Here is a 144,179-nt window from a genome sequence, read left to right on the forward strand (position 1 = left end):
ATCTAAAAATGACACTCTTAGGAGAAACAATAAAATAATACTCAAAAACATTAATCCCCAAACACGTGATTATCTAAATGCAGAGTTTGTAGTGCAACCAGTTGACTCTGCTTGTCAAAAAACAAAAGCAATCAAGTATGAAACTAGTATGTGTATCAAATGTTTGCCCCCATATGACACAGTTTAAGGCAATCATACGCAGCAATTGGCACTTGATAAAGAACTCTGAATGGAGCTTTGGTTTGCCCATGTTTGCAATGAGGAAGTGTCCAAGTGTCGGATCCCAAATAGTTTGCGCAAGCCTAACCAAGTCACAAAAGCGCAGTGATTTGCTTGCTGCGTGGAACATAAAGCCAATGCAAGGCCACCACAAATGCGGAACAAGCAGTGTTTTAATCAGATGCACCTTTTCAGATGGAAAGATTTCCTGGACTCCCAAGGAAGTTACAAACTGCAAAACCAAAAATGTGGTCTATGCCATAGTTTGCCCATGTCAAAAGATACACATTTGTAAGACAAACCAAGAAGTGAGACAACGAATCATCCAACATAAATCATGCATAAAAATTAACACCAACAGCACCAATGGTTAATCATTTCAAGCAAATGGGTCACACAGACGTCTGGACAGTGCTAAATGTTATCCAAGCAGATCCTCGAGGTGGAGATATTGACAACAAGCTAACGCACAAAGAAGCGTATCAGATTGTGAAATTCAACACGGTATTGAGATTGTATTTAAGTTCAGCCTTGACTTTCAATTTACACCCAGTCTTTTTTTACTGTAAGTTCATTAAAGGAGATTTCTTTATCATCTGAAAGCTAGACTGCTTCCCAGTTTGTGGTCCATGTAGGGCTTTGTGAGTGTATACAGTTTTTATACACTAAACGATACACTTTGTGGTTATTAAAGGTTTAAATATTCAAAGCCTGACAACATAAACAAATACCTTGAGGTTCTGCCAGGTGAAAAGAAACATGAATACAGTTTTCCAGTCCCAATACACTACGTTTCCCAGAATACCTGGGCAGGTCCGCCCCTGAGAGAAACAGCTCTTACTTAAAAAAAAATTAGAGTAACAGATAACCATTACCCGTTTCTGTAGGGAGATGGCACATTGCAGAGCGAGTGCAAACAAGCTTGAAGTAAGTAAAAACAAGTTTGTTGCACCTTGTTTGAGTTAGTCAAGCATCTCGCAGATTAGCACCCAACAGAATGTGCCGGCAGGATTGCAGTTGTAGCAGCTTGAGCATAATGTTATCTTTTGATGCGCCTTGATTAGAAATCAACAAAATTGGGTCCAGCTTGTGCACGTTCTTGAAACAATGTAACATTTAGAACAAACTGTTCATTTACAGACCAAAGGGGCATGGGAGATCGTGTAACACTGTTACGCGAAAGTTGCAGTAGCAAGGTGCCTCCAACATCAATAGTATGCCTAAACATCCATCTCCAGATGGAAGTATTTTTTCAAATCGTTTCATTTATTCCTAAAGCATGCTTGGAAACTCAATGAATAAAATAAGTCCGTTCTGTCATTTCCAGAAAAAAGTATCAGACTGGCCACCTAAATCTGCTGTCAAACACAAAAATCACAGAAATATACAGGTAAATTGGAAATTGGAGTATTGTGAACCATCACAAACATTGTGTTTCACTATCAATTCTCAAAAAAAAAAATCTAATTTATCAAAGTTTACTCTGTTTCTTCTATTCAGAAAATCACGAAAAATCCTTATAAGCTTACTTTGTCCTCTTCATTTCGGTTAAGAGTTCAGTCCTTGAGAACCCAATAAGTTGTGTATAAGCAGCCCGTTCAAGTATATTATGTTGTATTCATGTGGATCCATGTATACCCTTACAGTACCAACGATTGAAACTCGAGGCATTCGATTGATCATTCTTTCAATGAACTGCAGTTAAAATGGACCTCAATCTGAGTCCTTGTCATTTTTCGTTCCTTCAGGGTAAACTCATGATAATTTTGTTAGACTAAGGAAACTGGAGATTGCTACCCATCCAGCCCAAACCTTTGAGGCGGGTAATCTCAGTAACCACAGCACCAATCACAACACCCAATACAGCGTTGGAAAGGGCAATTGCAGCAGAAGGACATTGGCTATGCAGATGGCCTCCATATACATTTTTCTTTAAACTGTTTTTATTAACTTTTCAAGAAACAGTGGTGTTCATCACAATCATACAGTGCAAGACATACAACTGTACCGTAGGACACCATATACATTTAAAAGGTAAAAGAACCGTGCCAGCTAAGCAGTCCCTTCTGGGCGTGTCTGCGTTGTGCTGTGGGTGTGGGATGCGGGCGTGACTAACGCTGGGGGCATGTGGTACGGCCATCACATCGTGGGCTGTGGGTGTGGGCTGGGGGCTTGACAAACGCTGGGGGCGTGACAAACGTTGGGGGCGTGTGTCCGCCCTTCATGCCGTGTGAGTCGTACATACAAGCGCCAATTACGTTGCTGCGCAGCATAAAAGGGGCACGCTGGGGGTGTGAGAAACGCTGGGGGCGTGTTTCCGGCCTTCATGCCATGTGAACGCAATTGCGCCGCATCAAGGGGCATGCTGGGGGTGTGTGCTACGTTCCGCCTTTCATGCCATGTTTGTCGTACATTAATCAGAAGATCGTCTGCTGTGGCCCTGTGCTGGGGGCGTGACAAACGCTTTCAGCTGGAAGCCTGGTAAGTAACATTACTGCAGCCTCTCCTGCGCGCTGTTACTGAACTCTCTCATTCAACAAAATTAGACATGCCTGCTACCATCAACCAGGACTCTAGCCGGGCTCAGGCGGCGGATCAGTATACTAATTACACACGCCTGATAACATCAACCAGGGCTGCAGCTGTTCCTCATGCGGGGGAACACGCGCCTGCTAACATCAAACAGGCCTGCATCTGGGCCTCAAGCGGGGGAACACGCAAATGAGTGTGTCTGCGGGGACAATTACTGCAGCCTCTCCTACTTGCTGACACTGAACTCTCTCATTAAACGGATTTACCAGTGGCTGATAACTCTCTCATTCAACGACATTACACGCGCCTGCTAACATCAACCAGGGCTGTAGCTGGGCTCAGGCGGCGGATCACTACACCAATTACACGCACCTGCTAACATCAACCAGGGCTGCAGCTGGCATTTCTCCGTCCCTATTCTAACGAAACAAAAAATGTTGTATACCGCACGATTTTAAAATAAATTGCCCTTGCCAAATACACACATTACACACATTCTATTTCGGGCTGCTAGTTTAGTTTATAAAAGTATTTCCCTTAACCCTTGCAGAACTCACCAAACCTTTGTCCTGAAGAGAACCTGCAATAGACATCTTGGGTTCGAAACACATAGACCAGGACCAATGGGGAATCCCAAATCAATGAGTACCAATATGGATTATTAAAAATGCATTTTTTTAAAAGCAACTTTTTGCAAGCCCATATTAGATACATCTGGACCCTCTTAATGTCCTAGCACCAAGAGTGTTCTCTATGAATATATTGCTCTGGTTTCAGAATGGTGAAGAATGTATTTTAGCAAGTTTATGTGTTTATTTTTAGTCAAAATATTGTTTGTTTTAGCACCATTGAAAATACTTTGCATATGGTTTTTTCACTAATTATTCACAGTATATCCATTGAATTTTATGTGGATTCTCATTTCCAAAGTTTGAAATGTTTTTTCAAATACTACTAAAGTAATTTGAGGCATGTTTATTGAGTAAGAAGTTCCTCAAGCATAAGTAAAGATGTATTTGAATTTCAAAACCACCTGATGTTGTAATACTCCCCTGCCTTCCGCGGGAGCCTTAGATAAGCCTGACATTTTTAAAGAAAGCATTTATTTAGCTCAGCGCTCGCTCGCGCTTTTATATCCCCTACCTTGAACTCAGGGACTTCTCCCTTGATCTCGCCTTCCCACGCAGCCGAGGTTGACGCTGCTGCGGCCTCAGAACCACCCGCCCGCCGCCTTCAGCAGATGCTCCCCGGCCACGCCCACTTCTTTGGCCACGCCCACCTGGGGTTCCTCAAATAGGAGCTGAATACAAGCTCTCTTCAACCGGACTGCTCCCCTGCCTTCCGCGGGAGCCTTAGATAAGCCTGACATTTTTAAAGAAAGCATTTATTTAGCTCAGCGCTCGCTCGCGCTTTTATATCCCCTACCTTGAACTCAGGGACTTCTCCCTAGATCTCGCCTTCCCGCGCAGCCGAGGTTGACGCTGCCGCGGCCTCAGAACCACCCGCCCGCCGCCTTCAGCGGACGCTCCCCCGGCCACGCCCACTTCTTTGGCCACGCCCACCTGGGGTTCCTCAAATAGGAGCTGAATACAAGCTCTCTTCAACCGGACTACTCCCCTGCCTTCCGCGGGAGCCTTAGATAAGCCTGACATTTTTAAAGAAAGCATTTATTTAGCTCAGCGCTCGCTCGCGCTTTTATATCCCCTACCTTGAACTCAGGGACCTCTCCCTTGATCTCGCCTTCCCGCGCAGCCGAGGTTGACGCTGCCGCGGCCTCAGAACCACCCTCCCGCCGCCTTCAGCGGACGCTCCCCGGCCACGCCCACTTCTTTAGCCACGCCCACATGGGGTTCCTCAAATAGGAGCTGAATACAAGCTCTCTTCAACCGGACTACTCCCCTGCCTTCCGCGGGAGCCTTAGATAAGCCTGACATTTTTAAAGAAAGCATTTATTTAGCTCAGCGCTCGCTCGCGCTTTTATATCCCCTACCTTGAACTCAGGGACTTCTCCCTTGATCTCGCCTTCCCGCGCAGCCGAGGTTGACGCTGCCGCGGCCTCAGAACCACCCACCCGCCGCCTTCAGCGGATGCTCCCCCGGCCACGCCCACTTCTTTGGCCACACCCCTAAACTGCCCTACAAATTATGTGTCTCCATCGTACGCGCAGCGGACGGGCGCAGCGGGCGCGCCGTTTGCGTGCCGAAGGCGCGCCTAAGGCAAGCCCGTCTGCGCCCGTCCGCGACCAGACGGGCCCAGGGCCCCGAGACGCTGCCTGTTTTTTACCATACTCCCCTGCCTCTCTCAGAAACCTTCAGCAGCCCTCCTGCGCTCTCCCATCTACAACTTGGGACCGCTTGCTGTCTCTCGGCATCGCAGCCGAACTGCCTTTTCCTAGACTCACTCACGCATCTGTGTTGCCCCCAGCTTCGCCTGAAACCCGTATCCGCATATTGTATCTTAATACACGCTCTCTTCCCCAACACCACACTGACATTTTTCTTCTGCTAACTGCTGAAAAACCAGACATTTTGCTGCTCACCGAGACCTGGTTGTCCGACCTGTCTCTCCCAGATATTTTGGCCGCTTTACCCCCCAACTACTATCTGTTGAACGCCAACCGGCCTGATGGCCGCCGTGGCGGCGGGGTTGCAGCAATCATCCGCAAAGACCTACCCTTCATCAAGTCTTCATCACTGTGCCTCCCTGATGTCGAAAATCTTGTCATCAGCTTGCCCACCGAAGCTGGTGCCCTAACTCTTATCATCTTATATCGTCCGCCTACCCCCATGCCTCTGTTTCCTGCCGCTTTCTGCGAGCAGCTCTCTGCTTTAATGACCTCTTCAGTCCGCGTCGCCATATATGGCGACTTTAATTATTGGTTCAACCACGCTGACGCTGGTCCTCACGCCACCAAATTGTTTGAGGCACTTTCCAGCCTCAACCTGACACAGCATGTCACTTCCCCCACGCACATTGGGGGTAACACTTTAGACCACATCTGGACACAGGGGGTGTCGCTCTCTGGCCTGACCATCTCCCCCTGCGTCTGGTCCGATCACTCATTGATCGCGTCGTCTATTCTTATAAAGGGCCAGGTCAGGCCCCCCTCCCGGCACGGAGGGCTCGCTCGAAATTGGAAGACTCTCGACTCAGCCGCTTTCCTCTCCTCTCTCGCCAAGACTCAGCCTGTACTTTCCGACTCCCTAGATGTTAACACCATGGACGCCAACATCTCACATTGGCTCACGACGGCCAGCGACGTATGTGTACCTCTTTCCCGCTTCTCTCGTACACACCCCAATAAGTCCCACAAATGGTACAACTCCACTTTAAAATTACAACATCTGGAGCTACGCCGACTGGAGCGCAGATGGCGGCGCAACTACCTCAGCTCCGACAGGGAAGCTTACGTCTCTGCGCGTAAAGCTTACAAAGCCACAATCATTTCTACCAAGACTGCTTTCATCTCCAACAGAATTCTCACAGCCCCTAATAGATCTAAGGAGATCTTTAAAGTCCTTGGCGAACTGACATCGGACGCCAGGACACTCCCGAGCCCACCCCCTTCCTCAGAGTCATGCACTGCCTTAAACTCATTTTTCATTGACAAAATCATCGCTATCAAAAATTCCATTCCCTACGCTCCTCCCCCAATTACAGCAGCACCTCCCCTTTCAAACACTCCTACTTTCCCTCAGTTCCCCGCGCTTGACTTGGAATCTCTTGTTAAACTGTGCACCCGCGTGAAATCTGGATCCCCCAAGGACTGCTGCCCTCCCTCTGTGTTCCGCGATATCTGTCAAACCCTCCCACACTGTATCCTCCCTCTCCTCAACTCCTCCCTCACTTCGGGCATAGTCCCCAGCTCATTCAAGGAGGCCGTACTGTTGCCTCTCTTAAAAAAGCCTGGCGCCGATCCAGCGACCCTGGCCAACTACCGCCCTATATACCTCCTGCCCTTTTTATCTAAAATCCGTCACGACCTGCCTCTCGCATTTTATTGAGGAGACCAACTTCCTGGCGCCCAACCAGGCTGGGTTCAGACCAGCCCATTCCACGGAGGCTGTGATCCTTGCCGTGTTGGACAACCTCAGACGCAATGAGGATAGAGGGCAACCCCAGGCATTAGTCTTGCTTGATCTATCGGCGGCATTCGACACGGTGGACCATAACATCTTAATCCACTGTGTCGAGTCCGCCGGAGTCTGTGGGGTTGCTCTGTCCTGGATTAAATCCTTCTTAGAGGAGAGATCCCAGGCAGTCAGTATGGGCCCCTTCCGTGCCACTAGCGTCTCATCATCCTGTGGGGTCCCTCAAGGCTCTTCCCTGTCTCCCCTCCTCTTTAATTTGTATCTCCAACCCCTCCTTCACTCTTTAGGCAAGTGGGATATCACCGTGTTCAACTACGCGGATGATCTACAGATTATTTTTCCCCTCACCACTCATGACGCCGTCAAAAATTTTCAGACAGTCTTAACACACATCCAGCATTGGATGAACCAAAACCAACTTAAGCTCAATCCGAGCAAGACTGAGCTTCTCCTTCCTGGGAGAAGTGCCCCTTTTTGGGGCCCTCAGTACTGGCCTGTTGAGCTCGGAACACCTCCTTCTCCTGCTGGATGTGTGAAAAGCCTTGGGGTCCTGATTGACTCCGGACTCTCTCTCAAGGCACAAGTGAGCGCAGTAACATCCTCCTGTATGTTCCAGCTCTACAGGATACGGAAAGTCGCTCACTTCCTGTCGCCTGAAGCCTTGTTGCAAGTTTTAATTGCCCTGGTGATGTCCCGGCTGGACTTTTCCAACTCAATCTATTACGGTCTCCCTAAATCTCAGCTGGCCAGGTTACAGATCGTGCAAAACCAGGCAGCTCGGCTTGCTTTCAAGATCCCTAAATGGCAGTCGGCTCAACCACTGCTACGTCATCTTCACTGGCTACCAGTCAGTGAAAGAATCACTTTCAAGGTTCACTGCCTGGTCTTTAAAGCCCTCACCGCCCCCTCCCCTGCTTTCCTTAAATCCCTAATCACCCCCTACTGTCCTTCTCGCACTCTTAGGTCTACCCATCTCCAACTCCTAGTCGTTCCTCGTTTCAATCTTTCTAGATCGGGTGGTCGCAGCTTCTCTTGTCTAGCCCCTAAGCTGTGGAACTCCCTCCCACTTCCACTTAAGTCTTCTTGCTCCCTTCTCTCCTTTAGGAAATCACTAAAAACACTACTCTTCCCTCCCCTTCACTAACCTCTTTCTTCTTTCTTCTTTCTTCCTTTGGTCTCCCCTCTTCCTTCTCTAAGTCCGATTAGCGCCAGGAAACTCACGGTGACAGTGCGCTCAATAAATTCATCATAACATAACATAACATAACATAATTTGTTGATAACTTTCTAAAAGTGGCATTTTCAGACTTACAACTTAAAATCTGACTTTACTATAAATTGACTATGAATTGAGAGTCCAGAGTCACAAAACTCAAAATGTCTATCAATTTCCAATAGGAAATTACTCTTATAAAATGTAATAAGGTAATCCCAATGGTAACCTATGGGAGTGATAAGCCTTGCAGTAGTGATATTTGAATTCAAGAGTTTTTCAAAATTTGGGCATGCAGAACTTAAAAGTACATGTCCATCTTTTTAAATACACTGCACCCTGCCCTTGGAACTATCCAGGAAATACCCCAGGGGTGATTTATATGTATTAAACAGGAAGGTTTGGACCTGGTAAGAGGGTTAACTCACCAAGTCGAAATAGCAGTTTAAAACTACACACACAGACTCTTCCATGGCAGGCCTGAGACATGTTTAAAAGGAAACTGAAGTGAGTGGCACAATCGGTGCTGCTGGACCACTAGTAGCATTTAATTAACAGGGGCTGGGCACATATAGTGTACTTCACTAGGGACTTATTAGTAAATTAAATATGCAAATTGTAGATAAGCCAATGTTCAGCACTAAAGGCAGGAGGAAGGCAAAATGTTTGGGGCTGACCCTGCAGAAATGGCCATTTCTAACAATGTTTAATTACATTCCTACACATCATGCTTTAAATACCACGGACTGTATAGTATGGACTGTAAGGCCTGGGTATTGGTGACTTATTGATATTTAAATGGAAGGTTGAGACAGGTCAATGGGTTTATTTTTACAAATTGAATTTCAGTTTAAATGCTGCTTTACTCATTCTATAATGGTGACCCTTAAGCCAATGTATAGTGCCACTGTAGTGGCTGGCACAAAGGGTGCTACAGTCAACTAGCAATATTTAGCTTACTGGCCCTGAGTACATTTTGTACCATACTAGTGAAATATAGATAAGTTAAATATGGCAATTAGGGGAATACCAATTTCATGATGTTCAAAGGAACACATGCACTTTACCACTGGTTAACAGAGGTACATTCACAGCCATCAAAAAGAGATAGGTTAAACACCTGGGGGTAAACTAAACAAAAGATGTTAATTTTCAACCAGGCACAACTAGAAAACATGTTTGAAACTGACAGAGTGAGGAACAAGACAGGCATTTTATAACAAAAAAAAATATTTTTACATTCAACACTACGAGAATCCATATATGAGGAGAAGTTGACCCAGCCTCTAACGAGTGTTGTCAGAGATTTCCACAAAAAATAACAAAATCTGTCAAACAAACCAGGTATTAAGGGCCAGATGTACAACCCTTTTTAGGGGTCACGAACAGGAAATCGACCCTTTGCTAGTGCTAATAAGGTTTATGGCATGTGCAAACCCTATTTTGCAAGTCGGTACCCTAAGACTGACTCGCATAATAGAGTTGGCAAGTCGCTATTAGGAAGGGGCGTGCCAAGGCCGTCTCTTCCTAATAGCGAGTCGCACTTGTATGTACGATTGTTTTGCGACTACAAATGCGGTCGCAAAACAATTGCGATTAGCACCTAGTTCAAGAAGATGGTGAGGCAGTTGGAAATGGGAAGCGGTCCTCAGAGGACCCCTTCCCCTTACTATAGGTAGTACGTGATGAACACGAATGTGAGGTACTGTTATTCACTGCATTGCTTTTTTGTGCTAAAATATAGTGCTAATTGACAGATTTGCATTTCAATTCTTGTAATTTTCCCAATATTTTGTTTAATTGTATGAAAGAAAATTACTCAAATTGTAGACACCACTATTGAAAAGCCATGAACCATACCTCACATGTTAAAAGAAAAGTAAAACAAGCAAATAACTAAATGTGAGTCTGTAAAGTGTATAGGGGAGGTGACCACAAGGCTTGGCCTGCAGGTCCTGAGTTTGGATGCACCAATGGTTGCACACAGTCCACAACCACTCGCAAGCCCCTGTCAATCTATATGGCACACAGTCAAAGACCATGTGCAGCACTTGTTGGACACAAAGATAGTTGAGGGCAGGACAATGGGTGGCCAGGGTCTTTGGCCAAGTCATGCTATGCATACCAAAATGAGAAAATAATATTTACCATATTGGTACTCCCACCAAAAAATACAAAACATTTATATTGAAGGGGTCGAGTTTGAAAAAGTTAATTCCTTTGTATAATTGAGATGCAGCATTAGTGTAAAATGAAAATGAAATGTACATTTCAAATGAGCCTGTTAAGCTCTTTGCAAGTTAATATCTGAATATTATACTGCTAAAATTGTGTAAAGATCATGCTTTTTTCTGCATTTTAATTGGGCTGCAGCCCAGCTGGATGATTGTCCATTCAACTAAATTTGCCAATGGTAGCATGGCAATGCCCCATTCACATGGCTATATGAATTGAGTCGGCCTTAGTACAAGTGTGTAAAGAGCGTATTCACTATTCAAAAGGTGTATTCTGCAATCAGAAAACCGCACTCTCATCGTCTGATAGACAACTAAAAACAGCTAAACATATTATTATAAAAGGAAAATTCTGAAATGTTACCAATTAATTCCAAATGTTAAACTAAATGTTCATTTCTAAATCAAAGACAGAAATGGATTGGGAACATAAATCAGCATGGTACTCATCTGATTGGTTGCATTTGTTAATTCTAAATATGGGCATAACTCTGACTTTTATAGCACCATAGACCATATCTTAAATGCTTTATCTAATATATGTCTTTAAACAGCTGGGGTTGTTTGCCCTGACACCAAACCTCTATCTTTGTTCTGTCAGAGACCTTCCCACAATTTGTAACTGTGAGTGGACAACCTATGTAGGGATCAACACACAACACCTCCTACAGAGACCCCGGAGCATACAAAATGCTGTGATCAGACTCATCCTTGTCCTGCCTTGATGAACTGACATCACCCCTCACCTCAGAAAACTCCACTGGCTTCCCATACCAAAGACATGCTAGTTTAAGGGGATGATCCACATATACAAGGCACTATACAACCAGGGACCTGCCTACATCAACGACCACCTGAGTTTCCACCAACCTTCCAGACATCTACTCTCTGCATTCCTTTTGCTCTCCCACAACCTCTGCATTCATGGAAGCAGAAGTTCTGGATGCTCTTTTTCCTATCTCATGGCAAATACATGGAATGACCTCCTCCTGCAGCTACAGAGCTCCACCTCTCTTGAGAAATTCAGAAGAACACTCAAGGCCTGGCTGTTTGACTGAGCCTCCCGGGCCTCCAAGAGCCTGGATAATCTCCAATATGATTAGTTGCTTTATGGAAATCAACTGATTGATTGATTTATATCGGGACATACAAGTTGATATTCATTGAAGAGAAAAGTTCAAGAAGTCATTGAGCCACTGCTGCACCAAGGTTCAGGTGATAAATGCCTTACATTCAATAAGTGACATTTTGCATTCATCTTTGTGAGTGAGTAAAGGAGGAGGCTCTGATGTGTATTGGGAGGTTGTTTCAGGTTTCAAGGGTCAGGTTAGAGAAAGTGTAGCTTCCTTCTCTTGTGTAAGCGTGGGGTGTGTACTAGGTAGAGACTGGCCGAATGAAGCTGTCTGGAAGGTTGATGGAAGTGAATGCAGCTGTTTAGGTAAGCGGGGCATGTGTTAAGAAGTACTCTGTAGATGTGTGTGAGGAGTTTAAAGCATGTGCATTGTATATTGTGTGCCAGTGGAGTTCCCTGAGGTGGAGTGTGATGTGGGTTCAGCTTGAGAGGATGAGGACTAGTCTGGCTGCCACAGCGAGGCATTATTTTTGTTGAACTTTTATTTACTGTTTTTTCTTGTACATAGTCAGACAGACATCATAATGCGATTTTGGAACATTAACATTACCAGTGCGTGTACCGTCACATGAATTATTTCTACGAAACAACCCAGTCTCCACCTATGTAAGCATTTGCACATTAAAATTGCATGCATTATATTAGCAATGTGGCAACGGTACCTCCTGATGCCCATCTCTCCAAATAGTCTGATTATGCAATATGTATACCATTTTGTAGATCCTCATCCCACCCTTTCCCTAACTTGCCCTGAAATAATATTCTCATTTTGTGCCATGAACGTCCTGTAAGGGCCCCATATATCCTTAGGTCTGCATTTCTTAGGAAGGAGGGCATTGTAGTTGTCTGAATGTGTGGAGCATAAAGCCAGGTCCTTATACCATTCTGATAGCTTAGGAAGCGGATGGCTATTCTTCGCTTGCTAAAAGGAGACCTATGGCAGCCAGTTTGCATTCTACCTTCTTAATGTCTTTGTCATAACCCAGGAGTGGAACAAGTGGAGTTTCTATGATGGTAACCTCCAACATTTTTGTTAACTCACGTATACCAGGGCATTCCCAGGACAGATGCAAGAACCCTGCACCCATGGCCCTACACCTAGGACATCTATCATCATCCGTCAGCCTATATTTTAATATTTAGGAGGGCATGTAGCACGCTCTATGTAGATATTCATAATGTATCAGCCTATGGCACCCGTTCTGTGAGATTGACCTTGCTCCCAGGTTTTCACCACCACCCCACCCCACCCCATCATGGAATAAATCACCCATACCTGCTTCAGATTCCCCACAGAAGCTGGAGTAAGATCACCTGCGAGCAGCTCACCACCTCTCTCAGCCAGAACCCACCCGCCAGCACAACGGACCCCAACGAAGCAGCCCGGGACTTCACACAGTGGCTGACCGCCTGCGCTGATGACCTCGCACCACTGAAGAACCCTCCCAGCAGACCCAGAAGCAAGAAGGCATCCTGGTTCACCGACGAACTCAAGGACTCCAAGAAGACCTGCCGCACCCTCGAGAAAGCCTGGCTCCTCGACCGGACCACCGACAACATGACCGCCCTCAAACACGCCACCCGCAAGCACCACCAGCTTATCCGCACCACCAAGAAGAAATCCCTGAAGGAACGACTGGACAACAACACCCACGACAGCAAGGAACTCTTCAGCATCGTCAAGGAGTTCTCCAACCCCAGCACCGGCAACAACGACATCACTCCGTCACAAGACCTCTGTGACTCTCTCGCCTCGTTCTTCCACCGCAAGATCGCCGACATCCACAACAGCTTCGGCGCACCATCCACACACCCAACCACAGAACCAACGCACCCCAGCGCCACCCTCCGCACCTGGACCACGGTGACCACCGAAGACACAGCCCGCACGATGAACACCATCCACTCCGGATCACCGACCGACCCCTGCCCACACCACGTCTTCAACAAGGCCGACTCCACCATCGCACCCCATCTCCGGGACATCATCAACACCTCCTTCAACACCGCCACCTTCCCGGAGAGCTGGAAGCACGCCGAGCTCAGCGCCCTCCTGAAGAAACGAACAGCGGACCCCACCGACCTCAAAAACTTCCGCCTCATCTCGCTCCTCCCTTTTCCTGCTAAAGTCATCGAGAAGATCGTCAACAGACAGCTGGCCGCCTTCCTCGAGACGAACGGATCCCTCGACCCCTCGCAATCCGGCTTCAGAGCCAACCACAGCACCGAGACCGCCCTCATCGCAGCCACCGACGACATCCGGACCCTGCTCGACAAGGGTGAAACAGTGGCCCTCATCCTCCTGGACCTCTCCGCTGCTTTCGACACTGTCTGCCACCGCACCCTAGTCCAGTGCCTCAGCAATATCGGTATCCAAGAGAAGGCACTGGAGTGGATCATCTCGTTCCTCGCCGGAAGAACACAGAGAGTCCGCCTCCCCCCCGTTTCGCTCCGAGGCCACCGAAGTCATCTGCGGCGTTCCACAAGGATCTTCACTCAGCCCCACCCTGTTCAACGTCTACATGAGACCTCTTGCAGCCATCGCACGCCAGCACAACCTCAACATCATCTCCTACGCCGACGACACCCAGCTGATCCTCTCCCTCACCAGAGACCCCAACACCGCCAGAACCTGCCTACACAAAGGGATGAAAGACGTCGCCGAGTGGATGAAGGACAGCCGCCTCAAACTGAACTCGGACAAGACAGAAGTCCTCATCCTGGGATCCTCGCCCTCCGCCTTGGACGACTCCTGGTGGCCCCCAGCCCTGGGCACCGCACCCAAGCCAACCGACCACGCACGCAACCTGGGCTTCATCCTGGACTCCTCCCTCTCGATGACCAGACAAGTCAACGCCGTCTCCTCATCGTGCTTCAACACCCTACGTATGCTTCGCAAGATCTTCCGCTGGATCCCGACCGAGACCAGGAAGACAGTCACCCAGGCACTCGTCACCAGCCAACTGGACTACGGAAACGCCCTCTACGCCGGAACCACAGCCAAGCTACAGAAAAGACTCCAGCGCATCCAGAACGCCTCCGCCCGACTCATCCTGGATGTCCCCCGACGCAGCCACATCTCCAGCCACCTGAGGAACCTGCACTGGCTACCCGTCGACAAGAGGATCACGTTCCGGCTCCTCACCCACGCACACAAGTCTCTCCACAACCTGGGCCCCAAGTACCCCAACGACCGCATGACCTTCTACACGCCCACCCGCCAGCTACGGTCCACCAGCCTCCCCCTCGCAGCCGTACCACGCATCCGAAGAGCCACCGCCAGAGGAAGATCCTTCTCTTACCTGGCTGCCAAGACATGGAACTCCCTCCCCATCCACCTTCGGCTGACCCAGGACCACCTCGCCTCAGGAGACAACTCAAGACCTGGCTGTTCGAGCAGTAGCATACCCCTTCCCCAAGCGCCTTGAGACCCTCCCGGGTGAGTATTGCGCTATACAAATGGCATGATTGATTGATTTATTGATTGAGTTGTAGCCAGACCCCAGGATATAGCGGCATGGATTAGCAAATTTAACGGCACAAAATGGAAATTTAGCTGCACAAATAAGGAAATTTAGCTGCAATTTTGCGGCATTTAATTTGCCCATTTTTCCTACAACAAACACATATATCTTCGTTTTTTTTTAGTTATTTAACAACATGGAGATGTGTATATTTGGTTTATTTACAATGTAGACACTTTGCTTGTCTTGAAGGCTACATATAGGACATAAACATGTTAACAAATAAATGCCCCAATAGCAATGCCCCCCAGGGTCCGCCACACACTGGGCACGCAGCGGGCCTACCAAGAAACATTTGTAATAAAAATATGGCAGCCAGGGCCTGCCGTGTGCCCAGTGTGCGGCAGGCCCCAAAACAGTCCCCCCAGGGTACTCCACAAGCAAGGCCCTCCTAGCGTTTGTTCCTTAGAGAAGTTCACTCTTTCCATAGTTGTGTTTGTCCCTTTAAATCCAGCAACGTTAGCACACCAAGAGCTCGGCGGCGTCTTTTACATCCCTGCTCCAGGCTGGCAGTGCCATCTTTAAGGTCCCTTGTGGCAGACTAGAGCAGCAGAGCGCCTCGTCATAAGGCCCAGATGTTTACAGCAAGCTAGTAATAATCGGATATGCTTCAACATTCTAGTAAAAACATAAGCGAGAAAGCAAAACTTTTAATAACAAAACATAAAGTATAGCATCACCAAACCTCGAAATGGAAAACCGTGATGCAGGAAATGATGCAAAATAAAGTTTGTTCTTACGGCTGTGAAATATTAGATCTGTGGTGTTCAGGTACGTGAAGGAGGTATGTGTAAGAATTTCTTGAAGAGGGCTTCTGATGGAGATGGGTAGTGCATTCCACATTTAATTTTTATGCCCAGAGAAAGATTATTTTAGGGGCTACAGTAGCTTATGAAGCAATTTTAACCCTCCCTTATCTTTGCACAGAGGAAACCAGTCACACCATTCTATTGCCATGCTCGTGAATATATTAGAGTGAGGTGCTGTGATCGTGCCATGTTTTTCATTTGGGTGCACGTACAGCCAATAAGATCTATGGTCCCTGTGGACCCAGGGGCCCCCATGTCAATGCACACTGTAATGGATATGGCTGGACTGCGTTTCTTTCTATATACAGGTGTGAGATGTCTTTGGGACCGTGGATCCAGTAGTATGAATGTAATATCTGGTGCATTAAGACTGCCTTCTGAATAAGGTTTAGTTAATGTCTGCCATTTGATCCGGGGCTGTTTGCCAGCCCATGTGAGACGGATCAATAATGAACGTACGTCTGAAAGAGTTTTCTGGGCAACATGATTGGAATATTATTGAACAAAAATAGGAAACAGGGGAAGCACTACCATTTGTATTAAGGCTATGCGTCCCATGAGCGATAATGGGAGTTCATCCATTTTTCAATGTGCTCTTTTAGGTTTTGTATTGCACTTCCGTAATTGTCGCGTACTGTAATTTCGGGGTCTGTGTGCACCTGGATCCCCAGATATCGCACTGGGTCCTTGGTCCACTCTTCTTGATAGTCTGTCGGGGTGGGGTGTGTGATACTAGTTAAAGAAAACAAAAGTGACTTGTGCCAATTACAATTCGGAGTGCTGTCCAAACAGTGTGACTTCTTGTAACACTGGGTTTAGGTTTTGCTCTGGGTTGCGGATGTAAAACAGGGCGTCGTCTGTGTACGCCGTGATTACCAGATTATGCTGAGGGGATCGAATGCCCCTGTCCATGTGATATTCACACATGGCGCAGGCTAATGGTTACGCAACCAGAGCTTACAGGAGCAGCAACAATGGGCGCCCCTGCCTGGTACCGCAAATTATTGTAATGGGCGCTGAAAGTTGCCCATTTACTCTAATGCGCGCTGTAGGGTCCTTATATAACATGTGGATTTGTTGTAAAAAAATATCCCCAACCTTTTGGAGCACAGCATACAGAAACCGCCACTTCACAGAGTCGAAGGCTTTTTCTATATTTATGAAAAGGGCCTCCGCTTTAATCTGTGGATCAATGCGCGTAATTGTACCAAAAATTGTTCGCAAATTACAGGCAAGCCAGCATCTGAGCACAAGTCCTGTTTGCTCTTGTCCTATCAACTTTGGTAATAGTGGGGCAAGTCTATTAGATCAGATTTTGCATAGAGTTTTGTATCTGTATTGAGTAATGAGAAGGGCCTTGAAGAGGAACAATGTTCTGGGGATATCCCTGGCTTGAGTAGAGTAATGAGAGTGGCCTCCCGCATAGAGGGGGGCATAACACCATCCTTCACCATTTCTTCAAACAGGGCCATAAGATATGGCAGTAGAAGGTCCTGATAAGTCTCATAAAATGCCACTGTCAGGCCATCTGATCCCAGGGCTTTTTCGTTAGGCATACTCTTGAGGGATATCGCTATCTCTGTAGGGTGGAGTGGGTCAACAATCTTTTCCTATCTCAGCTATCAAGCCACTTCATCACTATATGTGCCAGATATTCCTCATCTATGTCTGCAGTATTCGATTCCCATGTGGTGTATATTGTTTGGTAATATTCTTTGAACGTCTCGACTATGTCAGGTGTCCTGCTGGCTATGTTTCCCACATTATCATAGATTTGAGCTATGTCGTTCGCACCTCTGGGACGGCAGGCTAATTTGGCCAACACTAAGCTGGGCCTGTCGCCCGCTGCATATATCCTGGCTGTGGCATATTTCCCTAAATGTTTTACCTCATCTGCGGCCAATTCATTAAATTTGTCTATTTGTGACCTAATCTGCGCTAGTAATTTTATGTCACCAGTAATTTGGAATGGCTTCTCTAGTGTTTTCATATTAGCTTCTACCTTCTCCAGTTGTGTTCTAATTGTCTTGAGTACCCCAGTGTATTTTGAAAATTCAATACCCCTTATGTACACCTTGAACGTCACCCAAATGGTGCTCAACCGGGGAACACTTCCTACGTTTGTCATAAAAAACTTGCCTATAGCTACTCCTATTTCCTTATGAAAATCCTGATCCATTAATGAGTATTGAGGAAATCTCCAATTGAACTCTGCGTCTCGGGCACCGCAGAGAGCCAGGGTCAAAACCACAGGGGAGTGGTCAGATGGGGTGCACACCATATGTGTACAATCCTTTATTTGTGTTAACATCTCTTTTGTGGCATACCAGTAATCAATCCTGGTATGTGGGTCATACTGTGACAAAACATGTGTGTATTTGATTCTCATGCTCCCGAAGAGAGCCTCAGTCAACAGGGATCTGGCCTCCCTATACTGGCTTCCTATTAGGGAGAGAGTAAAGTTTAAGGCCATGTGTGTTAGTTACCGGATTTTACAAAGAAAGTGGCCCTTGTATCTGCACGATTTTCTAACTCCCTATGTACCGACTAGACTGCTAAGGTCTATTGGAAAAGGTGAGGTGCATGTTCCCAAAATCAGAGAGCCAGGATGGGTGGCTGCTCATTTTGTTATCTGGCGGCCCAGCTATGGAACACGCTTCCTCATTCTCTCCGGCTGGAGTGCTCTGAATCTGTCTTTCGGAAAGGTCTGAAGTCTCATCTGTTTCCTGCGGTATAACTCACTCTTGTGCTTGACTCCGGTTGTCATTGGTTCTTTTAGCTGCTACCATAGCGCGGGGACACACTGGTCCCAGTGTAACCAGGCGCTCTACAAATGTAATTATTATTTTTTATTATTTATTATTATTATTCTCTACCCAAGGATGAACGGTTTCTCCATACATCTACCACACTCTCTGCAGTCGCAATGTCCTCAATTACCCTGGCTGCTCTACATGGACGCCTCTGCTGTCCCTGCGACCTGTCAAGGTCTGGGTCCTGTATGTCGTTTAAGTCCCCCACCCAAAGTTGCAGTGCATGGGAATGTTGTGCAATTTTCCTATGTAAGGTATAGTAGAATTGGGGGTCATCGTTATTAGGCCCATAAATGCCAAACAGGACGTGTAGGTTATCTTTCCTGCATTTTGCAATTACAAATCTGCCCTGTGTGTCCACTTCCAGTGCACTCATATGCAGTCTGACATTCCTGCATGACCATATCAGTACTCTTCTGGAGTGTGTTGTGGACCCAGCGGCAATACAGGTGCCCTTGCATCTCTTTACTGACAATACCTTTGATTCCAGGGGAGATGAGTTGCCTGCAAATTGCCACATCTACGCGATGTCTCTGCAAGTACGCTATCACTTTCTGCGCTTTCCTCTGTGATCATTTAAGCCTCTTACGTTCCATGACATGAATTTTAATGTGGGTTCTCTCTAATGTTATCTTTTGCATGCATTGTGTTTTCTTAAAACATTTTTAATTGGCATCTTCTACAATATATAGCATTAAAACCGTACATCACACACACACATGTAGGTCTGCATTGCCTGCTGACAACAAAACTGTAAGTACCCCCACCCCCACCCACGCCACAGCTTGGTTTGTAACTCTATGCTAGGCTGAACTAGGAACCTCCCACCCAACTCAACAATATCCAACATTATTTCCCAATGTGTCTTGAACCTTGGGGGCAGGGGCTTTACTAAGAGATGGCCTCCGGCTGCCAAAATGTTACTATTCATTCCAATGTAAAATGCTTGCTGCTACCTCAACTTCTGTCATACACTGGAGTACACTGATATATCAACTGTATAATGAACTTACATATTGTCCCTTTGCAGTCATTATCTGACCTGTTAATGGTCTAACTTATGTAACCACATCAATGTATATTAATTACATCACCCGGATAGCGGCTGCGACACACTGAAAATTCAGCAAGGTTCCGACTTCAGCTGCTGTTTATTCCATGGATGCTTGTGCGGCATCTTCACCTTCAACAGGTCTCTGCACTCGCCCTCCTCTGCGCTCTTTTTCCAGCTTCTTTAAGTCTTGCTGTAAAAACCTCAGAAAAACCTTTTGCCATTCCACAAACTACTTCAGGCAGGTGAAATATTACAGACTTTATATCTCGTTGTGACTCTTAATTGTTTAGGCCAACCGGAGGAGTGGGGGGCGAATAGTGTGAGGATTCTACCATCCTGCATCTAGATGTCATTCACAAAGGCCCTTTGAGAATCAGACCTTATATCGGTATAGGAAGGAATTCACATCTCCTCTTAGCATACGCAGTTTTTCTTACTTCTCAGACTAGGGTTTTATCCCACTTTCCTGATGCATTATGGTCTCTGTGGTCTTTTCTTTCTACAATCCCTGCTCCAGTCATGCCATGGTGGTGGTATTCTATTCTATAACTTGACTCCTAGATTCCATGACCTTTCTGATCTCTTTATATTGGCATTCTGGACTTTTCACTCCCTTGGCTCCAACCTGTACTCAGTATTTGGAGTTCCTGAATAGATGTTGTGAATTCAAGATGAAGCCAGTGTGAATGAGTATTAGGTGAGGCATGAGCAATCCAATAATACCAATAGAGTGTTGTCTTCAGGGAAAGCTCTTAAGTAGATGCCAAAACAATTGCCAATCTCATTAGTTTTGAGGTTGTGGTCAAGCCATCCCACAAAATCTAATCTAATCAAAGCTGACAGTTAACCGTTGTCAAAGTATTAGCACCCACAGCAAACTGGTGGGAGATCAACAGCCGATCATAATGTTTCTTAGTGCTATATAACTGCTGATCCAATGACTCAAAGGCAGCATTGTTTGGCTGCCAGCTCTCTGGATTTGCTGGTGTGCTAGTGTGGTCAGAGCCCTGCACCATTAGGTGCAAGCTCAACCTTTTTTCCCTTGTCTCCACTGAAACCAGCTGTGGTCTGTTATTCAGTTGTAACAAAAAAGGGCATTTCTCTGAGATTCATCACAGGTCTTTTTCGCTTCTCATCCGACTGTTCAAGTAAAAGTTGTTCTCCCTTTGGCTTTAGGGCATGGAAGCTGTACTCTTTAAAAAAAAAATACTTGCCTTAAAAAAAAAAAACAGGAACATACATTAGACATCTAGCGGCTTGACAAAATTCATCGTTAACTCATGAGTTAATGTAACATGTAATTTAAACATTTAATCAATTAGACATTATTCATCGAAAAACTGAAAATTGTGCAAATTAGCCATACGGCACACAGATCAGTGCAAACACAATACAAATCTGAAATAAAGTGCTAGTGCATTACCTGATGACACTTTATTCCGCACAAATTTACAATCCGTGTCATTATCCTGCCTTTTTTACTCCGCAACAACTTTTACAATGCAGGGCTTTACACCGCAAGTCATTACAACACATTGTCCATTACAACACAATTTACTATTCTAACTCCACCTAGGCGTTGTAATGGGAAACGCATTGTAATGGCTTGCGGTGTAAAGCCCTGCATTGTAAAAGTTGTAGAATGAAAAATGTGGGGTAAGGACAACCGTTGTAATGCAGTCGGTGTAAAGGATGTTTACCTGCATATTACAGGTTTAAAAGAGAAAGCTCATATTTCTTTAGCAGAGAGACAGCAAGTTCAAAAATATGCTTATAATATAATTAACATACTTTTCCATTAGCACAATAGATAACAAGATTAAACACCTTGGTGGTAAAACTACATTGGCAATGTGTGAAATTCATCATGATTTGACCAATGTGAAACCGATCGTTATATCCGGGACCCCATTTCTGAGCCTTTCGCCTCTTACCCTCATACAGTTTAGTTTCCAAGGTATAAATAGCCAGAAATCTACATCCCCATTCGTAAAAGTTGGGGGATAGGGGTTCTGTGTTGAGCCATCTAGCAATTCCGATCTGTGCCACCGCCATAGCGATAAATAATATATAGCATACTTTTTTCACTGGCTCATTTCCTACTTTATTCCTCCTAATAGCAACAGCGTAAAGCTGATTATTATTGGGACTTCAATGATGTAATCTAAAAATGTACCCATGTCGTGATAAAGAGATCCTAATTTCTGACAGAGAAAAAACATGTGAACAATTTTTGCCCAAGTCCCAACAACGTGGACAGCGATTATCATCTCTCCTGGCCCATTTGAACAATTTGTCTGATGTCAATTACAAATCAACGTTTTAAAATGCTGACTCTTTAGACGAGCTGTCAGTAGTACTTTGTCACCAATGTGTAAGGATTATTGCAATATTGTGCCCTCTGTCCCCAGCCTACCTTCCCCTTTAACATTCTGAAATTCTTAATCATCTGGTTTTGAATCAGTAAGTCATATATAACACCAATGTTAGCTCTCTTGCCAATTACCTCAACAATAGATATCGAAACCATTGGCTCAGAGGTCTTCTCCAGCCTAATAAAAAAATTCGAATCTGAAGATATTTCAAAGAATTGTTGAGAGGTAATCCCAAATTTCTACTGAAGAGCACAAAATGAGCTTTTATTTTCTCCAGATTAGAGCTCTCCTAGCCATATAACTCCTTTTTGTGACCAATTCCTTACTATCAGGTCATGAAATATTACCAGTAAGCTGGGTGTCCCCGATAATGGCATGTAGTAACTACATTTAGGTAATTGTCTTTTCTTTTTAAATTGTTTCCATATTCAAAATGCCCCTATCAGGACCTTAAATTTTGCTTTTGGAATAGCTAGTCTACAGATTTTTCAAGAATAAACCTTTGCTTCCCTCCCCATTATAAGTTCATAAATTGAAGAGGATTCTGCTAAACTAAGAATGTGTATATTCCCCCAAATCTTGGGCAGTGTCATGAATTTAGAAGTTCTTCTTGTTTTTTTGAACCCCCAAAGGAAACCATAGCACAAGCTTCAAATTTTCATTACCCACCTACAATAGATTTCTAACGGAATAGCTCCGAATAAATATAATAGTTTAAGAAGAACCGTCATTTTTATCACATTCCCCCTTCCCACCAGTGACAAGAAGAGATCATTCGCTCTTCTAAGATCTTATTCTAATGATTGTAACAGGGGGTTCAAGTTAAATTCTTCTATATCTTCCACAGCTGAAGAGATACTTATCCCCAGACAAGTTGCCTCACTCACTATCTGGGGGACAAACTTTCCAATGTTGCTAGGGTAAATTACTGATGTTTTCCCTTCATTTAACTTATACCCCTAAGAGAGCCCAAATGTCGTTGCTGTTCCCTCACTCTCAGTCTAAGCTTGTTGTGGGTTTGTTGTAACTATCACTTTATCGTCCACGCATGCTAATACTTTATACACTGCTTGTCCTACTACCACCGGGTTGATCTGGCAGTTGCTTTCCAGTTTTATAACCAGAGGGTTGATGTACAAAGCAAATAGTAATGGTGAGCATGGGCATCCTGACTTGTACCCCTGGAAATTAAATTCTCTTCGGATTCTATCCCTATGATCGACAATTTGGCCCTTGGATCCAAATACAATGACTTGATAGCTCTAAGATATCCTGGGCCCAAATCATATTTTTCTAGCACTACCCATAAAAAAGGCCAGGACACCCGATCAAATGCCTTTTCTAATAAAATCAGGCCCATTTTCCACCCGGTGGTTTCTGTGATAATACTTATTTTAATATGGTCTACTGTCCTATGACCGGTAATAATCTCATGCTGTCTGAGGTATACTAATTTTGTGATTACGTTACCCAAATGGATTGCCAGGGGTTTAGAATACAGCTCAGCATCGCAAATAATTAATGCTATCGGCCTGTAAGATCCTGGGTTTAAAGGGGGTTTATTTTTTTTTTTAAACACAACTGTATGCTTTTCCACCATGAAGCTGGTGTCTGCCCTAGCTATGTGTTTTTTAAACACCACCAACATATCCCCAATACTTTTTTTAGCAAAGTTTAATATAGCTCAAAGGGGATATTGTCTGGCCTGAAGCTTTTCCGATGGCTAATGATCATATTGCTACTGCCACTTCATCTGCCGAGATTGGTTGCTCAAGATAAAACTGATCTTCCTAGTCAAGCCTGACCCCATCAATAGAACATAATCGCTCATCATGTTTTCTGACCATAGACTGCCTATCTTTTGTATATAATTTATCATTGAAGTTTTTAACGACTTTCACGACTTCAAAAGGTATTGCGTGTGTTAAACCTTCCTTGTCCTCCATTAGCTCAGTGCCTGTGACCACCTCCCTTTGCCTATTTCAGAGGACCAAAAGGCGACCCACATTCTCCCCATATTCGTAGCACTCCATTTTTCATGAATGGAATTTAGAAGCGATTTCCTGGCTAAAAAACTGCATTATCCTAGCTCTGACAGCTACAATTTTCTGCTCGGTTTTGGGGTTGCTAATATTCTGGAATATTTCACACGTCTGACACCCTTCAAAGAAAAGAGCTATTTGAGGGGAGTCTTGGATCTCTTTACTCTTCCTCTTTTCCTGGTATAATGTATAACTCAGCATTTTCCCCCAAATGCCTGCTTTTAATGTATCCCAAACCACTGTTTCATTATTTGAACCCCTTTTGATCTCTAAAAATAGAGTCGACCAGTGTTGCGTGAGATATTCCTCATTACATAAAAGTTTCCTATCAAAGGACCATTTAGCTTAGGGATTACACACCCCCTTCATCAAGACATTTATGGTCAAGGGGTTGTGATCTGAGAGTACCCTAGGAGGTCTCTTGATTGTCGTTTGGTTGCTCAGTACCATGGATATAAAAAAATAATCCAGTCTGACTAATTTATTATGTGGGTGTGAGATGAAAGTATATCCTGTGTTGGAGGCCATATATTTGCTCCATATATTGTCAAACCCATTTGCTCCAACCAACCGGGTAAGTGCCTTGAATAGCATTGGCTTTCTTCCTGTATTTCCCTGGGGGAAGTACAATCTTTAATCCATCTCTAAATGTATATTGAAGTTCCTGCACTTTATCAATGGAATCAGCCATTTTGAAAGCTCAACAATAAAAAAAATCCAGGGTGTCAGTCTCATCTGTATTGACACCATAAATTGAGCACAGCGTAAACCGCCATCCCCCAATCTTCCAATCTACAATGACTCACCTACCCATTTTATCTGATAGTTTCTGAAGTACAGTACAACTAGAATGTCTCCCAAGTATAGCTAACCCCCTAGACATTAACCCTTGTTGGGTACACCCTAAAAGATCCAATCCAAGATCCAATAATATGTTTTTCTTACACCAGGGGATATGGGTCTCCTGTAGGCAAATACTATCAAACTTCCACAACCTCAATACTGATGCTACCCGATGCCTCTTGGCTCTCTCTATCTTTCAACCCATATATATTGAGTGTAGCTATGGAAAACGTATCATCCCTCATGTCATCTTTCTAAGTTCCTACCCAAAATAAACTTGCTCTAGAAAATATGCAGCTTTAAATCTTCCCGCATTCTCCTCAGAGACTCCTTCTTCTCTGTCTGCCATTTCATTATTACACATAATTCTATCACACTCCACCTGAGTGCCACCCTTTAAAAAAAATCGTAATACATCATTAAACAATACACATTTCTGCTTGCTGGACTCTGAATTAATGCTTTCTTTTCCACTCTCCACCCAGCCTTCTCAAGCACACTCCTTCCTCTCCCCACTCCACCCCACCACCCAAAAAAGAAAAAAAGGCTAACAGACCAACCTGGTCCATAGCTGATGAGTGGCACTCTCCCCTCCACCTTGTCCGACAGCTACCAAATAAACAAGCCGTGCCTACCTTACCAAGCCTAGAGAGAAAAAGGAGACCCCAGAATTTCAAACCTTACATACATATCTAACAGGGTTTATAGATTGTACAGGGAGGGAAATCCCCTATTTTTATTAATAATTCCAAAGTTTTATGGCCCTTATTCTTCACCTTCCCTCAATCATTTAAGGGCCTCAAGAAGTTCTTTATCCTTTACTTTTTACTTGAAATAGTAGATTCTGTCCTGCATTAACACCTACAGTTTAGCTGAACTCAATAAGAAGGCCTGGCATCCTTTATTATGAAAGAGTTGGATCATCTGTCTCAACCGCCATCAACACTCCACCGTTGTGTGACAGTAGTCTGGCCTTACAAAAAAAGAGCGGTTATTAAATGCACATTTCTGATCGGGACATGCAGCTTCAACTATCACTTGACGGAGAAGAAAGTTCCAGAGAAACCCCGATATGGCCCTTGGTTTACCCACTTCTTTTTGTGTGTCAAGGTTGTTGCTTAAATGGGAACTCGTGGGCTCTTTGAATTTTGTTTTCCCAATTCCAAGCAGATAATTCAGGGGAAGCTCCTTTAAACAGTTCAATAATAAACTTTAGTGGATCCTCCCTCAGCATCTTCAGGTACACTCATTTCTCTCTGATTGTTCCTTTTCAGCCTATTCTCTAGGTCTTCCAACTTCCACTGGTGTGCGTCATCTGGCCTTCTAGGGAGTTCATCCTCTTCTTAATGTTCTCTGTTTCAGCCTCAGGGTCATTATCCTTGTTTCCATTTCTGCCATCCACTCCATAAATTCCGAGCAGGTCTTTGCAACCTTTCTTATGCTTCCCTGTATCTTCCTATTTGCTGATTGGGTTTTCTACTCTCCAGGCATGTCTCTTACCGGTGCACCATAATGCTTTGATAAATTATATCCTATGTGGAAGCATCTAGGTATACTGATCCCCTGAATCCTTCCCGGGGGAATTGCTTCCTGATAGACCTGGAGTATCTGTATTGTCCCACTGAAGCTCTGAAGTAATTCTTTTCTTACCCACAGCAGATCTCCCTGTTGAAAGCCTTTATCTGGTGGTGCGCTTTCATTGCTAAGCATACTCTTGTGTGATTCTTGATAATCCCTTCTGCCAGAACAGTCACCAGGTCCTCTTCATTTACATCAGAATGGTCAGAGAGAGAGAAAAAAAAATCCCCAACATCAGTATCAGACGGACCGCCGGGGTAGTTGCTGCTCCCCTGAGTAGAGATCTGCTGACCCCCATAGTTAGTCACAATTTAGTCAATATCTCCCTTAGAGGCCTTAGATTGTGAACAGTTATGGCTGACTCCACCAGATGTACCTTACTTGGATTTTTCACCCAGCACTGGCACAGCCCCTTCACCCATGCATTCCTCACCCATTTTACAATTCGTCTCTGTACTCACAGTTTCTCAGCATTAATTAGACTGCATTCAGCTATTCAGTCCAGAGTCTCGAGCTGTCCAGACTAGGAGAAATCCAGGTCCTAGGTTTCATTGCCAATTCAATCAATCAATCAGAGCATTTGTAGAGCGCACTACATACCCGTGAGGGTCCCAAGGCAGAGGGGAGGGAGGGTGCTGCTACTGCTCGAAGAGCCATGTCTTGAGGTGTCTTCTGAAGGTGAGTAGGTCTTGGGTCTGCCAGAGGTGGGTGGGGAGGGTGTTCCAGGTCTTGGCGGCGAGGTAGGAGAAAGATCTGCCACCGAAGGTCATTCATTGGATGCGGGGACAGTGGCGAGGGTGAGGCCGGCAGAGCGGAGCTGGCAGGTGGGGGTGTCAAAGCTAAGTCTGCTGTTCAGGTAGGCTGGTCGGCGTGGTAGAGAGCTTTGAGTCCGTGGGTGAGGAGCTTGAAGGTGATCCTCTTGTCGATGGGGAGCCAGTGTAGGTCTCTCAGGTGGGGGGAGATGTGGTTACGGCGGGGGACGTTGAGGGTTAGTCGGGTGGAGGCGTTTTGGATGACTTGTAGTCGACGCAGGTGTTTGGCTGGGATTCCTGCGTAGAGTGCGTTGCCATAGTCCAGCCTGCTGCTGACGAGGGCCTGTGTCACTGTTCCCCTAGTTTCGGTGGGGATACACTTGTAGATCCTGCGGAGCATGCTGAGGGTGTTGAAGCAGGAGGAGAAGACGTCACTGACCTGCTCAGACATGGAGAGGGAGGAGTCGAGGATGAATCCTAGGTTGCGTGTGTGGTCGGTGGGTGTCGGTGCTGTTCCCAGTGTGGTCGGCCACTAGGAGTCATTCCAGGCTTTAGGGGTGGGTCCAAGGATGAGCACCTCTGGGTTGTCCGAGTTCAGCTTTGGAAGGCTGCTCCTCATCCAATCGGCGACGGCCTTCATTACCTCGGGGAGGTTGGTTTTGCGGTGTGCGTATCTTTGGTGAGGGAGAGGATGAGCTGGGTGTCGTCGGCATAGGAGATGATGTTGAGGTCGTGTTGGCGGGCCACTTGTGTGAGGTGGGCCATGTAGATGTTGAACAGCGTCTGGCTGAGCCTTGGGGGATGCCGCAGATGATATTGGTGGCTTCGGATCGGAAGGGGGGAGGCGGACGCTCTGGGTTCTGCCGGAGAGGAAGGACGTGGTCCAGTCGAGGGCCTTCTCTTGGATCCCGGCTTCTTGGAGGCGTGTCTTTAGAGTGCGGTGGCAGACCGTGTCGAAGGCGGCGGACAGGTCGCGGAGGATGAGGGCTGAAGTTTCACCATTGTCTAGCTGGCACCTGATGTTGTCTGTGGGGGCGATGAGGGCTGTCTCGGTGCTGTGGTTTCGTCTGAATCCAGACTAGAAGGGGTCTCGGATGTTGTTGTCTTTGAGGTATGTTGACAATTTTTTCGATGAACTTCGCCAGGAACGGGAGTAGGGAGATGGGCCAGAAGTCTTGGAAATCCTTGGGGTCTGCCTTGGGCTTCTTAAGGAGGGCGCTGATTTCCGCGTGTTTCCAGCTTTCTGGGAATCTCGCTGTTTCGAAGGAGGAGTTGATGACCTTTCGTAGTTGAGGTGCGATGACTGCGTCCGCTTTGTTGAATACGTGGTGAGGGCACTGGTCTGAAGGAGTTCCTGAGTGGATGGAGTTCATGAGCTTGCGTGTTTATTCGGATAGTGTTGGTGGTGCTCGCAGGGGGGGTGGGTTCTGGCGTAGTCAGGGTGGTTGTGGTGTTGAAGCTGTCAGCGATCTTGTGGTGGAAGAAGGTGGGCAGTGAGTCGCACAGTTCTTGTGAGGGCGGTATGTCATTGGTGTTGACGCTGGGGTTGGAGAGTTCCTTCACGATGCTGAAGAGCTCTTTGCTATTGTGTGCGTTGTTCTCCAGGCGGTTTGTGAAGGAGGATCTCTTGGCTAGTCTGATGAGGTGGTGATGTCTGCGGGTGACGTCCTTGAGGGCTGTTTGGCTGTCCGGTGTGCGTTCGTGGAGCCATTTCTTCTCAAGTCTCCGGCATGGTCTGGAGCTCGTCGGTGAACCAGGTGGCTTTCCTGCTGGTGTGACTGTTGGAGGGTTTCTTGAGTGGTGCGAGGGTGTTGGCGCAGTCATTGATCCATGTTCTGAGGTTGCGGGCAGCGGCGTCTTGGTCTGTGTGGTCGGTAGGTGGGTTCTGGGCGAGGGTGGTGGTGGTGGTCAGCTGGACTTCGGTGACTTTGCTCCAGCAGCTGCGGGGTAGCGATTGGGTGCGGTGTTGCATGGTTGGTTTCTTGAAGGTGAAGTGGATGCAGCGGTGGTCGGTCCAGTGGAGCTCAGTAATGTGATGGTAGGCGATGTGGGTGCTCATGGAGAAGATGGGGTCCAGTGTGTGTCCGGCAGCGTTGGTGGGGAAAGTGACGAGTTGTCTGAGGCCGAGGTTGGCGAGGTTGTCGAACAGGGTGGCGGAGTTGGCATCATTGTTGTTCTCGAGGTGGAAGTTCAGGTCCCCGAGGAGTATGTAGTCCGTGGAGGCCAGTGAGTGGGTGCTGGCGAGGTCAGCGAGTCGCTGAATTGTAGCCAGGGTCCGGGGGATCGTTAGATGAGTGTTCCTCTGAGGGTGGTGTTGAGGTCGGTGTGGATCCGGAAGCGCAGGTGTTCGGCGGTGTTGACGCTATCATCTGAGTGGGTGGAGACCTTGATGGTGGACTTGTGGACGATGGCTATTCCTCCTCCGTTTACATTGGTGGGGTCCTTGCGGGAGATCTTGTAGCCGTCCGGGATGGCTATCGGGATGTCGGATGCCGAGGAGTTGTTCCACCAGGTCTCGGTCAGGAAGGCGATGTCTGGGGTGGAGGAGTCGAGCAGGTCCCAGAGTTCGACGGTGTGTTTGCGATCTGAGCGGTTGTTGAGTAGTATGCAGCGGAGGTGGTTGGGTCCGGTCCTGGGGTGTTTGGTGGTTCTGTCGCAGGTGAAGTTGCAGGTGTGGCAGGAGAAGGATCCGTGGATGCGCTTCAGGTGGCCTGGAAGCAGTCGTGGTCTCAGCCGGCGTTGAGGGCATGGAGGATGCTAGCATCGTAGCGGGGTCTGGTGGCGTGGCTGTAGCGTGGGCCAGGGGTTCTTGCACTGGGCGGGGACCAGGCGCGGACGGGCGCAGACGGGCTTGCCTCTGGCGCATCAGCCATTTAAGGCGGGGAGGGAGGAGCAGCTGGGAGGCAGTGCGGCGAGTGGATGGCGAGGGGGCGGGCCGCAGGGGAGCAGCGGCGGGAAGGAGCGAGGGTTGCAGAAGGCGAAAACGGGGGGAAAAACAGAAGAGTACAGCAATTAAAATGACACAATCACAGAATACAGGCAAAAACGGCACAAAAGCAGAGACACTTATCCCACTGGGGCAGCAGCAGGATTGAAATCACGGTGGAGCGGCAGCACAGGGGGGAGAGGCACAGGCACACAGGTGGAGCTGTGCGGCCGGAGGGGAGCGACCTGGACTGCAAGCAAGGTCAGTTGTCGCTCTCTCTGCCACGCAGCGGCTGCCATTTAAGGCGGGGAGGGAGGGAGTAGCAGCTGGGAGGCGGGAGCAGGGCGGCGAGTGGACGGTGAGGGGGCGGGGCCGAAGAAGAGCAGTGGTGGTAAGGAGCAAGGGTTGCAGAAGGAAAAAGCAGGGCAGGGGGAAATGCAGTGAAAACGGGGGGGAAAACGAAAAGGAGATTAGAGACAGAAGAATACAGCAATTAAAATTACACAATCACAGAGTACAGGCAAAAATGGCACAAAAGCGGAGACACTTATCCTACTGGGGCAGCAGCAGGATTGAACTCACGGCGGAGCATCAGCACAGGGGGGAGAGGCACAGGCACACAGGTGGAGCTGGGCAGCAGGAGAGGAGCGACCTGGCCAGCAAGCAGGGTCAGGGGTCGCCTGTCCCCTTGTGCCCCTATGAGACACTGTTGCAAAGTTCTTTCAGTAAAGGTTTCCTTCCTGGTAGGCTTGGGCTCAGCCAAGGTGGTTGTTGTTGTTTTTTTTTTTTTGACTCAGAAACTGCTGTTGCATTTGTTTTTGGACTACCTGAGTCTAGTTCAACCATACGTGAGGCACCATTCCAGTCTGGTGGCTTCTTGATAGCCTCACTTCGTCTGGCTGCAGCTTTGACATTGGAGGCTGATTCTCTAACCTGGTCTTTGACATCTGCCACCGTCTTGGGTGCCTTGCACAGTAATCAGCATGTAGAGACCGAGGAGCTGCTCTTACATTAACTGATTTGCTGGAGTGCGCTGATTGCAATGCATGTTGCTTGCACACAGAGTGATCGAACTGAGCGGGCAACCTTCATCCTGCTTCCCCCAGTTCGCTCGCCACTCACGGACGCTCAAGTCTCAAAACAAAAATGCAATCGGAGAGACAGCATTAGGGAGTCCATTGGGGAGTGCAATTGGAAAGACAGCATTGGGGAGTCCAAAAAGCTGCCCACCACCACACCCAAAAAAACCTATTTAATTCGCGATACACACCAAACAAGAACTTCCAGCATTGGAGGAGGTAAGGGATGACAGTCGCTCCAGCTGCTCATGCTCCCGCCATACTGCCTTCCTAAATGAAAGCCGCATGGAAGTAGTACTCTTTGCCTCACTAAGAGGTAGAAGACTGAATTGCACATTCAGACTTGTTCCTTTTTATTTTATCCCGCACTACGGCATTCTGCATTGTTTTCCCTTCTGTATTATTGCCTGCAGGTACAGATATTGGGCAAGAAGAATGGCCCATTTTTTTGGACAAATCAGATTAGATGGGTGAGGTATGTCAGACACGCATCGACTAATGGGAAAATATAACAAGCATTAGAAATGCAATCGGGCTCGGATTTATTTGAGTTTGAGCTAATGGCATTGTAAATGCCAATGTATTGTTGCTATGTGTTATGGAGTGTGTTCATGTGGTGTGTACTGCCAGTGATCTCCTTGTGAGTGTGAGAATATCGCACCGTTACTGCCAGTGATGTCCTTCTTGTGAGTGTGAGAAGCTTGCACCTCTGCTGCCTGTGGTCTCCTTGTGAGTGTAAGAAGCTTGCACTGCTGCTGCCTGTGATGTCGTTCTTGTGAGTGTGAGAAGCTTGCACCGCTGCTGCTTGTGATGTCCTTCTTGTGAGTGGGAGAAGCTTGCACCTCAGCTGCCTGTGGTCTCCTTGTGAGTGTAAGAAGCTTGCACAGCTGCTGCCTGTGATGTTCTTCTTGTGAGTGTGAGAAGCTTGCACCGCTGCTGCCTGTGGTCTCCTTGTGAGTGTAAGAAGCTTGCACTGCTGCTGCCTGTGATGTCGTTCTTGTGAGTGTGACAAGCTTGCACCGCTGCTGTTTGTGATGTCCTTCTTGTGAGTGGGAGAAGCTTGCAACTCAGCTGCCTGTGGTCTCCTTGTGAGTGTAAGAAGCTTGCACAGCTGCTGCCTGTGATGTCCTACTCACTACTCTACTCTACTCACTACTCACTACTCTGCACTCACTACTCACTACTCTACTCACTACTCTACTCACTATACTCACTACTCTGCACTCACTACTCACTACTATACTCACTACTCTACTCACTACTCACTACTCACTACACTACTCTACTCACTACTCACTACTACACTCACTACTCACCTCACTACTCTACTCACTATACTCACTACTCTGCACTCACTACTCACTACTCTACTCACTACTCTACTCACTACTAGCCTGGTAGATATATATGGATAATGCCATGGTTGTATGAGTTGCAGAAAGAAGGTATAATTCATCTGAGTATCTTTTGCAAAGTTCTCAAGTTTACCTTTTAAATGCATAATATTACAAATATATACAGCGATGCTACCTGTCATGCATAATGTACTAGCTCCGAGCAATGCCTGACAAGACCCAGAGGTTCAATGTTGCGTCATAAAAGCAGACAGATGTGTGTCCATTCTAACGTGTCTTTAGGGTACTGTCGCTTTAAAGTTCAAGTTCTGCATTTAATACTTATGGAAGGAAATGTTTTAGGGTCTTCCCTCGGAGTAATGATGCCTACAGGCTGTGCCGTGAAGCTTGCAACATCTGAAAAACTCATTTTTGTGGTAATGAAGCATACATGTAGCAGAACAGCCCATCCCTTCTCCGCCCTTGTACAAGTGCCTGTGTCGAGGAAGAAGATGGCAGCGTGAGATGCAGATAAGACACAAACTGAATATGCGTTTCGTGTCAAATATATTCTCGTCTCGATAATAATCACACAGTGCGTCTGCGGTTACCTGATGGACAGGCAGGAAAGTCCCGGGGTCCAGGGGCTGCTGTTGCTGCTGCTCCCCGCCAAGTGTTTGGAAGTGGCCGCTGCTGCCTTCAGTGTAGAACAGGAATGCGCTCCCCTCGCTCGACAGGGAGGCTGAGGAAAAGGAGCCCCAAAATAAAAGCAGCGGGACGCTGCAGCTCCAGGGAGAGATTAAAGCCATTGCGCCCTGTCTCGCATCCAGCCCGGGTCTTCCTTCTTGTCACACGCCGCTCACCTCACTCTCTGCCAGCGACCTCTCCAGCCCCCTCCCGAGGTGCTGCCGCCGCCCCTCGTGTCCAACTTTCTTCGCTGCTGTCAGCTGCCAGATGTGGCACGTCAGAGCGCCGCACTGGATCTATTGCCAAACAAAAAAAAATAATGTCCCTTGCGCTCCCTAGTTCTCCCGAAACGGGTGAGGGGGATGAAATGGAGATATAGGCAGTTCTTGGACAGAGAGAGCCGAAACGCAGCGTGTACTCCAGGAAAAGCCCCAGCAGCCTTATCTCAGCCTGTCAGGATGCGGCATATAAACGGAGCCTGTGTTCTGGCGCTGGCTTCCCTCGCATGTTCGCACAAGGCAGCCTTATACCTTCAGCTGGCAAACCCACCCGCGCGCTGTTTGCACTTCTGGCCTCAGGACGAGCCATTTAACCCCACTTCTGCATTTCAGCGCACTAAGAGAATCTCTCTTCGTACTTTTTAAATCTGAAGCCTGTGTGCACGTGAGGAGGACGCGCGCCCGACAAACGCACTGCTCTATGGTGAACGCAGGCACACCATTTGGAATGCATTACACGGCCACCCTGACAGCTCCTAATTAAAATTAATGCACTGCCGAGCACGTAACCACTGAGAAAATGCCCAAAATGGCGCCGGAAAATTACAACTGACCAATCGCATCAAGACTACTAAAAATACATCTCCGCGAAGACCAATCAACATTCAGATAATAAAAAAAATAAGGAATGTGTCTTTCCAGAGCCCTTTAGAATTTTTTTTTCTTTCTGCACTAATAGGATCTCGGAGCTCCGCCCCGAGCCCTAAAAAGGAAGCCACATTTTGGATATTGAAAATTATCTCACAGTTACATACTGCTTTTGGGTCCAGATTTCCTCTTTGTCAGCCTTTCAGCAGTTTCCCTCTTGGTGAGAAATACTTTCACGTAATCATTAAAGAAAATTCTTCACAGCTTATCATCCACAGACAAGTGGCGATGCAGTTAGCATTGTCTGCTTCTGGATTTGACTGGAAAAACTCAGTGGAAATATATTTTGCGAGAGATAAATCATTTTAGTATGATTTATGTTCTGAAACACAGATTAGATTTGAACCTTGCTTCTCTATGTAGGGATAGTGAAAAAGTATTGGTCTCATCTTTTTAAAACTGACAAACTGAAAATGAAGCTTTTGTTTATAAGATGAAATGAAAACAGTGCTGGCTGTTTGGTGTAACCTATTGTAACTGCAAAATAAAAACAAATGCACCGCCACCTGATTTAACAATTCATGTCAGTAGTATTATTATATATGAATAACCAAACTGCTAAAAAAAATTGTGGCTTAGCTGTATCACATCTTAAAACCTATGAGATGCTCAAACGTAGCTGACGTCATGCGAAATTTGGGAACCTTAACTTTCATGGAAACCTATTATAAATGGATTTCTTTTTCTTTTTAATATAATTCAATATTTTGTTTTATGGTTAATTCCTTTGTTTATTTTTTATTTTACGTGTTTCAATGTTGCAGTTAAGGGAGGATTTACATATTTCGATAATTGTCCACATTTAGGAAAAAATTAGATTGGCAGAATTCTATTGGGCAGAGATTAGAAGCATTGGGGTCGAAAGACAACGCAATGGAGCCTAGTGGGCAATGAAGCATTAGAGTCTGAGAGGCAGACACGAATCAGAGCCTGAGAGGTGGAGGTGTGGCTACGAAAGCCACTGATGGCGGACGCATGAGCCAAGAGCTCCGTGCCAGCCAGGTAAATTATCTTGATAAAGAGGTGTTTTGGCCCGGCCCCGGGGGCGCTCTCCTGGGGCCTCAGTTGAGGGAACGCCTGAAGTGTCTACGACACCCTTGTGGAGCCTGCACGTCTGGTTCTGAGGCAGAGATGAGACAGGCCGTGCGAGGCTGTAAGACATCGACGGCGGGAGGAGGAGGGGCGAGCTGCGTCGCGGCGGGTGCGACTGATCTGCAGTACTGAGACGGACGGAGGGGGCTCCCGGCGATCAGGCTGCCGACTGCAGGCCTGAGATCTCTCCCTGGGTTAGCGGGGACTGGAGTTTGTGCCTGCTCAATGCACTGAACAGAGCTGTGGCCGGACCCGCAAGTGTGCAGCGGGTAACTTAGGAGGAGGTTTGAGCAGCAGGCTTGGTGGCTGGAATGGGCTGCCGTGGGCCCGAGGGAGGTGCTCGCTGGAAGACATCCGGGTGGAAGAGAGGCCGTATGAACTAAGGAACCTGCGGGAGGTGATGACCGTCATCACTACATGGTCTTACGGCAAAGGGTAACTACGGCGGTATGGGCGCTTGGTTCCATACAGTCGGCGCTGGGCACTTTGTGGCAGAGACTCGATTCCACGGAGCCTGGCAGCAGGTTGTGAGGAGGTGGCGGCGTAGGAAAGGACCGGAAGTGCGGTGAGGCAGCGGAGTCCCGCTGGTGTGCACTGGTTTGCTCAGCCGGGCGACCTCCCACCAACAACGCCGCAGTTGCAGCGGTGCATCAGATGGGTTCCCCCTCCACCCCTGAGCAGAGGCGCGGTTGATGGTTGGAGGCCTGCTCCGAGAACAGGGAGAAATGGAGTGGTGGTAGCAGGCAGTAAATGGGGGAACGCAGGCTTGACGAGGTGTGCACTTTACCAGGCAGTTTGTTGCCCCGATTGAAACTGAAGTGACTTTCCTTGGCACACTATTGGTTGGCTGCTTGCTTGTGGTGGTCCTCTACCTGGAAGAGAGGGGCTGTGCTGCTTTGTACTTTGTGGCGAGGCTGTGCGACTGCCGGAGGGGGCCAAGCGGGAGCTGAATGTGAGTGCTTTGTCAGGCGGAGCTGAGTGAGATCCTCTGTGGAGCTACGCCACCCATCGGAGAGGATATGGAGGCCCTGGTGCTGGCCTTGAGGTGGGAGGGCTTGTGGAGGGCACCTCCCTGGAGAACGGACTACACTGGCAGTGGACCCCAGGGAGGTCCTGGGACACAGGTGTACCACCCGGACTGCCTGAACGGGAGGTGCTGGCTAGGGTGATCCAGGACTGGTGCGGGTAGACCCCCCTTGGTGCGGGGAAGCAGAGAGGGGCCCGGGTGCAGAGCCTGAGTGAGCTCCACAGTAGGATCTATAGGTGGCCGGTCCCTGCTGTCATTGGCTCTGGTTGTGATGTGGAGCGGACTTTACTGGGCTCTGGTCTCGGCTGTGGACTGCGGAGGGGTGTTAGCGAGTCCTACCTGATGGTGTGCAACCCTGGAGTTGTGGGTTCCAGCTAGGCAGGGGATAATGGATTGCGCACCTAAGGCCCGCTGCACCAGGACGGGGACAGAGGAAGGAGGGACTTCAGCTATGGGGAGGCCGCGGGGGAAGCAAATCGGGCCCCCCGACCTGGAGGATGGCAAGGTGGACTCTGTCTCAAAAGACGCTGGGGAGGAACAGGCGGAGGTACCGGTTAATCAAGAACCGGCCAAAATCCTCAAGGCAATAGCGGATACCAAGGCGACCCTACACCAGGGCATTAGCACAGTGGCGGTTGGCCTTGGATTGTTGCGTGCCAAACATACTAAGCTGTCTGAGAGGGTAAAATGGACTGAATCATTCCTGGCGGCTCTGGAACCAGTACAACAAGCGTTATCGGCCCAGGTGGGAGAGCTGGCCTCTAAGGTCAGTCACTTGGAGAAGCGGGCAGAGGACACGGAAGGGTGCAACAGGCGAAACAACATACGGGTAGTGGGCCTTCCGGAGGGAGTGGAGGGGCAGGACATGGTTGGCTTCTTGGAAACCTGGTTGAGGGACGTTGTAGTATCTCAGGGCCTTTCTTCCTTCTACACTTTGGAAAGATCTCATCGTGTGCCTGTCCTACACCTGGCGCCAGGCCGGCCGCCTCGTGCTGTGGTGGTCACGCTGCTCCATTTCCAAGACAGAGATTTGCTTCTCAGGAAAGCCCGGGAGGCTGGTCCTTTTCTCGTAGACAACAGTAGAGTCACATTGTTCCCCGATTATACGTTGGAGGTTCAGAGGCATCGCTCCTCCTTCCTAGAAGTTAAAAATGCTCTGCCGATAGAAGGGATACAATACTCGCTGATGTTTCCGGCCCGGCTCAAGATCATGCTTGATGGGACAACCCACTTCTGCGAGGACCCAAAAACAGCCTAGGACTGGATTGAGTCTTACCATGCGGGGGTCCTTCATGACCTCAGCTGGAGGGGTGGCCACCTGGAGTGGAACTTCCGGGGAGGAGGCTGTGGAAACGCTAGAAGAAAACGGAATTCAAGAAGCCGAGCCTGTCCAGAACGGCGATGGAGAAAGCTGCAGCGTTGGAGGCTGTCTCCCTCATGTGGAGATCTGGGGCATCCTCAGTAGAGACGGATTCCGAAGCGAAGTATGGCACGGAAGGGACTGAATCAGATGCCTCACAGGCCACAGGGGATAACATGCCCATTGTGACTCCACAGCTTTCTAATGACTTGTAGAGCTGGGTGTCTAGGAGAGGAACAGACAGTTTTCTCCTTTCATCCTTTCCCCTGTTTGGTTGTGTTGTAGACTGATATCCTTTATTAATCGCTGGGGCGGGAAACTGTCTTGGGTGCGCATATGTCATTGCGGGATGTTGAGGGTGATCTGGGAGGGGGGCTCTCTGAGCAGGCGCTGGGGGTTGGAACGGCCTAGCATGTCTATTGCTTGGTACTGGCAGTGATTCAGATGATTGGTTGGTTTTTTGCCATGCTACACCCCCCACAGGTCTTAGCGCAGTTGGCCGTGGATCTTTCTGTACTGGTGTAATTTTTCACTATGCGATTTGCTGGTGTGTTTGGGCAGCTGACCATTGTCAGTCCGCTCTTGGGATGGAGAGTTGTTTTGAGGGGTATACAACCTTTACAACGCAACTTTTACCACGACCTACCATTACCACGCATTTTTTACAACGCAGGATCCATTACAACGCATACCATTACCACGCATGTATTTACAACGCAGGTACTTTTACAACGCATACCATTACAACGTAAGTATTGGTAAGTATATTATTTTATTAAAAATATTATTTGGGTTTTTTGGTAAAGGGGTATTTTTAGGGTTCAGGGTCAGTTTTGGGTTTTTGGGTAAAGGGGTATTTTTAGGGTTCAGGGTCAGTTTTCAGTTTTTGGGTAAAGGGGTATTTTTAGGGTTTAGGGTCAGTTTTCAGTTTTTGGATAAAGGGGTATTTTTAGGGTTTAGGGTCAGTTTTCAGTTTTTGGGTAAAGGGGTATTTTTAGGGTTTAGGGTCAGTTTTCAGTTTTTGGGTAAAGGGGTATTTTTAGGGTTCAGGGTCAGTTTTCAGTTTTTGGGTAAAGGGGTATTTTTAGGGTTTAGGGTCAGTTTTCAGTTTTTGGGTAAAAGGGTATTTTTAGGGTTCAGGGTCAGTTTTCAGTTTTTGGGTAAAGGGGTATTTTTAGGTTTCAGGGTCAGTTTTGGGTTTTTGGGTAAAGGGGTATTTTTAGGGTTCAGGATTAGTTTTGGGTTTTTGGATAAAGGGGTATTTTTAGGGTTCAGGGTCAGTTTTGGGTTTTTGGGTAAAGGGGTATTTTTAGGGTTCAGGATTAGTTTTGGGTTTTTGGGTAAAGGGGTATTTTTAGGGTTTAGGGTCAGATTTGAGTTTTTGGGTAAAGGGGTATTTTTAGTGTTCAGGGTCAGTTTTGGGTTTTTGGGTAAAGGGGTATTTTTAGGGTTCAGGGTCACTTTTGGGTTTTTGGGTAAAAGGGTACAGGGTAAAAATTAAATATAATTAAATTAAAATAAATTAAATTAAATTGATTAAATTAAATTACATTAAATTAAATTAAATTAATTAAATTAAATTAAATTAAATTACATTATATTAATTTTAATTAAATTAAATTTTAAAAAATATTATATACTTATCAATACTTACGTTGTATTTGTATGCGTTGTAAAGGTATATGCGTTGTAAATACATGCGTGGTAATGGTACTTCGTTGTAATGGATCCTGCGTTGTAAAAATTGCGTGGTAATGGTAGGCGTGGTAAAAGTATGCGTTGTAACGTCATACATCCGTTTTGAGGATTGTGTTGTTCTCTGCCAGGAGGGCGGTTTGAGCGTGAGTGGGGCTGGTGGGGCTGGGAGGCTTCCTGGTAGATCCGATGGCTGTGTACATGGCGGCCCTGAGGGGGTGAAGGTTATGACCTGGAATATTAGGGGCATGGGGACACCAGCGAAGCCTTATGCTGTTTTTAATTATATTAAGAGAAGGGGAGCACAGGTGGTTTTCTAACAGGAAACGCATCTCAGTGATGGAGAGGTGTCACACTTGAAACTCAGATGGCGGGGCCATCTCTCTGCTACACCTACTCGGCCTTCTCCTGGGGAGCGCTGATATGGATTACGCCGGGGGTGCCCTTTCAGCTAACGCGGAAGGTACTAGATCCAGAGGGGCGGTATGTGTTGGTCACGGGCACTCTGAAAGGTAGGGAGAACACTTTGGGCAGTATTTATGGCCCTAATCTGGAGCAACTTCCATTCCTTGATAGGTTATCTGGGGTATTGGCGGGGTTTCCCCACAAGACCTTAATGTTGTGTGGTGATTTTAATTGTGTTTTTGATATTCAGCAGGATAGATCCACCGCTCCTCTGCGGGGTGTCACGGTGGCTGCCACCGCTAAGGGACTGCGGTCATGGGCAATGGGTTAGGACCTTCATGAGGTGTGGCGATTACACAATGAAGGGTGTAGGGAATATTCCTACTATTCACATCTTTATGATTTACACACTCTTTTGGACAAGTTCTTTTGTTCTGCAACTTTGGCACCCATGATGACCGGCGTGGAACACCTTGACTGGTCCCTTTCTGACCAAAGCCCTTTGCTCATGGGGTTCGTTCCGGTCCTGGAGAGGGCCCCATCCTGCGTTTGTGGCTGGAGCCGTCAATGCAGGATGATGAAGGCTTCCGCCAAGGGCTTTCTGAGGACTTATCTGCTTATTTCTTAGTCAACCAGGGCACCACTAGCTCTCCGCTGATGGAATGGGAGGCGTTTAAGGTAGTGACGCAAGGGCATTGCCTGGGCAAGACTCTAGGCCCTCAACAACTGATCACTCAGGAATTGGAGGCCCAGATCTTGATCCTTGATAGGGGATTGGTGGGGACACTTCCAGATCTGGAGAAATTAGTGGAGGTGAGAAGCCTTTATGAGGCTATTTGGGACAGACTGAGAGCTCTTGATTTTAAACAGTATCAGACCACACAAAGTACAGAGAGGGGGTAGGGCTGAGAGACTCCTGGCTTGGTTCATTAGGCCTGAGAGTAGGGGTTCACCTGTGGTGAGTATCACAGATTTCCAGGGTTGTGTTCTCTCCTCCCCGAGAGGGGAGATTAATAAACGACGCATTCAAAGACTACTATGAATCGTTGTATTGTTCCCTGGGACCGACTTTGGGAGAGGAATTACAGACGTATTTAGAGGAGCAACGACTAGTTCAGGTAGATCAAGATGTCTGGGACCTGTTGGCTTTACCTAATAAAGCGGGTGTGATATGGGCAGCTATTAGAGAGATGGCTAGAGGGAAGGCACCTGGGCCAGATGGCCTCCCAGCCAAATTTTATAGTACTTTTGTGGATATACTGGCCCCGCGGTTGGAAGAGATATATGCCACCGTGCTTCATGACATGCATCTGCTGCCCTCACTACGGGAAGCGTTTGTGATCCCCCTGCCATAATCTAAATTGGCTCATCCCAAATTGACAGAATTCAGACCACTGTCCATGTTAAATATGGATCTCAAAATTTTAAGTCAGGCACTGGCCCTAAGACTTTTGCCCCACATGTGGCGACTGGTACATACGGATCAGTGTGGGTTTATCCCCTCACGAGTAATCTTCGCAGATTGTATCATGTTATGTTTCATCCGGCACTGCAAAATTATCCTGATGCAGTAGTAGTGGTGATTGATTTAGAAAAAGCTTTTGACACTGTGCGCTGGGATTTTCTACTTGCAGTGATGGGCATCTTGCAGATGGGGGATGGGTGGTTGCAGTGGATCTTCTTGCTCTATGGAGAACCCACGGCAGGTGTGTGAATGGGGTCTACTGTTTAGGCAGCCTATCCCATTTGTAGGGGAACCAGGCAGGGCTGTCATTTGTCACTGTTAGCTTTTGCTCTGGCCATGGAGCCTTTGGCGGCAAGACTGCGGAGGGAATGCAACAGGCTGGGGGTGATGCTCGACGGGATCCCCCACATCATCTCGCTTTACACGGATGATGTATTGATCTATTTGCGGGATGGGACCTCAGGAGTCCGTCAAGTATTGGACATTTTAGAGGAGTTTACAGCTCTGTCTGGCCTACGAGTGAATGGGAAAAAAACATTCGTATTGCCACTGCACCCCACCATGTCTAGACCATTGAGCCTTCCGGCGACAGTCACAGGTGCCCTCTGACATGGGCACCTGTGACTGTCAAATATTTGGGGATACAGATTTATCACACGCAGGCAGATATGTTTGAAGGGTACCTCGGGGCACTTTGTGGGCTTTGCGTCCACGGGTGGCCTTCTGGCGCACTCTTAAGTTGCCACTTATGGTTAGATTGGCATCATCTAACATGATTGTTCTCCCCCCCTTTACCAAAATCTTGGTTTAGGATGTTGGATGGGCTGCTCAGAGATCTCATATGGGATAGCGGCCGTAATAGAGTGTCTTTACAGACCTTACGCCTCCCGCTTACAGATGGCGGTTTAGGGGCCCCAGAATCTGAGGCATATTACTTGGCGACCCAACTCCAATGGATGGCAAGATGGATAGATGGTAGGGATCTGCTTACGTTCTTGCTCCCCGCTGGGGCAATATATACAAGGTTACTTTCCAGAATTCTTGACCGTCGGCAGAAGATGCTCAATATGGGAACACTACTCTCTGTGGCAGTGCGGTGTTGGGACAGATGTGTGTCCAGATCCCGAATGAGACCGTTATATGCCCTGAGTCTTCCATTAGTGGGCATCCCCCAGGCAGGGCTGGGCTCCCCTCTCACTCAGCGACAATTGATGCGTTGGGAGGAGGTGGGCAAAACCACGGTAGGCGACTGTTACAGAGATCACGAATGGCTCCCGCTGGCTGATTTTATTACTTACCACGAAATTCCCCCAGGACAATTCTTAAACTACCACAATCTCCGTGGGGCATTGTCAGAGCTCTGGGGTGCTGCCACTGGCGAACCGGACATACACCAGGCCCTGGAGGCAATGGTGACTCTGGGCTCTGCCGGACACCTGATACATTGGCTTTACCTGGCTATAAGAGAGCTGGCGCCTAAGATGCTTCCGCGTCTGCGTTAAAGATGGGAGAAATTGTTAACGCGACCATTGTAGGATAAGGAATGGCAGAAAGTCCTAACGAGCCCGAAAAATATCTCGAGGAATAAGGCCTTTAAGGCTATCCAATTCAACATCCTGCATAGAACTTACTTCATTCACCATCTATTGAATGTGGTTTATAATAGAGATGATCAGTCATGTGCTAGGTGCGCATTGGGGAATGCAGACTTTGACCATATGATCTGGTCCTGTCCAATGCTTTCCATTCACTGGAACAAGATTCTGGTTCTTGTCAATAAAGTACTGGCTTGAACTTTGCTGTGCAGCCCTGAGTTTTGTTTAGTAGGTCTATTCCCGAGACCCAAAGCTCATAAATTAGGGCATAGATTTGTAAATCTGGCCTATCTCCTAGACAAGAGGAGAATCGCGCTTCATTGAAAAGCTAAGAATCCACCACTGTTTACCACGTTGGAAGTGGACGTGACCTGTTGCGTCAGAGTGGAGGAACGAGTACTTATATCTGAAGATAAGATCACTAAGCGGCATAAACCATACACAAAGCCTTGGGGTGACATAGCTAAATCGTGGGACACTCGTCATGGAGTGGAGCGGGACACGCAGGGGTGGGACTAAGGATTCGGATTAGACACACGCAAGGAGGCTGCCCCGTGTGTTCGTCCTGCTTGCTCTCGGCTGTGGTGTGGATTGGCCCGCTTCCCGGCACACTGTTCCTGAGGTCCCTGCCTTCCCCCCTTTCCTTTCTCCCCTTCCCCCATCCCTATATATCGTAGTCATTTTGCTCCTTTTTTGCGATTGAACAACACAGATTCCTGGCAGTTAGTTATTGTTTATAGTTGTTTTGGGTAAGTTTCCTTTTTTTCATGTGTGGACAAGAATCTGCTTATGTGGAGAATTCCTGCTGCTGCCTGGGTTTGTCCCTTTAATAATTGTACTATAGGGCCTCTAAGAGTTAGGAGTACCAGCGAGGCTGTCTGTAAATTGCCACCTAGAGGGTTGATTAATGGCCCCATACTGTTGATAGTTATTTATTGGGCCATGGACCTGGGTTCGCACATTGTCTTTATATGGTATTCGGCTATTATATTCATGGGTATGGTGGTAACTCTCTTTTGATGATAATGCATTTCTGTAATTGAAGTCCGTTAACATGTCTTTTGAAAATGTAATAAAACAGATTTAAAAAAAAAATCAGAGGCTGAGAAGAAATGAAACAGGAGAGGAAGAGAAGCATTGATGCATCAGGGGTAGAACATTACTGGAATCTTGCCCCTCCTTTCAGTGTCAAGGGTACATGCCCCGCACCATTTCCCGTACTGGTGATAAGTATGGCAATAGATACGAGATGAGATCTGATATGTATTTATAAGTGGTGGAATAGCATTATTTTGGCTCCATCCATTTATGTTTAGTCAGGCCATATATATATTTACATTTGGCCTTATGCACTTATGTGATGCAATAATACTAATGAGATTTGGTGCACTAAAGGTATAGACGGTGCATTTATTGTGTGATTTTGGTATATATGTGTGTCCTTATTAAGGTTCACCAGGGATTAGTTTGAATGAATCATATTTGTGTTCAATGCTTTCTTTATAAATTGTGACCAGTTGTCATATTTGGTTGCTAATACATGCATTAGTTTATTATGCCACTTATAAGAGTACAGTATCATTAACCGCATGCGTGCGGGCGGAATTCCGCCCGTAGGCTGGGTTTTGCGAAAGCGCATGTTACGTGACGAGCTGGGCTCGTCATGAGCGTGCGAGGAGGCTACGCCATGACGAGCCCAGCTCGTCATGAGCGTCGAAGGGGTTAATTGGATAATATTTAGGTTGTCGAATTAATATGAATTAAATTTTTTTAAGTTACAGTGATTTTGGGCCTTAAGCTTACAGTCAAGACATGTAATGCTAATATTAAAGTTGTTTTTCTGCATGTTTTTCTCCTCTGCAGATGCAGACCAAAGGCATTCATTATTTAGTGAAAAGCACATTGTATTTCAGAGATAGTGAGGTGAGAAAGAACTGGCAAGGCCAAATGATTTTAAGGAAGAACAAAAAAAAGTTACCAATTGGTGCTATCAGAAACAAACAGGAATCTAAGGATGCCTTGCAATCGGACGCTGTAACATGAGAGTTTTTGCCTGGGACCTGGAAAAGTACTATGATACATATGAGGGCATATTTCTTCGAATGTTCTTCGTCCATTTTAATTAGTGAACCCATCTTGGGTTTGATTAGATTCCCTTTCGACTTGGAGAGGTGCAGGCGTCTCTCTTCATCTGCGGTTGTGTGGCTTTATGCTATACATTACTCCTTACCTATAGAACTTCTACAGAGGTTCTGATGCTGACACCTTTTTTGCTTCCTTGATTCATTAGGTTTTCCCCTAACCTTAGTTTAGTGTAGGGTTTAGTAGATGTTGCAAATCTTTCCTATGTATGTGGAGAAGGATCGAAACCATCGAACCTTGTTTCTTTCTTTTTGCATCGATGCCACTGACATTCATATATGCTCTTTGCTGTTGGGGACCAATATTGCATGTCGCTTTAGTCTTTTCTTGAAAATTGTATTCTTTTACAGAATGTTTTTGAGATTGATTTATATTAGTTTGGCTTTAGGTTTATAATGAGCTTTTTAACTTCAAGTTACTGACTTAGGGCCAGATGTAGGTAGCCCAATACCGGTCGGTAACAGTCGAAATTACAGAATTTCGGCTGTTACTGACCGGAATTAGGCATCTGAGATGTAGGGGCCATATTTAAGGATTTGTTAATTTACCAAATCGGTAATTTAAGGAATCGGTAAAATATAGAATTCTTAAAATACAGATTCTGTAAATTACCGAATCCTTAATGTAAGGAGCACTCAAGTGAGTGCACTTGTCTTTTAAGGATTCGTTATTTACCACCAACTACAAGGCTGGTCGATCTTTCATCAGGATCTCTTCTTGGACGTCCACTTCCTCGCGGGTTGTCAGTGTTGGGGAGATCTTTTTACAGTGATGCGCATGAAGCCAGTTTCACTTTCCTTCCACTTGAAGAGCAGTTCGGGTGGTGATCAAGACTTGCCAGGGGCCCGTCCACCTAGGTTCCAGACTCTTCGTCCTCTGGAAATTCTTGATCAGTACGAAATATTCAGGCCTGATATCATGTCCCGGGCCCCTGGATACGTCTGGTATGGCTTGCTGCACCTTTTGGTGGATAAGTGTTAGTTAGTTTGTCAATTTATACAAATAGTCGGACATTAATATGTACGGGACATCATTAATGGAGGTTGGTTTTAGTGCCGCCCAAATGTTCATAGGCCTGCGAAGACCACTCCATACGGGGTCAATCGGTGTTTGGTTGGAGTGGAGCGCATTGATAGCAAGGCCAATGGGAGGGCGTCGGGCCATTTCAACCCAGTCGTTGCTACTATCTTTGCCAGTTTCAACTTTAGAGTGGCATTGTGTCTTTCTACCAGGCCCGCTGACTGGGGGTGGAAGACGTGATGGAACTTTTGTTTCACCCCCAACCCCTTCAGTATATTCTGTATTACTTCTGCTATCAAGTGGGGGCCATTGTCGCCTCATAAAATTCTACAAAGTACGTGTCGGGGGAAGGACTCCTTCAGTAATACCTTTGCAGTAGCCAAGGCGGTATTGTCGCGGGTGGGGTATGCCTCCACCCATTTGCTAAAGGCACACAGGATCACTAGAACATATTTTAGACCATGGCACCTTTCTAGTTGGATGTAATCCATTTGGAGGTTTTCGAAGGGGTGGTCAGGGACTCCAAACCCTCCCCGTGGTACTACTGTCCCTTTCCCTGGGTTGTGTTGTAGGCATTCTATGCATTGTTGCACTAGGCATTTTGCCGATTCCGCTATCCTGCCGTTATGTCATACTCTGGTGATTAGTTCTGTCATGGGAGCAGATCCTATGTGTGCAAGTAAATGTACCATGGTCAATATGGGGATCAGATAAGCATTGTGTAACAGCCATTTGTTCCCATCTTTAGTCCTCCAGCAGCCTTCCTCGTCTTTTAGTCCCACTCGTGTCCACTCAGTCAATTCGTCTTGTGTGCCTGTAGTTTGTATCTCTCTTACAGTGGTTCTAGTGTCAGTCCATTGTTCTGCTCGTGACCTGTTCACGTACATTTGCGCCGTGGTTCTATCCTCGGGTGTGGCTCAGGCAGTGATGTTGGCTAGTGCATTTCCCTGACCAATGAGATCTGTCACTTTCTTATGTGCTTGTCATTTAATCACTGCTAATTGCTTGGGGAGAAGGACTGCTTCCGTCAAGGCGGAGACTAGATCTCCATGCAGGATGGGTGTACCGTGTGAAGTGAAGAACCCTCTCTCTCTCCACAGGAGCCCAAAACGGTGAACCACCCCGAAGCCTTTCTGGCTGTCAGTGTATATGTTTACTGTTGTTCCAGCGGCTAAAATACATGCTCGTGTGAGGGCAATGAGCTCTGCTGCTTGGGCGGATCGTTGGGCAATGCGGGCTGTCTCTAGAGTGGTTCGGGCTGTGGTGACAGCGTATGCAGCAGAGGTGGCGCCGTCGGGCAGTTTGATGCACGAGCCATCTACCCATAGTTCCCCATCTGGTTCTGAAAAGGCTGTGTGTCAGAGATCTACCCTACTCTTTGTTTGTTCATCAGTCAGTGTCACGCAGTTGTGCAATGGAGATACACCAGGGTCGTTATCGGGTAGGTGTAGCAATGTGGCTGGATTGAGGGTGGTGCATCGTTTCAGAGTGATGTGTGGTGCTAGCAGGGTCAACTCATATCCTGTCAGTCGGGCGCTAGTCAAATGTTGTGTTTTGGTCTGGTTCAGTAGTGTGTCGACTGCATGAGGTACTAACACTGTGATAGTGTTGGAGAGCACTATTCCTTCGCTCTGGCGTATCGACACTGCTGCTGCTGCTACTGCCCGCAAGCACGCCGGCAGCGCTCTGGCTACAGGGTCGAGGGTGGCAGAGAAATATGCACAGGGGCGATGCTTGTGACCAATTGACTGTGTTAAGACGGACAATGCACATCCCTCCCTTTCGTGTGTGTAGAGGGAGAATGGTTTGGAGTAGTCTGGGGTTCCCAGAACGGGTGCTGAACAAAGAGCATCTCGTAATTCTTTGAACACCGTCTGGCATTCGGGGGTCCATGGGAGTGGTAATGGGATGTCTTTGGCTAGGAGGGAGAGAAGGGGTTTGACAATGAGGCTAAAGTTCGGTAACCATTGTCGACAGAATGAGGTGAGGCCTATCAAAGAGCGGACTTGTTTCTGATTCTTGGAAACGGGAGTGTCTAGAATTGTCTGGATCCTATTGGGCGTGAGTGTCCTCCCTTTCATCGATAAAAGGTGACCTAAATATGTTACTTGTGGTTTGCAGAACTGCAATTTCATTCGGGAAACTTTGTGACCATTCTCGGCAAGGAAATGTAATAGTTGGATGGTGTCTGCGACAGCTATTGGAGTGGTGTCTGCTGCTAGCAGGATATTGTCTACATATTGTATCAATGCTACCCCGTCTGGTAATTGTACGGCATCCAACTGTCTTTTGAGCGCCTGGCTATAGATGCTCGGGCTTTCTGTGTACCCCTGGGGTGCTCTACAAAATCTATATGAGCGTGATCTTAGGGTAAATCTGTAAAGATAGCGGCTGTCCTTGTGAATAGGTATGGAAAAGAATGCGTTTTTGAGATCGATGACGGTGAAAGTGGTAGCAGTGGACGGAATTAGGGTCAGAATGGTGGTGATGTCGGAATCGACTGGATGCTGAGGCACTACAATCTTGCTTATCTCCCGCAGGTCGATGATAAAGCGGTAGGCTTTCCCATCTCCCTCTCCCTGTCTTTTTATGATCGGCAAAATAGGACTGCTACACATATTGCTCACTACCTCTTCTACCACCCCTGCCTCTACCTGTAAATGTGTGATTTCTGTCAGTGCTTTCTCACCCTCTGGTGATATCTTGTACTGCGGCACTTTCGGTAGTGTTGCGTCTTGTCGTATTGTCACATGTATTGGGTCAATCATGATTCGTCCTACGTCAGAATCAGCCCTAGCCCATAAGTGTGATGGCAAAGTGTCTTGTAGGGATGTGTCTGTCTCAGAAATGGGATACCAATGCTGGGAAGGATTATCTCTTTGGTGTTGGTGGTTGTCATATAAGATGACTCATACCCCTGTGGTAAATAAATAAATAATACCTCTATTTTTGACTAGATATACAATAACAGATAGCTCAATAAATAAGAGTCAAGATTCGAGGTAGTAGGAGTTTGCAGGTTTAATACAGCATAAAGGACAGGAACAGGACAACCTGCACGGGAATAGGATGGCAGCGCTGCACGGGGCAGGGACAAAGGAATGGCAACTTTTAATAACAGTGCACAAGTATATATACTTAAACAAAATACATGATGTTCAATACAATAGGCGTAGCAGTGGGCAGGGCCTGTAGCAGTCGCGAAAGATAAGGCAGAAAGTAGGTGTAACAAGAGGCGTGAACAGGGCGTATACATAGACATGTGATGTAAACGTAACGGAATATGTCACAAATGGGCGGAAACATGGAGGGGGCTACCTAAGGAGCCGGGACCTCTAACCTAGTGGTGCGCGCAAGCTGGCAATGACGCGTTACTAGGGAGAAGCTGGGGGCTATGACTTCTGAGCTAGAAGGAGAGACGAAAGTCTGGAGAGTCAGAGCGACATGTACCTAAACACTATCTAGTATCTGATGTTTAGAGAACATGTTGATAGAATCCAAAAGTTATCAGGGCAAAGGCTAACAGACACTAAGACTGGTGCATGCATTATTCTACATGTAGTGTGTGTTGAGGAATATTAAATGACCATAAATACAGTATTTCTCTTACATGGAGACGTAAAGGCTAGACGATGACTGAAACTATTGATGCGATTCAGTAGCTTAGGAATGCAGAGAAGGAGAGCTGGACTGATAACTAGAATCATAACATACTCTTGGCAGACTGGCAGGCAGAGCCAGGCCGAGCCGGGCACTGTGAGGCAGGAAGTAAGTGAAGGGTCAGGGATACAGGTGGGGGCTGTATCGCTCCTCGGAGAGGGTTCAGGAGACAGGAGCTGAATCTGAGTCCGGGCCCTTTTGAGGCCTAGAAACGGGGATTTTTACAATGAAATAACGTGCACACTGAGAAACGTGGCAATGTAGCTTTACATAGGCCTAATACTCGTAGCTTTCACGAGAACTGGAAACTGGCATACTAGAGATGGACACAACTGTAATTGCGTCTTTAATCGATCATGAGGAATACATATGCATATTAATCATGCACATATAGCATAAGATGGGGAACACGTAGGGACACAGAACATGGCAAAATTTACTTTTCCACATTCCCTCCTTGTCACTACGTTTCCATCAGGAAACATCAATATTCATGATACCATCTATCATTTCATACAGTATCATTTGCTCGTCTCGAAATTTCTTGGAACGGGATCTAGGACGGGACTTGGGACTAGGAATACAAGAGGTAGCACAAATGCCGCAAATCGCAGGGCCACATTGTATACAGAGGCAGCAACTGAATATGATCGCTACTGCAATACCTAGAAAGGACAATACTTTCCATCCCCAGGCAGAAATTATACTCCAAAACCAACCGGACCATGTCCAGGTGCCTGGATTCTGGTGTAACTGATGGGCAATTTTATGAAGTCTGGTTATAGCTGAATAAACAGACGGCGCGTTATTAGGAATGAAAATGCAGCAACTAGATCCGATGACTCTACATGCTCCTCCTCTATCGGCCAGTATGACATCAAGAACGAGACGATTTTGGAGCACGACAAATCTCATAGCAGATTGCTCTTCGGTTAAGTTACCTAGAGCAGAGGCAGTCTCATTCACTACTGCCTCAAGGGTTCTGGTTAATCTACGGATTAACTTACTATTCTGGATAGGTCCTATAAAGAAAAAGAATCCTCTATTGAAATCTGTATACTGTTCTAGAGCAGTTTCAGTTTGATCGACAATCGGGGACTCGATCTCCCTTCTATGTCTAATGTGTACTAGATGTGTGTTTCTGTGATAATCGGACGGGGCTAGGAAAACTGGTGGCAGTAGGAAGGCAATGTAACAGGTTCCATCCCAATCGAGGGGCAGACGAACATATGCGGTCTGACCACAAACAAAATAAGAATGACGTGAAGCTTTGAAAATAGATTTCCCACTGTCACTATACTCGACAATAGTAGTACAATCACTATGTCCTACATGTACGGAACCATTATTTCTGACACATAATTCGCCTTTGACTGGTAATACTGAAATAGCAGGTAAGTCTGGAGTAGGATCAGACTGAACATTCAGAACCATGAAATTCGAAGAATAATTACCCAAATTATAAACTTCATTTTCTAGATCTAACCCTGTTCTGTGGGGAAGACCTTGCTTGTCTGGAAAACATGTACTGTTCAGAAGGGACATATCAGTTGAGGATGACGTTAACGTGGACCATGCTCCACATGAACCATTATGTGAAAACGGATAAGGAAAGAGTGGCAGAACTCCCTTCGGTGTCTGGAAAGGGGGGAGTCGACCACACACCCAACAATTAGTGGCATTGCTGGTCTGGTGTGAATAATGCAACATACGGATAAAGGTATTGTTGCGCATAGCAAGACGATAAGATAGTTCGTGAGGAGGCAGATCACTAAATGTGTGCTCTACTGTAGGATTAGAAAACATATTTACATGAGAAATTGGAAAACATAAATGAAATGCATAACTCGTGCAGGTAACCATTAAGCTTAAAAACAATATAAAACTTAGAAAAACGATACATCGGATAGAGTTTTGACTAACTCTCTCACTATGGGGGTCTATCTCATACATGTCAGATACCGGTCTAACCGTTTCACCTAGGGGAGGACTTAGACAATTAAACTGGCTGACTTATTTTACTAGACCGTAGCTTACTTTTATACTCCTGCTGCGGAGTTTTCTCTAACAGGGAGGGCTTGATATCAATGTCATTTGCGGGACAGTCCTTAAGAATAGTATCTTGGCAGTCTTTAAAATCTTGACAATCCTTGGAAATGTTCTTGGAAACAGTTTTTAGTCCGTGAAATTTCTTGACGTGTGACAGGTGCACCCACCCCTTCCTGCCTTCCAACTTGACGGCAGTACGGGTGGTCAGGAGGACTAACTTCGGCTCCTTCCAGCGAGGCTCCAGCGGACTTGAACGATCAAAATTGCGGACGAGGACCAGGGTGCCGGGAAGGATCTCGTGTGGCTTGACTTCAGTATTGTCGGGAAATGCAGCGGCAACCTGTGAACGACAAGAGTGTAGGGCAGACATCAAGGAAGCTAGGTAATCTGTCAGCATATTACTGGAAACATCTGTAATACTTCGGGGTCTAGGTGTACCCCACATATTCGGGGGGCGGCCGAATACGACCTCATAAGGGGACAGACCTGATCTGGAGTGTGCGACCATGCGCATATAAAACAAAGCGACTGGCAGAGCAACTAACCAGTCTACACCTTTTTCTTGACAGATTTTGGCAATGCGGATTTTCAAGGTTTGATTATGTCTCTCTACGAGACCGGCTGCTTCTGGATGGCGTACACAATGGAACTTCCCCTGGTACCCTAACAAAAGGGAAACGTGCTTCATTAGTTCAGATGAGAATGGCTGGCCGTTATCAGAATACACGACCCTAGGGAGTCCATAACGGGGGAAGAATTCACGAACCAACTGCTTGGCAGTGGTCGCGGCTGTGTAATCTGGGACTGGATATGCTTCTGTCCACCTGGACAAAGCGCATACAACTACAAGGACATACTTGAAACCTCGACATCGCTCCATCTGAATATAATCCATCTGGAGGACTTCAAAAGGGTGGTCAGGGGGCTGGAATCCACCTTGTTCCACCGGGACACTTTTACCTGGATTGAACTGGCAACATATCATACAGGTACGGACTTTCTGCTTGGCTGCAGCTCGTAAATGCTTGTTAAACCAAATGTTCTGGATACTGTCTAACATGGCTTTTTCTCCTAAATGTGCAGGACTATGTGCGGTATTGATAATGACTTGAACCATTGAGTCGGGGAGAAACCATGTGGCTTTTCCCCTCGTCAACCATCCCTGATCTGTCTGGACCCCTCCTTGTTCGGACCATTTCTTGATTTCCTCGGGAGTAGCATGTAACTGGATATCTATGACATCTTGAGTAGGGTCCTTAACTGTCATACAAGTAGTCTGTTCGAGAGTGGATGTCGGTGTCTTGTTAACTGGTATGTCTGGAGTCTGTGCTGTAAGCTTGGCTGTTCGATCTGCTAGATCATTACCTTGGGAAATAATGTCAGTAACTTTCGTATGTGCTTTGCATTTCATAATAGCGATGGATGTCGGTAAATGTATTGCATCTAACAGAGCTTGAATAAGGAACCCATGCTGAATCTTGGTTCCATGAGAAGTCATGAAACCTCTCTCCTGCCAGAGCACTCCGAAGTCGTGTACAACTCCGAATGCGTAGCGTGAATCTGTGTAAATATTAACTTTCAGGTTCTTGGCGTGTATGCAGGCTTGAGTCAGAGCAACTAGCTCTGCTGCTTGAGCAGACAGGGTGTCAATACGGTGTGTTTCAATAACTTCAGTGTCAGTAGTCACTGCATACGCGGCTACTAGTTCTCCTGTACTCGTTCTCATACATGAACCATCCACATAAAGTGTCAGGTCGGGGTCTGGTAATGGAATATCTGTCAGGTCTTGTCTTGGCTTAGTCATAGTGTTAACTACTTCCACACAGTCATGTGTGGCAGGATTTGAAGTAACTGACGGTAACAGTGTAGCAGGATTTAGAACGTTGCAGCGTCTGATTTCTATGTGTGGCTGGAACAGTGTCAGTTCATAACCTGTCAAACGTGCAATTGTCAAGTGCTGAGTCTGTGTTCGGTTTAAAAGAACTTCCACGGAGTGTGGAACTTGTACTGTCAAGGAATGTCCTAATACTATGGAATCACTTTGTCTGATAGCTAGTGCTGTGGCTGCAACTGACTTGAGGCACACAGGCAGAGCCTGGGCTACTGGATCTAGTGTGCTCGAAAAATAAGCACAGGGTTTGTATTGTCCTGCTTGATCTTGTGTGAGAACAGATAATGCTGTACCATCGCGTTCTGTGACAAAAAGCGTAAAAGGCTTACTGTAGTTCGGTGTAGCTAGAACAGGAGCTTGGCATAAGGCTTTCTTTAATTCATTAAAACTAAGTGTATGTTCAGATGTCCAAGGGAGAACAGTCGATACGGCTGCCTCCTGTGTCGTTAACTGTATCAGTGGTTTGGCTAGAAATGCATACTGAGGAATCCATTGTCGGCAATAAGAAGTAAGGCCGATAAAAGCACGTACCTCCTTCTGTGTCTTGGGCTGAGGGAGACTCGCTATTAACTGGATACGGTCAGGTGTCAACTGCCTACCCCACTTGGACAGTAAGTGGCCTAAGAAGATCACTTGCTGGACACAGAATTGAAGTTTTGAAGGGGACACCTTGTGCCCCATCTCGGCTAGGAAATACAGAACTGTGAGTGACGCTCGCTCGCAAGCACGTTCAGAACGGGCAGTGATCAGTAGATCATCGACATATTGGAGCAGGGCAGTGTCAGTTGGCATGTGAATATTGTCTAGTTGTCTCTTAAGTGCTTGACTGTAAATACTAGGACTTTCTGTGAAACCTTGAGGAGCTCATGTGAATTTATAGCTCCTTCCATTTAAACAGAATCCGAAAAGGTACTGGCTGTCTGGATGAATGGGGACACTGAAAAATGCATTCTTGAGGTCGATTACTGTAAAAAATATTGCCTCAGAATCAATGGCTGTCAATAGAGATGAGATATCTGGAACAACTGGGTACTGAGGAATGATACATTTATTGAGTTCTCGAAGGTCAATCACTAATCGATATACTGGGGGTGCATTTGGATCAGTACGTTTCATGACTGGAATGATAGGAGAATTACATACATTGGAGTCAGTTTCTACAACTACTCCTTGAGCCATAAGCTCGTCAATAATTTTGGATAAGGCTGCTACAGCCTCAGGTGGCAATCTGTACTGTCTGATTCGTGGTAACACTACACCTTGCTTGAGAGTCACACGATGGGGTGTGATTCGCATGAAACCAACATCAGTTGGACCTTGCGCCCATAGATGTTGCGGGACATTTGACAATCTCGGATCAAAATCTCGTAAAACATAGTGACCCTTGAAGTCACGTAAAAACAAACGTATTCCCTCTGGGGAACAACAAATAACTGCACCTAATTCTTTCAGTGTCTTAATGCCTAACAAATTTTCTGGACATGACTTCGTAAGCAATAGATCAGTAGTTCGGGACAATGGACCTACTTCTAGAGTAACTGGCTTTGATATCTCGTTTACAATAGGCTTTCCTGAAAATCCAAGGGAAACATTTCTAGAGCCTGAGAGCGGAGCCCCTGGAACCTCGTCGTGACTAATGGTAGTCCTACTTGCCCCTGTATCAATCAGAAACTTTCTGTCTTTCCCTAATACTTGACTGTGTACGTAGGGACCTTCTTGATCTACAGGAATCTCGATGAGAGGCAAGCCTACCTCCCTCTCTAGGCTGTTTCATGAATACGCTTGATACTCTGGATACTCGGATTGTGCATACTGGTACATCTGCTGTGTAACATGCTGTGTTGCAGCTATAGGCTGCGGTGCTGGAACTGTCTGTTGTGCATTCTGTGGTGACTGAGAAGTCTGTGAAACTTGTTCTTGTCTAGGCGGACGTGGTCTTTCTTTAGTTTTACCAGTGGCTATATTGTGTTTCAGAACTGCACACTCGTTTATAAAATGACCTGGCTGTTTACAATAATTGCATGTCCCTTTAACGGGAGCTGCAGGATGACTGGCTTGATTCGCTTGATTCGGACCCCTCTTCTGACTGTCTTGTGGAACAGATTGTGCAACTAGTACTTTCATTTTCGTGTCTTTCATACGTCTCCTCTCGTGTTCTTGCTCTTCTCTGATTCTATTCTGGTGATACTGGAGCATTTGGAGCATCTGGGACGGGGTACTAGCTTGCCATGTACTTTCGACTTTCAAAACTCTATTCTTAACTTGTGGACTTGAATTCTCGACTAGTTTAGTAACAAAAAGATGAGGGTATGACTCGCTACTCGTCTTCAAACCACTGTTTATTATAAAACATTTCTCAAATCTAGAATAAAAATCACTAGTATCTTCGTCTGGTTTCTGTTTACATGCTGAGATTGCATCCCAGTCTTCCTTTTTCGTGGCTAATAACCTAGGCAAAACTTGTATCAATAATTCTGGTAATTCTTTACATTTGTCTCCAAGACCGGTACCTGGTACACGTATCTTATCTTCAGCTTCTAGAGCTGTCCAATCGATCTTTTTCTCTCCCACCTCCCAATCTTTTTCCTTGAGTTTTTCATATATGCCCGCAGGCAACAGGACTTTTAACATTTTAATTATATCTGGATACGTGTATTCTCCCATACGGAGCATGTCTTTTAATTCTCGGTGGAACCCTGCTGGATCTTTGTCGTGACAGGGAATTAATTTCTTCATCTCTAAGAGTTCCATCTTGGTAACTGGGGTGTAAACAAATACTCGTTGCATTTCACCACCCGCTGTCCTAACTGGGTGTACTTCTCGTAACGGATGCTGTCTATCTATATAAAACGGTTTACTTTCTGGAGGTGAGACATGAACAAAATGCGGATTTAGGAACGTTCTATATTTGTGGCGCTGTTCTAGAATGACACTAATTAAATCGGTGCCTAAACCTTTCCATCTATACTGGAGTAACTCGTTCAGGACATCATGTAACGGACCTGGATCAGAATGTTGACCCTCATACAGAGTAATGAGGTGTTGGATCATATACATACCCACCAGTCGCTGCTCGGCTGGGGGCAGTTTCAGAAACATTTGTGCCACTATTTCGTCTGGAAAAGTGGTAGAATCAGTAATCCATCGGACTGCTGATCGGGCTAGTTCTTGTTCATGCATGGTACTTAACTCACTATAACCGATTCGTGATTTCAGAATGTGATCGGTAGCTTGAAATACTTGTTCTAGAGAAACTTGCTCTGGTGCTGGAAGAGGAACAGTTTTCTTGTGTTCTAGGCGTAAATGTCGGTCTGGAAATCTAGATTTACCTACATACGCTATTCTGGCGGTGTTCTCGTCGTCTACCTCTTCAGTAGGAGAGTCATTTTCTTTCTCGCTTCCTAGAGCTTCTTTGCGTTGTTCGTGTAACCTTATTATTTCTTTGCGTATTTTCTTGTACATACTCTCTATACTATTGAGTGTCTTGTGCTTACCCTCGGCTATATTGTCACTCCACTTTGTCAGAATTTTCATTTCGGTCGGATCTTTAGTCGGGGAATCTTGTTCCCTAATTAAACAATTGATCAGAAACTTTAACAGCATGAACTGGATCTCAGATTTTCTGTGAGACATGACTTCACCAATACTTTCTGGATCTTGTCCTGTACGAATGAAATGATACATTCTGTCTAGATCTTCTTTCATATTCGGTAGGGTGTCCAAATACTCGGTCACCCGTCTTACACGTAATGAATATATAACCATACTATCATCACCTGGGACCGGATCATAACGGCATTCGGTAAGAGCTCGTCTGATATCTGCAACAGACTGATGTTTGGGCGTACGCTGTAACGCACGTTCATGTAACTCGACTGACGTTACACGTTTGTGTGGCGGCGGGGTTCCCGGAGGACCTCCTCCCGCGGCCCCTAAACTGGAATCGTCGACTGATACTCTTCGTGCTGGCAGAGTGACCAGTGTAGCGGGTACTTGTAATGTAGGCTGGACCGGGGGTACCGTAACAGGTGCTGTAACAGGTGCCCCGGTGACTGGAGGAGCAGGATTTACATTATTTACAGGAGCTGGCGGAACAGGATTTGCATATTCTGGGACTGTGTCGTCCAAATAGGACGAGAGAAAAATATCAGCTGCGGTCGGTTTGTGACGTAGCTTGGTCGGAACTAAGGGTGGCGGAAAATTACTGGATGCTTCCGGGGTTGCTTTTGGCAAGCCCTCGGCAAGAAGAGGATACATACCCTTGATGAGGGCATTCCTCTGTCTGTCTGACTGTTCGGTTTTAACTCGTTCACCTATTTCGATTAATTCCCTTTCTTGGGCTCTTTCTAAGGATTCTCTACTTAATTCTGACTTTCTGATTTCTTTTTCGGTTCTTTTATGAGATTCTTTGCGCCATAACTCGATGGCATCTTTCTGTGACTGTCTGGCTTTCCTTTTCCATAATGCTTCTTCTACTCGCATGATGCACTCGGCATCCCATGTACCCGATACGGGCCATCTATACTTTTCTTCTAACTGTTTGGTGTACTCCACCCACAAATCTAGATATAATATGGCACTTATGCCATGCTTTTGATACATAAAATGACCTGGACTGTCCCTAGGCGGGACAGGAACTGCTTCTTCTAACAGACCTTTTCTAGTTCTTAACTGACGTAACTTTGAAAACCATGGCATGACTGGGCTGGAGTCTAGACACAATTACAATACACAATGAACACGATAATTACTGAAGGTACACCACTTTCATACCACGACATTGAAATACATGAAATGACATTTAAAATAACAGTTCGGACAAAATACTACCTGGAATACTGGAAACAGAATACATGAATTTCTCGAGAACAGAACGGACTAGAACAGAAACGAGATGCACTGCTAAAACAGTACGAAACTTACCGGTCTCATAAAGAGACACGTCAGGACCCGCATCCACCTAAGTGGACACTTCGTGTTGGATCTGTGTACCCAAACCCACGGACCAGAGACAATGCAATTGACCCTGTCTAGATACTAACCCAGCAACGGTACTCACCGGGCAGCAAGAACGGAAGGCCTCGGACTGGACTGGACTGCTACGACGACGGACGGACGAACTTCGGACTTCAGTTACAGGTGGGCCTCCGGATACCTCGGACCTTGGACTCTCGGCTTGGGCTCTGGTCGGGACTCGCCGCGTTCCTCCACCGCCTCGTCTGGACGCTGGACCGCAACCTCCGTCTCCTCCGTGGGCCTGAGGGATACTTGAAGCAGAAATATCTGCACGTGGCCGGTATGGTTCCGTCACGGCTACAGAGGATCAGGGGGCTTGCGTGGCTTCACCGGCGCGTGGGGAAAGGGCAAGTCCCTATTCGGGCGCCATTATGTGGTAAATAAATAAATAATACCTCTATTTTTGACTAGATATACAATAACAGATAGCTCAATAAATAAGAGTCAAGATTCGAGGTAGTAGGAGTTTGCAGGTTTAATACAGCATAAAGGACAGGAACAGGACAACCTGCACGGGAATAGGATGGCAGCGCTGCACGGGGCAGGGACAAAGGAATGGCAACTTTTAATAACAGTGCACAAGTATATATACTTAAACAAAATACATGATGTTCAATACAATAGGCGTAGCAGTGGGCAGGGCCTGTAGCAGTCGCGAAAGATAAGGCAGAAAGTAGGTGTAACAAGAGGCGTGAACAGGGCGTATACATAGACATGTGATGTAAACGTAACGGAATATGTCACAAATGGGCGGAAACATGGAGGGGGCTACCTAAGGAGCCGGGACCTCTAACCTAGTGGTGCGCGCAAGCTGGCAATGACGCGTTACTAGGGAGAAGCTGGGGGCTATGACTTCTGAGCTAGAAGGAGAGACGAAAGTCTGGAGAGTCAGAGCGACATGTACCTAAACACTATCTAGTATCTGATGTTTAGAGAACATGTTGATAGAATCCAAAAGTTATCAGGGCAAAGGCTAACAGACACTAAGACTGGTGCATGCATTATTCTACATGTAGTGTGTGTTGAGGAATATTAAATGACCATAAATACAGTATTTCTCTTACATGGAGACGTAAAGGCTAGACGATGACTGAAACTATTGATGCGATTCAGTAGCTTAGGAATGCAGAGAAGGAGAGCTGGACTGATAACTAGAATCATAACATACTCTTGGCAGACTGGCAGGCAGAGCCAGGCCGAGCCGGGCACTGTGAGGCAGGAAGTAAGTGAAGGGTCAGGGATACAGGTGGGGGCTGTATCGCTCCTCGGAGAGGGTTCAGGAGACAGGAGCTGAATCTGAGTCCGGGCCCTTTTGAGGCCTAGAAACGGGGATTTTTACAATGAAATAACGTGCACACTGAGAAACGTGGCAATGTAGCTTTACATAGGCCTAATACTCGTAGCTTTCACGAGAACTGGAAACTGGCATACTAGAGATGGACACAACTGTAATTGCGTCTTTAATCGATCATGAGGAATACATATGCATATTAATCATGCACATATAGCATAAGATGGGGAACACGTAGGGACACAGAACATGGCAAAATTTACTTTTCCACACCCCGACCGCATGGAAATGCTTCAACAAATCGAGACCCATAATGGCGTCTGGGGTGTTGGATGAGAAAGAAATGTTGTGTTGATAACATTATTTTCAAGATTAAAAGGGATTGGTTTGGACAAAGGGTTGGTGGAGGACGTACCATCAAATCCTATTGAGGTCACATGTGAGCAAGACAAGGGTGCCCTTGGAATCAGTTGTTTGGATAGTGCACTACGTGTTACTCCTGTGTCTACCAGAAATGGCGACTTTGTGCCCAGGACCTTTGCAGTAACATAAGGGCCTTGCTGATCAACATAGAGCTCGACTGGATCCCTCCCTTGTCCTTGGCTGTCCTATGCAAAGTCGTACGTGTGGTCGTAATCTGACTGTTGGTACTGATTCTGTCTGGGATGATCAAATGCATTTGCTCTTCCTGGACTTTTTCGCTACCGTCATTCATGTACCCTCTCCCGCGTCCTCTTCCTCTCTGTCCATTTACTATTTCCCTCGCCCCTCTGCCCCTGCCAGTTCCTAACAGAACCAGGCATTGGGACTTCCAGTGTCGATACTCTTTACAAAACGCGCATTGATCCTGTCCTAAGTCCCGAAGTCCTGTGTATGGCGTCGATGAATCATTTCTGGGTGGCTGCGCTCTAGGGGCATTCTGCTGATATCCTCCCTTGTATTGATCCCTTCCTGTATTCACCCCTTGAAGCTGTGCTATCATAACTCTTTCCTTCAAGTCCTTCTTTTTCTTTTCTGTAGCCCTATCATTTTCATTTTTCTGATGTTCGTAGTACTGGGCCATCTGGAGGATGGCTACTGGTTTAGAGGCTGTCCAACTGCTTTCGCTGGTCTGTAGCGTGTGTGATACTTCCGACAGCAGCCCTTTAACATATTTCTGCATGAACAAGTGGTGTCCGGTTGCGGTGGACATGTCTTGTACACTGTAATCGGAGAACACCGTTTCGAATCTGGCGAAATACTCCGAAACATCTTCTCGTGGTTTCTGGCGGCACGCGGTTACTATGTACCAGTCTATCTTTTTCTACGGGATCATAGTTTTTACTTTCTGTACTATCTTGTCGGGGAGGTCTAATATAGCTTTAACCAGTTTCTGACCAGGGTTTCGTTGTTTGTCTAGTACACCGAGTTTCTCCCAGGTGTGACCGAGCAGCTCTGTGTGGTCTATCCTCCTAATTTGTTTCCACACATCTGCTGGCAAACATAGCCCAAAGAATAAGTCGATGTCGGCAAGAGTCATGATGGTTGATCCCAGGGCGGTACCTAACTCGGTGTAAAATACGGTGGGATTCTTTCGTAAATCCGGGAAAGATTTACGGAACGTCAGAATGTCCTGTCTGTCCCAGGGTTGATATACCCAATTGCAGACCACCCTTCCTTTAGTGTCCTGGTGGTTTATATCGTCGTTATTCCCTTGCCCTCTAGGGGGGATCCAATAAGGGGCAGCTCCCTTTATCGGCATCATGTTATCTGTTTTTTTCTATCGGGGTCCTGCCATTATAGATGTCTTGTCCTTAACTACCAGTTCTTGTTCCATGAGGTGGCGGAATACCTCTAGTGTGTACGAGAAGAGATCCGCCACATCACGGTCATTTCAATCTCCCATATCTATTTTCCTATAAAAAAGCCATGAGTCATTCGGGGCCCTACATTTTTGCATTTTTCTTCGTAAGCAGTGAGAGTGTGGTAAGAGAGACGTACAACAAAGTGTCGCTTGTGATTCTCGACATAGGAGTTGCATATGTCGGTTATGTACTCTTCTGACTCCTTTCTATCTACGAGGGATTTAACTATTTTCTCAGTGCCTGCTCGTTTGTCCTTACCTCGGCAAACCTTTCTCTTTTGATTTGACTCCTACTGACGTGTCTTTTGATGAGGCATTAGGCATAAGAGGCTCGGTCGGCACAGAGGCCATGGAGACCGAGGCAATGGTGCTACCTTCGGCTATGCTTTGGGATTTATGGCGTTGTACTACAGGAAGAGTTGGGGCATAAGGAGGTGGCATGTATATGATCGGTGAGCTTAATAACAAATCATTATCTACTCTTTGTTTCACTGGTAGCTCGGGGTAAAGAGTCGCCGGTGTTCTAACAGGGTATTGACCTGAAATCTTTGACTCTTGTTCCCTTCTAGCGGTTTCTCTTTCTTTTATGTCTTCTTCTAACTTTTTACAAGCTAGGTGATCTGATTTTCGCATTTCTTTATGTAATCTAGCTTCGCCTCTTTTCTTTTTTTGGGCTGCTTCTTTCTGCCACAACCCGAAGCTATCAAGCATAGTTGGTGTAGTTCTCTTTTTGTAAAGGGCTATTTCTAGAGCTTCCATTTTAGCGGGGTCGAAAGATCCCGTCAGTGGACACTGATTTTCTCGGTCCTTCCTAGTGTGTTTATGCCACAGTTTGCTATAAGCTACAGTGGTTAATCCATATTTTAAATACATGTCCTTATTAGGGGTGCCCTTCAATGGTGCTGAATGACTGACCTCTAATAAACGGTCCGGGCCGAACCAATTATCAAATAATCCAGAGAAGATAGGCATGACGTATTTAGAGGTCAAAAATGAATATCTCAAACTCAAGTAGACAAAAGCCTGCACTACCTAATCTTCGCTGTCTGCAAAGAGAGGGAATATTCCTATTCTTCGTTGTTTGCAAGCAGGGAATGTCTCAAATAACTCAAAACGGAATACTAGTATGCAATCAAAACAATTCCAAGACAATCAATCAAACAATCAAATACCAGTTTTTTTTTTCTCACGACCTTACCCGGACCGTATGGACAGTTCTTTGTCTTCCCCTTCCAGAGCCCGTTCGTCCTCTTACTCCGATTTTACCGCGGCATTCCTTTGAGGTCCCAGTCAGGACCGTAGGTCACTCGAGAGAGAGGTCCATTCTGAACCGGTAAAGTTCAGTTGATCGACAGCCAGACGAGGGTCTTTCTCGGGCAGGTGCACTCCAATCGTTTAGATGTTCACTCCGTCGTTAGGACCTCTCTACCGGACCCACGTGTCGCTGATGGGCCCCACGTTGTGAAAAGCAACAACTCTCCTAAGGCCACTAACTGAGTCAAAGTTCTCTGATCGGTAGCTAATTCTACAAATGCTACCAGGAGAACCGCTAGACAAAAGTATGTGGTCCTGCCAGTCATCGAGCCCCTTGAAGATGATGGAAGAACCCGGACGACCAAAGAACCACCGGAAAGACTCCAAAACTGCCAAATTGCACAGCACAAAGACAATCGCACTTGTAGCAGCATCTCTCACCTGTCTCTTGCTAATGGTCACAGTCTGGATCATTGAAGAGAATGCTCCGGCATACAGAACAATGTCACCTACCATGCAACTCACCAATAAGAAAAAACACTACCTGGTCTCACTGTCACCACGCCTCCGAGAACGAAGCAAAGAATTCTGGAATAATTCTTTTGTACAACTATTGTACCAGCACAATCTTGCCGCAAATGCCACCAACTGTGGGGGTCTGTGGGCTGCTACCACATGCCACTGAACATTCCATTCCCTTCATCCCTTCACCCTTTTCTGTTCATGGGTCCTGCCTCGCCTGGTTAATGCTCCTGCAAGAGAGCTACAAAGACAAAGCCACATCCGATGGGACAATCAAGCAATTCTACAACGAGTTCTGGCTGAACAAAACAGGAAAAACGACTGCCCCCTTTTGCCCTCTCACTTCAAATGCAACTTTCCCAATGAGCATCCCCGCCAAAGAGCGAGTAGAAATGCAAGTGTTCAACAACCCAGCCAGACTTACCTTTTTCTATCTAAAGAAAAGAACTGCCGCAACCATGACAGTGATCCTATCTGTGCTGGGTCGGGTGAAAGAACTTGGATTTGGGTGTTTAGTGCATGCGGCTGTGTGCACAAACAAAGAACCTTGACACAACCCTGTGATTTAACAAGGGTTTCACTCCTCTTCCTGTTGGACGAGACGCTGGTCTGCGTTCTCATTGCGGGGAGAGGTTTTGTTTACGGTCTAATCAGATCGGAGCAGTGTTTTCATTTCCACAGACTTAATGTACATTATTGACCTGAATACGGTGATCGGAACAGTATAATCAGTCTATGTTTGTGGAAGGAGATATCGTGTTTCCTTAACACGAGGGTGTCAAGAATCAGATTCCTTCCCCAAAAGGATAAACTCAATCCTCTAGCAGGAAACTTTGATAAAGGGTGATTCATCCTAATCTGCCGTATTTTCATTTGTGATTCTTCTTTCGTTTCATCATTATCCTGCACTTTGTATTTGACTATACAGGGGAGACGAAAAATGGGTACGTGATCATGGGGATTGTTCTAGCCTAAAGAAGAACACTGTATTCGAGTGGTAGGTAGTTTGATATGAGGAAGTAACATAGTCTCTTATGAAATCATATGTTTATTGTGTTCTTATGTGCTTGTTGTTGCAGTTGGCTTTCATCCCGGATCTCGGCCCTCATCATTCCTCCCTAAATACAAAGACTCTTATATTTTCCTTTTCAGGTAGGGGCAGAGAATATTGTTGTGAATAATAGAAAGGATTGTAGGATATTCCCTTGTGGGGTTCTGGGGGGGTGTTTTCTAAATCATTGTCCTTGTCGTTTCAGATCTCCCTCCCCGCTGTCCCCTTCCTTTCCCGCCCTCATGGGACGATCTTGGTAGTCTGTATTACGCATTTCAGACTCTAGGAGAGTCGTGTTGGGGAGGTTATAGGATCTTCAGCACAGCCCCGAAGAGAACCAACGCCAAGCCTGACAGTAGCGGACCGTGGAGGAGCAGGCCGCATCATCGGTGCCAGTTGCTACACTTTCATCCCTGATAACTCACCTTCAGTCTACAAGGCAATTGAACATCTTAAAAGGCTGGCATCAGAGATCCACCAAGAGTCAGAGACTTGGACACTTGGAAGCTGGTTTTGGGGCATTTTGAAAGAATGGGGTTGGAAAATAATGATTATCCTCTTGTTCCCAATCTTTGCAATATGTGGCTGCTATTTGGAGATACACTGTATACCGCCCTTGTGTTCTCTTTGTCTGAACTCTTTGTGCCCTAAGACTGTGGACATTCAACTCGCAGAAATGAGAGTAATATATGACAGAGAGATGCAGGACATTATGGACATTAAAGTAAACTGACAAGCTGGCTAGGATATGTTCAAAGGGGTGACTTTAAAAATGTAAAGAGACATACATGAACATTACCGGCGCCATCTTGCTTAACGAGAGCCTCCGTGTGCGCGTAAGCAGAAACCATCTTAGACATCACGGCCATTTCATACTCTGCTGGTCACCTATGTTTCACCCTGACCTCGCTGTCATCTCCAGCGCCCTCACTAAGCACGGACAAATGTTCTGGGGTTATAAAACCTTGTCATCACGACAAGGCCCCGGAGTCGCTTTCCGCCCTACACCCGCTGGTCCTTTCATCCTTCATACATGAGAAAGCCCTTCTGATAACCCCCCTCACCGCACCTGGCTGCTCAATCCGGTCCCAGTCACTAACCGACCCTTGCGGACATAGTTTATTGCCCACACAGCAGGACTTGTTGCACTGACAAAGAGGCCTGATTCAATCAATGGCGCAAACCCTTAGATCTGACCGATCCTACATGTTTTCTGATCCTGTCGAAATGTCCAGCTGCGAGATAGCGATCATCTGTTAGATCTGGGTGGGGGACGATTGCTGCTGGGTTTGAGTGGGAACCTGCTTGGGGAGGGAATTCCGAGGATGTTTAACCTACCAAAAAACTGGTGCAAACATGTATAAAAGACCGAGCCACGGAGATGCAGTTAGAGCACCTCCCGAAGACATTCTGGTGTCCGAGTTGATGTGTTCTTCTCTGGAGTAATAAACCTGTTTCTTGCCTTCCAGTTGCCAGCGCCTGCCTAGTTATTTTGATAGATATAGAAAGTGAATCAAAGGTGTTTCGCGCCGAGCAGCATTGGTGGCCATAGGAGAGTTGTTACTTTTCACACACCCACGTCACTAGGAAGTGCCAGGAGGCACTTCAAAGGTGGCCGCGGGCTCCTGCTCTTCGGGTCCCGCTAAAACTCTCTTCCAGCTTACGTACAGTTGCCTACCTGCTTTCTAATGGTCTGAGGAGACCGCAAGGCCAGGGGCTGCGTTACCGCTGTTTCTGATTGCCTGACTACAACTCCCAGCATTCTTTCTGTGGTGCACAGCCACCCACGTCACTAGGAAGCGCCAGGAGGCACTTCAAAGGTGGCCGCAGGCTTCCGCTGCGCGGGACGCACGCAGGCATGCCCGTCTGCGCCCGTCCACAACAGGACAAGGCAGGGCCGGTCTATATCTCCTTCGTCTGGTATAAAGAACAAAGAGAAACAGTAAGAGACCTTAACGAGGCATAAAATCAGCTTGCCTTTTATTACAGACTCGAGATGGGTAAAAGGAAGCTATTACAAGAGGGGGAAAAGAAGTCCCTGAATCCCACACAGAACTAAATATCTAGTGCAGTGGGTCTTATCAATAATGAAATCATTCATGTAGAGGAACAACTGGCTGCAGCCAAAACCGCTCTTGATGCTGCTATGAAGGAGACAATTTTAGAAAGAGGCACAGAATCCCTAGTCCATGAGAATACTGTAGAAGATAGTGAAAAAATCATCACTGTAGTAAATGATCCAAACGGATTAAATAATCGTAAACATCTAAATTCATGTGTTCTAACCCCCACTTTGGAAATTTCAGAACTATCAGATGATGCTTCCCCAATAAAGAAGAGACTATGGGGATGACAAAAATGGTTCATGACACCGTAAAACAGAAACCCACAGATTTTGAAACTTTATGCAAGAAATTATATGGCAAAATAGATTGTATAGAAAGATGATTAATGTAGGAAATAAAACAGATACAGAAGGATATGATACACCTTACGGACATGGTCACTGAAATGTTATCCTTCAAAACACAAAGTAAAATATCTAAAGGACAATATCAAAATGGAACTACAAAAGGGAAGTCAAGTTTGGTTAATAGATCAAGTATTGTCATGCAAAGACAGTTGAGCAATACAATAATACCAAATGATACTCCTTGTCTGCCCAAAGATGTAAGCTTAGCTAACCTAGACAAGGACATGTTATAAAATTACCCACAAATTTACCGTTAGATAAGAAGATTTGTCCCAGATACAGTGAAAATAATCCTGGGAGGGGTTTAAATCTTCTACCTGAATCAACACCATATGTTATTGTTTTAAACAATGTGCCCAAATTACAGGAAACCCAAAAGGAAACATATGACACCATGAAGAGTCAAGTGGTCCATTGGTTCTCGGTAAACACTAATATCAGTGTGCACATTTTTTATCAGGAAATAATAATGCTAAGGAGAACCGAGTGGTTGGGCAAATCAAAGAAAGTATGACAGGGAGATTGCATTGTAGTAAACTTTCGAAGCAAAAAACCTGGTGGGTGATTTGTTGGAAACTTTAATGGATTATGTTAAAGGAGATAACCCGTATAATACAAATTGTATAATGGCTGGGCCTTTGTCTTGTTCTATAGACCTAGTTATAATAACACTAGTGTAAATATGAGATAAAACTCACCAATGTATATACCATTATAGAACAGATATGCTCCATTTTGGAGACGTATTGAAATAGACTGACATACAACTGTCAACTTTTCAGTTGGAAATATAGGCGAGGTAATCAACTGTAGTTGGATGGATGTTGGCAAAATAGATAATACTGTGAAAATTGGTCTACAAGCGAAATCCCAAGGAACTTCAAGTAAGGACTACTTTTGTACCACAAGCATTAACATGGAAAATGGTAATCTAAAATCGAATGTAGAAAAGGTTAACTTAACAGAGCTGTCCCATATAGAGATAGAGGACATACCTCAGCATGATTTTAGTAACAACCTCGATAACTTGCTGATAGCTGATTCTGGAATATCACCGCGCAAATCTTTAAAAATTATGACATGGAACATAGCTGGGATTAAAAATAAGATCCACGATGTTAATAATTGGCAACAATGTTGGGTACCAAAGTATTTGAACTAATGCAATACCATCAAGAGAGGGAAGGGCAAAGGGTGGCCTTGCTACATTAATACCAGTTACTTCCCCTTGACCCTTAGGAAAACTTTCATTGAATCACAATATTATCTATTTTATATCTCCATTATAATGAAAATCAAACTATTGTTATAATACATTTCTAAAACAATATCTTTGATAGTACAAGGAACACTGTAATTAACTTACTAGAGGAGGATTTAGACCATTTTGTGGAGGGAGTTGTAGGGACTTATGTTTTAATCTGGGCGGGGGATTTTAATTGTGCTAAATGTGATATTGAAGCTGGTGTGCCATGTGGGTATTGTGACCGCTTTGGTGACAAGATCCCACAGTTCTCACATGATAGATATGGAGAAGCCATCAATAACGCAATGCACAAATATGATCTAATAATTTTGGAACCAACTACCCCAGATGCTGAAGAAAATATGTATACCTTTGTGGGAACAAGGTCATCTTCAAATATAGACCACATAATAAAATTGGGAAATGGTAATGATTTGGTCAAAATGTTTCCCTAAGTTTGCAATTAAAGGTAAACTTGTTAACAAAACAAAGGGGCTAGAATGCTTATGTTTATATTGACACCCAAGGAAATAATGGTGCCTCAATAAAATGGACAGGTGTTAATCCACCCTCATTCATTGAAACCCTCGAAGGGAAAACACAAACAGATATCGGTCTGGATGGTTTCTCTACGCAAACAGCTGTTATAGATGCCTTCACTAAAATCACCAAAGAAATTGCAGGTGACTTAAAATCCAAAAGAAGAAAGAAATTGTGTTGTTTAACTCCAAGATGGTTTAATCATAATTGTACAAGGTTAAATGCGGAGCTGAAACTTGCGCTCAAACAAACACCTGGAGATCCCCATAATGTCAATGCTGTATGGAAAGATTATAAAAAACAACGGAAATAGGAAAAAGGGAGATCTGTGAGAAGGCTTGGGAGAAATTAAACCAGGCAGTAGAGCTGAAAGATTCAGCTCCCTTTTAGAAGATAATTAATCATCCGTACTTTAAAGATAATAATGTAGTGAGGATTGATACTGTAGTACCATCGGAAGACTGGGTGTTACATTTTAGGAGTATTTTTAACCCAGAAGGTTTAGATATAATTGAATTAGCTCTACAAAAAAGTGCAAATTGGAAAGCAGGGGGTTCAGATGGCGTTCTGATAGATGTTTTTTAATATGATATAGATTTTTGGATACCTATACTAATGAACGTTTTTAATGCTGCTTTGGGAGGAGTATTACCAGTCACTTGGGTTGAAAATATCATCGTACCCATTTTTAAAAAAGGGGACAGGGAAAAGGCACATTGCTACCGCCAAACATCCCTTCTTGATTCCTCTTCTAAAGTTATGGGACGAATCATGCTAGAAAGGCTCGAAGAGTGGGCCAGAAAAAATTATATAGTAACAGAGTCACAGTATAGTTTCAGAAGGGGCATTAGGGTGGTAGAGCAATGTTTAAATCGAGAGTTGCTAGTCGGGGAGTATACAATAGCCAAGGAGGGAATACTCCATTTATGCTTTGTAGACCTCACCAGCGCCTTTGACTTAGTTAATCATCAAAAACGATGGCAAATTCTAAAAGGGCTTGGTGCTCACACAGAAATAATTCTATTTTTATCACAAATGTATGCATATTTAACCTCAAGGGTACGGTATGGAAAATTAGGGGAATTAACGCCTGATTTTGTGGTGAAGCCTAGTATCAGACAGGGATGCGTGTTAGCTCCCCTTTTATTTTCATTTTACAGAAATAATGCAGACTTGTTTTTACAAAAATTGGTTGTAGATGCCCCGAAAGTTTGAACATGCCCCACCTCCGTCTTATTATACGCAGACGATGCTGTCCTAATGTCTAGAACTGCAAATGGCTTGCAATCTTTAATAGAAAATGTTGCCCAATACATGATCGACTTAGACTTGCAGTTAAATTTGAATTTAAATCATTTTTACTGAAGTATTGTCACACATATGATTATACATGAACTGTTATAAATATTACATACATCAAAAGCTGAAGACTCGTGGTATTAATGAGTCCAACCACGCAAATGTGAATGTGAACTGGCGAGATACATAAATGCATGCAATCACATCAGAAGGAAGAACAGAGAAGAAAAAGAAAAACAGAAAAAAAGAAACCCATGACTAAATCCCCCACTACCCCATACCCTATCCTTCCCTTCCCGCCCCCCACCCACGTTCAGTGTCCACCACCGTGGTCCATTCGAGTTAACGGAGTCCTCCATCCTCCGTCTCCGAGAGACGCAACAATCTAAGATATCGGGGGCAGGTGATCTCACGGAATTCCGAAGACAGCAGGGACATTAAAGGCTGCCACAGCTCTGCATATTTGGCTCCCTCCCCAGCCACCGTCAGGTAAAGCTTTTCCATGCTAAGCACTAGCCAGAGGCGATGTAACCACCTATGCAATGTAGGGACAAGCGCCGTCCTCCAATGAGTGAGAGCGTTTTGTATCACAGAGCCCAACGCGGTCGCAATCAGGCGACCTCTATGGGAGCGCAGCGGGTATGTCAGAGAATTCGGGAGTCCCAGGAGGGCATATGATGGGAGACAGGGAATCTCTGTATCAAAGTGCACATCCACCTCATCCAGAACTTGTTTCCACTACCCCTGGAGGTGTGTACAATCCCAAAGCAAATGCACTAATGTTCCCACCTGCCCGCAGGCCCACCAACACAATGCATCCTTGGTGTGATCCATTTCATGGAGACGTTCGGGGTGTAATACAAATACGTCGCAATTGTTGTTAAGGTGTCTGTAAGCCCCATATGGTAAGAGGAGTGACGTGCTCTATAATAAATACCCTCCCATTCCTTACAGCTAAGTGTCCTGCCCAATTCCCTCTCCAATGCCCTGCCAGCACTATAAACATACATGTATTTAGCTAGTAGCATCTTCTATAGATCGGATATTAATTTCTTATCCGTCTTGCACGTAATCAGCCAGGGTTCATAGGGAGTGAGACGACTATCAGCCCCCGAGCACACCTGCTCATTAAGAGCCCAATGCCGAGCCTGCTAGTATCTGAGCCTCTCCCCTTCCGGCAACCCATATTCCTGTCTAAAATGAGAGAAGGGAATTACCCCCCCAGTCGTGTATAAATGATAGAGAAACCAGCATCCCGCTGGCCTCCATTTCGCGTAGGCTGCAGGGTCCAATCCTGCAGTGAAATCCGGATTGTCTAGAATAGGGGTAAGGGGGGATGGGAAGGTGGTAAATTCATGGCTGATATTCGTCCGGTCCCAAACCTCCAGAGGAACCCTGGTAATATATGAGGCGTAAAGATTAGGGGGTCTGTGCTGATTACGGAGGAAAGGAATTTCTTGTAGGGGCCTAACTGCCACCGCCTGGTCCTGGAACAGCCAGTGCTTTTCTGACTCCCATCTGCTAAACTCCACTAAAAGGCGTAGCTGAGCCGCCTGAAAGTAAAGTGTCAAATCCGGGAGTCCAATCCCTCCGTCCTCTGGTGGTAGCATTGCCAACCGTAGTTTGAGGCGCGGCTTCCTCCCATTCCATACATACTGGGCTAATTTTGACTGTGTCTGCTTTTTCCAACCTATAGGGGGTCGTAGAGGAATGGTAGGACAGTCATCTTGATTGCCGCAACCCTGCCTAGCCAGGACAGAGGATAGTGCTTCCACCACCCAAGTTCCCTTCAGATCTTAGACCGCAGCTGAGCATAATTGATGTCCACCGTATCTCTCAAAGATGGGGCCAACCGGAACCCCAGATAGGGGACTGCCCCTGTCGCCCACTGGATGGGAAACGCACTTTGTAGCATATCCCGGGTGTGTTTCTCTAAAGACAAATCAAGGGCCACTGATTTGCTCATGTTGACCTTGAACCCGGAGACCCACGAGTCTAAGTCTTCAATACAGGCAGGCAGCGCGCCCTTAGGTTGAGACAAAGAGATCAAGACATCATCAGCATATAAGCTGATCCTATGTACATAGCCCACAAATTTGATCCCCGTTACTTCTGGGTTAAGCCTCAATTTCTTGGAAAACTCCTCCATGTAAAGGGCGAAAAGAGGGGCAACAATGGGCACCCCTGCCTCATTACCCTCCCAATAGCAAACCGAGGGGAAGTATAACCGTTGACTCGCACCGTGGCCGCCGGGAATTTATAACAGTTCAAGACATAGGTACGGAACTTCGGTCACATTCCCGCCTTCTCAAGAACTCTCGCTAAGTAAGGCGAATGGACCCTATCAAACACCTTCCCGGTATCGATGGTTAGCATCATGTACTCCCCAGCTGTGCGTGATGCATTCTCCATAAGATGTAGGGCCTGCTTAGTATTATCCGAGGTTTGGCATTCTGGGATGAAGCCCGCCTGATCTGGGTCATTTGTGGTCCAAGCGGGCAGCCAAGATCCCCGTATATAGTTTGAGGTCAACATTAAGAAGTGAGATAGGGCGGTACGCCCCACACCGTGATCTGTCCTTTCCTGGCTTTGGTATAACCGCAATGGAGGCCTCCAAGAGGTCACTCTGAATTGCTCCTGGTGCTGAAAAAGAGTTAAAGGGACGATCTGCGTCCAGAATGTTTTATAGAAACTCGCAGGGAACCCGTCAGGCCCCGGGGTCTTAGCCACTTTTAGGCGGGAGATGGCAGCAATGACCTCCTCTGGTCTCCTCCAGAGGTCCGCCTGATCCCTCGAAAGTGCTGACAGGGGAATGGAGTCTAAAAAAGCATCTTCCTCCAGGTCGCCAATGGACTCACCGAAGTAAAGGTCGGCATAAAAATCTCTAAACGCTTCAGCTATATCGTGGTCCTCCGTGATGCGCCTCTCATCCCCCTTAACAATCTCCTGTACTGACTGCCGTTGTCTGGTCTCTTACAGCTTGTGTGCCAACAACCTCCCACATGTGTCCCCTCCCGTGTAGTAAGCATGGCGTAGTCGCAGGCCTGCAAACTCCGCCCTATCCTGATCGATCGCCACTAGCTGCTGCCTAACCGCTTTCAGCTGCCTCCAAACTCTGGGCGCCCCCTTTCTCTGGTGCATTTGCTCAAGCTCTCTGACTTGCTGGGTGAGATCGTCTCGCTTGCATTGCCTTTCTACATTGTCTGTGGAAGAGATCGCAATAAACTCTCCCCGTAGAACCGCCATCAAAGCTGCCCACTGTGTCTCAAGTGTAGTATCTGTGTTGCTATTATTGGAGAGGTAATCTGTGATAGCGCGCTGTATTTGTGTAATCACATCCTTACAGTGCAGTAATGTCTCACTAAGGCGCCATGTCCGCTGTGCGCGCTGGATCGGGGAGAGCAAAGACAACAGTCACTGGAGCATGGTCAGACAAGGACGACACTCCAATCTCCACCTTCGTGGCTAGGGCATATGTAGGCAGGGTCGCGAGCAGGTAATCTAGACGAGCATATGTTTTATGTGCATTTGAAAAATATGAATATTCTCTCTCTTGGGGGTGGAAGCAGCGCCAAAGGTTCCTAAAGCCTAACTCGCTCAAACAAACCAGTCCCTTTCCGGATAGGGCTCCCGCGCTGACAGGACCTATCCAAGACATTGTGAAAAACCAGATTGAGGTCACCCCCTAGAACTCTGTGGCGGTCTGGTGTAGATGTAGCTTCTGTAAAAGCAGTGTGCAAAAACCTCTCCTGACCTTCGTTGGGTGCATAGTTGGAGCTGATGGTGAACACAGTGGGGCCTAAAGAGAACCTATAGATTAACAACCTTCCCTTAATCTCCGCCAACTTATCCAGGACCTTACCCTTGAATCTCTGGGACATGAGTATAGCCACCCCCGCTGTCTTTGTGGAGTTAGAAGAGAAAAACTGTAGGGGAAATTTCCGACCCCGGAGACGATGGCAGTCTTGTTGCAAAAGATGCATCTCCTGTAGGAGGCAAATGTTTGCATGGGCTTGTTCTAAACAGAGCAATACAGCCTTGCTCTCAACTGCGTTATTTAGCCCCCTCACAATAAATGTGAGTATTTTCAGTTCCGTGACTGGCATCTAACAACGGTGTATTGGGGCATCCATTTAGGCCCTTTAACCAGAAAAGATCCATGCGCCCTATGAGTGTCAAGACCCACAGAGTGCCGACCCCGGATGCTCGATACATACTTGGTGGACAAAAAACAAAAAACTCCCTCCCACACCCCCATCCCTCCCAAACCCCCCATAAAGATAAGATAAATACTTTCAAACAAATTGTCCATCATCCGTAGATGCTTGGTAATACAACAATATAGGTGACTCGTTAACTCCTGACATACTCCTTCCCGCCAACGGATAGCACCGAAAAAATTGCAAACTATAGGCCATAGTATTGAAAAAGTCAGCAAGGTTGGGCGAAGCCAATTCTGATCCCGCCATGACCACAGCAGCCCGCTGACCCTTTTCAATCACCGCCATAGGAGTCTTTCTCGCCCGACGCCATCGTCTCTGGTGCTGCCACTGTGGTCTGGAATCGTCGCCGTCCATGGCGTGGTTGGTCAAGCCCCCCTCGTTCATCGGTGGATTGATGCCCAGTAGCCGGCACGCTTTTGTCAGGGATCGTTGCTGATAGACTTTATTGTCCCATTTGAACACCAGACGGAACGGGTGGACCCAACTATAAGAGATGTTGCGTTGTTGCACCAGTGCTGTAACTGGTTTGAAGGTCCTACGTTTCTGCAAAGTGAGAGCGGATACGTCCTGAAAGAGGGCTGATGAGTGAGCTCTGAAATTGAGAGGATGCATCTGGCGGGCCTTTTGAAGGATCACCGCCTTAGTGCGATAGTCCTACACGCATACTAAAATGTCTGGGGGTGGAGCAGAGGCATAGCGCGGGGGACCCACTCGATGCCCCCTGTCTAGCCGGAGCTCCGCGTCCAGAGGGTGCCCGAGTATATGATTGAAGAGTTCTCGAGCAAAACAGAATAGGTCCTTTGTGTCCTCAGTCGGATTCACTCCTCTGATCCTGATGTTATGGCGTCAGGAGTGATTTTCTAAGTCCTCCAGGTGGGTCTGAAGATCCACCTGCTGGTCATGGATCCATATTATTTCCCGCTGTAGTGCCTCCACTTCGACAACCCACCCCTCACTCTTCCCCTCGGGGTCTGCCACCCGAGGCACGGGGTCAGACTGATTTGCATATGGCCATGTCTGAACTGGGGTGGCAGAGTGGGCTAAGGAACGGTGATGGATTAGACCCAGATCTGTTGACTGGGTGTGAGTGTTTGATTGGTTCAGATGCTCCGTCCATCACCACCCCCTTTTGTACCACTTTGTTCGCCATCAGTTGGCAGGATATGCTCAGAAGTGAGTCCCTTGCTCACTTTGGAACTGGATTCAAGCAAGCCGGGCTGAAGACGGCTGAAATATCAGAAACCGGTCCTCGGAAGCTTGTTTCCGGTCCAGGAAAGGCATGGCTTGGCAGTTAGGGCTGGACTGTTCCCATGAGGCACAGGGTCAGACTGATTTGCATATGGCCATGTCTGAACTGGGGTGGCAGAGTGGGCTAAAGGACGGTGATGGATTAAACCCAGATCTGTTGACTGGGTGTGAGTGTTTGATTGGTCCAGATGCTCCGTCCATCACCACCCCCTTTTGTACCACTTTGTTCACCATAAGTTGGCAGGGTATGCTCAGACGTGAGGCCCTTGCTCACTTTGCCACAGGATTCAAGCAAGCCGGGCTGAAGACGGCTGAAATGCCAGAAACGGTCCTCGGAAGCTTGTTTCCGGTCCAGGGAAGGCATGGCTTGGCAGTTCGGGCTGGACTGTTCCCATGAGGCACAGGGTCAGACTGATTTGCATATGGCCATGTCTTAACTGGGGTGGCAGAGTGGGCTAAAGAACGGTGATGGATTAAACCCAGATCTGTTGACTGGGTGTGAGTGTTTGATTGGTTCAGATGCTCCATCCATAACCACCCCCTTTTGTACCACTTTGTTCGCCATAAGTTGGCAGGGTATGCTCAGACGTGAGTCCCTTGCTCACTTTGCCACTGGATTCAAGCAAGCCGGGCTGAAGACGGCTGAAATGCCAGAAACCGGTCCTCAGAAGCTTGTTCCCAGTCCAGGGAAGGCATGTTTTGGCAGTTCGGGCTGGACTGTTCCCATGAGGCACAGGGTCAGACTGATTTGCATATGGCCATGTCTGAACTGGGGTGGCAGAGTGGGCTAAAGAACGGTGATGGATTAAACCCAGATCTGTTGACTGGGTGTGAGTGTTTGATTGGTTCAGATGCTTCGTCCATCACCACCCCCTTTTGTACCACCCGTTCCCCAATGGCATCCACGTCTCGGCAGACTTCTTTAATTTCCTTCTTGAGTTCCCGTTTCAAGGTGTGAATGTCATCACACAGGGTATTAAACAAGGATTCCAAGAAGGACTTAGTGATGGGCTCTGATCCGTCCTCTGGCACAGAGGCGGGGGGTTAACAGTCACCGTCATGGGGTCGATTTGCTGGCCCGTCGGTACTTTAGCAAATAGTTCCTTGAGGGTCTTGTCTGTTTGTCCTCTGGCAGAGGACACCGCGCACACCAGACACCACCAGAATCTCGGGTGGAACAGTGTTCTCCGACTGAGACCAGTTAAGCGATGAGACCCAGGAGTGTCAAATCGGCCTTTACCAGCCTGTGGAATTCAAGGCATGTACCCCCGTGCTTCTGGGCTGTCGGGGCAAACCCACTCCCAGTGCTCACCCCACTGACCGGCACCTACCATCCAATTCACTGGCTCCTCAGAACAAAACCAGTCACTTCGTCAACCGGCCATTCCTACTCAAACCCCACGTTGGTCAGTCCTCAACGGAAGCGCAACTGGGCCCAATAGTCCAACCTCAGAAGGGACGCTTCCAGACACCTGCACTTCACTGCCTTTCACTCCCACAGTATGCCTGCGTGGGTCTCCGCTACCCTTGCCACATCGACATGCTCCTAGGCATCCTGCCACACCCGACATGCCCTCCTCGTTCCAGGCCGCAACACCACCAGCGTCCTTCTGTAGGGGGGGAACCACTCCCACTGCAGGCCTACAGTCCCCAAAGCTTCCGGACCCCAGTCTGAAGATGGCGGTTGGCCTCCTCCACACCTTGAAAGACCCACTGGCCCTGCAGGTGCGACCGCCCTCCACTGCGTGGCTCGATCAAGGCCTCCCCCGCGGCTCCGGGCAAGGCCACCAAGGCTCCCCAAACCGGCCTACCTGACCAGCGGGCTCCCAGCTCCAGCAGGCTGCACTTCGCAGAATCACTGGCAATGTCCTGGCGGGTTCTCCCGGCGAGCCCCTCCTCCACAGGCTCCCCGGCAAAAAGTAGGCCCAAATCCTTTCAGGCCACAGAGGCCCACTCCACAGAACCAAATCCAGTCAAGGGGCGGTAAAGGGTGGCACACTTCGCTCGGCACCCCTGCTACCCCCAATCCTGTCCCTCGGCCGACAGCCAGGGGGGAAAAGGAAAAACCAGAAGCCACTGGCAGCCCGCAACTGTCTCAGCATAAGTACAGGCCTGCGGTGGACCGTGGCCAGGCCCGCTCACCAGGCCTCGCTCTGACGGCACTCCGCCGCTACTTCTCGGCGCCTCGGGCTCTTGTGGGAGGGCCTCCCCAACCTAGCCCACTGTCGCTGGGGTCCACCGGGCCTCCGCTCTCTCTCCTCCTCCCTCCAGCAGGGGTGTAGCAACCCCCACCGGCGGGTCCACAGCAGCCCTCGGTTAGGCCCAACTACCGGGGGCCTCGCGTATCTCTCACGCGGGCTGGACCTCAACGGCTCTGTTCCATCACGGATTCTTCCCTCCACCGCTCCTATTTCTGGAGCTGCTCACCGGGTCCGCCTCGCAAGGCTCAGCTTCCTCCAGGCACATCGAGCGGTCGACCACGAGGCCGCCCCACATCTTCCGCGGCTTTCAGGCAGCACATCCCGGTCTCCTAGGCTGCGCCGCCGATCTCTCGCTCTCGGCTCCGTAAGCCCAATCTCCACCAGGTTCGTGGCAACTCCAGCTTCAGATGTTGTCAGGGACTCCTAAGGATCCCCAACGCCGGCCGACAAGGAGCTAAAAGAGGCTATTAGCCTGTGCTATAGTAGGCCATCGGCGGGAGCTCGGGAGCAGCACAACCGTTCATGCCGCCATCTTGGCCACGCCCCTTGCAGTTATATTTAAAAAAAACATTTGTAATGTCATTAGGGGGCAAGAGACTAAAGCATAGGCACCATCATGTGTGAGGGGTTTTTATAAATAGAGTTCCAACGTTTTCATACTTGGGGATGCTATAATGGCACATGGAAATCACATATTGAATTATGTAAAATGACATTTTTTTAAATGACTGAGGGAATTTTCAGACTTAAAATTAGGGAATTAACCATTACGAGAAATGTTAACCCTGTATAGGAGCAAGTGTGTCTCAGTGGTTAGTTATGGAGCCGCAATATGGGGGAGAGCAAATACGCCAATCCTACAAATGAATGAAAACAAGTTTTAAAAAAGAGTATTGGCAGTTCCAAGTGCAGCTGCAAATATCAGTGTTCATAAAGAACTGTCTGTTTCATATATAAGCGATACCATAAATATGGCTGGTCTTACCCTTTGGCATGGCTAATGGAGTAAGGAAGAAACAACATTCTCGAAGGATTTAATAACAGACTGCCTAGCTCTAGATCATAGTTTGAAAATACCATGGCGGGGATATATTTGTAACCTTTTGATGAAATGCAAAGTAAACACTGATAACCCCCTCGGTATACAGGAATATAGTAAAAGCAACCTGAAACTACGATATATAACCGCCGTGGAATATCAAAGGGATAGGGTGGCTACTAAAAAACAGTGTAGCTGCTTATTGTGATCGTCCAAATATGAGAGGTACCCAGTTATACCTAATTTTGGTTCGGAATATTCAGCATAGATTTTACCTGACTAGGTTAAGGATGGGCACTTTACATTACCTAATTGCATTACCAAGTGCAGAGAAATGACATTGTATATTGCCACCTTGCCCATGTGATGGTAAAACCTTACAGTCCACTTTGCATTTGATCCTTTTTTGTCTTTATTATATGGGTATCCAGAAAACCGTTTTTAATACCACTCTTTAACACATATGCTTTTTAATGACAAGGATGTGTTTAATTTTATATGTAGTCTGGACACTGTGAAAATTATGGGTTCTGTTATTCGTTTCATACAACAATCGATTAGAAAAAGAAAAGACTACGCCCTTTTGGACGCCTTGTTGTATGAGAAAGAAGACAACTAACATTATTCTTTTAAATTTTATCTTCTTGAACTTCTTGCACTCGCACTTTATTGCACGAATTGTGGTAGCTTGTATCTTACATGTCTCGGTAATTATGCACTTATTAATTTATTATGATATTCTCCCTATGAAGCCCAAATTTGTAAATACTATTTTTAACATTAATTGTTGTCTATGATGCACTATAAGAATGTATCTTTTAGATATATGTGTATTAATATGCTTTTATGGTGTTTGTCTTATTGTCACCGAATTAAGCTGTTTTGAATTGAATTGAATTGAATATATGGAGGAGCATGTGCATGGATGGTTGAAAGGGTAAGATGATCAGTGAGTGCATGGATCTCCACACTCAATTTTGAGATAGGAGGCCATTCTTTGTTCCTGCTACTGCTGGTCATTCACTCATGCACCCACCCATTCATCCATCTATGCACTCCTTCACAATTACCCATTCATCCATTCATCCACTCATAATAACCCACTTTCAACAATTTACATAATCCCTAGATTCAGTTATTTGTCGATCCAAACAATGACTTGTGAATACACACTATTAGTTACTAAGCATTTTAAATGGTAAACAGCTGAAGCTATTGCTTTTGTCATTGTTTGTATTACTTGGCACGTCTTTGTTCCTAGCACCCAAGATGCATAATGATATGAACCATTTTTGGGAAATCCCCCGTCTGACTGACCACCCATGATCCACCTGAATCTGCACTGAACGGTGACAAACATAGGCAATATTCATGTGACTCCAGCATCTCTCCAATGTAAAATAAAATATAGAGGGCTAATAGCAAGGACATAATAGTGAAAAGGCAAATTGAGTATGAAACTAGATTGTGGCCATTGAGTGGGCATGAATAACAAACGTGAGAATGTCAAGTTTTCAGGAGAAGTAAGACCAGCAAAAGGCATATAGACCCTAGAGCAGGATGAAATGTGAGGCGTGGTGGCACTTAGGGCCAGTGCATAATTTGAGCATATGGTTACCAGTGGGGACCTCCAGCACTCCTTTTTTGTGGACCACATTTATTTTTCCTCATCTGAGAAAAAGCACAAAATTGAGGAGGAAGGACAAAGATAAGGATGGAAAAACAGTGACTAAGGGAGAAAGCAGCGGGGGCAAAGAACCTGTAAAAGTGATATAAAGGCACAGGGAGGAACTGAGACTCACAGCTTTGCTATTTGGTGCAACCACATTCTGTAGCTCTGGCCGCCGGCCTCTAAGCAAAACTTTGAGCCCCGGCAGTTAATCTTTTATAAAGTAAGCATTGCATAATGCATCAGATGGGTTTGATCAAAATGCAGGGGGAAGAGTAAAAATGAAAGGTGCAGGGTATAAAAATGCAGGGATCACAGGACGGTCCTCTGTGAAAGCATGCTCACAGAAAAAACAATGTAGTATACATTAACTAGCATGTCATTCATTGGTCCCCCATATAGTTCCGTAAGTCAGAAAATGCTAAAGATGAATATGTTTTAGACAACAAAGGTGCACCTAGTGAGTGACATCCCACCACAAAGTTGATGATGCTGAAAGGGGACAAAGATGAATGCACAAGAACACACATTTCGTTTGCAATGAAAAACAACACTAACTCCACATCTATACAGCAAATAAATAGGAACAAAATTGAGGGTGTGCAACATTTTGAGAAGCAAAACTATGTACCTAAAAATAGCAATGATTGCCACTTGTTATTTACAATGCAAAGAGAATTTAAGTTTTATGAGTGCAGTTCTATGTGAAAAATATGTTTTACTAGCTATTAAATACTACAGTTACACAGTGCTTTACTACATGGAATACAGTAATACAGCACTATATACAGCAGGTATTAGCCATTCATATTGGCATGTTATTTTGTTGTGGACCTCGAGAAACAAAGATGTGGAGAGGACCTAGGAGTGGGATGGGTATGCTCAGACGTGAGTCCCATGCTCTCCACACCACTGGAGTCAAGCTATCCTGGCTAAAGACATCTGATAGCCAGAAACCGGTCCTAGGATGCTTGATTCCGGTCCAGGAAAAACATGGCTTGGCAGTTCGGGCTGTACTGTTCCCATGAGGCACAGGGTCAAGGCTGATTTGCATATGGTCATGTCTGAACTGGGTGGTGTGGAGTGCAAAAAAAGATGGATATAGGCCCAGATCTCTGTACTGGGGTGAATGTATGACATTGTTCTGCATTCTGTCCATCAACTGTTGTTTTTGCGGAGGACCTATAGGGAACCAAACCCAACTTAAAACCTTCTGTTAAATGCAGACATCTAACAAATCCCCTGCAGCAAGGGGGTTACATTGCATACTTTGTGGTGTGAGTGGGGGAAGTCTTGTCTCAGACGTAAGCACACTCTGCTGCTAGGTAAGATTTGATCTAGGAAGCTGCAGGCCCAGATTTACAAATATATCGCACAACGTAGTGCAGCATGTAAAGTTGCTACAGTGCGTTTCATGACCAGGAGATAGAAGAACAGCGCCAAAGCTACAACGATGTGAGAGCACTGTTCTGGTCGTCCCTGTACTGTGCACTTTAATTTGTCATGCTCCAACGCAGACACCCTTGCAGAAAGGGGTACTTTCCTTCACAAAAACTGAAAGGCAAGTTCATCTTTGTATGTGTGTTGCAAAATGCAGCAGACATGACACAGAGGAAATGATAAGGAGAAATAGAAATAGAAATATTTCTACTCGTTTGGCACAAAATCAAGTCTACAGGTTATTGTAGGTATGGATTTGCAGCAAAATCCATGGGTGGCCCATGCCCCACCAATGGAAGGCCTCCTTGGCACAAAGTAACTTAACACAAATCCGGATTTGCATTGGATTGTAAATATAAACCCAACACTTTTTTATCGGGTCTGTTTTAAAAAAGTAATGCAAAGCTGACACAAAGGGCCTCATTATGACATCTGGCAGAAAAACCCGACATTAGTGGTTTCCCTCCCACTGCCATATTATGATATACTAGTAGGTGGGAAACCCATGGGGGAATTCCACTCCACTTCCGATGGGTTCACGGTGCCCGTTGAGACGGCGTTCTGAAAAGTAATCCCCAAATAGCAGCAGAACCAGCCTCGGCTCCCCCGTCGGGATTACAATTTCAATTTCTGCCTGCCCTTTCATAGCGGTCCAACAGCCATGAAAAGGCAAGCAGAAAGTGAGTTTGAGGGCCACTTTCCCTCCAGCCCTCTGCTATGTGGCACGGGGGCACCTGTGGTGCCCCCCTTAAACATTCCTGTACAATGTGAAAGGCACTGTATGGTGCCTGCCACTTGGTGCAGGGATGTTTAAAAAGTCTATATTTCCTTTTGAGGCTTGTGCTGCCACCTGCAACACAAGCTGCAATAGGAAATATGCACTTTCCAACTGCCATGAAGGATGTTGCATCCTAATTAGGGAAGTGGGACTACTGACTCCTTGTCGGGCAGTCCCGTTTATGACATGATGCCGGTCGGACACTTCTCTGACCAGCATCGTAATCGGGCCAAAGTGTTTGCAAATCTAAGGGCAGAAGAAGGCAGACCGAAAGCTCCTCTCTGTATATTTTTTTTTGCTTAATGACAAAACTTGTCACTGTATCAGATCTAAAATGGCAAATTACTGTTCAACAGTTAGGTGACCTTTTAGTGGAATTCAGTATTTCATCTCAATTAAATATCACAGAACTTATTGGTGATTTGTAATTTCCTTGTAATTGTAATTGGAAGACGTTTTTTTTCATACAATATCTTGCCTATTTATTTAATGAGATTTGACGGGATTTTGAGCCCATGTTTTTTGTGCTAATCAGCCCTAAAGTATGTCCATAGTTTTTGGAATACAGCTGTGAACACAGTACAGTATTTACCTTGTTTAAATATTATCAATAAATAGGAGTTTTCCTCTGATTTGCATGATATAATATAAAATCTGTATCCCACTATCAAAGCAAAGTATCAATATTGAACATAGGAGAATTAACTCACGATGAAACATTAAATATTATTGATATCTACTAATGGAATAGAATCAATGAAAATACTCAGTCCCACTGCAATGAAATCTGTTTCTGTTTGCGGTCTTGTGTGGTATGCCTGGCTGCACTCAATGTTATACTCAATTGAGTTCTCTCACATTTTCTCAGTGATACAGCGGAATACATGAATGTTAAACATAGAGCATGCAATGCATCCTGAAGCCAAGAGCTACTTAAGCGTGACAGCTTTGATTCAAACCACAGGCATACAAAATGGTATCACTTCCTTACACCAAATGTAATTTACTATTTACACATTTTAATAGGTTTTTTCACTGAAAGTAAGTCATCTAGGATGAATATGTTTGTTTGGTACTTTATATATATCACTGTTCCAAATGGCTTACAAACCTTCACAAACTAATCTGGAATTGAAACTCTTATGTTTCATAAGCTATTTGAAATTAAAGTAAATGTTCGATGTTTGATTTAATGCACAGCGCACAAAGATTTATCAGTGTAAGTCTTAAAGCAAAGAATGGGACATAACCTAAACCTTTTGAATAGTGAAGGCTCCAGTGATGAAGCCAATGGGTATCCATTTGAATTTAAAGAGGTTTATTTACAGGAACTTGCCAGTACATCTTTGTCAAACATATGTGGGCAAATACTCTAATTTAGAAAGGTAAACTCATGTTTGATATGTGCTAAACGTGTTCATATTCATAATTGAATTTACTCGTGTGTACACAATACACATACATGGCATACTTTCTCACAAGAGGAAATATCTTTATAAAGGGTAGATTGTGGACACTCCAGGTCGACAAACATATTAAACTTGCAATTTCAGGGAAATTGTGGGAATGCTAAATGATACATCTCTTGCCATTCACAACAGATACCAAAGTGTCCTTTCACGAAAAATGTGTTTATCCTCCTTAAGTTTGATTTTTGCAGATTATTCTTGTTAGGATATTTTAGTTGGGTCCAATCAAATAACATCGATGTGGATTTAAAAGTGTCTGCTTAAAAAAAATTGATTAGCAGGTTTCTCTGGATGCCTGCCCTCTTGGCCCAAATACTTTAGTTATTCATGATTCAAAACATTTTCCTTTCCCACACATCTGTTATTGCCTTCACATAGTTTCTGTTTTTGCTCTTTTCTGTCTGGGACAAGGGGGATTTGGAGGGCAGCTGATCGTAGGGAGGTCTGTCCCCAGGCCAGATTAGGAGGGGCTGGTCGGCCAGGGGGCCTTCCATTTTGTATTTTATTGGGCTATATATTCATAGCCTAATTGTAGCTCAAGGGCTATAATTGTAGCTTGTTTTGGTCTCTCAGCCACACTTTTAGGTTTGGTGACCTGGTGGCTAAGAGCAGAGAGTAGCATTTAAAAGGTTTTTGCCCTCCCTCCTGACCCTACATTGTAATTGGATTTGATGGGGTATTTTTGGGAGACAGGGGTTTTTATGGTTGGCTTTGATTGGGACAGGTATGCAAGAGGAAATTGTACTCTCAGTTGGAACAGGTGCTTTGCAGAATTTTAAAAGTTTGCCAGGGTTGGTAGAAGTTTTTGGTTAGAGTTGAAAGTTGGGAACATGGGCAGGGAAAGGGTAGGGAGGTAGTTTAAGGTTCAGTTGTTGAAGTTTGGTTATTTACAGTTTTAGAAAGGCAGGCATAGGATGATGGTTTAAGAGAAGTGTCTATTTTAACTGCAATACATTGTAATGTTGTTAAAAAAAACTTTGGTTTAAGTTAATATGTTAATGGCAGGGTGAGGGCATTTTGAGGGGAGCGTAGGTGCTGGGTGGGGTCAGGTGTCAGATATTGGATGTATAGCAAGGTTTTAGTTTTATAAGGCACTTGCCAGGTATGGTATTGTAATGCGCACCTGTTTCAATAAGCAGCCGTTTTCACACACCAAATGGTTTCTAGTCTGGTCTGCCCCCCTCCTCTCCAACAGTCTGGGAATACTTGCCGGAAGGCTATGTGCTATAATTTATTGATTTTTGCTACGTTTTCGGCTTCCTATTTCAACCCGTTCCCTGCATGCGTCTGCCAACGGCCTGGCTAGTGATGCGCACATTCGTTGGGCGACGCGGCCCCGCCCACTCATTTAAAGTATTATGGCGGAATTTGCACCACGGTTAATGGATTAGGAAACTGCCCACAAAAATACTTTAAAAAATCACTTCCTAATGGTAAAACAAAATTCAGAATAGTACATACGATCTCTGCTACTAAACTCAGATTACTGTTTATGGTTCAACAATTCATTGCATTTGTTCTTACCCAGCATACCAAGTGCCAGTATCAAGGAATGCATGATCAATACACAACAAAAATGTATTGCATGACATTACTCAACTGCTAGCTTTGACTAGCACAGATCTTTGGCAAACTATGGACACTATAACATCTGTACAAAAGATGAGTCTGGCAGATAATGATGTAGATTGGCACTCAATGCAAATAGTTACCAACATTCAACTTTCAAAGATGAATTTACTTGCATAATGTTGTTTAGTTTTCAGAAATTAGTATCTTTTTATTAAGCCACAGGTATTGCACCTGATTCATCCAAAAATAACAAGGAGGTAAAATGCCTAAAAAGAAGAAATATTGACCGCCACTTAGAGAAATCCAAGCACAGATTGTTGTACTGCACTTTCTACCTATTTTCTGAAAACTGTTTTGGCTTTTTCCTCATGCGCCATCTGGCTAAATCACAAACCTTGGGAATTTCTACTATTTCCCACATGTGGGGAAAAAATCACAAATATTTTGGGGTGAAAAAAGGTTGTGTGGACATAAGAGCAGCCAGTCCGAAAGGTGTTTGGACAAAATATTGATTTAACAATATCGGCAGACAGAAATATTTGGAACAAAATATTGTGACACACAAATATCATGAGACACAACTCTTGTTGACAAGGTTATCATTATCAAGATATCATCAGGTAAGCAGTATCATTGTAAATAATACTGATGTTGTTAATATAATGTTCACCAAGGGAGTGGGTAACAGTATTGTGTTTTAATTATTTTAATATGTTTTATTTGGTTTTTTTAAAAATATTTTTATTGAGATGGTTTCGGGTATCACACAGAAAAATACATTAATCAGCAGAATAAAATCAGGTATTAAAAGTAAAAAATACATCTTATAAATACAGTCGTAAGAGTCATAAAACCAAGTTTGTTTCGGACAGAAATACATAGGGGAATAAAATCTGCGTTATCAATATATCATTGAACCCTTGTTCATCTGATTTCTCTCCACTTTCTAAGAGGGGCCCATATCTTCTTGCCAAATTCTCTCGACCTCTTTCCCTTAAAATCATACAAACATTCCTCTATATTGTGTGTTCCCAACAGCCTGGTAAGCCACATCTGGAAAGTGGGGGCTGCTGTATCTTTCCAGCTAGCAGAGATTAAAATCCTAAAAACAGCCATAGATAGAAAAATAAATGCTTCAGCCTCGTACTCTAATTTTAGGTTTTCATCCCTGCCAATCAAAACAGTAGTAGGGGATAGAGTGATCTGAATCTCTAGCAGCCCCGTTAAAAATCTTTCAATTTCTTTAAATACAGGAGTAAGATTCTGACAATTATAAAACATGTGAGATATATCTGCAGGGCTATGGTCACATCTGGGAAATCTATCGTTTTCTCTCTTACCCCACTTGAACAGCTTGGCAGGCGTATAATATAAGTTAAAAATAGTCTTGTAATGTTGTGCCTTTAGGTTTGAAGTTCTTAATACTTTCTTATTCAATGCTAGAGCAAAATCTATATCTATATCAGGATCTCCAATTCTTTCCGCCCAATCAGATTCAATTTGTCCAATGTCATCCCCCAGACCCTGCAAAAGAAGGCTATACCCAATTTTGATCTTCTTGCCACCATTCCTTACATAACTCACAATTGGGTTAAGCTCCTGAATTGAGATCCTAGGTCTGATCGACTTAACTGTTTGCTCCAATTGTCTATATAAAAGCCATTGACTAGCCGGTATATGTTTTATTTGATTGATTAATTGTATGTGTTACTATTGTTTATATAAATGTTATTAAATGTTTTTAAAATATAGCTTGTAAATTTGAGTGATTTTCAATTTTTAATTGTAATTTATAGCGTCTTTGTGGGTTGTTGGGTTTGTAGTGTGATAGGGTGGGAAGGTAATAAGGTAATAATGAGTGAAAAATTATTTACTACGTTTCTTAATTATATGATCAATATCTATTATTTAAATAATGTAATATTTATTTACTTTGGTTCTATATTATTTTGTCCCCCTCTTAAGGTTGTAGGGATATGTGGTTGCAAGTTAATTAAGTAATACTTATTTAACAACTTATCATTAACAGTTAACTAATTTTTTGTATTGATTTTTAAATATGAAAAATAGGGAATACTGATTTATTTTGCTTATATTTAGTTGTGGGATGCAAGCTTTGTAGGAATACAGAGTGAGAAGTTAATTAAGTACATAAATAAACTACTAATTATTATTTGTAAATTCATTATTTAATTGAATTTTAAATATGTAATTTATGGTATTCTTATTTAATTAAATTTTATTTTAGTTGAGGGATGCTAGGTTTGCAGGAGTCTAGGATAGAAAGTGAATTCAGCAAGTAATAATTAGCGATTCAACATTAATTGTTAATTAATGATTTAATTTATGTTAAGTATGAAAGATATAGAACAGTTATTTTTGTAGTTCTGTTTTTAGGTGCAGGCTTCTAGGTGTGGAGTGGTACAGGATAGGAAGTTAATAATTATTTTATTAACAATTATTTATTAGTTGATAATAATATTTTATTAAATAGTAATTATGTATATTGATTAATTGTTGACGTCATCAGCAGTGCATTGCGGGGGCTCGAGTTATAGTTAGCTCTACTAACTATAATGTTCAAATTTCTCTGGTTTTGTACGAGTGAAATGTCCAACTAACTATAACGTCCCTGAAACCTATGTTTTTTTCAGTCAATTTTTAAGGTTTTTTAAAGGCTAATTTCTAACTATAACGTCCCTGAAACCTATTTTTTTTTCAGTGAATATATACATATCCTGACTAAACTTCCCTGGGTTAGAGAAGTCGAGCACTCACGGGTCAATCATTGAAATGCTCCTTTATTCTGACATGGTGCATGACGCGTTTCATCCTTAGTGGACTTTCTCAGATGAAGTCAGAACTAAACGATGAAAACCAGTCCACATTTTTAAATAGCATGCCCCTCTGCGATTGGGTGGAGCACACCTTGCAGGCACATTGGAAAGCCCGGACTCAAACTCCAAGTCTGCGCGGAGCAGGTATCAGGTGTGAGTACTGGCCCCAGTGGGCGGTGTCTGCTCCTTACAGCATACCTGCAAAGGTCTTGTGTGGACGGCCGGCAGTTCAGCGAGACCCTCACTCTGCTGCTGACATCCTGGGTTGCACCCTCAGGCACCACTTATGATTGCATGGCATTTTTGGATGCACGGCGGTCCGGCTTTTTCTAAAAAGTTTTTAGATTGTTCAAAGTTGCCACACACAACCGCCGGACTACCGGACTACTTTTGGTGTGGGTACTCCTGGGTGCCTGTGGCCGCAACTTTACATCCTGACCAAACTTCCCTGGGTTAAAGAAGTAGAGCACACGCGGGTCAATCATTGAAATGCTACTTTATTCTGATATGGTGCATGACTTGTTTCATCCTTAGTGGACTTCCTCAGATGCAGCCAGAACCAAATGATTAAAACCAGTCCACACTTTTAAATAGCATGCCCCTCTGCGATTCGGTGGAGCACACCTTGCAGGAACATTGGAATGCCCGAACACGAACTCCAAATCCGCGCGGAGTTTTATTATTTACATGTATAATATAGTGACACTGGGATACCACAGGGTAGCCACGCACTTAGTAAGTGTTAATTAATATTAATATAGATATAGATATGTGTGTTTAGATCGATAGATAGATAGATAGATAGATAGATAGATAGATAGATAGATAGATAGATAGATAGATAGATAGATAGATAGATAGATAGATAGATAGATAGATAGATAGATAGATAGATAGATAGATAGATAGATAGATAGATAGATAGATAGATATGCATACTGTTAGAACTGGGATTTCTGGTAGGCTAAGGCTGACGTCAAAGCCAGACAGAAACCATCATTCTAGTCAGGGCAAGGGAGTCACACGCCAAGATAACCCCTGCTCACCCCCTTGGTAGCTTGGCACGAGCAGACAGGTTTATCCCGGAGGCAATGTGTAAAGCATTTGCGCACGCACACAACAGCAACGACATCCTAGGCACACCACAAAAGGAACTCCACTCAAGGTTATATAAAAATAACTTCTGTATTGTCAAAACACATCAGATAGAAATCACACATGTACATTGTGCCAACTGGCACGGGCATATTCACAAGGGATTATTTACAGGACAGGGCCACATGGGCCACTGTCAGAATCAACACTTTTAGAACTAGAAATAATGTTAGAGATGGCAAGTTGTAGATCATAGAATAATAAGAAGTTTCACACATGATGCATAGAACATTCAGAGGTGTAAGGGAAGGAAACACATGATGCATAAACATACATTCAGCGGCGTAAGAACAAGGCACATGATGCATCCAAACACATTCAGAGGTGCAGCACAGGAAAACACATGATGCAGAAAAACATTCAGAGGTGTAGGTAAGACACATAATGCATAAAACACATTCAGAGGTGTCACAGGAAAATGGCATAGCACATTACGCATAACTCACATTTGGGCCTAACCAGTAAAAACTACAGTAGGCAATCTCTAACTAGTCTAAACACATTAGACTCTCCCCTAAGCATAACTCACATTTAGGGGCGTGACTCACAGTGAAGTAAACTCTCACTAACATAAACCCACACAAGTAAAGTAACCTCACAATCACAGTAACATCACATTGCGCAAATATCACATTAGGCAATTACCATTATAAGCGTAGTAAAATCACATTGCGCAGAAATCACATACCAGCCCCCGGCCAACAGGCCATCCAACAAGGGGACTCAAAAAGCCCTGTGTCCAGAATGTCAGGGCGCGCTGCCAAAGCAGCGCCAGTCAGGGGTGCGCTACCGGCGCAAAACCTAAACGGTGCAGCTGCCCACTAATTGCTGGGCAGCTGGGAAATAACAAAACTGCGGCATGGGCTCTCAGTAGCCCTTCAAGCAAATTGCGCCACATGTTGGAGCCATACAGACTCTCTAGACAACAATGCCCCCGTGGTCGTGGGAGCCTCGAGGCTCTAAACACATATGTGCCCTCTAGATAATTTCTGGGCTCGCAAACAAATTGCCCCCACGAGCCTCTCGGGACTCGCAAAACAAAGGTGCAGCTTGAGCCTCTCGGGGCTCTCAGCAAGAATGCAGCCTCACTGGGCGGTGGGGTCCCTCACGGGGGACCCGGGAATATTTGGGGCACCTTGAGCCTCTCTTGGGCTCTCGAGACAAATAGGCGCTCCTGAGCCTCTCGGGGCTCTGGACACAAATGTGGGCGGGGAGCCTCTCGGGCTCAAACAACAACAATGCCCTTAACGTTGGAGTCCCGCTCGGGGAACTCAGAACCAGGTGAGGCCCCACGGGCCTCACAGCGTCACCGGCTTCGCACTGGAGGGGAGGGGCGGGCACTGGCAATGTGCCCCGACGCCCCCCTCTCCTTCGATAATCACTCACCGGCTGTCCGCTGCTCTGGAGCTCCCGCTCTTAGGGGCTCCTGCTGCGGCATCTCTCCTCTTTTCCCGGGGCTCCCCTCTCGCTGGGGAGCCTCGGCAGGACACGGCAGGCTGCTTCCTGCTTCTTGGCTCCTCCCCCGATGACAAGGCGGGAGGCTTGGCCGGCTGGGCCAATCCCAGCGCGGCCTTGGCTGGTTGTCCGCGGCTTCCCTCACACGGGAAACTTGAAATGTCAGGTGGGCACCGGCGAGAGGGGTGACCGCGCTCCCTGGTGCCATAGACCAAAGCAAGGTCCACAAATAGAGTGCTCCCAAGCGCTAGGGCGGAAATAAAGCGCTCTCCAGCGCTATAAGTACAATAAAGCGCTCCCAAGCGCTAAAAGGACAAGAACAAGCGCCCTTAAGCGCTAGGAGTAAAAGGGAAGTGCTCTCAGCGCTAGAAATCAAATACAGCGCTCCCAGGCGCTATGGGGGCAGAGTCCATCAAGCCCCCAAGGCAAAGACTCCCATAGCAAGGGGGTCCCATCATCCATCAGGGGGATCCCAGGAAAGGGTCTCCAGAGTCCAGGACCTCAGCAGTCCATCAGGTATCCAGGGGCTGGGCAGGGCCCAGGGAGGCAAGCCTTCCCCTGGGCCCAAGCAGCAGCACACCCCTGGCAGGATTCAAGTCAGAAACAAGAACATTTTGGAAGGGGACACAGCCCCTTTTTATACAGTGAATTCCTTTGTCTAGCAGGGTGCAGGCAATGTGAGAACCAGCTACAACTAGTTATAGGGAACTCCTTTCACTGGCCAGGCTAGGGACATCAGACGCACCACAGGGGGTGGAGCCAGCATTGTGGCAGGCAGGCACAGCCCTATTCACTCCCATGTGCTATCTCCTCCCACCACTCTAGTTGCAGATGCAGTTATTCAACCAAGGGCTGACTCAGACAACCCCCTCGGGGCTCCCCAGCCCCTGTCACCCTCAAACCAGACAGTCAATCCACAAGCAGGCCCAGGCACACTCTTGGAGCCAGGCTCCAGCCAATCACGTGCCAGCAGACTCACTACACACGCACACCCATGTCTAGAAGTGGCACTTCCACACTAGACACATTCATGCTGCATACATCATTACGCAGCATTCGATCTCACGAGTTCGCACATACCAAACTCGACCCTGCACTCCCCACACATCAGGAACTACCATGGTCACACATATTCCCCATGCATTCCTATAGGAGGGCAGGTCACTCACCACACATACACAGAGAGCTCATGCACTTCACACTGTACCATAGTGAAAAAGTGCGCAAAGGTCTAAAATCACTAACACCAGGTTCCAGCAACAGGCTAGGAAAAAGCAAAACGTTTTGGGGTGAACCTGCCAAAAAGGGCCTGGTCCAACACATACAAAATTTAAATTTTGATTTTTTTACATGCCTGTACTTTACTTTTTTTCTAAATGTAAAAATATAACAAACATGAACCCTAATAATTTTGGGATATGATACAAGAGCATTTATAATAAATAAAATGTTGCCAGTAATTTGTGAATAATATTTAAAACACCTTATAGGGGCTATAAAGGGAGATTTAAATTTTATTTTCCCACCATATTTATAAATGGCAAACATTAAATTGTAATAGGAGAGTACATTAGAGGCAACACTCCAAAAATGTATGCACTTTTCCCAATGCTTATGAGACCATTATATATTTCCGCCACATTTATATATCTATATCTTCTTACCCAGTAGTGTTGGCAACTGGATAGTTATAGTTAGGTCAGCTGTTCCACAGGAAAAGCATTTTTTCTGTTGCTAATCATTTTGGACATGTTGTTATGAACCCCAATATACCCCAATAGAGGCCTAGGTAGCAATATGATCTTTTACCTACATTCTTACTACCTTGCTCTACATCAAGGTTCTGGCACTGACCTTTTACCTAGTTATGTGCTGAATAAATGTCGATCAGTTTTCCCCAAAACTGGCCTCATTTATTATGCATGAGGAGTCCTAGTATCAGATCCTAATCCTCTGCTCAGGACGTACACAGCAGGATTACCATCTTCTGAATAATAACTCTGTACAAAAGTCACCGTTAACGTCATCCTTGGACGACCGTTTCACTACACATAATGGCAAACCATAACATATCTAGGTAGAACCCCATAGAGTATTTTGTGGGTATAAAAGAACCACATCTTCGCTGGGGATACATAGGAGAAGCTTTCACGCTGACACTAGATGATGAGGTCTCGGCCTGCAGAAGCTCCAGCACGCGTTGGCCTGACTTTCCTGGCGGGGTGTCGAACTCAACTCATGCATCCTCTTCCATCAGGTTATGGGGTTGGCTCTTTCCTAGGGAATTCTTGGCTTGACACCTAGATACACTTAGGTACACTTAAGTGCACTTAGGTAGGGTTTACATCTTAGGAGTGCGCTCGATTACTGCCAAGTATTGATATGCCTGCATATATTTACTGTTTTAGCACCATGGTAGAATTCTACCTTTTATTTACTCTGTTGGTGCTTGTAAACTTATATATCTGTTTCTGTCTAATGATTGTTGCAGCAAATGCATTTTATACTAGAATAACGCTGGTTGAATAAATGCTTATTGAAAACGTCACCAGTGTTTAGTCTCTGTATCTCTCTGAGACTAAGTGAGCATGATTTACTAAGCGAAAGGTACTGCAATGTTTCCACCATCCCTGACGGATCAAGGGTTGTCATGTGCGATAGTTGCCAGAAACTATTTGCTCCCTGTTACAGTTAGGGGGCTCATGGTGGCACTGTGAGCTAGCTGGTCTAAAGGCTAACCCATCCTTTGGGGGTGTCTGGAATCAGTCTGGACACCAATTCCTTAGTTTATATTATCTAAATACGCAGATCCTATGTATTATTATGAACTGCATGACATGGCGCAGCCAACGTTGGTTTGGTTCTTATTTAACAGTCAATTCTGAGTAGTTCAGAGACCCCTACTCACATTTACCCAGAGACTTCTGAAGTGGGAAGGGTAAAAATCAGCTGCAGCTGAGTAGGTGTATCCTATGTATTGGCGGTAGAATTGTTCAAGCTTGGAGGATTATAGTTCCCTGCATTGTGCATAAACCTTATCTCTTTTCGTAAATACTTTGTCTCATAATGTCTCTGACTGGAGGCGCTGGTACAAGTGGTGCGAGTGATACTAGTGCAGAGGAAGCTGAGCAGGGAGGTGCTCTTAACATTTCAGAAAATTGCAGACATGCACTTACTATGAAATTATTAGGATAGGGAGTCACATCATTGGATGGGACCATAACATTCGTGATTGAGGCACACAAAGCATTCAGAGGTATTCTATTCTTGGGTTAAATTGGGTTAAATTCCCACCTGTAAATGCACACACACATACGTTTCATTCTTATACTCCAGATGAACTACCAGAAGAATTCATTCCATATGAGGACATATAAGCCCTTGTAACTTACCAAGAGCATATAAATTGGTTTAAAGGTGCCCTCCCCACACCACAAAAAAAGTGAGAATTGGTCCGCTCAGCAGCAGAGGAGCGAATTGGCCAGTACTAACTGCTTACACACCTCATCCAGAGATAGATACATTGCCAGCAGCAGTCTTACGTCCAGTTCACACAGAAATAATAGAACTATACAGAAATCTTACACAGTTCGTAATGCAAACGCTCACAATTCAAACTTGCAGGGTCACTCAAGCTAGTGAACCACAAGGGACTGCAGCAAAAATAATCCCACAGACTCTGAACGTAATTATGGGAAACATGCCCACTAAATGTGAGCAAATGCCATTCTGGATAGCACATAAAATAGTACAGCTTGAAGCAGTGTTTCCCGACCCAGGCCCGCAGGAAAAACACAGAATACTGACAATTTGCTTGACAATGGTAATAGCTCCCTGATAGAGGATTGTACCACTTGGGGTACAGGTTTCGTGTGGTTTGTCTATACAAGAACTCATGGTACCTTCTCAATAGCAGGCATACCAGAAGTATTGAAACAAATGTAAAATGAGTACAGAGCAGAACTTGCCCTGGATTTTAGGATAAAATTGATATGTCATTTTGCCCAGGTAGCAACAATCATGTTAGCTAACATAAAAGGGGAGGCAGCAGCAGTGGTTATACTCCAATGCCTGAGGGAATGCACTCCTGCGCAACAGGAGCGAGAACTACCTAAGATTATTGAAGATACCTATGCTTCACTAGGTAGAGATAACTTGGGAGCTCGACCTGTGAAACCACAATTAACTCCTGAAAGAGAAAAATCAAAGCAAGCAACCAACCAATTCTTCTCAAAATAAATCAGACAACAAACAATCAAAAAATAATAAGCAGAATGAATCTCAATCACTGGGTGGGTCTCCTCAATTCGAGCCCTCTGATAGAAAATATATTCTTAGGAACCGTGATAACATTAAAAATCCTGACAGGTATCAGGATACTGGCACACGTTCCTCTCGTTCCTTTCAGGGTTCATCATAAAACTCGGAGAGGGAAGGATGGTCAGAATGCCGATCAGAAGAGCGAGCAAAGCCAAGAGACACACATCGCACTTCAGAATATATTATCAAATAAGAAGATAAGCCCAAAAGTAATCCTCAATTTAAGAAGAAGAAATTAGCTAGCCTTAAAATATATAATGCCGAGGCTACTGAGAACTCTACTTTAGAAATGGGAATGGGCGCTGAAGATGCTAGACAGTGCAGCAAAAGGAACAATAGCTCACCTGAAGCTGATGGAGTTTCTGGTGACCGCAGCCTTGAATGAGCACATCACAGTGTAAACACCTGATACAAGTGTAAGTGTCCCACATCAGTTATACAAAATAACACTCCAAATGGAGGGAGAAAACCCAGTAAAGTTAAAGTTCTCTTTTGGGAGAACCTGACTTATGGATATGATATCCTTTTGCCTGAAATAGTTTGGCCACCTGAGGTCATCATAGATTGCCCAAAGGGAGTAGAGGTAATTTTACCAGCTTTCTCCAACCTCGTTCCAGAGTTACTCCAACATGCATTCACCCCGGAGCAGGCATTACGCTAGCTCCAGCACTTTATCTTAATCATGTAGGTTGGGATGCTTAGTCACCTCACCATGAACTCCCAGTTAAAACTACTTATACACCACAGAGGCAGTACCCAATAAAACATGATGCAAAGAAACAAGTCAGGGAGATCCTAGATCAACTTGAAAACCAAGGTGTGATTAAGAATTGCACCTCCCCTATGAATAATCCTTTTTTTTAGTTTTCAAAAACCTTTATTTATAAACGTGCACATTAAGTTACAATGCACATAGGCGGGGATTCTGCACAAAAATAAGTGAATCACATCTGGAACATGTATCATGAAAACAATTATACATGAGCAGCTCATAGCAGAACCTGGAGCGAAATGACAGGGGATGGGGTGAAAGAGAGATGAAGGTTTGCCCTGAGGAGAGTAAGTGCCTGTGAGAGAGGCAGGGTGGAGCCAACAGAAAGGAGAGAGGAGAAGGCAACACCCTATGAATAATCCTTTGTTTCCCGTAATAAAACGCGACAATCCATACCATCCATTCACGCCTTCCAGGACCTGCTAGCTACCCTAGCAGTCAATAACTCCTCCATCCTGCTGCTTGGCGATTTTAATTACTGGCCTTTTGATCCAGCTGAGGGTCTTTCGTCTAAAGAATTTTCTGATTCTCTTTCTTCTTTTAATCTGGTGTCTCAAGTTCACTGCCCCACTCACATCCATGGCCATATTTTGGACCAGGTTTGGTCGCTCAATTGTCCTGTTTCCTCCCTGGTGGTCTCCCCCTGCACTTGGTCTGATCATTTTTTAGTTTATTTTTCTCTGTACCCCAGTCTTGTTAGGAAATCTCCCCTCCCTAGGAACACATGGGCCCGGAATTAGACTCATGTGGACGTGCCATCACTCTGCTCCTCCCTTTCTGCCTCCTGCCCCAACCTTCAAGATCTCCCTTTCCATTGTCAAATGGACTCTCTAAATAATTGGCTCAGTAGAGGCTGCGATCAGGTGGCCCCTCTCAGACGAGTTTCTGCCAGGCGCAATTATGACGCCAATAGGTGGTTTAATACCGCATTGAAAGAGGAAAAACTGACCCTCCGGCAAGCGGAGCGTGCCTGGCGACGTGCCTATTGTCCCACTCTTAAAACTGAGTACACAACTCGTCTGAACCAATATAAGAAGTCCATCCTTCTGGCCAAAACGGAGTACTTCTCTTCTAAAATCTTGCTTGCTGAAAATCAGCCTAGAGAAATTTTCTCTATTGTACAAGATCTGGCATTCTCTGACAGAGTAACCCTCAAACCCTCCCCTTCCCAGACCCTCTGCGATTTACTTAATAGCTATTTTTTAGACAAAGTCTTAGCTATTAAGTCTAACGTTGTCCCTCCCCCCCCCTCTTACTCGGATCCACAGCCCTTCTCCCCTCAGATGCATCTTGATCACTTTCCCCCTCTGACTACAGAAGCTTTCCTGTCTCTCATCTTGACGGTTAAGTCAGGCTCTCCATCTGACATCTGCCCTGCACACATTTTAAAACAAATTTATTTGGCTTGTCCTTCCCCTCCGCTCACTCTTCTTAATAACTTCCTGGCTCATGGTGTTGTTCCCCAGACTCACAAATCGTCACCCAGTATCCCCATTTTAAAAAAGCCTGGTTCCGACCCGTCCTCACTTACTAATTACCACCCCATTTCCCTCCTCCCTTTCCTTGGTAAAATTTTGGAGCGTCATATCACTAGAACGCTCAGTATCTTCGTGGAGGAGAACGGCTGCCTAGCCTCTCGTCAGGCTGGGTTTCGCCCGGTGCACTCTACAGAGTCTGTTGTCCTCTCTGTGCTGGACAACCTCTGAGAGGGCATGGATGCTGGCCGGCCCCAGGCTTTGGTCCTCCTCGATTTATCCGCCGCCTTCGACACGGTGGATCACTCCATCCTTCTTTCCCGTGTCGAGGCGGTCGGCATCAGGGGGTCCGCCCTGGCCTGGCTTGCATCCTTTTTAAAGGACCGCACTCAGGCCGTCCATCTGGCCAATTTCTCTGCTCCCCTTCAATTGGTCCACTGCGGAGTGCTGCAAGGTTCTTCTTTGTCTCCTTTATTGTTTAATTTGTACATTTCCCCTCTTATTTTTGCACTTCAGCAGATGGACGTCACCATCTACAACTATGCTGACGATCTCCAATTGGTTTTTAATTTATCCTCCTCCCCTGAGTCTATTCACAATTTTCACTCTACTATGTTGTTTATCAGGGACTGGATGAGCTTTAATCATCTGAAGCTTAACCCCGACAAAACCGAGCTGGTGTTGACGGGAGGCTCCTCTAGTCCCTGGTCCTCTTTCTTTTGGCCTTCTTCCCTGGGTCCCCCTCCCACCCCTTCTTTTTCGGTTAAAACCCTAGGGATTAAACTCAATGCGCACCTCTCACTGCACTCTCAGATCAGTTCAGTTGTTTCTTCGTGCTTCCTCACTCTTCGCACTATCCGTAAGGTGTCCCGTTTTTTTTCTTTCTGTGCCCTCAAACTTATTCTGTCTGCGATGGTGATCTCCCGCTTGGACTATGGCAACGCCTTGTATAACGGTGTCCCCGCCTACCATCTTCGGAGACTCCAACTAGTGCAGAATCAGGCAGCCCGACTTGTCTACAATCTGTCCAAGTCCTATCATGTTACCCCGCTGCTCAAAGCTCTGCACTGGTTGCCTATCCGGGAGCGTGCCTTGTTTAACATGGGTTGTATCACCTTCCAGGCAAGGGCAGGGACAGCCCCTCACTTTATCTCCTCTGATATCAAGGCATACTGTCCTAGGAGAGAGTTGTGTTCCTCTTCACAATCTCTTCTGGTTGTCCCTCGTTTCAAGAAGAAGAGGTCAGGTGGCGCAAAATTCTCTACGCTTGCGCCTACCTTTTGGAATGCCCTTCCTCCCTCCCTTAGATTTTCCACCCATTACTCAGAATTCCGCAAATCCTTAAAAACATTTTTGTTCACCCAAGCTTTCTCATGTTAGTTGGCCGGTTCTTCTCTCCCCCTTGGTTTTATGTCCCAGCGCCAAAAAACCGCGTGATGTATGTGCGCTTTATAAATATTTTAATTTCAATTTCAATTTAATTTCATTTCATACCGTCTAGTTTTACACTACAGGCATTTGAACACATGCATAAAAACATTTGCAGTACAAAATGCACAGAGTGTCGCAATAATGAATAACATTGTGCAGAAGAAATACAAAAGGACAATAGATATCTAAATGGATTCTTCTTCCAAAGTATAGTGCCTGAAAGCAAACATTTGACAGCTTTTTCAGGGCTCGGCTTTCAGCGCCAATTCTGCAGACTGCACACAAGGGTATCAGAATAGCCTCATGTTGTCCTATGTAGATGATATTTATCTGACAGACTAAGGGTTATTGGATTGCCTGCACAGGGTGAACAACATAATTTTAGGGTTTTCCACCGTGGGCTACAAATGTAACTTTAAAAAATTGAAAATTGCCTGCCTCAATGTCCTATTTTTTGGATATGAGTTATCAAGTGAAGGAAAAAGTCTGGTAGCTATTTTTTTTTAAACATTTGCACTGCTCCAACCTCCAAAGACTCTGAAAGTATTACAATCCATTTTAAGAATCCCTAAATGTTGGCAGAACATACATTTTGGATTATGCAGAAAAAGTAAAACCTTTCTATGACCTAATCAGACCTGATTTTTCAATTCGACATTCGACACAGGAACACACATAAATTCTCCATTCCATACAAGCTGATATGATAGCTTCCAAACAACAAGAATTTGGTGATCTATGTAGTCACAGGTAAATCAGGGTCAATCACACTTAACCTTTAATGTAGGCGAAACTGTACCCATTGCATACAAATCACATTTGTATACAAACGCTGAGATGCTCTGTGCATCCACTGAAAAAATTCTGACAGCAGTACAGACTGCTCTAGTGAAAGAAAAAGCACTAGCTGAGGTGAAATCTGTAAGTGTTGTAACTCCGGTATCAACCTTAGAGGCTCTTACCAAAGCAAGCATTTTAAATGTAAAAACACTGCATCCGCGATGGACGGAACAAGACCTCTGACCTTCTTGGCCAGTGTCACTGCTCTCCCCAATGTAGCTCCACTGTTAAGGTTCTGACCTTATCTCCAGCTTGAGCTCCTCCGGTAGGTGTCCGAGGCCCTCCTCCACCTGCATGATCCTGTCTGAACCTCATCCCTGGTGGTCTAGTGGAAAAGCACCCTGGTCTTCCGCTTTTCCGCCCTGTTCTGTGTCCTTTTGCCTTTTCACATGTTTGCCTTTTTCTTGTTTGCCTTCTTTCTTATGTTTGACTTTTTCTTGCTTGCCTTCTTTCTTGTGTTTGTATTTTTGTTTTGTTTGCATTTTTCTCTTAGTTTTTTTCACTTTGCATCTTTCTTATTCTCTTTTGTGCCTTTTTCTCCTTGGCTTTTTTCCTCTTTTGTGCCTCTTTCTCTTTACCTTTCCGTTCTCTGTCTCTATTTCCCTTTTGTTCCCCCCAATCCCTCCCAAAGGCAAGCCCGACTGTGCCCGTCCATGACCCGACTGCGACCAGCGCCAGGGACCCTGGTCCCCCAACCCCCTACCACTATGACTCCAGCACTCTCCACGCACTCAAGCCCGGATGTAACACCGACTGCCAGCTCTCGACACCAAGCAACTCCCAAGGCCTGACCTCCTGCTGACACTGCTGCCACACCTTTACCCACCTCTGGACCCCAGCAGCAACCCCCAGCCCAGCGGACGCCAGCACACACAAACCACAGAGCTGCATCCTCCTCAATGTATGCTTCCTGCACAGACATGCCGTAGAAATCTGGGACCTCCTCAACACTTACATGCCCGCACTCGCCTTCCTCACAGAGATCTGTACCAATGCCAGCTCTGCACCGACATTGTGACCGCCATCCCCGACGGATACAAGATCCTGAGAAAAGACTGCCCCAAACAGCCCAGGAGGAGGCCTCGCCATCATCCACAAAGAGCTTCCTCCAATTGACAAACACTGACTCAGTCAATGCCTTGTCCTACATGGAACACATCCACTTCCAGATTCAAACCAGCCCCAGAACAATGTTCCACGGAACACTCACCTACAGACCACCTGGCCCCTGCACCCCGTTCACCAACACCATCACCGACCTCATCACACCCCATGCCCTCGCCTCCACAGACTATATACTACTCGGAGACCTGAACTTCCACCTGGAGAGCCACAGGGACCCCAACATCACCGCCCTTATAGAAGACTTCACCAACATAGTGCTGAAGCAAACTGTCTCTGCCCCACCTCACACAACGGGCACACACTTAACCCCATCTTCGCAGGAGGAAACAACATCTTCTTCAGCCACACCACGGAACTGCTCTGGACTGACCATCACTGCAACCACTTCTCATTTACTAAACCCATCGCAAACAAGCACGCGCACCTCCTCCCACTCAAAATTTGGACTAAAGTCTCTGAAGAACACCTCAGCTTCGCCCTCACCTGAACTCCACCCCCCACTATGACAGACGCCAACACCTTTGTAAGTAACCTCCACAAATGGATTGCCAACTGCACCAACACAATCGCCCCCTGCCAGAACACCACAAGACAACACAACAAGAAAGCTAACTAGTTCACCACGGCGCTCCTTGAATCCAAGCGCTCCTGCTGATGACTGTAAAAGACATGGGGAAACAGCAAAACTCCAGATGCACGCACAAAACTGCCACAATGGCACACCACCAACTCATCAAATTCACAAAGAAAAAACTTCCTCCAAGACAGAATCCTTTCCAATGCCCATATCTCCAAGGAACTCTTCGCCATCATACAGGAATTTGCTAAACCCAACAGCAAAATAACTGATGTCCCTCCCTCCCAAGGCGTCTGCAATAGACTCAGCTACTTCTTTCATCTCAAGATCAAGATGCTCTACGATAACTTCGATGATCAAAACCTTTGCACCACCCCAACCCCCACCCCCTGTGACGCCACCCAACAGATCCTTCTTACCTGTACACCACTCACGACAGAAGACACCCTAAAGACCATGAAGAACACCCATTCCGGAGCACCATCTGACCCCCGCACATCTTCCTCATGGCCTCCACAGCTATCGCACACGAGCGACATCAAACCTTCAATTGATCTCTTGACTCCGCCACTATCCCTCATGACTGGAAGTGTGCCAAAGTCAACCCCCTCCTAAAGAAGCCCTCCACAGACCTGATGGACCTCAAGAACTTCAGGCCCACCTCACTGCTCTCTTTTGCAGCCAAGGTCATCGAAATGGCCATTAACACCCAGCTAGCAAACTTCAGCAAAACCAACAATATCCTAGAAACCTCTCAATCCAGATTCTGCAGCAACCACAGCACCAAGACTGCCATCCTTGCCCCCACAGATGACATCTGCGCTCTCCTCAACCAAGGCCAAACGGCAGCCCTCATCCTCCTGGACCTATCAGCAGCCTTCGACCCCGTCTACCCCCGCACACTAGCCACCAGACTCCATGACACCGGCATCCAAGGAAAGGCCCTAGACTGGTTATGATAATTCCTCACAGGCAAAAAACAGAGAATAAGACTTCCGATCTTTCTCCCAGAACCGACAAAGATCAGATGCAGAATAGCCCAAGGATCCTCCCTCAGCCCCACCCTCTTCCACGTCTACATGGCCCCCTCACTACTATCGTCAGAAACCAAGGACTCAACTTTGTCTCCTATGCAGATGACACCAAACTCATCCTCTCAACAAGGAACACGACATCACCAGGCACAACTTCCAAGAAGGGATGAAAGCTGCTCCAACCTGGATGAAGAGCAGCTGCCTGAAACTCAACTTGGAGAAAACAGTAGTCCTCATCCTCAGCTCCACCCCTTCCACATGGGACGACACCATCTCGTATGCATGCTTCAAAACCTTCTGCATACTACGTGAAACATTCAAGTGGATCCCCACCCAACTCCAGGAAACTCACGCACTCGTCACCAGCAGACTGGACTACAGCAATGTCCTCTATGCTGGAATCAAGAAAAAAAAATCTGCAAACTCCAGACCTTCCAGAATGCAGCAGCCAGACTGATCTTTGATATGCCACGGCACAAGCACCCCCCGTTGAAAGAAGAATAACTTTCAAGCTGCTCATGCACCCCCACAAGGCCTCCACAACACCGGACCCCAATACCTCAACAACCTCATCTCCTTCCATACCCCTAAGAGAAACCTCTGCTCAGCCGACCTCTCCCTAAGTACCGTTCCACGCTTCTACAGGACCAGAGCAGGAGGAAAGCCCTTCTCCTACCTCACAGCCAAGACCTGGAATGACCTCCCTCTTCACCTTCAGTGAGGCCCGACTCTGCACCAATTCAGGAAAGACCTCAAGACCTGGCTTTTCGAATGACCCCAAAGGGGCTACTCACACATTCCCTCAGCACCTTGAAACCATAATGGGTTGAGTAGTGCACGCTTCAAAACCCTGATTGATTGATTGATTACAATAGGCTAACTCACTGCAACAGATGTAGACTACACATTTGATTCTAGTCTGAAAATATAAGAATGTCTGCAGTACTAGCAAGAATATCCTCTCCTAAATTAAATATTGCCTCTAGATCAGTATGCATACATCATTTACACTGATGGATCTGCCCAGCTTGCTGTGGGAAATTAAAAGCAATACAGCTTGGGATGTGTGATCCTGAAGGGATGTTGGCGGGATGGCAAGTTATGTCCTAGAAATACACAGATGCAGTCTCTAGGAGTATGCTTGCCACAGCTGGCAGAATTAAAAGCCCTAATACTAGCACTAAAAAATACAGATTGAAAGTTCCCCACACTCACTGTGTGTGATTTGTTTTACTGTGTCCAGTCATACAATGAATATCTCCATTATTGGAGACAGAATGGGTTTAGAGATTGCAAAGTTTGCACAATAAAGCACAAGTTGCTCTGGGAACAAGTGGCAGAGCTGAAAAGAGGCTTGTCACAGGCTCATGTAATTCACACATTGAGTCATTAGTGTGTTAGCGTGCAAGTTGAAGGGACTTAACTGACTGATGAAGCTGCCAAGGCAACAGTGCGAACTGCTGCTGTTGCTGCAATCACTCGTTCTAGTACGAGAACAGACAGACAAATAATTATATCTGTGAACTCTACTCGCGACAACAGCTAAGCCGTGCCAAAAGGTTTTGTGCTGAAGTACTCCTACAAGTTAGATGAGCAAAACATTCCATATGTTCAAATTCCTGCAGTGTTAGAATATTACCAAACATGGATCTCAGATTAGCTAACTCAGGGATTACTGCTACAATTTCATTATTGAAACAGCGCTATTGGTGGCCAGGTCTCACTAGCAAACGAAGGCCTTTGTCCTTAAGTGCGACATCTGTCAGCAGATGAAGGGTTCCACCATAGCTTGTTCCCCTCAAACACTGTTACTGACATCAGACAGACCTCTTGCATGTGTCTGTTTGGACCACTGCGGCCTCTTACAATCAGATGGGGCTTACAGGTACATCCTGGTGGCAGTGGATTCATGCTCTAGATTCCTGTGGCTTTGACCTCAGCGTTCAGCTGACGCCCAAACTGTTTTCAACGATTTGCAAATATTTATAGGGACATACGCAATTGGCACATTACATTCTGACCGTGGCCCTGCATTTAGCTCACGGGCTTACAAAGAAGCCATGGGAAGTTATGGTGTTGCATTGCAGAACTCCTCTCCGTATTATCCAGAGGGAAATTCAATTCTGGAGAGGAAAAGCCGGGACTTAAACCCATCCTTAACAGCAAGGGTATTAGGCTCATTTGGCAGATGTGTCAATCACCTATATGGGGTCCAAATGTCACTAAATAACATGCCAAGAAGTTCTCTGGGGGACCTTATACCATTCAAAGTCTTGTTCGTGATTAGAATGTGGGTGCCTGACGTCGACTGTGGGAGCACAGTGGTGGATAAAAAAGCATTTGATATCATTGAGCGATTAGCTGTTTTACAGGGCCTCAATGAATTCCGGGCAGTACAAAACAATGTCAAAGTAAAACGTACCGCCACTGAGGAAGTGAAAGCTGTACTTGCAAGACCTGTCTGGTTCCCAAAGATTGGAGACCTGGTCAGAGAAAAGATTGTGGACAAAAAATTATTTGGCCCATCTTACAGAGCACCCGTACCTATCCTGGCTGTTGAAGGATGGAGAACAGTGCTTCTCCCACCTCTAGCCGGCAAAAAAGAAAAACGATTCAATTGATCTGATAAAACCGCTCTCGTGGGTTCCTGGGTAGCACTTTATCTTCTCTCGCTACCATACAGGAAGTTAGACAGAAAAACTAATAACGTTTGAAGATTCTACTCCACAAAGTGAAGGAGTAATGAACAAAGGAATAGAACTTGCACCTATTGACATTGAACGACTTCCATCTACAAATGACACAGATCTCAATTCGGCGTAAAACTGACATATATGTGAACAGATCTCAGACGGAGACATCTGCCAGTTCTACAAAACCTGCAGAGCTACTAAAGATAATTCAAACTGCGTCTGGCTACCTCATCGATTTTGATACTTTCTCTTTGGATCCAAGTGTACCCGAGTTACTGCCACTGCATATTATTCACAAACAACTAATTTGTGATTTCTACCTTTGGCTGAAAAAGACTTACCTTGTTTCACCCTGGCTACAGCTCTGGATTACTATAGCTGTACTGTTCCTAATCCTCTGGATCGGTGTTGCTAATGTTGTTTTCAAGCTCCTGAATGGATAATACTTCCCAGAACGCTCCTCAATAAAACATTTGAACTTGGTCCTGAAACAGCATGCATCATCACACCGTCACTCTGTGAAAAGAGAGACTTGTCCTTAGTGAACATTACAGTTTGGATTTGTGTACAATACTCCAAAAGCAGGATGTAGATATGGGGCAATAGCTCTGATGTTAGCAAAAAGGGAAATAGCTATAGACATAGGTAGCAAGTACCCATTGACACTTAAGAGCTGGATCGCCAGCTTAATATTTTGCAGCTCCAACAGCGATATATACGCTCAACTTCAACTGCCCCCCCACGCATGCGGGACATTTGGAAACCACTCCAAACATACCTTTTTTGAAACCCAAGCAGACTCGGACCACACCTCGGAACCCGCTGATCAGCAAGACATACAGATAACACCTATGCCCTAATTGTGGCACACACACATGATCTCCGAAGCAGTTCACTCAAAACAGTAGGAACACAATTATGTGAGTTGTGTAAGGGGTTAAAGGTGTGTTACTGATTGCTGATTACAAAATGTTGTTGATGCATTCCGAAATGTAACATGGTATGGGAAAGATGTGTCATAATCCTATGGTTTGTTATCTGAGTAGAAATGAAAAATGAAGTATATATTTTTTTAAGATTACAGCAGTTACAGTTACAGAAGGAATAGTTTGGGACAGTGTTTCAATTGATGGCTATGGTCCAACTGGACTTTTGAAAATACTAAACATGTTTAAAATGTCATTAAGTGATATCATCACCTCCAGTACATTACCTGATTATTGGCATTTTTGAAAATGTAAATACTAGGCAATCTTCTGCATTTTCCAGTGATGAATTGTATGATGATACAACTAATGTTTTGTTACCAACACTATGGTCATAACTTCTTGCACAAGCAAGTTTCCCACGTAAAGTCTTCTCTTACCATCAATGGGAACATGTCACATGCCCTGGCAGGATATCAACAGTATGTCTCTGTTTTCTATATATAACCTAACAGAAAGACAAATGAAAATGGCACGAAGAGATGCAAGGTATACAATGCTGCACATTAAAAAATTAGACCAATTACTTTGGCTAAGGCACCTTCCACAGAATGGATAATCCATGGCCATATTACACTGCCAGTCATGACATTCCAATTTCAATTCTGTCTACAGTATCACCAGATAGGCAGGTGTGAAGCATTGGGATAGGTAAACATATATGAGTCTTGGGATTTGGCGTACAGATTTAGATGCAGTAATAGGGAAACTGATGTTTTCTCAGCGGTTCAGAATGTGAGAGTTCTTTAAGTGGGCCTCTAATTTGTCAGGATATTTTGCTTCACGGAGCCTGTAATGCTTCAGTTGCAAACCTATCATGTCACTTGAAAGGATCCCCAGCTGCTGTGATTCATACAGTGTGCAAACTGCTCTTGAATGGGAGCTATTTGATGTTGAATGATCAAGGTTGTTGTGGGATGGCACCAGGCATCGCACATCGAGTCACAGTAAGTTCCAAGGTTACTTGTTGTATGCAAGTATTGTTTCCACTGAGCCACACAGTTATTGAGGCAATGCTATGGCCTTCATTTAATGTTCTATAATACAGTTTGATTCTCTGAGCAGACTGAAAGCCATGCTGTTACAGAAGGATGAGGCCTTAACCTCAGTCCGAAAAACGTTTGATTTCCAGGTTGCAAGGTCTTCAGCTCAGATACAGGCGCTAGTCTGAATGAACTTCCCGCTCATTTCGGAGAAATGGTACATTGTATCTTTAACATGTCTAATACGGGTGGCATTGTGCACCTATTTAAGAGCATAGGTTTTGGACTATTGAGCACATTTCAGACAATCTTCGGAATTATTCCTTCCTTTATACACTCTGTATTGTGATGCATTTTTAGAGGGCTTCTGCTGGTCCTAATGCTTGTAGTGGGTTTCCTGGTTTTAATTTTCCTGCTACACAATGGACGCCCCAGTTCCACCAGTGATGGAAAAAGCAGTCCTTGTGTGACGATTCCGTGACTGCATGGCACTCCATCTGGGTGCACCTCTGCTCTGGGAGTTAAGTGAGCATTGGTTTCTATCCTTCAGATCAGCCTGGGTTGACTGTATCTTGCCTGTGCTCCACTGCCTATTCTGCAGATATGAATGCGTGTTGGACATATATCTAACACTTCCATCAGTTGCACCACAGGAAGTTGATGTACTACTGGACCGCTTACAGGCCCACGTGTTACACTGTCCTCAGCATATTCCCATGTTGATGATGGCATCCTTAGAGCCTCCACAGACTCCTTCAGCTCCTGTTGGACCAGATACCAGCCTTACAACAAGCACACAGGTACTGAGTGTTTTCTCAGCGGCTGCTGCGAGAACTGAAGATGATCACCTTTGCTCCATTGTCCTGATACAAGAGATGTTACAGGGACCGTCATCTCTGAATGCAAGGGACAGTGATGTTGCATTTCCCACACAGGACACATAAACATTTAGCTCGACGCGTGCTGGGAACAATTCAGCGTTTTTTCCAAAACAGCCAAATTGGAATTCAAAAACATTGTTTTGTGTTATTTTTCTCTCCTGCTCTCACTGGGCACCATAGCTTTCGATGTGCTAAGTTGGTCTAAAAGTATATTGACTATTTTAGAGGACTTTTAGAGCTTTTTTAATTTCTGACATCATTTTTACGTATTCCATGTTTTTAGATGTTTTTACATTGATTTTTATAAGAATGCTTTTATACTTTTTAGACAGGCATATTTTAGCATCAGTTGACATTAATGGCCTTCATATGAGGAGTGGGTGCTATGAACCCCAATGTACCCAATATAGACCTAGGTAGCAATACAACCGTTTACCTACATTTGTCCTACCTTGCTTTACATAACGGTTCAGGCATTGACCATTTACCTTGTTATGTACTGAATAAATGGTGATCAGTTTTCTTCAAAACTGACCTCATTTTATATGCATGAGGATTCCGAGTATCCTATCTTAGTCCCCTGCTCAGGACATACACAGCAGGATTACCATCTTCTGTATAATAACTCTGTGCAAAGGACACTGATAACGTCATCTGTGGACGACTGCTCCACTATACAAAATGGCAAGCCATTACATATCTAGGTAGAATCCCTGAGAATATTTTGTGCGTATAAAAGAACCACATCTTCACTGGGGAACCAGAGGAGACGCTTTAACGTTGACACTCGATGCTGAGGTCCCGGCCTGCAGAAGCTCCAGAACATAGTGGTCTGACATCGCTTGCGGAGTGTCGAACTCCAAACCAAGACAGGGTCCTTCATTCTCTCCCATCAGGTAATGGGGCTGGCTCTTTCCTAGGGGATGCTTGACTTTACACCTACATACGGGTAGGGTTTACATCTTAGGAGTACGCTCAATTACTGCCATGTGTCTGTATGCTTGCGTATATTTACTGTTTTAGCACCATGGTAGAATTCTACCTTTTATTTACTCTGTTGGTGCTTGTAATATTATATATCTGTTGCTGTTTAATGGTTAACGCAGTGAACATGTTTTATAATAGAATGACACTGGTTGAATAAATGCTTATTGAAAATGTCCCCATTGTTTATTCTGTGTATCTTCCTGAAACTAAATGAGCATGATTAAAACGCGCCAAAGGGACGCGTTTGCACAGTGGTGAAGGGAGGGGCCGGGGCCTGAGGTTACATGTGTGCAAACACGCCCTGTGGAGCATTTTAAGATGGGGAATTAATTCCTCTTCAATCCTGAGTGTCCTTGGCGGGCAACTAGACCACCAGGTACCTCCTGTAAGCGCCACAGAGCTGCGTTGCAGAGAGGTGTAAAAAGGGGCATGGCCTCTGAACATCTCTCTGCAAGGCAGCTCCCTGGCACATACTGGAGGTACCTGGTGGGCTAGTTGGCCCCCAGGGACCCTCAGGATTGAAAAGGAATTAATTCCCCAACTTAAAATGCACCACAGGGCAAGTTTGCACACATGTCACCTCAGGCCCCGCGCCTTCCTTCACCACTGTGCAAACATGCCCTCTGGCGAGTTGTTAGTTGGGGGATTAAGTCCCCTTGAATCCTGAGGGTCCCTGGGGTCCAACTAGCCCACCAGATACCCCCAGTAAGCGCCACAGAGCTGTGTTGCAGAGATGTGTAAAAAGGGTAGTAAAAGGGTCCTTACTAAACTATCTACGGGCGTCTGTCAGTAAATAATATGTAACTATAACTATATAGTTATAAGCTAGGACCTAGTTTCCAGAGGAAAAGTTTTTTTGTTTTCTCAATATCTTTGGTGCCAGTTGACGAATCTTCCCGAAATTTTTAAAACTAGTGGCCCGCTCCGGTCCGCTCCTATCTTAAAAGTCTTGTGGTGATTCGACAAGCGGGGGCTGAGAAAAAGGGGGTTCCAAAATGTGATTTTCCCATGTAATTTTCGAATAGAAACTTTAGACACTGCTGCAGCCCGAACTGCTGAACGGAAGTACACAAAATTTGGCAAAAAGATACCCCTTGGTTCAAAAAGAGCCCTTTTCTTAAATGGTATAAATCTGTTCTGTAGTTCCTGAGAAATTTGAAAAAGAAAAAGTTTCGATATCTAGGGACGTGGTGTAGTTGTGACCCCTACCCAGCACGAGCTTCACTGTGATTGGCTGCGAATGCTCCAAACCAGGAAGTGTTGGCAGCCATCTTGTGACATAAGAAAACAGTGAAAACATTTGAAAAACAAGAAAAGGGGGCAGGATAGAAACACCCTGACCCCCTAGGCCTGCTCAGGGTTTCCCACAAGGACCCCCAGGGCCCAAAAAAGCATTTTTTTAAAAATAATTTCGCGAAAATCACGCTGGCGTCTTGAATCCTGCCGCGATTCATTTAATTGAGGCCCTCGGGTGGGCCAATTCCTGGGGGCAATGCAAAAATATATTAGCGTGGGCCCGCAGGGGCCCCCACAGCCCCAGGAAGTTCCACCTCCGCGGGCTATGTTTGGAATATGCGGCCCTCCAGCAGCCACAGGGAGCCCCCCCACCAGGGCTTATTTAATTTGTGGGGGGCCTCCGGGGGGCTTTTGTCAAATATTGGCACCCCCACAGCCCCAGGGACCACCACCTCCTGGGGCTTCTATTTTAAAAGATAAATAAACCGTGGCTGGGGTCCCAGAGGCAAAATTAAACAATTTAGAATAAGGGGCATTCATTTTTTTTTATTTCGCAAGCTTGGAGTCGCAATTTCATCGTATCCAGTGCAGCTCCCCCAGTGTAAAAGCAGTGGGTTTGTGACTCCAAAAGAAAAAAGATAGAAATAAATGAGGCGCTATGTCGTCAAGAAGCAATGTCGGCTCCCGAAGGAGGCGGGGAGCCGACTGGGACCGTGGGGACTTTGGGGCTCCCCCACAGTCCGAATGGGTATGCCTCGGGTGAGAGGGTCTGTGAGGCAGAATTAAACAATTTAGAATAGGGGGCATTCTTCTTTTTTTAATGTTGCGTGCTCAGAGTCGCGACTTCATTGCGTCCAGCGCGGCCCCCAGTTTAAAAGTGGTGGCTTCGCGAATCCAAATGAGAAAATAAATAAATTAGGCGCTAAGTCGTTCTCCAAAAGCAATGCCGGCTCCCGAAGGAGGTTGGGAGCCGGCTGTGACCGTGGGGACTTTGGAACTCCCCCACAGTTCTGAAGGGTATGCCTCAGCAGATGGGATCCCCGAGGCAGAATTAAACAATTTAGAATAGGGGGCATTCTTTTTTTCATTTCGCATGTTTGGAGTCACAACTTCATTGCGTCCAGTGCAGCCCCCAAGCGTAAAAGCGGTGGGTTTGCAACTCTACCAAAATTGAACATAAAAGAAAATGTATGTTTTAAATAGGTAATATTATCTTATGAGGTATAGGGTGGCTCTAAAAAGTGTTTATTATGAGTTTCTTGTAACTACAGATAAGTGTGAATGCAGAGCTTTAGGTTGTTGAGAAAGACTCTGTTTCCATCATCTGTAAAGTGTACTCTGTCACTCCTGTAGATGTACTCCATATAAAAATGTAGATTGTTGTTATATATGGATCCCATTCTATGGTCTCTAAGATAAGCAGAAACAACTTTATTGACATTCTTTCTAGCTTTCAAAATCTGTGGACCAAATTGATTTGACCTGTTCCTTTTTTTTCTTTGGCATATGTTAGAGTAGACAAAGACAGTTCAAATTGTCATCTGTTACTGACTGCGAACAATAAAGTTTGCAGAGTGGTTCTATCATCCGTGTCACGCATACGGCCGGAATACGTAGTGAGGAAGAACCAGACTGGTTGGTTTAAAGAGAGCCATGTGATATGTGACACATTCCCTCAGTCTTTCAGTTCGGCGGCGGGTTGAAAAATACCTCGTTGTCTGACGAGTTTCCATGGAGTGACTTCTTTCGTAAAGGAAAAAGTAAGTGAATGCCCGGAAACGTAGTGTTGCTGGCAGCGAGAGTAAGCACGATAATTGCGCTAGTATGATGAGCGATGCAGTGAGATATTTAGCCCAGGTGAGGCCATGTTGAACTGGTACTGCATTGTATGAGTATGCTGGCAAACTATAAATGGTTTTGAGATCACTGTAGATACGGCGGTCTTATTTTATCTTATGTTATTCTAGCTTGGTGTTTGTTCACTTTTCAGTACGAAGCCCTGAACCACTCACTTTCATTTAATATCAAGGCTGTGACGGTTTTTATGACAAGTGGGATTTCGTGAAGATGCCCAAAAAATGGGGGTTCGTGTATAATGGACACAGTTGGTAAAATTATTATTTAACTAGGAATATTATTGTGGCATGATGGTTTGTCCCAAACGGTTGGGGATATGTCTTGGAATAATTGGGATGAGGAGATGTGGGCACACTGGTCTAAATTGTCTCAAGCATTTTGATATGAAGGATATAATAATAGTTGACACCATCGAAATATTGAGAGCGTGATGTGATACTTACTCTTTCACAGCCATATATGTGTCACCTATCATAGCGAGCACTTGACAGTCTGTTTGGACATAAAGACCATGAACTGGATTTGACTAAGTATCCTGGAATTTAACTTTTTGGAGGTAATGACAGTTAGTGCTTGTTTTTGATAATAAATGAATATCAGTTGAGCCTTTCTACTGATTCAGGCCGCAACGGTGATAACGGTATGTATTTTATTGTAGTAACTGCGGATTTTATGAAAATTTGGGGACAAACCGAAGCATGTGATTGGGAGTAATTTCACTTGTGGAACAAAACTACATTAATTTGAAGGTAACGTAGAGTGTTGCTTCCTCGAGTATATGAATTGCTCATGAAGTCACTGTATACAGTTAAGCCATATCATTGACACCATGTGTGATTTTTCCTAGTAGTAATATTGGATGATATACCGATCTGGGTCATTTGCGATAACCTTTTTGATTGGAGTACTTTGATACTGGTGCGGATGAATTTGAGCTGTGGTGTCTGATTTAATTGGTAGTAATGTGAAGTAGTCAATGTCAGGCAAGGGCCCAATTGTCTCTATAGTTAGCCATCCATGCAATTTATAAATGCAGTCCTGAGAAACAAAGGGAAGTAGAAAACCAATAGACGAAAAAACGTGATAACATGAAAGAAATCTTATCTGGATAAGGTGAAACCCCCAAATGGGGTGAAGAAAAGGCTATATATACAACCTACTGGCGGACACCAGTAGCTAGTTACAGTTAGGACCTAGTTTTCATAGGGAAAGCATTTTTGACTTGACTATAACTTTGGCGTTCTTTGACCAATCTGCATGAACTTTTACCCAAAAAGTGTCACTGTGAGTACTATTGATTGGAAACGTTTGGGGTCATCCATGCAGTGGGGACTGAGAATTTGGGGCATGAAATAAGATTGCATTTGTAATGTTAATTCCTATAGCAACCTTTAGCCACTTCTACAGCCCGTACCGCTGAACGGACTTACACCTAATTTGGTAGGGAGGTAGAAATCGGTTCAATGAAGTGCCTTTTGCTTATTTGGTGTAAATCCATTAAGTAGATTTTGAAGAATGTAAGCTTGAAATGGAAGTGATATCTCTGGCCATGGATATATCATGAAGGTTTGCCAATGAATCCCGAATGCATGTGCCAACGAGAATGCTCTGATTGCCTGGACACAACCTGAATAAAAAGTTGCGGACACCATTTTATCTATTGGGAACAGTTCCCAGGGCTGAAAATCTATGTGAAAGCCCACAAAAGGGGTCAGGATGGAGATACTCTGACCCCATGGTTGAGAAATTGAGGTTTTAGTGACAGAAGTTATATGCTCAAAATAGTTTTTTTAATCACTTGCGATATTTGCGATGACGACACAACCGCCAGCTTGCCCCCCGGTGTACCATCGCGGGGACATTGCGACTATCAACACCGTTGCGAATATTGGTGGAAATAATTGAAAAGTATATCAATCTATTCATTATTATGCATTGTTATAGAGATATTGAGATATTGATAACTGTTTTATAGAGATATTTATATAGTAAGTTATCTACTGTGATGATTAGAATTAATTATATAGTTATCATTTTTTATGTGGTGGTGGCTATTGAATTCCTGCTTTTACTTTCTGCTTGGGCAACATAACTTCAGGATCATGATTACCGACGTCATCGCCATATCCAGCCTCACTGCATAAACAGAAAATGTGTTTTAAAGATGGTTGTTCTAGAAATACAGTAGACAAACATGAGTTTGTAGTGTACAGTAATAAACATCTAGTGTGTAGAATACTGTAATGTCTGTGAATATATGCGTTTTCACTTTATTTAATTTGTTTATATTTTTTATTGGTTTTACGGTTTACCCCAATTTTTACCAAGGGTTTGAACTGTAAAGTGGGTCATGGCATATACATCATACAAAAGAAAATACAAAGTACAAAAAACAAAGGATGGGGTTGGTTTAAATACTTAGGGGCCCATTTGGATGGCGGGCAGTTCACTCCCGCTGGGCCGGCGGTAGCCACCGCCGGTCCGGCAGGGGCGAACCACCCGCCATCCACATTAGTAAGACCCCCCACCATATTAAGATGGCTGGGGGTCCGCAGCAGATGGAAAGATCGTCGCTTTTCTGACGGTCGACTCGTCGACCGGGCGGAAAACATCTATCATATGGTGGTGTTGTCTGCAAGACACCGCCATCCGTATTAGGATTCAGGCGGGGATCAGGCTTGCGGTCTTTGGCATTGGGGGTGTTGGGGATTGGGGGTGCTCATGGAAGGTACCTATGGTACCCCCTTGCATTTGGATGCACAAGGTGGCAGGCACCGCGTAGTGCTGTCACGTTGTGCATGCAAATGCACAACATGCATTTCTGACATTGCGCCGGGTGCTGCTGACAGCACCGCCCGCCACAGTGTTAGAAATGTGGGATGCGCCCGCCCGTGTGGCGGGGCATCCTAATGGGTACGGCGAGACCACCGCACCCATGGCCGGCGGTCTCTTTAGCCGTTGCGGTGTCCGCCCGCCATCGTAATAGACCTCATAGTGTCCAGTAATAATAGACTGCAAATTTCATTGAGACAGCGATAGAACAAAGAGAAAGAGAAAGAATGTATTAAAAAATTAAAAACAGAAAAGAACCTCCTACTTTTCCCGAAGCCAATTTGTAACTGGAGCCCATATTTGGGAGCCCAAGGCCCTTTTCCTACGCCATTTTACTTTATATATTGAAGCTTCTAGTTTATAAATAGCCAAAAGCCTTGAGCGCCAGTTAATAAATGTCAGAGGGTCCGGGCGTATCCATTCAGAAATAACGCATAAGCAAACCAAAGTCATTGCAATAAACAAAAATCCAGCCACCGACTTCAACCTTGCACCTCTTTCTAAATCGAATCCTACACCCAAAATTACAAGATCAGCAGTCATAGTTATCAGGACCTCTAAGATCATAGTCAAGTATGTTTCCAGTTCCCAAAAAAAATGAATCTTATTTAGGGAAAGAGAAGAACATTTGAACAGAATTTGCAGCTGGCAGTCCACACCTGTTGCAATTCCCGCCCCTCACGCCACCCCATTTAGCAATTTTACCAGGTGTGTAGTACAAGTCAAAAATAGACTATAAGGGGATAGTCCTGAACAAATATAACAATTTAGGAAGAATCAGCATTTTAAAACATAGCATCGCCCATGAAGAGAAAGCTGCAAGTGGTCTAATCTCTCCAATTTACTATTCATACTATCTAGCAATGGTTTGATATTTAAATCAGGAATTTGGTCTACTGATGGTGTTATTTTAATTCCCAGATATGTGGCTCCGGCAACAATTGGCAAACCTGCTGGATATTGAGTCTGTGAATGGAGAATCTGGGGTTTTCCCACATTTAATTTATAACCCGAAAGAGATCTCACTGCTAGAAGGGCCAGGGGAACATCGCTAGTAAGAATCACAATATCATCAGCATATGTCAATGTACTATATTCCATATTGTGGACTTTGACTGGCATAATATTAATGTCTAAGTTTACTTTATTAAGAAATGATGCAATATATATCGCAAACAATAAGGGGGAACATGGACACCCCTGCATGGTCCCTCTAGTGATACTAAACAACCTTGACTCCTGTCGAGATATACGGATAGCAGCTTCTGCAGAAACATAAAAAGCCTTAATGGCTTGAATACATTTTGTGCAGAATCCTTTCCACTGCAGGACATACCACAAAAACCGCCAGGAGACCCTGTCGAACGCTTTTTGGGAAATATGCTTCCATTGCAGTTAACGGCAACGTCCAGAATAACCGCAAAAATGGAAAATAGGTCTGAAAGATAATTTAGTTTACATGCTTTAAAAGAGGTATGTATATAATATTGTGTGTAGGACAATGTCAGAATGGATTTTTTTGCATATTATTTTGGGATGTGTTGGTAGCCATTGAATGTTTGCTTTTGAATTCCATTTTCGTGATATGTCTGCTGGGATTGCCAGATCGCAAAGATCCCTAAAAACGAAAGAAAAAAAAAACCTTTAGAAAAAACTTCACAATATTTCAGGTACTAGGGTGACTCTGACAAGAGTTGTTGTATTGGCAGTGTGCGTACAACTGTTATATATAAGAGCGGATGCAGAGTTTCAGGTTACTTAGAAAGACCCTGTTGCCTTCATCTGTGAAGTGTACTCCATCATTTCTATAAATTCCATGCATGTCAAAATGTAGATTGTTGGTATAGATACAGCCTATGCGATGGTCTCTGAGGAATACAGAAACAGTTTTCTTAATATGTTTCCTGGCTTTGTCAAACTGTGGACAGAATTGATTTGCCCACCTCCATTTCTGTCTTTGGCAAATATTAGAGTGCACCTAGACAGTGTGAAAGAATAGCAATGTCGGTTCTGCAGAGGTTTCATTCATTAGGATTTCCAGCCCTATCCCAGTCAGTGTGCATAGGTTGTTGCCACCACAGTGTATAACTCTCTCTGGCCAAATCAAGTAATCTGCATATTAGACAAACACTAGTCACTTTCAATACCTCTCTTTTTTGCTCTGCAGCCCAATAGATATAGCTGTGTCTTTCAATCCATACTCTAAGCATTTTGAAGTCAATGAGCAATAGTAGTCAGAAGAATGCTGATAAAAAAAAAATAAAAAAAAAAAAAATATATATATATATATATATATATATATATATATATATATATATATATATATATATATATATATGTATATATATATATATATATATATATATTACCTACTGGCGGTCGCCAGTAGGTAGTTACAGTTAGGGCCTAGTTTCCATAGGAAATCCGCAACATTCTGTTAGCAATAACTTTGACGCCGGTTGATGAATCTTCGCGAATTTCTCAAAGAAGATGGCCCGCTCCGCTCCGCTCCTTCCCTGAAAGTTTTGGGGGGATTTGTCATGTGGGGGCTGAGAAAAAAGGGGGGTCCCAAAACGTGTTTTTCCCCATGTTATTTTCCATAGGATGTTTAGACACGACTACAGTCCAAACGGCTGAACGGAATTACAAGAAATTTGGCAAAATGGTAGAGTCTGATTCGCAGATCATGCTTTTCCTTAAATGGTGTAAATCCCTCCAGTAGTTCCTGAGAAAATCAAAAGAGAGAAAATATATGTATCTATAAGCGCGCACCGTGCGTGCACCGTACCTGTACCGTACGCGTACTGTACGCGTTCCTTCGCGTGCACGAGCTGCATGCTGATTGGCTGCCACTGTCTGTCAACACTCCAAAACAGAAATTGTTGGCAGCCATCTTGTGCTTCGGTAGACTGAGGCACAAAAAATCAGAAAAACAAACGTGTAGAACTCAAAAAGGGGGCAGGGTAGAAGCACCCTGAGCCCCTAGCCCTGCTCAGGGGGTCCCGCAAGGACCCCCAAGGCCCCCCAAATTTTTTTTTCCCCAAAAATCGCAGGGTACGCATACCGTATGCGTACCGTACACGTACCGTACGCGCACCCCGTGATTTTTTGGGGCTTTAGGGTCCTTGAGGGACCCCCTGAGCAGGCCTAGGGGATCAGGGTGCTTCTACCCTGCCCCCTCTTTGAGTTCTAAACCTTTCCGAGCACGAGCTGCATGCTCATTGGCTTTCAACACTTCAAACCAGGAAATGTTGGCAGCCATCTGGAGCTCGGTAGTCCGAGGCACAAGAAATCAGAAAAACAAACGTGTAGAACACAAAAAGGGGGCAGGGTAGAAATACCCTGAACCCCTAGGCCTGCCCAGGTGGTCGCACAAGGACCCCCAAGGCCCCAAAAATGTTTTTTAAAAAACCCGGTCTGTTTTTTTTCAGATTACCCCCCGGGGGGACCAAATCGTGGTGGCATAGTGATAAAGAAGTGTGGGGGGCCCTAATCCCCCCCCCACACACTGCCCCGGGGACCGCCGCCCCCAGGGCAAAGCAACGCAGCCCCCTGGTGCATACTGGAGGCTCCTGGTGGGCTAGTTGACCCCCAGGGACCCCCAGTATGCAAGGGGAATTATTTCCCCCCCTGCAAACACGCCAGGGGGCTGCGTTGCAGAGAGGTGTAAAAACATTTTTTTTTCACTTTATATTAAAAATAGGTAATGTAATTTAAAAAACTAAAATATCTAAAAATAAATAATTTAAAATAATGTAGAAAATCAGTATAAAAAATATAAAAATTAATACATTTAAAGATGATCATTTACAAAACCATTGAAATTCACTGAAAAAACCATAGGTTTCAGCCATGTTATAGTTAGGAATTACCATTTAAAAAACCTTTGAAATTCACTGAAAAATCCATAGGTTTCAGCCACGTTATAGTTAGGAATTAGCATTTAAAAAACCTTGCAAATACACTGAAAAAAACATAGGTTTCACACACATTATAGTTAGGAATTAGCATTTTAAAAACCTTTGAAATTCACTGAAAAAACCATAGGTTTCACATCAGTTATAGTTAGCTAGTCATTTTACTCATACAAAACCTTTGAAATTCCCCCGTTATAGTTAGTTGTACTCACTATAACTCGCGCGCCCGCAATCCACTGCTGATGATGTCACATATTACATCATTCATGACATGGTCAGTGACATCACTGATGACATCACTGATGACATCTCAAATGATATCACTGATGACATCATCCAGTGAATGTGGTTTGCTTTGATATTTAAATATGTATTATAAATACACTACTTTGCATTTATTTATTTATTTATTTATTTATTAGAAAGTTTTGTATAGCGCGAACAAGACCCGTGGGTATCAGAGCGCTTAACATATAGGCGTATGAGAAAGACATATATATCAAACAGTTATACGGGTATCAGAACGTATAACATATAAGGCGTAGGAGAAAGACATATATATCAAATAGTTATACAGACAACAAATATGAGGTAGATGATAAGAGGTAGATGATAAATATAGTCAATGGTGGATATACTTCTATCACAAGTAAATTGTGTAAGCAAGTATGAATAGTTGGGTCATTGTCATTTCGTGACTAATCTATTCTAGGTAGACATATATATCAAACAGTTATACGGACAACAAATATGAGGTAGATGATAAGAGGTAGATGATAAATAAAGTCAGAGGTGGATATATTTCTATCATAGGTAAAATGTGTAAACAAGTATGATATTTAGGTCATTGTCAGTTCGTGACTGATCTATTCTAGGTAGTGTATTTCTTCATCAGAAAGCTCTTTACTTCTCGCTTAAATGATGCCACATTTTGGATCTTCCTGATGATAGGAGGAATTGAGTTCCATATTCTGGGGGCAGCTCCTGAGAACGCTCTGTCATAAGTTTTTTTCTTGTGGAAAAAGGCTGGCCGTAGTAGAAATTCTTCAGTACTCCTCGCTGGTCGATTCCCTCCCGATAGCTGGATTTTCTTCGCTAGGTATCCTGGGGTGTTGTGGTGTAGCGCTTTATGGGTGATACAAGCTATCTTCATTTGGATTCTTGCTTCATAGGGTAGCCAACTTAAAGCTTTCAAGTGTGGCGATATATGGTCGTATTTCCTGGATCCGGTGATAATTCTTGCCGCAGCGTTTAGGCATGCTTTCAATGGTGCTGTGGACATTTTTGGTAAGCCCGCTAAGGTGGTGCAGCCATATTCAATCCTAGAGATAACTAAGGATTGGATAGCCAATTTGAGATCCGCCTCTGAGATGAATGGTTTCAGTTTTCTTAAGTAGTTCAGGTGGAATCGAGCATTCTTGGCCATTGAGTTGATGTGGGCTTTCATGTCTAGATTCTCGTCCAGAGTGATTCCTAGAGATTTCGCTGACTTGATTAATGTTGGGGTGCAGTTTAGCACAGTCACCACTTTCGTCCACTCCTTTATTTCCCTACGGCTCCTTGCTGGTGAGATTAGTAGGAACTCTGTTTTGTTGGCGTTAAGCTTCAGTTGGTTGGTAGTTAACCATTGCAGAGCCATTTTTAAAGCCTTGTTCACTAGTTCCAAGTCTTTTAGGGAGGAGATCTTTAAATATATTTGCGTGTCATCTGCATACATGTGATACGATATCTGTGCTTTTTGGAGAATTTCTGTAAGCGGCTCAACGTAAAAGTTAAACAGATCTGGGGATAACGTTGATCCTTGAGGGACTCCGATTGAAATAGGGCATGGAGGTGAAATTGACTGGTTGACCAGGAATCGTTGTGATCTGTTCTGTAGAAAAGAGATGAACCATTTCAGCACAATTCCTGACAGACCCATCCTGTCCCGTAACCTGGACAATAATGCTTCGTGATTTACGGTGTCGAAGGCCGACGACAGATCGAGGAGAATCAGTAGGCATGCTTTGTTTTGGTCAAGTGCCTGTAGCGCATCGTCAACAATATGGAGGATCGCTGTTTCAGTACTGTGCCCTGCTCTGAATCCTGATTGGCATTCATCAAGCAGTGAGAAGTTGGTGATGTGTTGGCTTAGTTGGTTCTGTACGCATTTTTCAATTAGTTTGGCCAGTAGCGGGATGTTGGTCACTGGGCGAAAGTTGTTTGGGTCTGATCTATCTGCTGTGGGTTTTTTGATTATGGGGGCAACTTGACCTGTTTTTAGGCAGTCAGGGAGGATCCCTTGTGATAGTGAGGCATTTATAATTTCGGTCCATATTGGAATCAAAACGTGATTGATTTCTTTTACACATTTTGCGGGAAGGGGATCTTGATAGTGATTGTTTGGTTTTATTTTGGAAAGCGTTTTGGCGATACTGTGCTGGTCATATAGTTCGAACGTATCCCAACTTGCCTCATTTTTTGTTATGGTACTCTCCGTTGTAACGGCGGTATCTCTCGTAGGCATTTGTTCAATGGGAATGTTGTTTGCCACGGCGTCTTTGAGCTCTGATTCTAGTGATTTCGCCTTCTCTGTGAAAAATTTAGGAAATTCTTCACAATTTAGGGGTGTTTTTGAGTTCTCATGGGCAGATTTGGCTAATTTGTTTGATTGTTGCTTTAGGATTTCAAAGAGTTTTCGTGGTCTGTTTTTGGCACTATCCAGTTCTGACCGTATGAATTCCTGTTTTGATTTGATGATCATTTTATTATATTGGCCTCTAATTTTTCTGAGTGCTTTCAGCTCTGGGGATGAAGGGTGTTGTCTCCATTTTCTTTCGGCCATTCTCAATTTGCGCCTTTCTTCATTTAGCGATTCATTAAACCATGGATTTTTTGTCTTCTCCGAGATGTTTTTCAGTTTTAATGGCATGGTGTTATTGACAATAGCTTCGACCGTTGTTATATAGTGTTCGGTCAGTTCGTTTACGTTCTGCAGGTTGTTATGAGGTTTTAGGTCCCTTTCACAGCTTTCCACTAGTAGCTCTAAGTTTGCATCTCTTGTGTCTCTAACCCATTTTTTGGTCTTGAGGGGTTGTCTGGTTGTGCCTTTTTCCATTATAGGTATCGTGAATGTTATGGCATGATGATCCGACCAGTCGCATGGTGTTATAGAGAGGATTGCTGTATCTTTGTTTCGCGCAATAATCCAGTCTAACGTCGCTCCTTTCGAATGTGTGGGTTGTGTGCATAGTTGAGTAAGGTTCAGTTCAGCAAGGAAATCTTTCAGCGATTTGACCAGTTTGTCGTTGTGGTCCTCCCAGTGTAAGTTGAAGTCGCCAAGAAATATATTATTGACGCCGTCATTAGAGTTGGTCGTTATGATCTCCATTAGCTCCTCTGTAAACTTTTCACTGTCTCCTGGTGGATGGTAAAAAGAATGGAGGTTGAATCTTTGTTTGGTAGCTGTTCTGAAATTAAGACCTAGGTATTCGCTTGATTCTAGGGGGTCGGCTTGGATTTGTTTGACCTCAATATCGGATCTGTGAATGCAGGCTATGCCTCCTCCTAACTTTATGGGTCTGTCGAGTCTCAAAATGTTGAATTGGGGTGGTACTAGGAGATCCATTGAAGAATGAGTGGATATATAAATGTACATATGTGAATGGTGGATTTAGTAACAGTTGCAAAACAAGAATTGATGGACAGAATGCAGAACAATGTCATACATTCACCCCAGTACAGAGATCTGGGCCTAAATCCATCGTTTTTTTGCACTCCACACCACCCCAGTTCAGACATGGCCATATGCAAATCAGCCTTGACCCTGTGCCTCATGGGAACAGTCCAGCCCGAACTGCCAAGCCATGTCTTTCCTGGACCACAATCAAGCATCCTAGGACCGGTTTCTGGCTATCAGCCGTCTTCAGCCAGGATAGCTTGACTCCAGTGGTGTGGAGAGCATGGGACTCACGTCTGAGCATACCCATCCTACTCGGGGTGACAAATGCAATACAACAGTTGATGGACAAAATGCAGAACAATGTCATACATTCACCCCAGTACAGAGATCTGGGCCTAAATCCATCGTATTTTTGCACTCCACACCACCCCAGTTCATACATGGCCATATGCAAATCAGCCTTGACCCTGTGCCTCATGGGAACAGTCCAGCCCGAACTGCCAAGCCATGTCTTTCTTGGAGCGGAATCAAGCATCCTAGGACCGGTTCCTGGCTATCAGCCGTCTTCAGCCAGGATAGCTTGACTCCAGTGGCGTGGAGAGCATGGTACTCACGTCTGAGCATACCCATCCCACTCGGGTGACAAATGCAAAATAACAGTTGATGGACAGAATTCAGAACAATGTCATACATTCACCCCAGTACAGAAATCTGGGCCTAAATCCATCGTTTTTTTGCACTCCACACCACCCCAGTTCAGACATGGCCATATGCAAATCAGCCTAGACCCTGTGCCTCATGGGAACAGTCCAGCCCGAACTGCCAAGCCATGTCTTTCCTGGACTGGAATCAAGCATCCTTGGGCCGGTTTCTGGCTATCAGCCGTCTTCAGCCAGGATAGCTTGACACCAGTGGTGTGGAGAGCATGGGACTCACGTCTGAGCATACCCATCCCACTCGGGGTGACAAATGCAAAACAACAGTTGATGGACAGAATGCAGAAAAATGTCATACATTCAACCCAGTAGAGAGATCTGGGCCTAAAACCATCGTTTTTTTGCACTCCACACCACCCAAGTTCAGACATGGCCATATGCAAATCAGCCTTGACCCTGTGCCTCATGGGAAAAGTCCAGCCCGAACTGCCAAGCCATGTCTTTCCTGGACCGGAATCAAGCATCCTAGGACCGGTTTCTGGCTATCAGCCGTCTTCAGCCAGGATAGCTTGACTCCAGTGGTGTGAAGAGCATGGGACTCACGTCTGAGCATACCCATCCCACTCGGGTTGACAAATGCAAAACAACAGTTGATGGACAGAATGCAGAACAATGTCATACATTCACCCCAGTACAGAGATCTGGGCCTAAATCCATTGTTTTTTTGCACTCCACACCACCCCAGTTCAGACATGGCCATATGCAAACCAGCCTTGACCCTGTGCCTCATGGCAACAGTCCAGCCCAAACTGCCAAGCCATGTCTTTCCTGGACCGGAATCAAGCATCCTAGGACCGGTTTCTGGCTATCTGCCGTCTTCAGCCAGGATAGCTTGACTCCAGTGGTGTGGAGAGCATGGGACTCACGTCTGAGCATACCCATCCCACTCGGGGTGACAAATGCAAAACAACAGTTGATGGACAGAATGCAGAACAATGTCATACATTCACCCCAATACAGAGATCTGGCCTAAATCCATTGTGTTTTTGCACTCCACACCACCCCAGTTCAGACATGTCCATATGCAAATCAGCCTTGACCCTGTGCCTCATGGGAACAGTCCAGCCCGAACTGCCAAGCCATGTCTTTCCTGGACCGGAATCAAGCATCCTAGGACCGGTTTGTGGCTATCAGCCATCTTCAGCCAGGATAGCTTGACTCCAGTGGTGTGGAGAGTTAATAAAATGAATTTCGGGCCATATTATCAACAAAAGGCGATAGATTATCGCCGCTTTTCTTCGGCAGGAAACTGCCGATAAAGCAGAGATAATGGGCTTGATAATAGGCCCTTGTGAATTCCCATAGCAGCCCAGGTTAACACCAGAACCTGGGCTGCTATGGGAATTTACAAGGGCCTATTATCAAGCCCATTATCGCCGCTTTAGCGGCACTTTCCTGCCAATAAAAGCGGCGATAATGTATCGCCTTTTGTTGATAATATGCCCCTTCGTTCCATGCCCTGCATCACAGTTTGCGATGCAGGGCTCTGTACAAAATTCATTTTATTAATTTAATTGTTTACTTACCTGCAATCATCCAGATTCCGCTGCTTATCACCCCCGACCCTGCCCCTCCCCCGCCCTGCCTGCCTGCCCCACCGCAATTCCCTCCACAGGCCGCAATTGACAGTTACTTGTACTTACCTTAATCATAATAAATAATAAAACAATTATATATTATAAAATTATCACCTGTAGAAGACACAAATAAATATAGTTACAATATATATTTTACAACACAAAATAATTTGTAAACCTTTACATTTGCCTTTTTTGCTGTTCTCAGAATATATTGAATTTCACTAGAAACAGTGAGTTCAATAGTTCTCATCACATAACAGCGGGCAAAAATAGACAATCAATAAGATTAACTTAAAAAAAACATTCAACATTCTCAATAACAATTTAAAAAATAGATATAAAACATATCTTAAATGTTTTTTTCTAAGAGCAATTTCTTACATAAATATGACACATCTCAATTTAGTACAATGACCTCATTAAAATTAAAATTAAAATGGAAATGTCTTTTCGAAATCCTTGCAAGAACAAGGTTTACTATGGATTCATCAACTACTTCATGATAACTCATTTATCTCAAGATCAATCCATCTTTAATGACTTTCCTTCTTATCATAATAACTTTACTTCCCTTATCTTGGCTATTTCCAAATCCTATTCTTCCTTACAATTGAACACCATATCTAAGACTACCACCTCCTCTTTAAAATCCTTACTCACAAACTTCCTATTAGCATCCTGCATTCATAGTATCCATACTTCTTCTCCTGACATTAGAAGGAAAAGGATTTGAAGTTACAATGGGAAAGTAATTTACATACCTCACTTCCTCCTCTTTTAAGGAATAAAATATGGCTTAAGATTCATAAAACATCTTAGGCTGCTAATACCACTTAAGCTCTATTTTTCGTTTATAATTGTCTCAACATCACTCCAGTTACCTTACACAATTTTAATTCCACTATTCCATCACACTGCTGGTCATGTAACATTTCTTCCTCATATTTCAAACACATATTTTTGAATTCCCTGCCACTTATCAATTTTGGTTAAAAGTTTGGAAACAAATTATCTCTTTTTTGATACAAATGTGCCTTTAACATTCACAAATTTGTTTTAGAGAGTCTAACAGATGATTAGAATGGTAGTGCTTTTAATGTGTAAATTATTGATTTATGAATTGCAGTTGCATTCCAATAAATAACGAAACTTTGGAAAAATGCTCTTAATAAATCTTTCAATGCATGGTGGTATGGTATATGTTATAATAATAGACTTTACAGAGCATGCACTACCCCATTGTCTCACGCTATCAGAAGCGGCATTATTTGGTCACCAGTGACTTTTCTTAGATTCCTGTGTTTTAACCGCTCACCTACATTGTCCCTTAATTGAAGAGGTTTCTCACCCTCCAAGACTTCTTTTTTTTGTTTATTGATTTCTTAACCAATAGCCATATCATTCCTTTTTTTCCCTTATCAGATGTTCTCTACACTGTAATTTTTCCCTCATTTTCCACTGTCTTTTCTTAAATGTATACGATGTTACTGTTCTGCCTTTTTTGCTCTCTCCCTTTCTCTCTTTACTTTTATATGTTTGTTCTGTAAGTACTTTATTGCAATATTGATAATTATATTACTGTACTTATTGCTCTGTTGACTCATTATACTGTACAAAGTTATTATTGTTACTTTTTTCAATAAACATTATCTTTAAACATAAAAAATGCACGTTTTCTTTATTAATCTTTTATTTTTTAAGTTTATTAGTATGATAACTGGCTGGAGATTTCATCAATGTAATCTCCATTTCAAATATTATAATCAGGTACTCCAAGTTCAGGAGCATATTTATGTAGGTTTTGTGTCGCCATTGGGCCACGCAAAGGGGCACAAGGGCAGCACAAAACATAAGTAGGATTTATCATGCCACAGAAGCCCACCTTGCATAGCCCTGAGTAGCTTGATAAATCCAGAGTAAAGCAGTGCAGGGTGAATCGCTGCATTGTGTTGTTCTACACGAGGGATGAGTTCCATAGGTGGAGCATGCGTGTTCCCACTCATCCAACCATGGACTTTGGCACATTCCCAGATTTACCATTTCTGGTAGACCTGGGAATGTGTGAAAAGGCTACGCCTACTCAGGGGAGGCTTAATGAGGAGAAATATCTTTATTTCTCCTCATTACTTCCACTTTATATTTGTGCTGCAATCTACAGCACACATAGTACGAAGAGTATGCCTCATGGGATTTTTTGTGTGCAGGAAGTTGTCCCTTTCTGCACAAAAACAATCCAGCTTACAACTCATGCACCCTTGCACCCTGGTATAAGGGTGCCTGCATTAGCGCTAAGCGGTACAAAAGGGGGTGGTGATGGACGAGCATCTGAACCAATCAAACACTCACACCCAGTCAAAAGATCTGGGTTTAATCCATCACCGTTCTTTAGCCCACTCTGCCACCCCATTTCAGACATGGCCATATGCAAATCAGTCTGACCCTGTGCCTCATGGGAACAGTCCAGCCCGAACTGCCAAGCCATGCCTTCCCTGGACTGGAAACAAGCTTCCTAGGACCGGTTTCTGGCATTTCAGCCGTCTTCAGCCAGGCTTGCTTGAATCCAGTGGCAAAGTGAGGAAGCTACTCACGTTTGAGCATACCCTGCCAACTTATGGCAAACAAAGCGGTACAAAAGGGGGTGGTGATGGATGAGCATCTGAACCAATCAAACACTCACACCCAGTCAAAATATCTGGGTGTACTCCATCACCATTCTTTAGTCCACTCTGCCACCCCAGTTCAGACATGGCCATATGCAAATCAGTCTGACCCTGTGCCTCATGGGAACAGTCCAGCCCGAACTGCCAAGCCATGCCTTCCCTGGACCGGAAACAAGCTTCCCAGGACCGGTGTCTGGCATTTCATCCGTCATCAGCCAGGCTTGCTTGAATCCAGTGGCAAAATGAGCAAGGGACTCACGTCTGAGCATACCCTGCCAACTTATGGCGAACAAAGCGGTACAAAAGGGGGTGGTGATGGATGCATTCGCGCTAGGCTGGACAATGTGCGCCAGCACTAGGAAAGGGCAGGAATGCGCGGTATACTCTTAAGTATGGCACATGCTTTCGCTACCACACAGCTCAGAGCAGCAAGGTGATATGCTGTGCTGTGTGAATATACACCCTTAACAAGTTCTACAAGTATAAAGGCACACTGTAATGAGAATAATCAGACAGAAAAGGGGAATCTAGAAAATACAACATCCTCTAGTAAAATACAGGCATCAAATGATGGCTTATGACCTCTGAGTATCCTCAAACAATGATTCATTGTTATAAAATTACATTTGACCTCCATGAATGTTTCATCTTGTACTCCCATACTCTTTATGGGAAACTGAAGACCTCGAAAACATAAAACACTGGTAAATGTAAACCCAGGTCTGGCTAGAGACATACCGCGTGACATGGATGGCACATGACATGGGGCCACTTACCCTGTTGCCAATGCTAAAATCCATTCAACAACAATATTCTCATTGATTTAACGAACAGTTTTGGAGTCATGATCCAACAGTGCCTAGTGATATCTGCAGGGATTGCAGGTGTGATTTTATTTGGAACCATCAATCAGTAAAATGTACCTATCTCTACAAGTTAGAGATGCTGCATTCATTTTCAATCGCCTTCTCACACTGTCCTGATTATGAAATGGTCATATATACCTGCCATGCAAAATTGCATTAATTAATGTGGTTACAGCTTCTGTTGCCCAAAACTGCAGAGTACAATGTGTACTGACTGAGTTTATTACCTTAATGTAATCCGTGCTCACATCTCCTTCTTGTGGAATCATTCCGCACCTTTGCATCTAGATAGGTGATACTGGCACTGCAGAACATATTGTAATAACACAGTATGACAAACATTCAGCTTGTTATAACCTGAAGTCGGCTGTCAACATTTGACAGATCACAGGCAGCGACGGGAGCACCGCCCCGAAGTAAAATGTCAACAGGGCCTGCTCATTTGAGCCTTTCATGTGCACGCTCGGTATTCAAGTCTTCCCTCGAATTAATTTAGTGTGTGGCAGCAATTAAGAAGGTGAATATACAGTACATCATACAGCTCATTATGCAAATGAGTCGAGAAAAAAACTCTACGACTCAAACCGCGTCCTTTCTGGCAGAGCAGATATCATTAGAGGCCATCAAAAGTTTCCGCGGTGCCGTGCATTTTGATTTCTGACTGCTTGCCATGCAAAGCAAACAGGATCCCGCCACAAAATGGAAGACGCCGCTTCTGATGTTTTCACTGGCTGGTGCCTTCGTTGCTAAAAGCATTTCGATTTCTCACAGTAACAGGTCTTGAATAGAAGGCGAAATGGTTTTTATTTTGGATTTTGAAAACTAAATGTTCGGGCCGTATAAATGATTTCAAATAATTGAATTTGCCGCAGACCAGATTCAGCAGATGGCTCTTGAGAATTCCTTCCTAGAGAAGGCTAAAAACCAATAGACTGAATTTAGGTTATTTTTTCCGGCACGCATGTTGTACATTTTATACATTGTGTTTTGTTATGGGCTCTGGCTCCAGTAAATCGGAGGTCTCCATCTTCAGTGAAGGAGGATGCACGCAATTGAATATGAAGCATGCATACCCCATGCTGCAGAAAAGCAATTTTGTGCATGGTCTTAAGGGGCCAAGAAATAAAATAGCAATTGAATATAAAATAGTTGAAGTTTCATGTCCTCATTTCTTCTCCTTGTCCAGAATCGCCAGTCGCTTTATCATGCTTATATGAAAACAAACAGCATAATGACCACTGCTGCTTATTCAGTGGAGAATTAGAAAAGCTTCCGGGGCTGTGTGATGAAGCACAGGCAGGCATAGCGCCGTTTGTGTACAGTTAAGAAACGTGCAGAATTGCAAATGTGTGGGAAATCGTTTTCTAGGAATCATCAACAGCAGAGGCATGCTACCCTACAAAATAGCAGGGTAGCTTTGATTTACTTCACAATTGTATTTCATTCATGTAAAAAAGGGGAAAAAACTAGCATTGTCAAAGCCAATTGGTCTTATTGCAGCTTGTCCCCAGTCATGGATGTAACATAGGTGTGGCCAGGGTCTGCAGCTGCGACCGCTGGTTCTTAACTTGTTGTCACTTGCATTAAGAGATAACATGGATAAAAGGAGGGACCGGAAGCAAATGCAGAAGCAAACAAGCCTTTCTGTAAGCCATGCTAACCTTCTGCATGGGGTGGAAAGAGCACTCACGACATTTGATGCTTTCGGAAAAGGCCATATTTCAGAAAACAGGGATCGGCCCAGATTATTCTTCAAAACACATGCACCTACTAATCTGCCTGAAATGTTAACAAACAGTATCTTCCTAGACACTATCCCCGCTGTATTGTGCCCCCTTGACCCAACTTTGGAAACATAACGTGCTTGTCTAAATACATGAATACATGTAACAACAACTTGTTTGGCTTCAATTCTCCTCATATCTTATTCTTATGCCTCCCTGAGCTCACCCAGGCATCCCTAACTTGCCATGCTATTTCATTAATTTTTTCCTTAAAACTTGCCATTACTTTCTGTGTCTGTCCTAACCTCTCTTTTCTGCCAAGAATAACACGTACCTTGAGATGTTCTTTCTGAGAGGACGTTCTTTCTGAGATGTTCTTTCTCAGTGGACCTTTGTGCCTCACACCATGCCTCTTACTTTTCACCAGTCCCCCACTAATCCCATTACCTTGAACAAGCGTATCCTGTGATACAAAGACTGACAGATGGAACTCATCTGGACAAAATAGCAGAGTGATGTTGCAGGCATTGTCCAGGTGATTCACTACTTTCTTACCCTTTATTTAGAGAAACCAGCAATCTTCCTATTCACCCCATTTCTTTCCTTTTCAACAGCTGCTGGTTTACTTGCCCCTTCCAAACTTTTTTCAGCAGCAGTCATGTCCTCATGATGTAAATTCCTCCCCATCATTCTCTAGCTATCCCTCACCACCAGCATGTTCCTTTTTACCATTTTTAGAAGCTCCAACTCAGACATCACCTGCCCTAAACTACTTTGATGATGCCTTTACACACCAAAGCTGCCTTGCTCTCCTCCTAGCCCAACTGCTGATCATAACATCACCTTCCTGCATGCCCCCCCACCCACTTCATAATGTAGTGGGGCATATATAAATCTCTCTTCTCCTCCCTTCCTCTGAGGCTAATCGATACAAAAATGTGCCTGGGCCCTCAGCTTGGGCCTTCCAGCCTTAAATAAACCCACATCTTTGCCAACTTTCACATTCTCAAATTCTTCAAATTCCTTTCTTCCCAACCCAATCCAAAGGCTTCCACCACTACTCCCATTATAAAAGAAATGGTTAAAAATTCATTTTGTATCCACCCAATTCTCCTCAGGCCTGTACTAAGTACTCCAAACACCTGCATGTCTGTTACCATCTCTCCTCCTTCGTGCCGCAGCATCGTCACCAAGTCCTTCCACTCTCACCTCCATTTAAGCATCTCAGGCCACACCAGGCAAATTGTTTTGTGCCCCAACTTCTTCATGTTCACGCATGTTCATTTTCACTTCTGATCTGCCTAGCTTTTTGCCACGGAGATGCTCAAGCTCAAGGGACAGGTGTGGCACAGTGGCCAGGGCGGCTGATTCTGGACCACTGGGCTCACGGTATGATCCCCTGGGACCGGTGGCAGCTCAGCTCAGCATCGTGGGACTCTGGACAATAGCTCGCGTAATCTCCCTGATGTTCCACAGTGCCTCGAGGCCCTTATGGGTGATTAGTTTGGGCATTAAAAAGACTGAGTTTACAACTGTTTACAAGTCTCCATTTACTTATTTCACATTACCATTTCCAGTCCCTCACACTTCTTGCTCCTACACTTCAGAAACTGTGAAAGTTCCCAAAACCACCTTGTGAAAAATTGAGAGAAATAACTGAGCCTCTCAGACAGACATGCTCAAGCTCTCACCTGGACCAAAAGATCTAACATCTTCACCAAAATTGCTATATAGCCCTCTCTCCAAGCTCCCCTCTTTCTATCCCATCCTTTGACTGTTCTCTTCACAAGTTCTGTCTTTTGAAGTTAGTCCCCACAAAAACAGTTCCATAGAATGCTACTACTGCCATATGCTCCTCAATCGTCACTGGTGACATTCATTTCCCACAATCGACATTACAAACTGCATTATGTCTTCTTTCTGATGCTCCACACCCTCCCTGTCATTCCTTCTCCTTCTTACATGGGTCTGCTTAAATTCCTTCTATGCCCATCTATATATAACTGCTGCCATAGATCCTTCTACTAACTGCTATGCTATCATCATCCAAGCTCCCACAGTTCCTTCAGCAGTATCTACCTCACAGGCCCCTATAGAGATTCTGTCTCTGATATGGTTTGGCAATGGAGACAAAGCATCCGCAATCTCATTTTGCAATTTGGTTTTAGCCGATGCCTGAAACATATCATTCATCCACAAGCATCTCAGCACCAGTTCTCACAACATTCTCAACACGCACCAGTCAGAGGCAGACAACTTGTTCACACTCACCACTTCTGGACTGTTTATTAAAAATGAACCCACCTATCCTTCAGCTCTTTTCACCACAATTCAACTGCCAGCAATACTGGAAAGAATTTCTGGAACCCTATGCTGTGCCTCCTTCTTTTTTAATCATCCAGCCATATCTATGCACATCATCTGCCATTTCCTAATGAAGGAAGTGACTCGCTTAGGGTCACCCGGGTCACCACTGACCACCTCTCAGCCTTCCGTACCAGATGAAGAGTCGGAGAGACAGTGGAGAATACATACCAATAACTGTTTATCTGTATACGCTCAGAGCGGGGCCCCATCTACACAGTCCCGAGAGAGAGTGCTGGAGAGGGAACTAAAGGACAGTAAGCATAGAGATGCAGTATGTACATTTCATGATTAGTTAAGAATGCCCACAGTGGAATTTTCCAAGCAGATCTAGCTGGACAGTGAAAGACAAAACAAGGTTTCTGCTTTCTTATCTTGCAAAACTCAGCACTGTCCAAAGCCGTTACACCCTGGGCTGCGATCAAATTACCAGCCAGGTAGGAGAGGGCCTTTATCTAGTGGGAAAGCTATGCACTGGCACTAACAGTCTTTATTGCAGACACAAAACTTAGCAAAGAGCATTTCCCAGAATTAAGGAAAGATTAGTTTCGATCAACATGCAAAATGGAGTCGAAAAAGAAAATGGTTCAGCGAATACTAGCTTAAACATGGCATTGCGTAAGCATCAACTGGCCTAATCTAGCAGAGCAAAACAAATCCTCCTGCCACTGAGGCATCAAAAAAATATTCAGACATCGCACTCATACTGCTCTAGGATGACCCACATTGACACACAATTGTACTCCTCCAGATACCTCATGCAGACTCTCAAGTGCTGCATTTCTTCAGTTATTCATATTCTGTGGTGTGGCTTGGATACACCTTACATTGAAAGACCCATATAACTACAGAAACCCTGCAGAAAAAGTTAATGTTGTCCAAAACCTGTTGTATCCAGCTGAGTTCACAATTTCTTTCCTCCAGTATCTTCCTCGGCAGCTCTCCGCCCCGAGTCACCAACTTCTCCTCAGATAGCTCGGCACCATTGCCAGGGAGCCTAAGTCATTCCCTAGAAAGGTAAGTGTTATGATTAGCCTCTCTGTTTTTTCAATGACCATGGATTTTCATGGCTTTGAAGATATGGAGTAAGTCAATGCAGTGCAAGTCGCTGCATTGCCTCGCGCTACGATGGCAAGGCGTGTCATGAGGTTTACCGTGGGTGTTGCACACGTAACATCCATGGCATTTGACAACACGCTGTAAACCTGGGAATGCGTCAAAAGCCTACGCCTGCCTAGAAGTGGCATGGTGAGGTGCAGTGAGGAGAAATAACAATATTTCTCCTCCTTTGTTCCTCTTGCTATGTGTGCTGCATTCTGCAACTCACATAGAAAGAGAAAATCACCTTCAACGATTTTTGTGTAATGGCCCTTCCTGCACGAAAACAGTCATCCCTACAACGCAGACACCCTTGCGCCATGGTGCAAGGGTTCCTGCTTTGGCATATGGCAACCAATTGAGCACCAGTACAGGGAAAGAGGACACTAATGCGCCATGTCTGATTGAATGGTGCATTTCTGTCCTTTTCTTTTGCCATAGGGCAGCGGAGCCGGAAGTCTTGCAGCGCTGTCCTACATCAAAATAGTGTAAATGAGTCCCTCAGAGGTTAATTTACAAGCACTGGGCACCACCAGTATGTCCCTTTTTGTGACTTCCAGTGGAGCGCAGGGCTTAGCCATATCAACGAGGCCCCCTAAAGCCACCTTGCCTGGCTTTTCATGGCCTTGTAGATATGGCGTGAGGAAATGCAGCACAAGTTACTGGGCTGCTTCACACTATGATGGGGAGGCATGCCATGGGTGTTTAGTGGGTGTTCTGACGTAATACACATAGCATTTGGTACATTGCCAGATTTACAACAAGTTGTAAACCTGGGAAGGCCTCAAAAACCTAGGCCTCCCCGAGGGTGGCATAGGGAAGGTGCAACAAGGAGAAGTGACATTATTTCTCCTTGCTTTTTACTCTTCCTATGTGTGCTGCATTTTGCAACACACATAGAAAGGAGAAATCACCACAATTTATTGTTTTTGTGCAGGAAGGTGTCCCTTACTGCACAAAAAGTCATTCCTACAATGCCAACACCCTTGCACCATGGTGCAAGAGTGCCTGTGTTAGCGCATGGCAGCCTATTTAGCACCAGCGCAGTGAAATAGGACAGGAATACTCCGTATTTGTTAGATACAGTGCATTCCTGCCCATACTTTTGCCATGATGCAGAACCGCATGAAGGCTTGTGGAGAGGCACTATGGCACAATATTGTATATGAGGCCCTTAGTATAACAGTGAGTTTTGCATGGATCCGCTTACAACCAATTATAAAGAGTTGTGAATGTAGTCTTTTGGAAGAGCTGGGGAAGGAAATGTTTTGAAAACAGCTGGACAGCTTTGCCAGCCCCCAGATTCAATAACAGCTTTTCCATTCACGGGTAATAGTTTCACTGTTGAAAAGAATTGATATGCAAATTTGTGATATTAGAGTGCAAATAATAGGCCTGCAGAATTTTACTCACGCCTGCGAAATTAAAAAAATTCCAGAATTTCTTTTATGTGAAATGTCTGATTTAATGTAATTTTCTTGATCAAAGTGTGCCTCTTGTGTTAAAAAGACTTTGGGGGTACCAGGGGATACTGGTTAGAGTAGAAACTGTCTCATTGTGAGAGTAGAAAAATGTTTCTTGGTTGGAGTAGAAAATGTATTATCATGGGATATTTTCTACCACAAACCAGTCACCCACCGGTATCTTGCAAAACTTTTGATTCACGATGCACATTCAGGTGAAAACACCCAATACATGCAAACCACATTTCTATATAAAAGGATAATTTGGGGAATTTTTCATGTAATGGCATGACATTTTACGAGAAAAAAGCTATACAATTTCGCCCAGCCGTGCTTATGAGGAATTCAAGTGGGAAGAGATAAATGGCCTTTAGAGACTACACAGTACAGTTGGCAGCCATATATTGAAATTAGAACGTTTTATTGGGCTGATTAAATAGCACACAGACATTAGAGGACCTTTTTAATTATCCATCTATCATTTCACTATGTTAGCCAAGTTAATTTGTAAAGTAATGGAAAGAGAATGTTTTGATCTTACACCTAATACAAGTTGAAAGGTGGTTCATCATGTTGTTTTGCTTTCTCAAACAGCTCAAAAGTGGGTGATGAAGGGGCTGACAGGGGTGGCTCCTCCATTTGAGTGGAAGAGTGTCGCCCCACAAACAGAAGCCCCAAGCCAGAGCTGAAAAATAGAATGGTAATAATTTATTATCATTTTATTTTTCAGCAACTGACCTGTCCTGAACTGAATGACAGGATGGGGGGGTGCCATTGCTGCCAAGTAGCTGCAGAGAGCTGTGCATTTTAAAATATCTCTTTGGCCGGTCGACCTGCACCAGCCAGCCAGACATGCGCAGATTAAACTTCTCTAACTTAGCTGTCTTAAAAAGCTCGGTTACAGAAAACACAGGCCTCCAGAGAACTTGCGAGCCCTGAGAGAGGCAACACCCTCCAATCCTTGTACTGCCTTCATGCTGGTGAGAGCAGCACCAGGATTGGTTAGGGAAGTTGTTTGGATTCCGCATTGGAGCGTGCCTAGAAGAGAGACGACCAGTGGAGGAGGACATTGCATCGCATCTCCAGGTAAGCGTGTGTTTACTTAACTTTTTCTTTTTTTGCATCTCCCTGCCCCACACCCTTGGTACATGGCAGCCGCCTCTGGGGACTGATTTGTGTATGTCGGCTTGCCTATTAGTTGCAGCCTATTTGATACATGACCGGCACTGTTCCCTGCAGAAATCCTCTTCAGCTCTGTTCGTACTTGCACTGCTTTCCAGCTTGCCTAGGCTCACCTGTCTGCAAGAACTGCTCTGGAAGATGGCAACTTTCTGGCAGAAATAAGTAAAACTGCAACAGTTAATGGCGCTGAAAGGTGGGACCAGGCTGATAAAAGATCACATGATGTTACTTTCTGGTTTGTCAGAAAGTCAAAGGTGTGTGTTGTTATTTCCTGTAATACAATGTAGGGGGTCAAACAGTGTGCTATGTTTCTTCAACTACCGTGGGATTTAGGAAAATGAGTGTTTACACTCCAGCTGTATTGCAAAGAAAATCATATCACAAAACAACATCTTGGGCTATAATAACTTGGAAGATGAGAGATGGACCCTCTCCAGTATTAAATAAATCTCTGACTTAACCTTGACCTCAAAGAAGAATGTTATAAAAAGAAGTCAGGAGACACAGTCTACAATGTAAATAATGAATTTGAAGGTATTGCAAAATCAACAATTTTGATAAACGATCAGTATTTTTGTTGAATCTATGAGAAATCATCTATGCACAATTCTTTACTTTGTGGAGAAAAAATTATTTCTAAACAACAACAAAAAATATATAAAAGAGCACTTCAATTGTTGTTGTGTCACCACAGTTAATACATGGAGAGGTGTGGTTCAGCGGCCAGGGCAGCTGACTTCGGAGCACATGGTTCACAGTTCATTCCCTTGCTTTGATGGCAGGGCAGTTCAGCTCAGCACCATGTGACTCTGGGCAATAGCTCATTTAAGTTCCACGATGGACCCCAGCACCTTGAGACCCATAAGGGTGGGTAGTTTGTGCTTTACAAATACGGATTTACATCTAAGAGCACACATTAGCTTTAATATAACAATAGGGCTACCTTAGCCTTGTCAACAAAATCTAATGGGAATACAAGTGAGAAAATGTATCCATCCATGAAAGGCCATGTCCTTGATTGACAGTCTATCCAAGCAATGGCAAGCCATAAAAAACTCCTAACAATTCATGTTTGAAAAGGTCCCTATCTTTCTAAAGTTTCAAATCATAATTTTGAAGAATTGATGAAGTGAGGTCTTCACTATCTGTAGTGAAACATAACAATGGAGGTCACAAATATCATCATTTTGGAAAACACAACAGTTCAGTAAAACAAAAATGGTTTTTGTTACGGCATTCAAAGGTGACAATATGAAGTGCAATGATGGCATTTCAGCAAAACATTTAGGAAAACACAAATTATAAAATATGGCTTATGGCCCTAATAACATCACGAGAAGAATCATGATTCGAGATGGGTGACAATTTCAGTGACAGTATGAAAGAGAGTAAATTTACACGTTTGCATTCTATTGGTGGGACAGAACTATAAACCAGGTGGCCCTTATTCATTATCGTTGATTGGAGGTTGTCAGGGTCGAAAGTATGCTGAGGATGTCAGTGTCATTGTCAAGCGTGAAGTGACTCCATGAGGCATTGGTTTTGGGGGGGGGCAGCACAGCTTAGGAGGGGGCACGTAATGAGGATTTAGGCGAGTGTGAGATATTGATTAGAGCCAACTTGAGGTCGGATGCGATCTTTTTTGCTTTTTCAAGGAAAAAGTCATAAACGGCCTCACAGCTGGGCCGAGGGCAGGAGATGTGGGTTGACTGGCCAGAAGTGTTATTAGATTGTGACTTAATCAATTCAAAGAGTCTTTGTCCTGTCCCCTCCCTATAGCTTTCATGGTCATATGTGCTGCACTGCCATCCCACTTGCCCTGTACGGTGTATTGTGCTTCTGCAACCTCTGACACCTGCCTTGCTAGGTTAGTTTGGTGCATCTGCCCATCTCCCTTCTGATCTCTGTTTTCCGAGTCCATGCCCCTACCCCATTCCTCCTGCCCTCCATGATCCAATGTACCATACTTGCCAACATTTTGAATTTGTCAAGAGGGAGATTTTGAAAACTAAACTTACGTTGATAAAGAGGAACTTTTAGGCAGAAGACAGATAAAATAAAGCCCTTATGGGTTTAAAAACGGCAGGAGTCTTCTGCCTGATTCAGGTCTGTTGGCATGTCTGGTTGTACTGCCACTGACTCTTCCTTCTGCACTCAATGGTCTGTTATATTGCCACAACCTCTCTTGCCTGTCCTGCATGGCTAGTTTGTTGCCCCTGCCCCCTTTTCCTCTGCCCTCCATGGTCCGTTGTGCTGCTACTGTCCCTCCTGCCTACCCCGCATGGTCAACTTATTGCCTCTGCACCCTCTTCTCTTCCCTCAGTTATCAGAGTCTGTGTCCCTGACCTCTGCCTCCCACAGTATTCTAATGAACAAGTCGATTACCAAAGTTCTATATTTATTACAAAAATGGTGTACACCTGATGTCATCTTGATGTAATCAAACTGTAATACCTAAAGCATTTCATTTAGAAATTATAAAAAATGAGAGACCTTATTCCCATAGAAATTATGGTAATGCTCCAAAAAACTAAAATGAGGACATCTTTTCTGAGTTCTCCAATAGCGACAAAGCACTTTAAAATTATTTATTACCTTTATTTTTTTATCTAGTTTATCACTTGATTATATGTTACACTTAGGGGAGAGGATGTGTTGTTATGGCTAACTCTGCAACTGGGGACCCATGTTTGAGTTTTGTGTCAGCTCAAAATCTTGTGTTCCTGGGCAAATCAATGAATCTCTCCATCCCTAAAACCAAAATTAATGTGTTCTTGTATAATGTAACTGATGCTCATGTAAAGCACTCCTAACTTGACTTTGGGTCAAGTTTGATCTATATAGAACTGCAAAAAAACAAAAACAATATTTTTTTTGCACACTTCTGTCATTGAGCTGGACTACAGTTGGGTGATAAATGTGCTACACTTTGGCTCTTTTTCTCGGGTAGCAGTCTTGGGAGACTTATTTGTTATGAGGCTCCCTAATTTCCTCATTTAGGGCCAGATGTAGGTAATTTTTATTTACCGACCTCTTAAATACCGAGTCACACCGACTCGGTATTTAAGAGGTCGGAAAATAAAAATACCGAGATGTAGGTAATTGCAGATGTGCAATTACCGAATCGGAAACAGTCGGTAATTTCCGATGTGGTAAATACCGACCAGTTAATGCCCATGCATTCCTATGGGCTTTGAAGCCCATAGGATTGATTGGGCATATACCGGTCGGTATTTACCACATCGGAAAATACCGACTGTCACAAGGGTGCAGGGGGTGTCACTTTGACACCCTCTGGCACCCCCAAAAGAGGCTCGGGTGCCATGTGGCAGGCATACCTGCCCTAAGGGCAGGTCTGCCTGTCATATGGCATAGGTGTGCATGCACACATGTGCATGCACACCAGAAACGGTATTTTACCATCAAGTAGTATTTGATGGTAAAATACCGATGTGGTACTGCTTGTGGGACTCAGAAGAGTCCCACCTACATACCAATTGTCCGGAATCAGTAATGATACCGACTCGGTATTTTACATACTCGGTAAATTTACCTACCGGTAAATTTACCGAGTCTGTAAATTACAGGGCCCTACATGTCAAATTGCTTTTACCGGGTGGTAACGGCCGAATTCGGCCGTTACCACCCGGTAAAAGCCTACCTACATCTGGCCCTTAGTGCAGTATCCTCAGTACAAATTGCTTTCAGTTTTCCACTTCAATTTCATCGGGATGGCATTCAAATGTGCCACACTTTTGACATAAGTTCAAAATGTTAGCTCTCTAGTTGCTCATTAGAACTCTTTAATAAAGTTGCTGATCACCAGGGAGTGAACTGCTGGTGCTGAAAGTGCATGTTTCATTTTGCATGTCAGAATGGTTTAATGAAATAGAAGAGGAAGATGCCAATTGTGGATATGCCAATGTTACCATGTTTTAAGCAATGAGCACATACACTTTAGCACTGGGTAGCAGTTGTAAAGTGCCCAAATTTAGCAAAAAGGGGAGGATCAAGGCAAAAAGTTTGAGGTGACCCTGCAGAAAGGGCCACTTCCAACAAGAATAATTTACTGATGTGGATGAAGAAGAAATATCAGAGCTCCTAGAAAATGTGTCTTCATTTTATCATTTTAGAGCATGATTTCGATGACAAAATCAAGCAGCTCAATTCATTAATTTCAACGGAAATTCTTTGGGCCAGCAAAATTGCACCACGCAAATTGCGACTCATTTGCGAGTCGCAATTTGCGATGTGCAATTTGCCATGTACAACAGTGTGGTTACCAAGGTTTGGAATTCTGAATGGGGTTGCGAATTGTGAGGCTCATTAATATTAATAAGCCTCTTGCACTTTGCTAGCCCAATGGGAATGACAGGCCCTTCCAGGTATAGTGGCCTGCTGGGCTCATTAGACCACCAAGGCTGGGACTGCTTTTAAATAAAGCAGTTTTTATTTTTTATTTTTAAAAGCAGCCCGTTTTCTTAAAGGAAAATGGGATGCATTTTAAAAAAATGAAACGTTTTCATTTTGTTTTTTAAGGGCAGGTAGTGGTCCCTGGGGCCAGTGCCTGCCCTTAAAAAATATTTTGGGAGACAGTCACAAAGTGGAAGGGGGTCCCCTGGGATCCCTTCTTAATTGCGACTGCATTAGCACCCTCTTGAAGAGGTAATTTGCAAGTGTTTTGCGACCACATGGATTTGCGGATGCAATTAGGAAGACAACTCCCTTTCTTAATTGTAACTCGGAATTACAAAATAGCGAGTCCCAAATAAATTGCGACTCGTTAGTTAGGAATTGAACATGGCCCTGGGCCTGCATGCGCAAACGAGTCACAAACCAATTTGCGCATGCGATTTAGGGTTGTACATCTGGCGCTTTATGTTTTATAGCTTTGATTCCATCAATTTGCCATCCAGGTGTGCCACACGTTTGTCACCTTACAGCATGTTAACGCTCCAATTGTTTTTTTAGAACACTGAGGAAAGCTGCAGTAGAACACAGGGGAATCAAACAACAGGCTGCTTCTACTCTTGGATGTAGGTGCACCACCTATTTCCTGAAGTGCACCAACACAAGAAGGCGGATAGAGCGAGACCGCTACAGAATATTTTTTAACCCCTTGCACTACTAAGAACAGAGATTAACTTTATTTGCAAACAAAGCAAAACATTCCAGGTTATGTGTATGTTTATGTTATGGCTTAGTTTGAGGAAGATTCATATTTACACACCTTTATCTTGGAGGAGACACAAACATGAAGAGCACCGACACATTCTTTGTTTTTGTCTTCTGCATAAGTTGGGGATATCCTACAAAGCAAATCCACCCAAAGTGCCTGCTTCTATTCTGCAGACAAATCACTCGGGTAAGCTATCTTCTTTCTAGTCAATGTATCCAAATGAGAGCAGAGCAGACTGTTACCACTGGAGCCTTTCAGGTCCATTTAAACTCTAGACGATTTATTATGTGTAACTCTGCAACCTATTATAAAGCAGAACCAGACAATAAACGTTTTTATGAACAATGTCCAGCCCACTGTTCATTACAGTGGATGATAGCTGTGGTTTCTATTTAGTACATCACTCTCTTACTTTTACATTGGTTGGAGTCTAGGATCACTAGGTATTCTTCATATTTCTTATCTTTTTAGTACTGTGGCCGACAGAATGTAAGCTTCTATTTGGAGGCAAAATGTGTATTAAAGGATGCCCTTTCATGCATCTTTCTCATTTCCTATACTACTCAATAAAATTAACACAATTCCAGCCACATGTTTACCATTCAAGTTCTATTTATGATCAATGTCAATATGGAATAGGCATACTTATATGAAGGATAAGATACTATGGTCTGTCCTTGTAAGTCCTTGTCGTTGAGCTAATAAACAGAGGTGCAGAAAAAGATAATAAACTGATCTCTAAAAATTCTGGTTACTTTATGAAATCAATTTCTACTCCCTACCAATTAGATAGACATTCAGCAGCAAAGATAAAACTGTTGAGGAAACAAGGGTGTGGCATCGGCTCAACACTGTCGTCAGAAGCAGACAAAAAATGCATAATGTCACTTTTATTAGTACTGGGGTTTTATGGACTGGGGTATTTCACAAGGCATGCATTCAGGCATTATTCTCCTGCTTGCAAGTTAGAAGGTTGCCCTTTCAAGTTCTTGATTTACATTTTCTTTTGAAATCACTCTTAATGACTGTCAGACGCCATGTTTACAATGTAAAATGATAATTACACAGTCAAGATTTTTGGAATACTTCAATACACAGTGAGTAGCTGATCCACCTCACCACCATTCGGCCTTCTACCCCTATGGACATCTCCAACTTGGTGATCCCTCCAGACCCAAGACCACCACCCTTGAGTGCAACACCACCTGAACACCTGGCTAAATGATGGCAAGAATTTCATGCTGTGTAAATATGTAATATATAATTATCCAAGCCTACTCTCTGTTAAAATGTAATCATGAGGGAATTTGTATATATATATATATATCCAAACCTTTGCAGGAACCAACTTCGGAATGAGGCCACACAGAGATGAAATATGCTCGTTTCTTTAATGACAGCTTGCCAGCAGGAGCACATTAAAAACCAACTCACATCAGAGTAAACCTTGCCAGACGCGTTTCAGGAAGCAAATCCTTTCTTCAGTGGCATAATGGAAAACATGAAGAAACGCCTCAGTCTTTAAATACATTCATCGCACCTGCCTCAGTGGGCGTGGCCTAACGGCATTCTGGGCGCTGTAGTACATGTTAAGTCTCCCCCAGTGGGTGCGTTTCTTCAAGTTGAATCACTTCAAATAAATGATGCCTGGGGTTTCAAAAGGCACCTGCTTGCTTTGTAGCTGCCAAAGAGCCTCAGACTGGCACCCCCCTGCTCGAGGTCACAGCTTGTCTCTGTTCGAAAATCACAGCTCTCAGTGGTGCTGTGACAGACCTGCTCGGAAAGCAGTGGGCTTCATTCCAACGACCTGGAAAGCCGTGATAAATCCAAACCTTTGCAGGAATCAACTTCGGAATGAGGCCACACAGAGATGGTTTTTAATGTGCTCCTGCTGGCAAGCTGTCATTAAAGAAACAAGCATATTTCATCTCTGTGTGGCCTCATTCCGAAGTTGGTTCCTGCAGGTTTGGATATATATATATATATATATATATATATATATATATATATATATATATATATATATATATATTACCTACTGGCAGACGCCAGTAGGTAGTTACAGTTAGGACCTAGCTACCATAGGAAATCCGCAACATTCTATTGGGAAAAACTCTGGCGCCGGTTGAGGAATTTGCGTGTAATTTTCCAAAATTTTGGCCAGCTCCGCTCCTTCCCTGAGAGTTTCGGGGGAATTCGTGAAGTGGGGGCTGAGAAAAAAAGGGGGTCCCAAAACGTGTTTTCTCCATGTTCATTTCCATAGGACGTTCTGACACGCCTACAGCCCGAACCGCTGAACGGAATTACGCAAAACTTTGCAAAATTGTAGGGATTGGTATGCAGATGTGCCTTTGCTATATTTGTTGAAAATTGCTCCAGTGGTTTTTTGAAAATTCACTTAAAAAACACATATATATCTATAGGCGCGCTCCGAGCGCTAACCGGTACGCGTACCGGGGAGCGCACCCGGCGCGCTACGGGAGTGCGCAAGCGGAAAGCTGATTGGCTGTCGGATGTCTGTCAACATTCTAAACAGTCCGGAGAGTCCGCCATCT

The sequence above is a fragment of the Lissotriton helveticus genome, chromosome 1_1 (assembly GCF_964261635.1).
Source record: "Lissotriton helveticus chromosome 1_1, aLisHel1.1, whole genome shotgun sequence".
Lineage (NCBI taxonomy): Eukaryota > Metazoa > Chordata > Amphibia > Caudata > Salamandridae > Lissotriton > Lissotriton helveticus.